Source organism: Chenopodium album, chromosome 15 (genome assembly GCF_948465745.1).
Source record: "Chenopodium album chromosome 15, dcCheAlbu1.1, whole genome shotgun sequence".
Classification (NCBI taxonomy): domain Eukaryota; kingdom Viridiplantae; phylum Streptophyta; class Magnoliopsida; order Caryophyllales; family Amaranthaceae; genus Chenopodium; species Chenopodium album.
In genome coordinates, this window is record NC_137848.1 from 17,945,082 (window position 1) to 18,089,260 (window position 144,179).

At 35.0% G+C, this 144,179-nt stretch overlaps 6 protein-coding genes and 1 pseudogene across 12 annotated transcripts; 3 read left to right on the forward strand and 4 right to left on the reverse strand.

The window, feature by feature from the left end:
* Positions 1–6,309: 6,309 nt before the first annotated feature.
* Positions 6,310–22,118, reverse strand: LOC145583029 (putative ATP-dependent DNA helicase CHR12). The gene is made up of 12 exons (XM_081640134.1): positions 21,665–22,118; positions 21,068–21,224; positions 19,980–20,044; positions 19,449–19,637; positions 18,910–19,059; positions 18,368–18,751; positions 15,262–15,521; positions 14,940–15,158; positions 13,742–13,949; positions 13,505–13,658; positions 7,966–8,568; positions 6,310–7,457 (listed from the first exon to the last, which is right to left on the reverse strand). The coding sequence occupies exons 1-12, from the start codon at positions 21,905–21,907 to the stop codon at positions 6,712–6,714; spliced, it is 3,378 nt and encodes a 1,125-aa protein (XP_081496260.1). The 5' UTR covers positions 21,908–22,118; the 3' UTR covers positions 6,310–6,711.
* A 24,686-nt stretch (positions 22,119–46,804) lies between these two features.
* Positions 46,805–49,040, forward strand: LOC145580931 (uncharacterized). Its single transcript, XM_081638012.1, has 5 exons — positions 46,805–47,098; positions 47,627–47,727; positions 48,064–48,415; positions 48,586–48,742; positions 48,898–49,040. The coding sequence occupies exons 1-5, from the start codon at positions 46,805–46,807 to the stop codon at positions 49,038–49,040; spliced, it is 1,047 nt and encodes a 348-aa protein (XP_081494138.1).
* A 3,169-nt stretch (positions 49,041–52,209) lies between these two features.
* Positions 52,210–61,186, forward strand: LOC145583031 (DEAD-box ATP-dependent RNA helicase 58, chloroplastic-like). 2 transcript variants are annotated; one of them, XM_081640136.1, is made up of 11 exons: positions 52,210–52,363; positions 52,673–52,932; positions 53,573–53,666; positions 55,501–55,614; positions 55,826–55,951; positions 56,198–56,302; positions 57,622–57,780; positions 57,881–57,949; positions 59,344–59,433; positions 60,064–60,204; positions 60,722–61,186. In XM_081640136.1, exons 2-11 carry the CDS (start codon positions 52,694–52,696, stop codon positions 60,983–60,985), a joined length of 1,401 nt encoding a protein of 466 aa, XP_081496262.1. In that variant the 5' UTR covers positions 52,210–52,363; positions 52,673–52,693; the 3' UTR covers positions 60,986–61,186. The 2 variants fall into 2 exon arrangements, with proteins under 2 accessions (XP_081496262.1, XP_081496263.1); XM_081640137.1 differs by lacking the exon at positions 59,344–59,433.
* A 148-nt stretch (positions 61,187–61,334) lies between these two features.
* LOC145583030 (glucose-1-phosphate adenylyltransferase large subunit 3, chloroplastic/amyloplastic-like) lies at positions 61,335–67,009 on the reverse strand. Its single transcript, XM_081640135.1, has 15 exons — positions 66,636–67,009; positions 65,611–65,724; positions 65,370–65,543; positions 64,719–64,811; positions 64,554–64,637; positions 64,362–64,417; positions 64,117–64,210; positions 63,920–64,032; positions 63,727–63,799; positions 63,440–63,520; positions 63,263–63,349; positions 63,021–63,125; positions 62,396–62,502; positions 62,237–62,297; positions 61,335–61,784 (listed from the first exon to the last, which is right to left on the reverse strand). The coding sequence occupies exons 1-15, from the start codon at positions 66,852–66,854 to the stop codon at positions 61,683–61,685; spliced, it is 1,563 nt and encodes a 520-aa protein (XP_081496261.1). The 5' UTR covers positions 66,855–67,009; the 3' UTR covers positions 61,335–61,682.
* Positions 67,010–68,391: 1,382 nt separating this feature from the next.
* LOC145583032 (clp protease adapter protein ClpF, chloroplastic-like) lies at positions 68,392–74,254 on the forward strand. Of its 4 annotated transcripts, none has more exons than XM_081640139.1 (9): positions 68,392–68,550; positions 69,715–70,158; positions 71,425–71,484; positions 71,860–71,954; positions 72,031–72,203; positions 72,784–72,896; positions 73,294–73,339; positions 73,758–73,798; positions 73,893–74,254. In XM_081640139.1, exons 2-9 carry the CDS (start codon positions 69,832–69,834, stop codon positions 74,043–74,045), a joined length of 1,008 nt encoding a protein of 335 aa, XP_081496265.1. In that variant the 5' UTR covers positions 68,392–68,550; positions 69,715–69,831; the 3' UTR covers positions 74,046–74,254. The 4 variants fall into 4 exon arrangements, with proteins under 4 accessions (XP_081496265.1, XP_081496264.1, XP_081496266.1 ...); XM_081640138.1 differs by having other exon boundaries at positions 69,759–70,158; XM_081640140.1 differs by having other exon boundaries at positions 68,393–68,550; positions 69,719–70,158.
* A 1,398-nt stretch (positions 74,255–75,652) lies between these two features.
* LOC145582031 (2-hydroxyisoflavanone dehydratase pseudogene) lies at positions 75,653–76,772 on the reverse strand (annotated as a pseudogene).
* Positions 76,773–78,792: 2,020 nt separating this feature from the next.
* On the reverse strand, positions 78,793–97,684 carry LOC145583034 (ARM REPEAT PROTEIN INTERACTING WITH ABF2-like). Of its 3 annotated transcripts, none has more exons than XR_014100006.1 (20): positions 97,299–97,684; positions 97,016–97,173; positions 95,718–95,890; positions 95,512–95,632; positions 95,332–95,406; positions 95,099–95,193; positions 94,666–94,741; positions 91,578–91,685; positions 89,254–89,382; positions 89,070–89,138; positions 88,841–88,900; positions 88,632–88,755; positions 88,398–88,537; positions 86,119–86,182; positions 85,927–86,006; positions 81,029–81,093; positions 80,813–80,930; positions 80,592–80,716; positions 79,299–79,487; positions 78,793–79,101 (listed from the first exon to the last, which is right to left on the reverse strand). XR_014100006.1 is itself a non-coding variant. In XM_081640142.1 (19 exons), exons 1-19 carry the CDS (start codon positions 97,528–97,530, stop codon positions 79,403–79,405), a joined length of 2,097 nt encoding a protein of 698 aa, XP_081496268.1. In that variant the 5' UTR covers positions 97,531–97,684; the 3' UTR covers positions 78,793–79,402. The 3 variants fall into 3 exon arrangements, 1 of the variants encoding a protein (XP_081496268.1); XR_014100005.1 differs by having other exon boundaries at positions 78,793–79,161; XM_081640142.1 differs by having other exon boundaries at positions 78,793–79,487.
* Between the last annotated feature and the right edge of the window lie 46,495 nt (positions 97,685–144,179).

Below are 144,179 nucleotides of genomic sequence, written 5' to 3' on the forward strand. Positions count from 1 at the left end.
TAACTTTAGAGCCCGTACCAATTCTCCAGATCACTCCTTCTTTCACCGAGGATTTTGCACTCCATACACTTTGCCAAGAATAGCTACCCTCGTACCCAAGAGCCACATCAAGAAAAGAACAATTTGGGTAGTACTTAGCCTTCATAACCTTGCTAAGAAGAGACTCTTCATAATGCACAAGTTGCCATGCCTGCCTTCCAAGAAGCGCATCATTAAAAACACGAAGGTCTCTAAACCCCATCCCCCTTAAGCACTTAAGAGTACAAAGAGAAGCCCAGTTCCTCTAATGAACCTTCCGGTGAGTACCATGTTGACCCCAAAAGAATCTCGCCATAGCACTTCCAATTTTGTCCGTCACCGAGGATGGAAATTTATAGACCCCTATTAAATATGTTGGAATGGCTTGAATGACATATTTCAGCAAAATTTCTTTCCCGGCCCGAGAGAGAAGTTATTTTTCCTTCCAATCCTGCAGCTTTTTCCATATTCTATCCAAAATAGCCCCGAAAATTGCCTTCTTTGATCTTCTTGCAACAGTAGGGATACCCAGGTATTTTCCATGTCTGTCTACTTAACGCATATTCAAAATACTCATAATTTCATCAATCTGTTCTTGTCAAACCCCTTTGCTAAAAGAGACTTCCAATTTTTCATAATTAATTTTCTGCCTGGATGCTACTTCGTATTAGTTGAGAATATCAACGATGACTTCGCATTCCTGTCGGTTAGCTCTAGCAAAAAGAAGACTGTCATCCGCAACAAGAAGATGAGAAATAGTAGGACCTCTGCGACTAGCTCTGGCCCCATGCAGATCTTCACTATGAACCTTACTGTGCAACATAAGTGAAAGAGCATCTGCCACCAGAATAAATAGATATGGAGAGAGAGGGTCACCCTGATGGAGACCCCGGGAAGGAGCAACATCCCCACAAACCCTTCCATTAATAATGAAAGAGTATCTCACAGTCGACACACACTGCATAATTAAGTTCACCCATCGCCCATCAAATCCCATAATAAGAAACAACTTTCTCAGAAAGCCCCATTCAACCCTATCATACGCCTTACTCATATCCAACTTTAAAGCAATCGTACCCTTCCTCCCTTTACTCCTCTTTTTCATCGTGTGAAATAATTCCAGAGCTATAAGGGCATTATCAGTAATGAGGCGACCAGGGACAAAAGCACTCTAGTTCTCCGAGACCACACTAGGCAAAATTAACTTAAGTCTCGTCACAAGCACCTTTGAGACAAGTTTATAAAGCACAATACAAAGGCTAATAGGTCTAAATTCAGAGGTCACAGTAGGGGAATCAACTTTCGGAATTAAGGCAATATTAGTGTTATTAACATGTTCTATAGAAGTAGAACCATGTAGAAAAGCACTAACAAAAGTAGTCACATCATCACCCACAATATGCCAAAATTTCTGATAAAAAATAGCATGAAGATCGTCAGGGCCCGGTGCTTTGCAGGGATGCATTTATTGAAGTGCAGAATAGATCTCGTCCTTCGAATAAGGCTTCATCAGGTTCAAATTTTGATCCGCCGAAATAGAATTTTTCACATGCTGCAAAACTTCCCCCAAATCATCATCCGATGGCTCGGTGGACTCAAAAATCCCTCTAAAATAATCAGTGACAATGCCTTCCACTCGGTGCATATCTTCCTGCCAAACCCCATCCGAATTATACAAACCTTTGATTCGGTTTTTCTTCTTGCGTTGTGAAGCTTTATGGTGAAAATAGCTAGTATTTCTATTTCCATCACACACCTCCGCAACTCTCGATCTTATATACCAATGAGCCTCGTGCTTGTCATGGAGGTCGTCCAACTCCTTCTCGAGCCTCAAACATGCCTCACAGCTAGCAGGGGTCACAATCTGTTGCCGAGCATACTTAAGGGCCTCTTCCTTAAGCTCAATTTTCTTACCAAGATCATCGAACTTATCCACACTCCATTCCAGAAGCTTACTTCCCACATCCATTAATTTATTCATCACATTTGCACCAGCAGCTCCCTCCTAAGCGTTACGAACAGTAGCTTCACACGTCTCATCAAGCAGTCACGCTGATTTGAATTTGAACTTCTTCTTGCTCTTTTTCTTCTTCTTCGTAGACTGCTCAAAACGAGTGATAATAGGGGTGTGATCGAAGCGGTATTTCAAGAGATGCTCAACAAAAACCTAGGGATACAAGCGAAACCAGGAAGGAGAGGCAATGAACCTATCCAACCTTTCCCGTACTTTAGTAGCTTCAGAATCACCCCTCTCCCACGTCCACCATTGGCCTCTAAAGCCAAGATCTTTAAGTTCACAATTATTCAACACTTCTCTAAAATTCGGCATCTCCCTACAATCACGATCTGATCCTCCCTCCTACTCATTAAGTGACAAAATCTCATTAAAATCGCCACCAAAAATTATAGGAATATTCACCCCCTCACACAGGGACTGAATGAGACTCCAAGTACAGTGCTTGAGAGTAGAATTCGGCCAACTGTAGATCCCCACGAACCTCCATTTAACTCCTTCTCGCACAACATCTCCGCAAATATGATTATGCGAAAAAGAAATCAGAGAAAAATTCACCTTATCCTCGTTCCAAAATAGGCACAAACCACCAGACTTGCCACGACTAGAGACACCAAAAGAGTTCGAAAAACCATATCTATCTTTTATTCCTTCTACATCTAACTTGTTGATCATGGTCTCCGAAATGAAAACCAAATCAGGGGCTTAAAGCGAGCTCCACTTACGGAGCCTATGAACTGACCAAGGGTTGCCCATCCCCCGGCAGTTCCAGCAAAGTAGACTCATTGGGGTTGGCGGGGTTAGTTCAAACCAACCTCCACCATTTCTTCATCAACATACTCAAGAGCAACCATCTTTTGTTTCTTCCCTTCCCCATCAGCACCTTTATCGATCAATTCATCTAGAAGAACACTAGCATCCCTCTTACTACGCAAAGGATCAGCCCACCTAGTCTCCTACCCTCCCTTTCTCTCAAGCCTTTTCCAAGTTTTTCCACCAGTTGATTTACTAGCAGAATTAGTAGCAGCAGCAAAGGTGAAAATAGTAGTCAGGCCAGCCTCAGTGCTGATAGGCAGAGCATTCTCCTCCTTAGTTTCCACTACCTGATCAGTAGCTTTAGCAGCCATGAGACTCTCAAACCTCTCAACATTCACAAGGTCATCATTAGTGATCAAGCCCCTAGCAGGTTCAACTTCTTTATCTTGTTGCTTCTCCCCTTCTTTTGTCATAAATAATTGGCGTTTCCCTTTAGTAATCTGGGCAAACTCCTCATTCTCTTTAGTATAGCCCTTTCGAGGTGAGGCTCGAAGAAATAAACCCCATCCCAACCTCTGCTCCTTCTCTTCTTCAGTCACAGCAGGGGAGTCTTTCTCCGAGTGCCCTATCACTCGACAAGCAAAGCAAAAATAGGGCAATCTCTCATACTTAAAGTCCACCTTAAATTCATTCCCTCCCTTAGCTTTAATACGTTGGAAATGTCTCAGCGGCTTCGTGACATCAATCAAAACCCGCACTTTCCTATAACGGTTCAAACCAAGAGCATCATCCTCTATGTCAATCACCTCCCCCAACCCCGCCGCAAGAGCTTCTATGTATTCATTCGATCTACAATTAAACGGCAGTTTACATATTCTAATCCAAAAGGGCGAATGGGAAAGAATCACCTGTTCAGGCTGCTCGTCTCCTCACACTTTATTCAACACCAGGAGGTGGTTATCCCAACACCATGGAGCACCCTTCATTATTTTCTCCTTATCACACCAATGAAATAACTGGAATGCGTACAAATTAGGGCTCAGAACCCTAATAATCATCCCTTCCGCTGGCGCCCACACCTTCATCATTGTGCGCTTGAAAGCTTCCACATTATAGGGTCTGGATGTGCATAATCGTCTAACCAGTAACAATGCTAAATTCTCCTCTGATTTCGTGCTTTCTATATTCCCTAAGTCAATCACACTACCTTCATCCTCCTCTATTTTAAGAGAGGAGTATTTGTTAGCCAGTTCCTCCGCCATAGTACCGGAGATCAATCGATCGAGTCGGAGACACAGCCTTTTTGCAAGGGAGTAAACCCTATCTTTCGAGGGAGTTTAATAAAAATTTATTTTATTTAACTTAAGTGGATCAAACAATTGTGATATATAATATTTTTAGGGAACTTTTAAACGAAATCTAATCATACCTCCTCAATTTCATATTATTTGCAAGTTTGAAATATTTTATATTTTAAAAATAATACCCAAAATTCCTATCAAAAAAAAATTGCAAATAATATGAAATGAAGATAGTTTATAATTTTCTCATTTTATGTATTAGGAAGACAAGATACAAGCAATTGTTAATCTTTGTCACACAAGTTTTGTTCTCCTTGGCTTAAAATAAAAGTTTTATGACATTGAAAAATCAAAACAAAAACAAATCTTTCTAATGCATAAATTAAATTTATATTATATCGTAATAGTTAAATCAACGAAAAGCAAAAAAAAATTAGGGGAAAAAAAAAAAAAAAAAAAAAAAAAAAACTCTTAATTCAATTCTTTATATTCCATATATTTTATTAGTAATTATAGTTTGTTTGCACGGGGCCTAAACTTGTCGTCAAACTAAAATTGAGTTTTTTTTTTTTTTTTGGTATATTTTTTTTAATTGAAGTTTGTGGTTTGCACTTATATAAATTTTTTTACATATTAATAACATACTTGATAATTGGCTTAGATGGTGAATTAGTTATTGCTTTTATAAGAGGTTGAGGATTCGATCCTCCTTATCCTAAATAACAAAGTAATTGTAGTTCCAAACAAAAATAAGCAAGCTTAAGGTCCCGTTCTCTTCACCTTATTTTTACTGAACTTAAATTAGTTTTACTGAAATGAAATTATTTTTACTGAACTAAAATTATTTTTACTGATTTTCTATTATAATTAGTGTTGTCAAATTTCAAACCGAAACCGTTTAACTGCCCGAAACAAACCGACCCAAATGAGAACCGAACCGATTGAAAACCGTTTTTTGAAACCGAAAACCGACCCATACCGTATGTGAATGAACCCGAAACCGAACCGATCCGAATAACGTTACACCGTATAAGAACCGAACCCATTAATGAACCGAACCAGTTCTAAACCGAATTGAAATCAAACCGAACCGAAAAAGAACCGAACTGTTTCTAACCCGAAACCGCTTTCAACCCGAAACCGTTTGAACCGGGATAAAAACCGTTTACACCGAACCATTAACAACCCGCGACCCGTTTGCACCGAACTGTATATAAACCGAACTGCTTGCAAACCAAATCGTTTATGAACCGGACCGCTTATAAACGAATCGGCTACAAACTGCTTACTATAAAGAGAATATTAAAATCAAGTTAAAAGGTGTTTTAAATGAAATTTAATTATCATAGTACAAAAATTCTTCCTGCCAAATTAATATTTATTGAAAATTTATTATCATAGTATAAAATATCTTCCTGCCAAATTATTATCATAGTATAAAATATCTTCCTGCCACTAAAAATCCTCCTGCCATAAAATAAACCAAAAAAGAACCGAACCAGTTATAAACTGAACCGAAAAAGAACCGAACCAATTATAAACTGAACCGATAAAGAACAGAACTAGTTATAAACTGAACCGAAAAAGAACCGAACTGTTTCTAACTCGAAACCGTTTCCAACCCGAAACTGTTTGAACCGGGATAAAAACCGTTTACACCGAACCGTTAACAAACTGCAACCCGTCTGCACCGAACCGTTTACTACCCGGACTGTTTACAACCCGAACCGAATTAAAACCGCTCAAGAATAAACTGAATTGAACCGATAACTATTTAAACCGAACTGGAACCGACCCGCGAGACACTTAAACCGATTTCAAAGCGACTCGATTTAATACCAAACCGATTTCAAACCGAACCGAAACCGAACTATCAAACCGTTTTGACAGTGCTAATTATAATTCTTCTTTAAGAAAACTGAATTTTACTGAATCGAACTTATTTTTACTGAACTGAAATTATTTTGACTGAACTGAAATTAATTTTACTGAACTGAACTTATTTTTACTGAACAGAAATTATTTTTACTTAATATTATATTTTTAAGGTGAAGAGAACAGGACTTAATTCTTGTTTGTTGGGATAATTAATGTTTATAAACATTTATTAGTTTGTTAATTGAAATATTATCGAAGTTTACCTATGCATAAGAAAGGAGCACCATGCTATAGCATTGTACCACATTTTGGCAACCTCTAACTTAAAACTCAATTTCACCCTAAGCTGAAGTTTAAAATAATAAGATCTACCACCAAAACCAATGAAAGTTCTCTCAATTTTTACATGTAGCATAATATAGTGCTACTTAGATTTTCAGAATGATAGGAAGCTTCACAATTAATCGCTAAATAGAGCCTAATAACAACTAATCACAGCAAAATATAAGCCGATCATCCAATCCCAGCCCAGAAGTCCCCAGGTGCAACAGCTTAGATACAGTTCTCAACCTTCGTCAATGCTCATCAGGGGTTGATAAAAGGCCATAGTATCGATCCTCTCCTTTCAGCTATTTCAATGCCATCAAATATCTCAACCCCAATCCTAAAGAAATCCCCAGGTGAAAACCATTCAACTATTAAACTGCCTTCAAGGAGACGATGGAAGGGCAGAAACTAAATAAATCAACCCCATCGGTTTCCTCGGCCACTGGAATTCTGACCCCTAGAAGATTCAGACATAGAGGTTGAAGATCCCAAAACATTAATACTTGATCTCTTTTTTTTATGGGTCTTCCATGTCAAATTCCAAGCGTCACTTCCACTTCCATTTCCATATCCATATCCACCATCATCTTCATGTTCGGGTGTTCCAAAGTTCAGCCCATTCATCCTCATCTTCCGAGGGGAAGGATGAGGAAATTCTTCACTCTTTCCATCACTGAAACTAGTGATATCATCATCCCCAAGATCATATACCTTTTCCATTCCTCCATGATTATTGTTCGGTGAGTTGAAGTTCTCAGAGGAAGCAGCTTCCTTCCTCTTCTTCTTGTTAATAGCTGAGGACAAGTCTTCTCCATTCTCTACAGCTTTTACCCATCGTAGGTCGCTGATGGTGTCAGCATAAATCACCTCTTTTCTCTTCCGCTTACCTGTTATTTTGCCCACTTCATGATCAAAACCTTTGCTTCGCTCAGAGGCATCAGTGTTAACAGTGTACACCCATTCTGGCACCTCATGGTCTTCCATAAGACGAGGTCTGTAGTTTTCCTTTTGCCTTCTCTCTTCATCCATTTTCTCAAATAGCCAGAACTCTTCATCTGTTCGAGCTGCCAACCGGTTGATCTCTCTCTCACTCGGAATATCGGTTCCAAGCGCGCTTGTTCCTCTACGCATAATCACTTCCAACATCTCCTTCCTGTCCTGAGCTGCATAAACCAAATAAAATTTTCACATGGCATGTACTTGACTACAAAAAGTAAAATACAATAGATGAAGAGCCATAAATAGATCAAGCGTCTCAAGAGTCATGAGTTAAACATAAACTGCATTCAGTCAATCCCTTGACAACCACAGATATAGAGGCAGGGGATGGATAGCACATGTGCAAAAGAAATGAGAGGTAAAAGAAAAAGAAAGATGCTACAAGAATTGCTGGGTCTCTATCACAGAAATATACTATCCACTTCTCATACTTCCACCCTTGAACATAAAGAAAGGGGAGGATTCCATTATCTTCATAAGTTCAATATATGTATAAAATGTATTGAAATTCCATGGAAAACACTATAATACAAATTACTCAGCTGGTAGGCACAAGAATGCAGGACAACGACAGCAATGCCAGTTTTTTTATTAAAAAATCAAATTACGGAAATATGCTTGCGGCTCCAATAAGAAAGGGAAAAAAAAAATTAGAGAGAGATGGCAGCATACCTGTTGATGTTGTATTGAAGAGCCCGGCCTGAATTACCTTGGCATCTATGCCCATTTTCTGTTTTGCGCGTTCCAAAATTACCTCTTCTATAGATCCAACACTAACCAACACGAAAACTCTCACCTCCTTCTTCTGACCAATACGATGGGCCCGATCCTCAGCCTGTTGGTCCATCTGGGGGTTCCAATCACTGTCGAATATAATCACAGTATCTGCAGTCTGTAAGTTCAAACCCAGACCTCCTGCGCGAGTACTGAGAAGAAAGATGAAATACGGAGAATCTGGAGCGTTGAATTCTTTAAGTAACGTCCCTCTTTCATCAGTTTTTGATGAGCCATCAAGTCGAAGGAACCTGTGCTCACGCATTCTAAGATAAACTTCAAGAATATCCAAGAGACGAGTCATTTGTGAAAACAAGAGAACTCTATGTCCAGATTTAGCCAGTTTAGGAAGCAGTCGATCAAGTAGCTCGAATTTTCCTGATGCTCTCACTATCTCATCGCTACGCCATATATTATACTCTGGCAAGAACAAGTAAGGGTGGTTGCAGCACTTCCTTAACTGCATTGACAGATTTTGTAGGCCCTTTGATTTCCCTCGCTCTGCAACATTCAATTATAGATTTAATGATCATCCAAAAGGCACTACAACGATGATAAAGGCAACAACAACAATAACAACAAAGTAAATCACAACTACAAATCTTGAACTCATACTTAACAGCAAATCATAATCTCCATACCAAAGGCAAGCATACATGTATTTGTTGTACAGATGGAGTATTTTGCACCGGTCATTACGTATTGGACAATTGGGTTCCTTCTCCTCAATACCCTAATACCTAGTGAAACGAAACTTGAGGCATATATATATATGCACTCATTTCTACTTATGTTGTATAGCAGGGCAGTTTCAACCTTTGGGATTATTATCAACTGTATTAAAGGTCTGAATGCATTCATTTTAACCCTTATTTAATGGTACTAAATTTCCTTCTTAGGCCATAAAATATCCTGTTTGCAAATATAGAAGTTCTGTACATCCAACACAGACCGCTATAAGTAGATGCCTTGCCTTTAAGTATGGAGATAATGTTAAAGTATTACATAAGAAAGACACAGGAACATTTGCAAGTTATCAGATTATCAGTTGTAGACAAATTGAATCCAGAGAGTCAAACTGTCTTCAAACACGCACCACCAAAAATATATAAGCGAAGTAATAAAGAACAAAGAAACTAACACAAGAGCAGTGGGATAAATTATACTAACATGGTTCAGTAGTTAAACAGCACAAATTAAGTCCCTACTAAATCAAGAGACATCCACATGAGTTTGGTGCTCTCCATTAACCGCTCAAACCTTGTGCTCAAAGAGTTCTCGATCCTCAGTTTTCATAACCCCTTTTTTTCCAACACTTACATATGCTATAAGTTCATTTCTTTTTCCCTCACGCTGCATATACACCTAGCATAAGAATTCTAACACAGCTAAGCTATACAAATTCCCACCTCCACTTCCACAGTTCCACCATCACTAGAAGGAGAGAAAAGATGAGAAAGGACCAATACCCATGAGCACGAGCAGAACAATGTCTGGGAGCAATTAAGGAAATACTTCAGTTTTAAACTCAGATACAACGGTATACTAATCTGGTCCAATACAAAATTACTATTTCACTCATGTAATAATTAACCTCTTTCTTGAGCAATTAATACTTCCAGGTCTGGAACCAATCTCTGCTGATCCTTTCTTTTTTATACAAATGCGAATATTGGGTATCTAAAGTACAAAAAAAAAAAAAAAAAAAAAAAAATATATATCACATTTTTTAAGGGTGGCAAACAAAGTTGTCAGCTTTATTATTAATCTTGCACACACAAGTAGTGACTTTGACTGTTCCCACATAGTAAATCTATATAATCATCACAGCTTGCTTTTCTCAAAAAGGATGTTATAAGTTGGCTCACAACAAGGGGACAGGCGATTACATGCCTTGCTGAGAGGCGAGCAAATGCAAGCAAATATATAAGGATCACATTAAATGCATATCTAAAACACAAGGATTGTCATTAATCTGCCTTCAAGTCATTGGAAATTTTCCTAGATTATTCAGCTTCAATAATGCATTATTTCATTCTTTCCGTTTCGTGTCCTTATCATTGTTCAAAAGAACACCCCCATTCAGCAGCTAAAAGGGTATGAGGGCAACTTCTTTCTCCTTGTGGCTGTTAACATGTAATCCAAGTCCAATCTCTTGAAAGCCCGCATAAGGTATGGGTTCTTTTGGTTAAAACTAAATAGCTACAAAGGCAAAAATAAAAAAGATCTGAACTAGAGTAGAGACTATATCACAAAGCTTTCCCGAAAAACTATGTTACTTGGACTTTGAAAACGGGCAAGTGTCAAAGTGTCAGACATGGCCATTAATAAAAATTTTGCTTTTGGTCCAATATGAAGTGTAACACCCCATATACGAGTTATGAGGCAACAAGAGCAGCCAAGTTGATATTAGGAGAAAAGTATAAAATCATTCATTTAATGGTGGGGAAAACTCATGCGATTTTTTAATCTTCATAGAAGAGGGGGGGGGGGGGGGGAATTGATGGTGACAGTCTAAGTCATCATGGCAATATGACATAAGTTATGCCACACAAGCAACAAAGCTATCTCTACCTCTAGTGCACCCACTCGCTTTAGAGACATTTACAAAAATTTTAAAGAAGTTAAGAGTCAGTAGCAGATTTATGTTAATAGGAGAAGATCCCAGTTCTTCCTCACACATACTATTAACAGCAAAATTCCATCCTAGATGCTATTACCCTCTTAATTATAATCAACAACTTTTGTGTCATGCGGATATCGCCTTTTAATATGCTACTAAACCTTTATTCCAATCAATTAGTCTATTTAATCTAAACTGTATGGTTGACATAATTTTCACCTAAATGTCCAAAGTGTAGCTAATTATTTTTTTAAATAAGCAAAAGTAAATCAATTGCATTTGGACTAAGGCTTTATTCTTTTCAACTTATAAAAATGAAGGACAAAGCTAGGTTTGGAAACAATTTTCATTTTCTTGTTATAAATACAATCACAATTATGTTCTAAAAAATTTGCATTTCCGGTTATAACTTGCCATTGTTGTGTGTCATTGATATAATGACAATAATTGTTATTGTTGTTGCTATAATAAGTTCAACAATAATAGTAACAAGTACTCCCACTGTTTTTTATGTTCTTCTACTCATTTAATATAGATAAGCAAATTAAGAAAATGCTAGAAGAAGGTGAGTGGGAATAACATAAAGTAGGATAAAATAAGATAGAGTGTAAAAAGGTAGGTGAATGTAAGAAAAAGATGAATAGATTATAAAGATAGTGTGGAAAGGTGTAAATGTGTAATTAATATGGGGTTAAAGGGTAAGATGGTAACTAGGGTAAGCTTAAAAAACCGGAAAGAAATCTATAATTTTTTTTAATATATTTGTTAAAGCAAATGCAGAAACAAAATTCCTATTTCTCGTTTCTGCTATAATAGGTTCTAATCAAATATCAATGACTATTAGCTGATTACGATCATCGTTTTACACAATTTTTCTTATTAATCTTTAGAAATTTCAAAGGTACTGTATTTCTCTTTAATACGTGCCATGAAGCAATAATATTATTGTGGTGATTGTTAAATCGGCTAATCCTGAATCCTAATATCATTCAAGATTTTTTTGCTTATATGTCATTATTAAGTTCACTTGTTACTTTTGTAATAGTTCCAATACATACATACTTACTAATCATGATAAATACATTATCAGAGATCCGATAATTATTGTGGTACATATATATGATATTGATTCTTGCTTAATCGAATCTATGTTTTACTTATCACATATCCTAAGTAAGATTTTATATGGGTTTTGGGATTAGTTTCATACAATAGTACTTCATCTATCCCACATTTTTTTGCAAGTTTTTAAGTTGTGATTCACAATATTATAACGAATTCCAAAACTTGTAAGTAATGTGTAATAAAGGAAGCAAATACTTTGTATTTTGTATTTTTTTTTTTTTTTTGTGAGCCACAAAGGCGGGTGATGGGAAGCTCTAACCAACTAAGTATCCCTCACTCTCAACCAATCAGAATTGTAAACAGACAATATAGATAATTATCCTAAAACCAATAATGAGGGAATTGTCATTTAAGTTAAATGTATGTTTTATTGATTGATTTCATTATACTCTCTTGAATTCATGATATGAATCCACAATACTGCCTCATAATTACTATTGTTCGTCATATACTCCCTTTGTTCCTTAATGACTATCCTACCACGGTTTGTTGTGCGGTGTGTTACACTAGTTTTCCTAACAAGGAGCAAGAACTGAGACAAGTAATTATAGGGAATTCGAAAAATCTCTCGACATAAATATAACTTGATAAAATAAATCTTGTTATTTTTTAGATGATAAAATAACTGAATCTGATAAGACATCTATAGTAATTAAGGTATAATAAGAACTGTTATATGAAGACTAGTGCATGGCTGTTACAGTGATCCGAGTCATTAAGGCTGCATTGTTTTTACATTCTAGGTGTTGCACTATCTTTGGTGGATAAAGGCTTCATTTGTTTTGACAATAGTTGCACTGGTTTGGTGGATAAAAAAACCTAGTGGGTTGACATGGAGACTAGAGAGGGACCTCTGTGCGTGCGTGCGTGTGTGTGTGTGTGTGTGTGTGTGTGTGTGTGTGTGTGTGTGTGTGTATTCTCTGTTGTGTGTGTCTGTTTATAATAGAAGACAAAGTGTGGTGGTAAAGGAACCGTCATACTCCCTAGCTATGGCACTTCCTAGATCTGGGTTAAAAACCACTGGGAATGACATGGAGAGGGGGGCTTGGCTTTGTTCTATACTCCCAAGCTATGGCTCTTCCATCCCCAGCCCAACAGTACTGGAGCAGCTTATAATTCATGCAAAAATGTGTAATTAATAAGTTACTTCTTTGTCCAAAGTTCAGCATTACACATCTGAGTGAGGTACATGTTCAGAGAGAGAGAGAGTGCATTCTGTATTATCAAAGGAAAGCCGATATTCAAGGAATCATTAAACATCTACAGGAAAAAGAAAATGTAACCATACCGCTATAATACAAAAACAAAGCCTTAGTCCCAAAATGATTTGGGGTCAGCTAATAAGAATTGTCATAAGGACATCCGCAAAATTTGGAACAAAGACAGGAATTTGATGAGATGAAAGCGGACAAAAAGTATGTAACCAGATTGCTATATAGCTCTAAAAATCTTCGGCGTAAAACTATTAACAATTAAATCTCCAATGTAAGTTCCCTCCATAGACTATATCCCAGCCCATCTTATCCTGCATTAATTTCTACAGGAGAGAAGCATCTGAAAAAATTCTATCAAACCAAAAAATATTAAAGCGCACCATACTAGCAACTATGTACAAAAATTTCATTGGATCAAATATAGCAGGAGGCTCACTGCTAAGAAATGCTAGAATTTAAGGAATCAATAGAATACCTGAATCCATGCCTACTCTGCCCATGTCTGTAACTTGTTGATAATAAATTTTCTGCCATGCAGACAAGTCACATTTCAATATGACCTGTGTCTTCCCAGGCAAATATTTCTCCACTTCATCTTTCTTCCTTCTGAGAATAAATGGCCTTATAACCTAACCACAGAAAATTTAATGAGCAAAACATGTCATGGTGTTATGAAATAGGATATAGACTAGAAGGATGAACGGGCACTCACATGATGCAACCGTCGAATGACCAATAGCTGTTCTTCATCTGTAAGTGCAACTTCAGATCGATCAGAAAATGGCGCATTAAACCACTCTGCAAAATTTGCAACAGAATTAAAAATGTGGGGAAGAAGGAAATTGAGCAGGGCCCACAACTCCTGGAGGCTGTTCTGTATTGGAGTCCCAGTCAGCAAAAGTCTGCGCCGAATCCTATAACTGGATATATATAAAAATTGCATTAAGTGTGGAAAATTCAATAATGAATACCAATTAGCAATACTTTTAGGCAAAAGGTAAGTAGCACTCTGAATTATCACATTCACCAAGAGTGATCACAGATTCATGATAACAGAACATCTCTGCAACCTCAAGTCCAAAATACAAGCACGATTTCATAAAGCCACATGACTTATTAAAAGGGCAAGTTTAACAAAATGCAGACAAACATATAGAGGAGAATAAATTAATAACAAGGTTACTCTGACTCTTTATCTTGTCTCAAACACTCATGTCGGACATTTGACACTCTAACAAGGGTATGTAATCCTTACTCGACACTTCAACTTTCAACCAGACCAATGATACTAAATCACATGTTTGAATAAAAAAAAGTCATCAGAGGGAAAGAGGAGGAAATGATGTGATAAGTTGAATGTGTTTACAAAAGGGCTTGAGAAAGTTTGAACAAGAAATAGCAAACAAGTGAGCTTGAAATGTCTGTATGTATTTGTAATGTGAAATTCACGTGCAGAAATTCTTCTAAAATCAAGAATATTTTTCATGAATATCGAGTCCCCACATCCATGTCCAATTATAGGACATTGTTACCCACACTCAAATTCATATGTGATGACCATAGGTCAAGGACACTATGCCCACGGATATTTAGAACTAATGTGAAATAGTTGCAGACATAAACACTAATGTACAGCATCCAACCATAATTGAGCACTCATTCTTCCATACGAGGTCATGGTACTTCGACAAAATTCAAGTTCTATCATTTACTACTGAACAATTTTTCTCTAGAGCAAAATAAAATAAAATAAAATAATAGAATTTCAATGGTAACATGTAGACTATCACTTGTCATCAATAAAAAAAAATTAAAAAAAGTTCATTCAGCACTTCATTTGTTATATTTTATTGATGCATATTGAAATTTTGCAAGAACAAGGCAGTGAGAAGAATAAGTAGAGAACATACTCTGAGACAAGAATCCGCGCAAGAGCACACTCATGATTTTTTAATCGATGCCCTTCATCAATGATCATGTAATACCAGTGAATTTTCTTGAGGTATTGCTTATCTCTCATGATAAGGTCATAATGAGTAATCATCACACAGAATTTTTCCTCAGCGAAGTATTCTTCCCTGATTGCTTTCCTCGTCTCTTGTCGCCCATCATAGAGGACAGCAACAATACTAAATCAAAAAGAAATTATATTTAAAAATCAATTGACTATAAGTACTGTGGAATGTGAAATTTAGGAAATGACATGGCAGAAACTAAGCAGAAATTATATACCCGGGAACCCATGTTTGGAATTCATGAACCCAATTAGGTAAAACAGCCTTCGGTGCTACAATTAAATGAGGCCCACCCACGCCTTTTACCTCCAATAGGTATGCAATTAAAGCAATGGTTTGAATAGTTTTCCCTAATCCCATCTCATCTGCTAATATTCCATTCAGATTGTTGTTGAACAATGAAAGCATCCACTGGAGACCCTCTAACTGATATGGTCTAAGCTCTCCACCTTGAAGCATTGATGGTTGCTCTGTTACCTGTAGAAAATTGCACAAGCCTTATTTCTAAAATTTGTTTTTCAAGTATTAGCAAAGAATTTTCATACTGCATCGGTCATGCTCAGGGTACAACATAACCTTTAAAACTTCTATGCAATCATCTTCAAAATTAATAAGCAATAATGTAGGGAGCAATAGTTTAACGGTCAACTACAGTGTGCTGTGTGCATACTTTCAAGTCATAAACCACACATATATTACTTCCTATATGCATATGGAATTTGGCTAACCTGCCTCAAATTCTAATATCAGAGTAAGTGATTCAACAGCCTCTAGTCACAGAAGAGAGACTGCAGTTCATAGAGTTTTGCAAATGATTGTGCAATCTAAACGTTTTTACTTGTGACCAAACAAGGCTAATTTCTTTTTTTTTTTTTTTTTTTTTTGAGAAACAGTTATAGTTGCCCGGAAAAAGGTGTGCACTTTGGTAAGCGTCGAAGTGCCTGTAAGCACTAGGTATTAAATTAGATGGTAAATTCCATGGCTCAGGTGTTTGCCTCAAAGGTAGATTTGATTTCAAGTACTACTGTAGAGTTCTAGAAGAAAATAAGAACTGTTAAATATCAAATCACTTTGTTTGATCCAGCCAGCTGCTCAAGTTTCCTTTCAATAATTTAAAAAAAAAAAGGTAGTCAGCTTGCTCAGCTTGTGTCTTGTGGACAAGAATGCCACGATAAAAGCTAAATAAGATTACAGAGAATCCTGCAAGGGAAGCTCAGGCAGCAATGTGTTTGCAGCCATACTCTCAAAGGGAGGAATATCAACTAAGGTCTGAAGTTTTGGTCAAGTATATGATTCTAGACTTGTGCTGCTTCATATCAGTGGCCAAGAAAAAAAGAATGGCAAAGTGCAGAGTATCTAGAGCCAAATGGGTGTTCTCTAAAGCAGGGATTTAAAATAGCATACTGATCAAAACTGCTTCTGCTATGTTCGTGGCATTCTTGTTGTAATACTTGTAAGCAGAGCTCGGTGTTCAGCTTGCATTTAGGCCTTCTTTTTAATTACAAGAATAGTTATTATAATTTAACATAAGTGCTCCATATAATTGATGATAAGCTGCCCTATTGAAAATTAAAATAAATAAAAAATGATAAAAATTAATAAATAAATAAATAAAAGAAAATTTTACTAAAGGGAGAGATATCCCCCTACCCCATAATTGCCACAAGCCAAAGCAAAGCCAAGAAAGAGGTCCAAAAGTTTATTAATAGATTTCTGGGCCTGGAAGAGTTAAAAGTGCCATTTTCCACCTCCAAAAATAGACACCAAACAACTATGACCATAGCAGTGACTTCATAGATTTTCGTTCATTAATTTCATTTTTGATATAATTAAATTAGCAATAGAACATTAAGTAAATATTATTATGATTAGGCCTGTACAAAACTATCCGAGAATCCGAAAATCTGATCCGCAACCGATCCGAATTTTAGGATATCCGATCCGAATTTTCATTTCAAATCGGATATCGGATACAATTTCGGATATTGGTTTTTAAATTTTCGGATATCCGATATCCGAAAAAAATCGGATATCGGATATCCGAACTGATATCCGATAATTTAAAGGGTAAGTATTGAAATTAGATACTACATATATTTTTTAAAAAAAAATGAATATTTCTAAAACAATAATAATCAGACAAATACCCTCACTTTCAATCTCTCGCTAAAGTAAAACCCTAAATTCCTCCCCTTCTCTCTCTACGTTCACTGGAGGCCGCCACCCCACCTTGGCACCTTTCATAGCCACCGAGAGATGCGCCCAGCCGCCCAGATCTCCTTCACGAGAGTTATGCCCAGATCTCTTCTCCTTCTACTCGCATTTGCTCGACAAATCTCCGCCCTCTAGTATGTATTTCGAATTCATTGTTTTTGATGTTTTTGGTGGTTTGATTGTCAATTATATCTTAATATTTGTTGTGAATTTCGTTATGTTATCTGAAGTTCGTTCTTTTTGTTGGGAATTTCGATTTTTTGCTAGATTTTCGATCTATTAGTATTTGTATGGAACTTTCGATTTTTTATCTGATTTTTTCTATCTATTTGTGTTAATTTTTTTTTTATCAAATTATTGTTTATAGTTTTCTACTAGTTTAATTGTCATCTCAGATTTGCTAGTTTAATAGTTTCCCTTCTCTGACCATAATTTTTATTGCTTATTTTCTAAATATCATGCTTATTTTTTGTTTCTTATTTTCTGGAATTAGTTACTGCTTTGTGAAATGTTAGATTCTAGGGATAGGATGGGTGGTAAACTGATGATTTTGTGGAGGTTTGAGTTTAAGTTTTCTGTTGAAGAATTCAGATTCTTATTTTGTAATTGTATGTGAATAATTGCAGGTCAATGGATGAAACCGTGAGAGTGTCACTCCTTCAAATGAGGAAGGTGCACAAATTCCAGAAAATCCAACTCCACATTCTGAACCAGAAGTTCCAGAAGCTCCTAATCCAAATAAAAGACCAAATGAAGAAGCTGCTAATTTAATTTGCAAAAAAAAAGACTACTACAATGCTCAAATATATTGTACAAGACTACGGGGCTAAACGATAATAAATCGATAAAATTAATGTGATAATTTATAAGATAGGCATAATCAATTTTGAGTTTTCAATAATATCGGATAATGGATATCCGAAATATCCGATCCGAATGATTTCGGATATCGGATATCCGAAATTTTCGGATCGGATTCAGATATCAAATTTAGACATCCGATGGATCGGATATCCGATCCGAAATGGGATTTCGGATCGGATATCCGATCCGTGAACAGGCCTAATTATGATCCCAAAGATCCATCTCCAAATTCCAAACTTGTTTACCTTTTCCTGAATGGAGTGGACAGCTGAATTATACTTCTTCTGACCATCAAGTAAACTGCCTGCCTTGCCAAAATCTTCTTCGCTTGCATCAATATCTTCATCAGGGATAGGAGTTCCATCTTTCGAGACATCTAATTCTTGAATATCAACATCAGACTCGTCTAATGGCTCAATGCCATCAAAATGTTCTGCATCTTTTTGTCGTTGAACTGCAGCTCCAAGAGAAACAAGGAGATCATTTGTTTTCCCTAGAAGCATAGTTAATCTCTCATTTTTGCTCTCCTCGACCATTTTCATGTATGCTTCCTGGTCATCTTTTTTGAGAGCATCCATCCTCATTTTCTCTTGCCTTGTAGCACGTTGCCTTTGCCTTCCATGCCACGCCTAGAAAATCAATGATTCAGAAAATATCTTATACTAAATAATGCCTCCACATCCTCTATTCCCTGGCCCTTCCCCTTCCCCTTTCCCTCACTTTTCAAAGATTTTTACAGCTATCAAAGTCGCAGAAAACTGACAGCAAATGGAAAAACATAAAATACCATGATCCCATCGTTCCTCTGTTTCCGGCGTTTTGAAATAGAACCAACTTGTAACTGGAACTCACGAGCTGCATTGAGCAAATCTGCAAAAAATTTCCTTTTTCTAGTCTCCACAAAGTTCTTCTCCTCTTCTTCAAATCTGGATAATCTCTGCAATTACACAGTTCACCAAATCAATATTATACACCAACTATTAGCTTACTTCTGAACATAACAATGACACTAAATTTGAAATAGAAAGTTCTGACTCAAATTTGAATCATCCTTTAAGGAAACTAAAATATGCATAACAACCCTTAACCAATTCCCTTTTGGAGATAGTGTGCTTTCATCAGACCTTCACTAAATCCTTTGGCCTCTGATTTCAAATGTTAGTCAGCTAATCATCATCACATGCACAACTTTTTTGAAGCAGTAGATGGAAACTCTACTAAGCGCAAAACATATAGAAGGGAAGGGGATGAAGAATGTACTCAAGTAAGAAAGGAGGAGATGGAAGAGAGTAAGACAGAGGGAGACAGAAATAGTAATCACATCACCTCTGCATCTCTTTTTTTCCTCAATTGATCATCAGCATCTCTAGCAAAAGGGTGTCCTACACCATAATAAGGACGGGGCAATCGTGCCATCCCCCAATCAAATAACTGCTTTTCAGGATGAACACATTTGAGGCGCAGCCAATACTCTGAACTTACTTCAGAACGGACCTTACTTTGCAGATCTGCAAGCTGATTGAATAGACAAAACAGAGCATGTTATCCAGCCAGTTCAAACATAATATTGGATAGACTACACATTCAAATGCTTATAAAAACAAAAAAAAAAAAAAAAATTGAAAGAACCCTGGAGAATTCAGTGACATCTGAGATCTTAACAGTCCTGGCTCTTGATTCAAAAGCTAGTCATAACTCTCATAAAGTAGGCAAGATTTGATACAACAAGCTCAGAAGGTAGGTACTTACCCAATTTTGTATTGGCTTAACTTCTTTTTTTTTTTTTTTTTTAAAAAAAAAAAAAAAATAATAATAATAATAATCAAACAGCTCACAAAAGAATAGCATAGCATTTACCTTGAGACCATAAAGCTCAAGCAAGCACTTTGATTGCAAATCCTCGCCTCTACTTGAAGGTAGCTCTGGTTTTATAATAAATAATTAGTAAAATAGAGAGCATAATCAACATATTAAACTCTCATAGGCCATGAAATGGATAGTGCAACATATCAGCAAACTTTAAGGGAAACTTTACTTGATATTTAATAAAAAAAATTCAATTTTATTAGCGAAATTAACCTAATATAGCCCATCAAGTTCAACCATGCAAGTAAAGTAAACAATAAACGCATCACTGCAGTCCATAACACACAAAAATCTGGTTTACTGTGGATCAGTGCTAATTTTACCTAAAAAAAGTATAAATACCTTGTTAACAGAGTTATACCCCACACAAAAGAAATTCCTTCCAACTAAAGATAACCCATTTCACCAGAAAATAAAGTTAAAGTACCATTTCACATTCACAGAGCTGGAGAAAATAAAGTCAATAATACATCAATTCATTGTCTTAAATCATCAATGCCTAAGACATTGTGACCTTGCCAGAAAAGAGGACACAATGGGCTACTGATGCTTGAAAAGCGGACAGCTGAGAATTAAAGGACTACAAGCCCTAAATGTATACTTTCAAAGATTACTACATGCAAATGCATGAAAGCACCACAATGTGGACAAAGTAAATCCTTTAGAATACCCTTTCTTCATCAATAATCAAACACCAGTTCAACAAGCACAGCTGAGTTTACGATACACATATTTAGCACAATTATTTATCACACTGAAAGTTGTAATTAATGGTCCCTCCATAAGCAAGAGGATCTTCACGGGCAGAAAGAACAGCCATTGGGAGCAGTAAATTACTTTACAGGCCCATATATTAAACCAATCATGTGAGATGTGCGATTTTGAAGTTCAACAACTTCCAAGAATCTTGAGAGTAAGCATTCTCCCAATGAAGCCACTAAGCTCACACTCACGAATAAAAGAGCACAATATACTATTTATGAATAACAACTCAATAACAAGTCAAAAGCTAACAGAAAAGAACTCAAATAACAGGTCATAACCTAACAGTGATACAAAGTATGATAAAATACACCAACCTTCAAGTTCAGTCAAACGATGCTCAACCCGGCTCTGAAAACGGCTCTCATTCAATTCTGTCAGAGCGCTACTGGACATGCATTTTGGTCGTTGCTTAACCACAGCATCCTCAAATTCCATAATTAAATCCCCATAACTAGAGATACAAGATGCGTCCTGCAACCCAATTTTACCAATCAAATCAAATACAACATCAAGCACACAACAAAAAGCTTAGATTAAATTAGGAGAACAATGTCCAACAAAATATTAATACCCAAAAATCCAATAAAATACCATAAATAAAAAATCATCAGAAATTTCAAGAATCCCAAAAAGATATCAACTAAATAATTCAATCAAGCAAAAAACAACAATTCCAATAGAAGCAAAGAAACCAAATTCTGAAAAATTCAAAACTAGAGCAGCTCAAATTCAATCAAAATCACAAATTGAACAAAACCCGGAAAAATTAAAAGAACAAACACCTAAACAATCAAATCAGCAAGAAAAAAAAAATTCCAACAAAAACAAAAACACCCCAAATTCACCACAAAATCAAAATTCAAACAAAACCCATCATAAATCCAAAACAATAAATCAAAAAAAATCCTCACTTTATTAGATTTAGGGGAAGAATCACCCAATTGAGCATCACCGGAAGGCGAAACACCCTCATCAACATCAACATCGTCGCCGCGATAGATAGAAGAAACCGAGGCGAAAACTTCAGGAGGAAGAGGAATGTCACGAGAGAGAAGATTAAGAGCACAAATCAAAGTCTTGGTTTTCTGAACATGATCAAGAGAAGATGAAGGAGGTGGGGTTGAAGAATTGGCCTCAACCACCTGAGTAACCATGGCGGGAATGAATGAACTAAAGGGTTTCTTGTTCAACGGCTAATTTGATGAATTATATCAGAAATTTGCGCCAATTTAAGGGATTTAAATCAGTCTCTCTCTTAGTATAATCTCAGTTTTGCTCTGATTAACTGAGAGAGGGAAGAGAGAGAGAAAGACCAGAGTTTGGGGTTTTGCCGTTTTGGTGTGTTTCGTTGCTTTTTGTTTTTTCCTTTTTTTTTTTTTTTTTTTTCGGTATTTTTTTGGTTTTGTTTATGTGAGGTGCGTATAATTGTTGAATTTGCTAGGAGGGTGGCGATAATGCCACGGACGAGGGTTAGCTTTTATACCCTTCGTATAGTCGCATCGTATCCTTTCTAGTCTCTACCAAGGTTAAATGTTACGAAATATGGAATTTTTTCATATTTACGATAATGTTTTTAAAGAAGAATAAAACCCTAATTTGAAAAGAAAAAAAAATTGAACAAAATTGAGGGTTACAAACCAAGTCTTTTAGGTTAGAGTTGATTTATTTGATACTCGTACATTTTAAAGTTTGAACTGAAATTTTACTTTATTAAAGATGTAGCTTATTAGTCAATGTAAAGTGAATGTTCAAACCTTGTTTTCTTTGTCATTAATGTTTAGGCATCCTTCTTGCCTCCCCTAAGATAGTAGCCCACAATGTAACAATGAATTGCATTACTATAAATAGTTGTGCAAATTCACTTAATATGATGTACAAAAATCATAAGTAATAACTCATAAGTTGTATTTCTACGCCTTCTCTAATACTACTTTTGTCACTTATTTTTGTACAACTTTTGCTAAAAACGGATGGTTCAAAAAATGTGCAACAAACAAAAAAAAGTTTCATTTAAAAAAAAATAAAATAAAATTGTGTAAATTTACCAACAAATCGTTACTTTAATTCAGTTAACACTATAATCATATGTTATTAACTTATGATTCTAATTACTCGTCCCTTAATAATACATTATTCCACATTCTCTCTCCTCCTTCAAAACCACATTCACCACCACATTTTTTCTTTCCTCCCTCTCAAACACCCTCACTCATGACCACTTTTCTCTCTCTTCTCTCACAACCATTGCACCGCCACCATATTTTCTCTATCCTCCTTTATAAGCACCACCACCGACCTCATTGCCATCTCTCGTCAAGATCGAAGTTATTGCCGTCTGCCCCTCCTCGTCAAGATCCAAGTCACAGCCAACCCCTCATCAAAAGTTTCGACAGCCAGAAGTTTATAGGTTTGTTTTGTGGTGGGATTTTGGATTTGGTTTAAAGGTGGGGTTGTGGGTTACGATGATTGATTGTGGTGGTTTTGGTTGGGTTTCGGCAGCTTGTGGTGGTTTTGTGGTGGGTTTCAAGGGGTTGTTTGTGGTGGATTTGTGGATTTCAGGGGCTTGTGGGGGACTGTTTTGTGGTGGGTTTGTGGGTTTCAACTATTTGTGGTGGGTTACGATGATTAGCGGTTGTTTTGTGGGGGTTTCACACGGTTTGTGGTGGTTTTGTATGGGTTTCTAGTGGTGGGTTGGTTTTCGGTAGTTAGGGTGGGTGGGCGGTGGAAGGTATCTTGGTGGTGGGTTGGTTTTTGGTGGTTAGGGTGGGTGATGGATAAAACCACATAGTATAAATCATATACCTTCTCTTGTTAATAATTTATATTATAATAACTAATTAGAGTAGAAAGAAGTCATTTCTCTATGGATTAGACCCTACATGTCTATCTAGTTTAGTTAGAAGACTTAAGTACTTCTTTTGATTGGCTAATACGATTTTAGCCTATAACCCACCTAAAAGGCGGTCGAATTACCCCTTACCATACATGCATTAGTTCTTATCTCCTCCTAATTACTTTTCATCCAAGACCAAACAAATTTTTGTTTTTCTTCCTCCATTTCTTCCGATCACCATGTTCCTCACCGTCAACTGAAACCCTCCACACTTTATCACCTTTGAAGAAGATTTGAGAAATTTTAAAACGTACTTAGCTTTAGTTACATCACTAGTAATTTAATCAAAGGCAATGATGATCTGCAATCATCACAAGTGAAGCTTAGATTTTTCCTATAGTTGAATAAATAATGCACGTGATTTTTGTAGTAGTTCAAATTTTATTTTATTTATCTTTTTTTTTTTGTTTATTTGACATATTATAAGTGCATTTTGTTAAAATAAATGTTTCAGTTATCTTATTATTCCGCAGCAGTAGTAGTATAACTAGATAATAGTCACCCCGAAAAACGGTCGGCCACCCCAACCCTCAAAACCACCTATCTTTCCCTTTTTGGGTGGGGAAGGGAAGGGAGCCGATTTTCAAGGTAGGGGAGGGGAGGGGAAGGGAAGGGAGGACAGTTTAGGGGGTTAGGGTGATCGGCCATTTACCAGGATGGGGAAGAGTTTGGGGTGGGACTAGGGTTTTTTCGATGGGGGAAGGGATGGGAAGGAAGGGGGTGGGTGGGTGGGGTGGTTTTTCTAGTGAGGGAAGGGGAGTTTTTTTTTATTAGTTTTTACTTATATATATGTATATTGACCAATTTACTTGTGACATGTGCCATTTAAATTTCCAAAAAAACATTTTCATTAGGTCGTCGGTTACATGGCCCATTAAAAGAAAATACGTCCTAAAGTTGGGATTATTAGAAAAAATCACCCCAAAGTTGGGATAAGTAGAACTAATTTTTTCTTTTCTAAATACGAAATAGTTCCTTCGTCTCAAAATGTTTTATACATTTAAACTTGGCACACATGTTGACATGCTAATGCATTAGTTTTTTTACCTTCAATATATATACTTACTCAAGTTTTTTTTTTATCTTCCCATTTACCAGGGTACCAGCTATTCATGTGGTCAAACTTATAAATCTTTAACTATAGTTAGTATAAATTATATAAGAAAAAAAAATCATTGATATATCGTTAAATTTGTTGCAACTTGTACTTTCACAATATCAAATTTTTTAAAAAATTTTACTAGTACGAGACTAGAAATAATAATGGTCAAAGGTCGACATTGGAAACCATGCAAAACACAAATGGGATGATTAAAAAAACAAAGGGTGTATAATAAAATACTTCCTCCGGTTTTTTGGATGCATCACTATCTATATTTGGTAGTTCTAATTTAGATGCATTACTTTCTTTTTTGTTTAATAATTTCTCTTTGTCTCTCTCATATCTCGTAGGTTCAATTTTTTTTTTTTCTGTCTCCATCTCTTTCATCTCCAAAAGTTGCCTAGGAGTCTGTGAATTTAAAAGTGATGCATCTAATAAAAAACGAAGGAAGTATTATTCAAAAATATAACAAATTTGTTATTATGAAACTTTATATTAATACCTATTTAATAATATTTTATGACATGTTTTGTTTTTAATACATTATTAAAAAATTAAGGTCAAAGTTAGTATAAATAATGAAATTTAGTCAAATGTATCAATTATTCTTGGACGAAGGGAGAATATGTTTCAAAACAAAAAGTATTGTGTGAGTCAGATTCATAATGAATCAATCCATACATGAAAATTCTAGCGTAGTTGTCGACTATGGGCGACTATCTTCGACTACGCTAAGAGATTAAATCTGAATCGTTTATTTGTTAATTGATTAATCTAATTCGTCCATACACTTGTACAAAACAGTCATCAAGGGATTATTTGTTTAATTGATTTATATTTAACGAATGGAAATTATTTTTTTATTAAAATAAAAAAATTAGCAAATAATAATTATTTATTTCATCATCAACCTTAGATAATTTCACATGAATCTCAACTACATATTATGTCATGTTCAACATAAAATCTTCATTTTTAACCAAACCTCCACCCGTCGTATAAAACTTGTCCATAATAAATTACTTAATTGTATATGAAATCAATAAAATTAATGTCAGAATATCATAAATGTGCTTCAATTTTAAGTCAAATTAATTCTAAGATTTGAATACTTATCTGTAACAAAAATTCATATAAAAAACACTATCAGATCTTATAATTTTGTGTTTAAAATTGAAAAATCATATGAAATTGGTAGTAATTTGCCATTGTTGAATGTTGAAGCTGCTATGATGTTGTTGAAGGTGGACATAATATTTCTATAATCATTACCATAACAATATTTATGTATTACGGCATATGTGATCAATCAAATTTTGTTATTTGTCTGTCATTACTAAACGTTTGAAGCTCTAAAAAATAGCCATTTAATTTTTAATTTTTTTTTTTAAAAAACCTATAAATTAGGAAGTGGGGTGATTTTTTTTAATTTTACTTTTTATATAAGTGGCGTGAGTTTAGGAAGTATATGACAAAATATGAAAGATGATATATTCCTTATTAAAATTTAGTGTATAATCATCCTAATATGCAATAGTGGATGACATTATTCTAGGCTAGAATATTGACATTGATGACTTAAATTACAAAGATATCAAATAATATAAACTAGTGTGTGGTCCGGGCGATGCCCTGGGTTGCTAATTTGTACTTCTTTGATTTGATAATTATGTTTATTGTTTGTATAGTTAGTGAGTGGTTCGGAAGTTGTCTCGGGTATTATTATTATTATTATTATTTATTTATTTTTTTTACCTCATTTGTATTTGTTTCTATCTTGTGAAATATAAATAAAAAATATAACCTCTATTTTACTTAATATATTAAAGTAATATATGTTAATTATGTGAAATTTATGACATTAATCAAAGTTGGTTGAGATGGTGAATGTATAACCTTGTTGGAGGTTACGAGTTCGATTCTCGCTCAAAGCATAATTTATTTTGTTAAATAACGTTATCTTCAGAATTTATCTTTTACTAAATTAAATTATTATAATTATGTATTTATGTTAATGATATGATTGTTTTACCATAAAAATATAACCATGGACCCATGATTAATGTGCAATCATTTAATCAAAATCATACATATATACTCCAAAAAAAAAAAGAAAAAAAATCTTCAAAAGATAAACAAATATTCCTATATTTAATGCGCTGATGTGCAATCAGAAGTAATATTTAATCTGCAGTTCTGCACTGTATTAAACGAAATTCTTTTTTTAATAAAAATTATTAAATGAATATTGTATTATTCCCCACTAAAGCAAATTTTTCTCTACAAAGTAAAAAAAATCCGAGTGTCTTTTTTCTAATTTGTGAGTACTAAATTTTAATGAATGTTATCTTTTTTAAAGACGTATAAATGTTTTGGACCCTAAATTGTCTACACGTAACATATTTGAGAGCTCTTTGGATGTTCAACTCCTTAATTTCTTTTTATACAAGAAAATAGGTTGATCTTTCATTCATCAATAACTTTATACAAAAAGCGAAATCAGAAATGACACATGTCATTTACTGGTTAAAAAATTTCCCTCCATTTTTTTATTTTTTTTTTTTTAATTTTTGGCAAAATCTTAAAGAAAACTTTTATAACCTATTATAGATTCTTTTCCATTTGAAAACCATATTCTTTCCATATACACTCAATTGGAATTTTTTTACACATTTTTTTTATGTATTTTATTAGAAAAAAATTAATAGATTGAGTAATTATTAAAGTAATACTATTATCTAAGATTCATATCATATTATCTTTTTTTTTTCTTTATTTCAACTTTACTATTTTTGCATTAAAAAACTTTATTTCTATTTAAAAGATAAAATTCATTTTGGTAACATATATATGTATATACTATTTTGTATTAATGTTTAACATCACGTTATTAATCTAAATTATCATTTATTTTAACTAACTCTATAGACCTTAAACTTTATTTTTGAAAAAATAACATATAATGCTTCAATAACTTGATACAGCTAAATGGTATAAAAAAAATGAAGGTATACCGTTATTTATGTAACTAATTATTAAATTAGCATAACAATTTATTACAATATAAAAGTTAGTAACAATCGTGCATTACACAGGACTAAGGGTGTGTTTTATTCACATGATTTTTTACTTATCTGATGTTATTTGAACTTATCTGAAATAATTACCTGAACTTATTAGATCTTATTAAAACTTATTTTAATTAGTTGAAATCTGTACTTGGACAACCCTTATCAGAATTTATTTTTCTTAAACTGGACTTAACTAAACTTATTAGACCTGAATTAAGTAAAAATAAAGGGAACATAACAAACCCTAATAAGCTAGTGTACTACTAACATTATATATATACTTGTACATTATGTAATGTTAGGCAGTGTGACTAATATTTTTATAAAGATAAATTATTATTGGTCTAGCATTTTTATGTTCATGTCAAAGTTAGTTAAAGATTGTGATTTTTTTTAAATAATTTGTAGTCATAATTTTTAATAAATACATTACAAAAACATTTCTTTATTTCCATGTAACTTAAAAATCGAACAATTTCCCTAGAAATTGTTTAAATCAAAATTAATTCCTACTTTGCATCGTTTTAAAAACTTATTCCCTAAATAGTGTCCACGTAGGATCGGGTATTAGCTTTGGTTTTTTTTTTTTAAAAAAAAAAAGTGTAAAACCTCAATTAACACTTTATCAGTTACCACTTCTCCCCTGTCTTCCCATTTTCTCTCTCCTCGGTTCTCATTGAGAGTCAACACATCAACAATGGTGCAGCCGCAAAACGCGAATGATTTCCTGCCTGGCCAATTGAGTTATTGCCGTTCATGGCTACTTCCTCAAGCTTCTTTTTTTTCTTCTTAGGTCTTCTCTTTCTTCTTACTCTCTCTAAAACACCAATTTCTAATTGTAATTTTGTTTTGATTTTCTGAGTAATTTCATACAATTATGAATTTTGGGTAATTTTGTTTTGATATAATCTCACTGTTTTTTGGGTAATTTTATATACTCTCTCTGTCCCAGCTTACTTGCAACATTTTGACTGAATACATTTGTCGATGCTCATGTTTGACCGTTGATATCTTTTATTATTTACCTAAGTTATAAAAAGTTTATATTAGGAAACTATACATTAAAATAGACCCAACAACATCTTACATGCTTACATTGACTTTCATATAATAGCTAAAAAAGATGGTCAAAGTAAGATGTGTGAATAGTACAAAATGACAAACCGTTGCGAGTAATTTGGGACGGAGAGAGTAATTATGAATTCTGAGTAGTTTTGTTTTGATATAATCACACTATTTTCTGGGTAATTTCATAAAATTATGAATTCCCATGTACTTTTTTTTTATTTCCTGTTTTAATTTCAGGAGAATATCGCAGCATTTAACCTTAAGAACTAATTTGTGATCAGACCTAGAAAACCCTATCTTCAAAAAACCTTGCAGAAAGATCCGCCAATAGCAATATTGGCTCTTCAAATACAACCGCTACCAACAATTGCGGTTGTACGTAAATGTAAAATCGCGCTATCACCAATTGTGATTTTACACTTACCAAAAAAAAAAATCTAAGCTAATACCGATCCTACGTGGACACTATTCAGGGAATAAGTTTTTAAAACGATGCAAAGTATGAATTAATTTTGATTTAAAACAATTTCTGCAGGAATCGTCCCTTAGTAACTGGGTATTAGGCAACAAAAAAAAAAAGTCATTTTCAAACCAAATTAAGTACAACATGTGAATTAAGTTAAACTCCATATAGAGATGGATTATATTATAATAATCAAATTAGTTAGTCCAAATAAGTACTCGTGTTAGTCTCATTCACTAATATTTGAATGTTATTAGTCTTATTACAATCAAATTAGGCAGCCCCAATTAAGTACTAGCTATATAGTCTCAATAAAGAAAAATTAAAGGTTGTTACAATCAAATTAGGCGGCTTCAATTAAGTATTATAGAGTCTCAATAAAGAAAAGTTAAAGTTTATTACAATCAAATTAGCCAGTCCTAATTAAATATTAAAGAGTTCTAAAAAAAAGGTTATTACAATCAAATTAGGCAGTACGTCCCAATTAAGCATTAAAGAGACTCAATATAGAAAAGTTGAAAGTTATTACAATCAAATTAGGCATTCGCATTTAAGTAATAAAGAGTCTAAATAAAGAAAAGTTAAAGTTTATTTCAACCAAATTACGCAGTCTCAATTAAATATTATGGAGTCTCAATAAAGAAAAGTTGAAGGTTGTTACAATTAAATTAGGTAGTATCAATTAAGTATTATAGAGTCTCAATAAAGAAAAGTTAAAGGTTATTACAATCAAACTAGGCAACCCCTAGTAAGTATTATAGAGTCTCAATAAACAATAGTTGAAGGTTATTACAATCAAATTCGGTATTCCCAATTAAGTACTCCGTATTATATAGTCCCAAATCCAAAGAATATCTGAAGGTTATTACAATCAAATTAGGTAGTCTCAATTAAGTACTTCCTCCAATTTTTTTTAAACTTCCCATTTACTGTTCATATAAATGAAGTAGTAAGTGGAAAGTGGTTCCCTATTTTTACTTTTTATTAGATAGGAGATAGAAAGTCGTTTATAAACATTGGTATTATACAATAATATAGTTTTATGTGGCTATGTGGGGTTAGGTAAGAAGTGATAAGAGTAGAAAACCCGAATTTAAATGCTGAAAATAGTTGCTTGGCCAAAACATTATCTATTACATGATGATCCTTGTTTAAAACGCCATTATCTTAATTTAAGGATACGCAAAAACAAACATATATTGGAATGTTCACAACTAGGCGGTCCCAAATGACTACTAGTTAGTCCTAAAATAAAATGCTAAAAAAAGATCATTTTTCCATTAATCAAAGGATAATTATCAAAATTCATACACACAAGAATCCTAGCAATTACGTTTAGTTCTATTATTTGCAACGGATTAATCTTGCGTAGAACAAAATTCATAAACCATAAAGCATAAATAAATTTTGCTTTTAAATATACCTTATTTAATTTTGGGAAAACCTAAAATTTGAATTTTATTAGTCAATCAAAATGATTGATAAAGATAAGATTTGATTAAAACATAGATCACGATTGATAAATTATTTCCCATTTGGGGTATACCTAAGTTATATTCGGGTGTACCTAAAACAAAATATTTCAATTATGTTCTTAAAACAAAAACAAAAGTATAAAGTTGTTTCGGATAATCACATCCATTTTTAGTACTCTTGACTAGATTTATTGTCACTCTATCTAATCAAGGTCTCATTAGCTTAATCACATTTCTTATTAAAGTAGAAAGACCATGTTTAAACGCTGAAAGGAGTTGCTTTGCCAATACATTATGTACCTAACTCATAAAGATCCTTGTTTAGAAACCCCTTATCTTAATTAAAGAGGCAATTTAATCTTAGGCTTTTATTTTGGGACTACCTATAATTGTTTGGGACGGTCAAATTATATTTAAACAAAAAACTAAAGACATGTTCATTATGTGTACTCATAAACTGATTTTATCAATGTCTAAATAAGGATCTATGCAATTTATACAATACGAGTGGTGTTTTTCGTAAGAGATATTTTTGTTAATCGTAGAGTGACGATTATTATCAGGATACATATATAAATGAGCTTTATCCTCTGATTGGGTTTGATTGTTGGCAAATTAATCTTACTCCCTTAGGTTTTTTTTTACATCACCTCATGATGCAAAGGAAAGTTTATCTGTATTATTATAGTGTGCAAGTGGGGCAAGTGTGTTATTAATTGGTAATAAACTGATAAGAACATTTGAACATTAAATCTACCAAGGTGGGTATACCCACCCATAATATAGGTTTTACCCAATAAACAATATATATATATATATATATATATATATATATATATATATATATATGTATATATATATATATATATGTATATATATATATAAAGAAATTGATTTCACTTTTTAACATTTTTTGATGATCTAAAAACAAGCAGATGAACAATTAATGAATTCATTATTATTAGAACAATTAACATGCACATAAAATGGGTTACTAGATTAGTCAGGGGATACTCGATCAGGAGTTACTCCGTTAGTCAGAGGTTACTTGGTTAGTTAGGGGATACTCGGTCAAGGGATATCCAGTCAATGTTTGGTGGGGTTACTTTGTTGGTTAGGGTTATTCGGTTAGTCACGGAATACCTGATATGACCAGCCACACAAAATGTAGTTGTAGATGTAGTTGCTAGCTGTAATAGTAGTTGTTAGTTGTACGTGTAACTGTTAGCTGTCAACTAGGTATTAGCTGTGAAAATAAATAATTTAGTATGAGTGTTTGCTAAAGTAGCTATTGACTAGTTATTAATGGTAAAATTCAATTCTAAAAATATAGAAAAAAAAATTCAAACATTACGTACCTAGATTTTTACAAAAAAATAATAATACTAACCTTTTACAAAAGCTACTCCATCTACCCACTAAACTCTACTCACACCACTACAATGCCAAAAAATTATCTAAAAGCTATTGCCAAACATGCCCTATGTATAAGTATAGATTTGACAAAAAATGTATTTTTTTAAATATAGAGTAATATTTTCACTAAGGATAGATTTATGTAAAATATATTATCATGATTTAAAGAAACTAAGCATTTCTTTTTTGGTGATAAGTGACTTTTTTTTTTTTTTTTTTTTGCAATTTTTTTTTTCTTTTTCCTAAAAAAATTAATGTTTTTTCTTACTTGAGATATTTAAGGACATATTTTATTAAAAATATCACCATGATTTAAGGAAACTTCTAAGTAATTTTTTCATAAAAAAAAAAAAACTATTTCATACGTTTTAATTTTTTTGATATAATAACTGCAATTTTTTTTAACCAACACCAATTAATTTTTGCTTTTTAAGTCAAACCAAACAAGCGAAACAACCCAAATAAAACCAAAGTTTAATATAGGATACGGTTTGAACTGAAAAAGAGTTACAAGTATATGGGGAATATACATACGAATTTTAGAATATCTTTTTTTTGGAAAAGTATAATCGTTTTTCCTTAAAAAAAAAAAGAATATTTATATACTCCCTCTGTTTCAATTTGTTAGTCCCATATACTATTTTGGGCGTTTCAAAAAGATCTACCCAAATTGAATGTATTCTACTTTTAACTTAGCTTTTATTTCTTAACTTATACATATTAAATTATATTTAGTTAAATTAATTTATTGTGAATTGATGACATGACTCTAAGTAAATAAATTATTCCCTTAATTTATGCTATTATGGCTAATGCTTTCCTAAGAAATTCGCACATTATAATTTTTCTTAAACGATATACATGAAGTGCTACTCATATAGTCATATACATTGTTGTTTAATGTTCATATGCTATGTGGCGAGTTAGAATTAGAGGATTAATATAATTCATTTACTTTTATCATAAACACGTGACTTGTTCGTACCTTCATTAATTTTTCCATAGAATTTTCTCCATACCAACATTAAAGCAACAATTAATCTCTTAAAATCTTATATATATCTAGAAAATATAATATCAAAACGTAAATGATATTCTAAATTAATTATGAAATCATTACTTTTATATGTTTGTAAAAATTAAGGGATCGATGTAAGTTAATGATGATATTAAGTAAAGCTAATCAAAAATTATATATATATATGTATATGTATATGTATACCTCCATTATATAAAATACAAGCAGAATACAGATTAATTCTTTCTCAAGTTTCTCTCTCTCTCTCTCTCTCTCTCTCTCTCTCTCTCTCTCTCTCTCTCTCTCTCTCTCTCTCTCTCTCTCTCTCTCTCTCTCTCTCTCTCTCTCTCTCTCTCTCTATATATATATATATATATATATATATATATATATATATATATATATATATATATATATATATATATATATATTACAATAATTGATAGGGTTTGCTTGGAGGATAATAACCCTAAAATCTAGAAAGTTCCGGAATGATACAAGGGTATAATGGACATCCACAAATATATTTCATAACACTCCCCCTTGGATGTTCATTGTCGAAGACTGTGCCTCGTTAAAACCTTATTAAGAAAAACCCTGTGGGATAAAAACCTAATGAAGGAAAAAGAGTACAACATTCTACGTAATACGCTCGAAATGCTGCCTCGTTAAAAACCTTACCAGAAAAACCCAATGTGGGACAAAACCATGGTCAAGGGAAAAAGAGTGCAGCGCGTATTTTCTCCCCCTGATGAATACATAACTTGAGATCTTCTAGGGCCGCAACAATGAATCCAATATGTTGGATATCTTCTCATATGTAGTAAAATATCACTTGTTGATATGATCTTCGATCCTCCTAAACTGAAATTACATCTTCAAGTCTTCACGTTAACAGGTGAAGTATCTTCATTTCACCATACATGTGTTTATCTCTAATATCAATATTTCAAATCTTTGTTTAACAGTTGATTTAAAGGTTAAACTTATGCGGTTATGACTTCTTCTGGAAGTCATTATTGATGATCATTATTTGATCAAACCATTCATTAATAATAATTTGATGACAAAACTTGATATTATTAATGTCATTTTTCAATCTCATATGAATTATAATATAACACATGTAATTATATACGCTAATCATGGTTCTTCTGGACCATAAGAAAACATTCTCACGCATAAGTATTCCATTGATATTCTTTAGACGTTTCATAATTGACACGATAGGTCTCTTGCAAATACAAATAGTAAATCTCATTAACTCTCATGTGCTCAAACTTCAAGTTGAGATGTCACTGATGTAATTACATAGACTTTTCAAGAGTTTGATAGTAATTGCAATATTCAAGAGATAAACTTTGTAGGGCTGGATATTTAAATACGTCGTATATAAGTTCTTCACGAACTCTTCTTACATGATTCATAACGTGCAATTAAATCAGTGTCATCAATAATTTCATTACAATTATAAGTCCATTGGAACATAAATATCTCTTTCTAATTTTTCATCAAAGCTGTAAATATGTCTTACTATACTTTGGATGAACATTCACATACACCACAGTCATTGTAAGAAATTAATCCATGCAATATGAGATATAGAAAACATAATAACATATTAAACAAAATATACAATTAGTAATGCATCTAACTTCCTACATATGCAATAAACCATTAACCTATGACTCACATGCACGTGAACATAAGACTCAAAATGATGCAAAACACTGTACAGTGTGGATTTAAAAATCCATATTTCATTGGACTTCAGGTTCGTGATAAATTTATGATCATTATCATTATGTCGACATCAAAATGTACATATATTTCAGATCCCTTACTCATTAGTCCATTCCATTATGCATATGCATATTATTCATCGGTTCCATTGTGTACCGGTATCATAAAATTCCTTTAACGTACATTCCGCATGCCATTTTACTATGATATTTGAATACATTTCTCATTGGTACCATCATAACTTTTCTTACATCATAGGCCATCTATTATAATAATTCAGATATCTATACCACTTTTAGGGTATTTCATACACTATGGTATTTATATACTATTACACTATTAGTGTCAACTGCACTATCTTGCCAAATATCATATCTATTAGACTTATCTTTATTTTTGGAACCGATCATACAACCTACACTTCAGGTGTAGTGATTCAAGTATAATTGGCAAGATTTTATCTCAATGTATACCCATAATTAATATGACCAAAATGTATCTTCAACGCTATGCAACATGAGTCATAATTGAATACAAATCAAATCATAAATGTTCAACATATCTTGATAATATATATGCAAAAGTTGGTATATAACTTTTCAAACTACCATTACAGGGATCATATTTATTATTTATTTATTTAATTAATTTTTTTCAACTTTTGGTTATTCGTTCTTCTCCCCCTAAGTTGGTAAAATATCTCATTTATAGGGACGTCTTATTATATACCAACTTAGTAGACAAATTTGCATTAAAATTTACTTCATTAGGAGGATCACAATCAAAATTTATTTCTCAGAAGATATGTATTAAACAAGTTTTATCTCTTCTGGAGAACAACTTCAATGAAGAATCATTTCTTCATTAATTTTACATTGCATGTGTATTTATTTTATATTACCCTTTTCATAATATCTTCTGGAAAACAATGTTAATGGGGAGACATGTGTTGTGCAGTTGTACGTTTTCCCTTCTTTTCCAATTTCTTATGTGCTAACATATAATAGCCCCAATAAAAAGAATTGTTATACAAGCATAGATCACTTGCTTGTAATTCTACTAGGTGGTGATCTTCTGGATCTTTAAAGATTTAAATAATGTATTTGGTGAGTTTCTGGTCCCCTGATAGTTGACAATAATATATAAGTTATTTTGGTGAACTTCTGGTCACCCATTACTCTATTTTATATAAGAAATCAAAACCTATTAACTCTTGAAATTTTCATCAATACAAATTATTATGAATCACAATCCAAATATAGCTCAATCTCAATGTTATGTCTTGTCATTCAATTCATTTCATATATCTAATATTGAGAGAGCGTCAGCACAATATCAAATGAAACTTCAGGTTTCCATAACGGGTAATTATTAAACCCGGATGGCCTAATTTAATTATCACATCCAGTCACTTCTCTAAATTTGAACTCTGGTCAGTTTTCTAACACTAGTGATTACTTTATTAAACTTACTTTAAGCATGGCCATGAATATGATGTGATATTATAACACCAACATGTGTTTCTTTTATACAATTGGCAAGACAATCAATTAATATTTTATCCAATAATTACTCATACTCTACTGGAGTTTAAACTATAAACTTGATACATGTTAATCTTGTTGGATATTTCATACTCTTCTGAAGTCTTTTATATAATCATGAAACATATGAATTTTACTAAAAGTGATTTCTTCTAGAAATGTAATGGGATTTACCACTTCCTCAAATTTGTCATTGTCAAAAATGACTCCTTTCCTTTTCAAAGATACTTAATTATCTTTAGAACCTATTGATTTATCACGCTTCAGGCATGCTATAGGTTCATCAACAATTGATGTTGTACTTCTAGGACATCAATTTTAAATTAGAGCATTTACAACTAGTATATGATAAATGTCATTTGTTTATATCCATCTTTAGGATGGTATCATTCAAAATATTTAATTAACATGTGGCCACTTCTATTAAATTAATCGTTGATATTTGAGTTAATGTATGTATCAAACTGACCATCAATATATTTTATTATTTATATGCAAGGATTACATACAATCTCCCCCTAATCCTTGCATATGGGGGTATGGAATGAATCAATCCAACAACCTTTAAAATCCTTGCAACTTTTAAGCCATAAATTCTTTTGGCAATGTCATGTATCAAGTAACGTGTTCCTTTTAGCAAAAACATGTTTAGATAAAATTATACTTATAAAACACTTAATCATGTTCCTCATGCCCAATTACATTCATCTTAAAAAAAAAACGAAACCTCTTATATTTATGGGCATAATAAAACGTTGATTATGTAAAGTTTCTTACAATGTCATGTTGCAATTTATAAACTTAAAAACATTATTTCTTGGTCCAATAGTTGATATGTAATCATCTTTGCAATTCTAATTGAGCTTTTCAATGAATTGTAATCACGAAAACATAATGAAAACATGCTTCCTTTCAATCACATGAACTCTCATTCACTTATGAAGTGAGTAAATATAGTAATTTATGTATCTTCAATACTCACTTAGAGTTCAATATCTAAAATACATTCAAAACCTTTTGTATATTCTTTCTCACGGAAATTGTGTCTATATATAGACGCATTAGTATCGCGGATGCTTTTAAGCAACATACTTTATTAGAAATTAATAAAATTTTCTAGGTCATATACATATCTTTATATCATTTTTAAGTGTTTAAGACCAAAAATTGGATTTCAAGTCCTAAAAATGATAAGGAGTACGCATTTATAGAGTATTAGTTTGCAAGTTAATAGTATTACACTACTCGCCTTTACCATTTCATATGTATATCATATCATACTTATTACTATCATTGCAAACTGTAATTCATCAATCAAATCCTTTTCTGATATGATTAACAAAATAATGGATTTGTCCATAATTTTGTTTTTTAAACTATTCAACATTGCATTTGAAGCCAAAAGGGTTGTATACTTGTATTATCATAATTTAATTTGAGGTCAACTAGAAAATATCCACATAGTCAATTATATTAAATATATGGCATCATGCATATACTAGCACTCTCACTCATAAGAGAAATTAACAGAAATGTATATATAATGACTCATGCATAATTGCAACCATCATGTATAATAGATGTCAAGTTACTAAGAAAGTTAGATCTAGAGATATAATACAATTTTATGACTCATTTTGTTTATCATTATATTTTAATTAGATAATTTAAAGTAATGCTCACATAATATCAATATGTGATATCATACATAAATAATTGATAAAACAAACCAAATACATAGTACAAAGTATGATTTATCATGGGTGCAAGGTAATTATCAAAGAGCCATCAAGTGAGTTCCAAGACTATATGTGAAACATATACTTCATTCATAAGACTGTAAGAGCATCGATGGCATTGATTCAAAGTGAACAAAACAATATATAATTACAACAATCCGCAGGACACAAAAATAATAGACTTGTAGTTGTATTTGTATTGTACTTGTTTAGTCTAATATGAATTGTTGGGAGTAATTATTATTCAAAATATTCATGCAAATTGTATATAAATCAATAATAAAATAATATAGTATAGTATATGCGTACCTTTAATTACAATTGGATTGATTGCATAGAGTTATGGTTTGACTCTGACAAATATAATTCGGCTCAACCAGATCCCTAAAATTTTTCTTATGACTTTTGATTGCCAACCCATTGTTGGCCACACTAAACAAATTTTTTCACCTTGTATACTTTGTTAGCAAAAACAATCCATTATAATAATAATACAACCAATTTATAAAACTCTGTTGAAGGCACTTCTACTTTCAGATTTCACATCAAATTCCCATCGTGAGAAATCAATGCTTTATAATTGACCTTTTCTTATTAATATAAGATAAAAATTAATCATGATCTACAGAAAATATATAAATTGCAAGAGGATAATTCTACAAAAAATATATAAATTGCAAGAGGATAATTGCATATTATTTCCACATCTTGTGCGGCTTCATTAATCAATAGGGCAAATATAAGGGATGGAGCAGCAACTTAATTTCCTTCGTCAATTGAGGCGGCAAATAATACGAAGCTAGAATAGATTTAATTTCCTTCGTCAATATAGTCGAATTACAACAAAGGTCTACTGCAAGAACTCCTTGGTGACAATTAACATGGCCGCATATTTACGTTCGACTGTGGTTTAGTTCTAATCTTAATTGATTGTGTTAGAGCTTTGGTGATCAATAATTAATTAACAATTCATTACAAATTCATATACTACGTAAAAAGATTCATGCTATTGAAATATTTTGCAAACCAAATCAAACGATATATAATTTCACATAATTGTATCCATGATGCTAAACATGTGATAATAGTATAATACTCATTTAAAACGAACCTGATTCTCATAGTAGATTAACCTAATTCAATCGGGTAGAGTCTGGTGCTGATAACGTGTTATGAAACAAGGAGAAACTTGAGAGAGAATTAATCTATGTTCTGCTTGTATTTTATATAATGGAGGTATACATATATACATACATACATATATATATATATATATATATATATATATATATATATATATATATATATATATATATATATATATATATATATATATATATATTACAATAATTGATAGGGTTTGCTTGGAGGATAATAACCCTAAAATCTAGAAAGTTCCAGAATGATACAAGGGTATAATGGACATCCACAAATATATATATGTAAATATATTACTTAGTCAAACTTATCTTTTGTATCCTAATTTGTAGCCTAGTTCGGTGCCTTGATAACTCTTGAACATTGTATATATATTGCTGACATAGGAATGCTTCGCAATACTCACCGAATTGAAAATGTTCAAATATTCTTTTATGATTTAAAAAAAAAATATTCCTTCATGATATTAACGAAAATTGAGTATTGGTTTATTATTTTTGTCTTGTTTCATTTTTTATTCATACAAAATCATTTATTTGATTTTTGTTCATAAGTACATTAGATTATATCCTTATTTATTTGCACAATAGAAACAATCAAATATAGAAAAAGATTTTGTCATATATTCCCTCCCTAGATAACACCCTCCAAATCAAACAAAAAGGCTAAATGTAAGTATTCAATTTAATTTTTTCAACATAAACTAACTCCCAATAAGTTCATCAATGGTACTGTTGCTTCAACATTCAACAATGACGTATTACTAAAAAATCATATGACTGATAAAAATAACACAAAATCATATGACTAATAAAAATTAAACACGAAATCATAAGATAATACGTGATTTTTTTAACCAAATTATGTATACATATAATTAAATTGATTTCAATCTCACTAATTAATTTATATTGAAGCATTAATATGGTGATTATACATTAATATTACTGATATCATATATAGTTTGGTAATTTAAGGATGAATTTTAGGCAAAAACATAAAGGTTGAAAGTTGAAGATGAAGTGTGCCATTAAAGATGGATCAGAGATGAAACTTTTAAAATGGGGATGAAGTTATATTAATACTTTTTTAAAAAAAAATTATTTTGGACGACTTTTATCAATTTTATAATTCATTGGATGATTTCTTATAATAATATAATTTGGAAAAAAAAATTGTCATGACTTAAATGATGTGTAACTTAGAATTTTTAATTTTTTAAAAATGTAATATTCGATGGTTAAGATTAAGAAATAAACAATATCAACGGTTCAGACTTAGTCTCTTATTGTAGTCGACCATAGTCGTCCGTAGTTATTTGTAGTTGACGACTATGCTGGAACCATTCATCCATACAACAATACTTTTAAAAAAAAATAAATTAAAGGAAAAATAGTAAAAAATAATACAAACTTTGAGCGGTCTGCCAAAAAAAAGTCAATTAATTATTTCTAAATAATACAAACTTTGAGAGGTATCCTCTTTAAACAAGTTATGACCGGTTAGTGACTTGATTAATAGGTATATTGGGCACGTGTCATTGTTTAACTGGTTTGACAATTTAATTTAAATTTTTTTATTTTTTTATTTAATGTTTTTTTGGAAAGATTTAAACTTTATTATTATTATTATTTTTTTCAAAAAATACCCCCCTCCCCACCAGCCACCCATTCCTTTCCCTGCTGCCTATCCTTCTCCCTGGTGCCATTCCTCCGGCGACTCCCTACCGGCGCCTCAATCCCCTCTCCCACAACGGCGACTCCATTTCCGGCATCCCCACCTCTCCCACTCCCTTCCCTAACTCCCACCACCACAAAAACCCACGAAATCCCCCTCCCTTCCTACGAAAACCCACGAAACCCCTAATTGCCCATTCGCCCACTCATGAAATCCTATCGACTAGGGTTTTCGAGGGTGGGAGAAAGAGCAATTATGAGTTTTTGTGGGTTTTCGCAGGTAGGAAGGGGGTTTCGTAGGTTTTCGTCGGGAAGGAAAGGGATTTCAAGGAGGGGGGTTCAGTGATGGTGGGTGGTTTGGGGGAGGGCGAGGGAGACGACAAGGCGGGCTAGCTGGGTTGGCGACGACAGGGCTGGCGTCGCCGGGGGTGGAAGTAGAGGAGGGAAGCTGCTAGTGGTGGGGAGGAGGATTTGATGTTGTGGGGAGGTTGAGTGGTTTTTTTTCCTAATTATCAATTAATTATGGTTTTAATGTTAATTAATTTTTCAACAAATTTCATTGTTAAATGAATTTATTAAAAAAAAAAAAATTATCGGTTATTTAGGTTGTAGGTAAAATGACCCTTTAAAGCGGTTTCCCTCAAAAGTTTGTATTATTTAAAATAATCAAAAGTTTGACTTGTTTTTGGCGGATCGCTCAAAGTTTGTATTATTTTTGACAATTTTTCCTAAATTAAATCAGCAAGTGCCAGAAGAACCAGGACATTTAACTTACTTTCCACGTCATATATAGGATAACAATAAGTTTATATTCCCACTGTTATCGGATGAAACTTACATAGTACATCAGGGTCACCCTGCTGAAAATAACAGTATTCTTTGACTTTTACTAAAAAAAATTATCAAAATCATTCTCTCTTTAATTTAAGGGATTTGTTAGTTATTATCCTATTTGACATATTTGGAGATATATAATTACAATTTTGAAATATAGAGGGAGAATTTTTAGAGAAAGAAATTTTTTAGCTTAGAGAATTATTGGTAATGTAGTTTAAATTTCAACATGACACCAAAATTGTAGATCTGTTGATAATACATACGAGAATGGAGATTTGATAATAATGATGGTGAATTTGATAATTTCATAATCAAATGAGAAGGTACTTTTTAGTTTTTTTTTTCGTATTTAAATTTCATAATCATAGTTATGATGTTGAAGATAATGATAGTGCTCTTTTAAATTATTTTCATAATTTGTGGGTTTCGTAATCAAATGAGATAATTTTTTTAGAATTAAATTTCATAATTTATGGATTTCGTAATCAAAGAATTTTTGTTTATTATTGTTTTTGTATTATTTTCTGAGGTTGAATATGATGTTCTTTTAATTATAACGAATGTTCTTTTATCACTTATATGATCTATATTCATTTTTATTGTAATGAAATATGATCTTTAAGTCTAATTAATATGTTCTTTAAATCTAAATTATATGTTCTTTACATAACAAACAATGTTATTTAAGGTATAATAATATAAAGTTCTTTGAGCTTCAATACTACGAAATAGGTTATTTTTATTTCAATTATACAATCTTCTATGTTCATGTTCTTTTTTTTAACTTTATGTTCATTTGGGTATTCATTTCTAAGGTGTTTTAGTCCTTATATATATGTTCTGTTATTACATTACTTATGTTCTTTTTTGTATCCCTAACGTTCTTTGATTTTGGTTCTTATATTCTTTCGGGTATTGAGTGATGCACATTTTTTGTTATAGCACAAGCCATTTTAAAATTAGCTTGTAAAGTCATTTTTAATTATTAGTACGTATATTCATCTTGAATGTTATATTATTAATCTATATTAATAGGAGTAACATTTATTAATTGTGTATTTTTTTTATTCAGGATCATGAAGATTGATGACGATATTTCTTTTTGGACATCATCTCTTGATAATTGATTTTTAGATCTATAAAAACCATAATATTAATATAGAACATGATGATATTATAATAAACATTATTTAAATTATCCTGTTTAAATTTAACCTGCATGGTCTATAGAATAAATTTAAAGAACATTTTCACTATAAGAAATGAACATTGTATGACAATGAAAGTACATTACAATTACAATCAAAGAACATGGACATTTAAAATGTTTTATCGAAAGACTAATAAAGATCATTATATGATATAAGGTGGACATATAGAATAAATATAGTATTAATAATTTATTGTACATTACAAACGAATATAAAGTATATCATGTATTTTAATAAAGAACATTATAAAAATATATAAAGAACACAAAAAAAAATTTAATAAAAAAAAAACAAATACTATTATTAAGAATTTGAATAGTTTATACAAAGTTGCATGCTTGAATTAAGAACTTACATTTCACTATTGTCAGCCATCTCCAAAAATAGTTCAAGAAATATGAAATTTGGAGGATTTAATCAACGTGAGCCAATTTTACTTTTTTTTTTTTTTTTTTATCTTTTACTTTTTTTGGGGCTTTAAATTTTTTAAAAAAGGAATAGTTAATATAAAATTGAAGACAGAAAGAGTGATTTTAGAGAGATAAAAGTTTGATTTTGATAAAAGATAAATATTTAGAATATATGGTCAACTATGTGGGCCATGGTAATTTTTTATCCAGTGAATAACGTTTTCGGGCATAGAAAATCTCACTTTCTTTCTTTGTTATTGTTCCTTAAAATACGCATGTACATTATTAATGAAGTGATGTTCATTCCACTTTTTTGAGGAATGTTTGAGCTTGTGTTTTATGAAGTAATTAATGTCGTTTAGGCCCGAGTGTACCATGCTCATGGTACACTCGGGTGTACAAATCAATAATTAGTTGTCGGAACTACTGGCCTTACCACCACCTTATTGGCGGCGGAAATATTAACGACATCGTTTGAGATTGTTGTTATAGGATATTTTTTGGTGTGAATTATGGTGATGGGAATTGAATTGGTGGAGTTGGTGGTGGTTATGGTGGTCGTTGACGATAAAGACAGACAAGGAAATTTTATGAGAGAGAAAAGAAAGGTGGGCATGAAGAGTAAAGATAAACAACCGAAGACTTCAAACTTCGCAAATTAGATCATCTTCAAGTTCCACTAATCGATTTAGCTTCATCGATAAATTAGCATGTTAAGAATTAGAGAAGTGTACAATTAGGCTCTAACAAAATTAATTTGTAACTTAGTGAGGAAGACCATTTTAAGCACAACTTTTTATTTTTATTTTTTTAGAAGATTTTAAGCACAATACTTCTTAAAGGCTTAAGATAGAAATATGTTATGGAGTATATAAACGTCAGATTTTGTCTTAGAATGTCAAAATTGGTCATTCTAATGTAAAAAGTCGATAATATTAATATGCCAAAAATATGAGGTAAAAGAGTCCAAATCTTATACAAAATTGTAATAATGTGATATTAAAATGCCAAAATCTAATATAACAAAGCTAAAATATGATGTAAAAGAGTTAACATCTTATATAAATATGGCAAAGAATGATATTGAAATGTTATAATCTAATATAAAAATGTCAAAATATGATATTAAAATGTTATAATCTGATATAAAAATGTCAAAATATGATGTTACTACACATTGGACTCGTAGTGAGTCCGGTCTCACACAATACCTTTTGGTTTCAAAATACATGCCCTAGTTTATTTGCTAAGGCATGTATTTTGAAACCAACAATATCTTTAATTATCAACAAGTACTAGTATAAGTTAGGGAGCCCTCAGCCAGGTTTCTCTTTGTGATAAACAAATCCATTTGTCTCAGTGGCAAAATTATAAATATTTCACTTTCTAAAGAAAAAAACACCTTCTTCCTCTGATCGTGACCTAAGCATAGGAGTCTCAAATGACATGGTTTTCTTCCTCCTCCATCCTGCACAACCATCATCATCTTCTTCCTCCACAACCATTATTGACAACTTCACCGCCAAATTAAACGAAAAACCTAGGAACCAAAACATGGTGAATAGAATGAATTGGTTAACCTCAAATGGTAAGGGTGCTGTCTTGTTCCATCAATTTCCCACTAAAGTCTGTCGTAAACTCCATTGAAGCTTCTTACAATTTTATTTTGGCTTTCAATTTATTTTATAATAGATAGTATTGGCATAGCACATCATATTGTCATTATATTTACAAAGTTACCACCGAGAGAAAATTTGGATTTTCATAAATTATAGTAAGTTTATATTTTGAATGTTTCACATTGAGAATTTGAGATTCTATTTGGGATATTTTGATGGTGTGTGAATTATACTCCCCCTGTTTTTTTAAAATGTATCAGTTTGAGTAGTATATTTGCTGAGACGCAGCTTTGACTAATATCTTTAGTTGTTTATTAGTAAAAATTGTAACAAAATTATATTATGAAACTAGACTTTATGACTAATCTGATGATATATTATATAATAATGTTTATTTAGGGCCTGTTCCGAATTACTGAAAACAAATGAACTGAACTGAACTGATTGGAGCTGAACTGAACTGATTGGTGCTGAGCTGAACTGAACTAAAATATTTGACTATGGATTAATGATTTTTAACTATGGATAAGTAATGATATTAATCCACTAATAATTGTGACAAATAAAATGAAGTTCAATCAGTTCAGCTCCAATCAGTTCACTTTAGTTCCAATCACTTCAGTTTAGTTAAGTTGTTTTCAATAAATTGAAACTGGCCCAAACTCTCGATTTTCACCGCCTCACCAGTACTCCGGTGGGTTACTCACCTGGGGGTTGTGACAGGACTTCGACAGCTACTCTCACTGGCGGCAACGCAACCCTCCTCACTCACCTCCAATTTCGTTTTTTTTAAGGTAATAAATTTCTGGTTTATTTTGTCTAATTTATTCTTGTAATCACTATTCAAGTAATCATCTAATAATTCCTAGATTTGTTGAAGTTTCTTAGTTTTTTATTTTTTAAAAAAATTACTTTATTTGTAGATTCATTTATGAAATCTGAACTATATATATTTTCCTGGTTTTTTACATAGTATATTGAATCTGTATTATCAAGGAATTGAGTGCTTGAATGCTTGAACTATTAGAGAATGTGGTCTGCTTGAATGCTTGATAAAATATCATAAATTGTGAATTGTGATAGAAATTTGTCATAGTTTATGCTAAATTATTTTTGGTCCCTTAATTTTCTTGCTAGTGACTTATTTTAGAAGCGTAGGAGTTGGTAGGCAGTTTATAAAGAAGATTGTACTATTTGCAAGCTTATGTTGCTCGAATTACAGAGCAATTTACAAAGACCACATATTTGCAACCAATCCACCTTGTAATGGCTTTCGAGACCTTTAGTCAAATAATTTGCATTTCATGAAATTCTTAAGGTTGGGATTCATTTGATTAGAAAGCAGGCTCACTATATAACAACCAGCATCAACAGAAAAAAAAGGAAATTTAATAAGTACTTTGTGATTTTGTCTCATCACATAATTCTTTTCAATTCTTTGCATCAAACAATCATGATGTTTTAATTTAAACTTCAGTTAAGTTCCAGAATGAAAGTACCCCTTAGCTTGCTAGTATTGTTAGAAAGCAAATCGAATACTTTATATTATAGTGTGCTTTAATATCTCTACTTTCACTTTGGATGTTTTTTAGCCATATCTTGTTTGCAATGAGTTCCCAACGGGCATCTTTCACTTCGGATGTTGTTACCATACTTTTGGGAATCCTACCCGACCATGTCTCCCAAGCAGGTGGGAAAACTGATTGGGATATTCTTGCTTTAACGTTAAACAGTCGAACTAGAAAGAACTTAACATTCCTTTCTATTAAGAATTGGTTCACGAATATGAAAGATAAACACAAAGCTTGGAATGAATTAAAGAAATGGACTGGTATTGGATGGACTGAAAATGGTTGCTTTGAAGCTGATGTTCAATCTGAAAAATGGCAAGGCTTTACTAAGGTACATGTTAACTAATCTTCCTTTTTAATTTGTATAATATAGACATATAGTTTTTCCTTCAACTAATATAGATATTAATCCATAGCAAGAGGATTTCCTAAGAATCCATTAGAGAACGAGGTTGAATAAGATAAGATTTTGCATAGTGGTTATGCAACGGGTGATAGATCTTATACAACACCATCAGTTGGGAAGAAACAGAAGGAAGTATTGACTTTGAAGCTGAAATATCTTCTAACTCTAATGACGTTCATGAAATTGAAACCCGTAACAATGACATCCAACCTTATATTATCCTTATTGAAACTAAAAAGCGTAAAAGCCTTGACAAAATACCCAGCGCTCTAGGATATCTAGTAAAAGGTCTAGGGAAGAGGATATTAATGCATGTCTTGATCAATTGAGGCGATCCTCTGTGAGTCAATCTTCTAAACCCAAAAACCTTTTTGATTAAGTTCTCAACATCTTGGAGTCCATGGGGATTCTTGCAAAGCATGGGGAAGGATTTTCTGTGGATATTTTTGATAGCTTTCACAGTACTCCCAGTGCCATCGATCTTTCACCTCTTTGCGCTCTGATGAAGGGAGACTTCATTTCTTGAGGAAGCATTGTGTACTTGAAGAGGATGTGTATAGGCTAGTGATAGATGCCTACAGATTCATATAATTCTTTTGATGGGTGACAAGGAAAATTTTTAGTTGAAATTGTGTGACTTTATGGTTGATCTTATGTTTATTATGAAGATTTTCGTTGTGGATTTTAGTTACAACTTATGTTGTTGTAACATGATCGGATGATTTCCTGTAAAGTATTTCTGTTTTGTGTGTTTGTATCAACTTTTGTTACCATTATGTATCAACTTTTCTTAACTTTATGCGCAACTTAATTATTTATTTAAATTCCTCGTATTTTTAAAGTTTGTCTATCTGAATCAATTTACATTAAATGTTTTGGTGGTTATGTAGAATGGATGATGATTTGGTGGAAGAAAGTTTGACATGTATAGCATTGCATGAGCTAGGGAGATTGACATCCCAAGTTGAACGGATGCCTTTGCATGTTGGTGGCGAAACGGGAAGTCAATTCATACATAGGATGCTGGCACATCATAATTTGTGCAAAGAACAACTTCGGCTAAATAAAGAAATATTTATAAGTCTTGCTAATGTCCTTAGAGCACAAAAATTGTTCGAAGATAGTAATGGTAAACATATAAGCATTGAGGAGCAACTTAGGATTAGCTTGTACATGCTTTCCATACCTGGTGATGCTGCTAAACGATTTCAACACTCGAGGCATTTCCCCGGGATATTAGAGGCATTGTAGACATTGTCAACTCAAATAATTCAACCATATCAAAGTTTGAATGAAACACCTTCTAAAATTCAAAACTACAACAAATAATGGCCTTTCTTTAGGGTACTTATTAACATTAAATTTACAACATGTATAGTGTCCATGTAATGACGATATACTTTTATTCTTAGGATTGTGTTGGTGCCATAGACGGTACCCTTATACTTGCAGTTGTTGCTGATGCTGTAGGCAAGGCCTTTAGAGATCGTAAAGGGGACAAATCATGGAATGTAATGGTTATGTGTTCACTTAACATGTTGTTTACTCACATCAATGTAGGCTACGAAGGTAGTGTACATGATACAACCGTTTGGAGGCGAAACTTAGGAGATGCAACAATGGGATTCCCTCATTTGCCGTCTAGTACAAACTAACTTACATTGCCATGAATAAAATGGGAAAATGCATTAGTTTGGTGAACTAGAAGTATGATTGTTGTGCAGGAAAATACTACGTGGTCGATTTAGTGCATCCTAATACACTCGGGTACTTGAGTCCACATGTAGGACCTGAGTTGAGGTATCATTTGCCTGATTTCAGCAGAGGAACTCCTCCACAAGGAAAGTATGAGCAATTCAATTACTGACACTCTTCTTGTCGAAATGTAATTGAGAGGATTTTTGCTGTTCTAGAAAATAGGTGGAAGGTTCTACAATCTAAAGCGATGCCGCAAATGGACTTTTGTTATCAGTTGCAAATTATCTCTGCTTGTTGTACTCTACACAATTTTATTCGTTCACATGATCCAAGGATTCCATTCACGCACCAAGTCGAAGTCATGGAACCAACAGAAGATCATAATATGTACGATGATAACAGAAAAACAGCTATGGATAGTGTACGGTAACAAATAATTGATCAGATATGGAAGTCAATTCAGAGGAATTTCGAGGTAATGGAGCAGCTTGATGGAAAAGAAGAAGACGAAGAACTAACCAATTATGAAAACTAGTAAATGTTCTGTAGTACTCTCATTTTGCCAAAGAGTTCAATTGTAAAAATATGTATAAAAAATTATAACCATTTGAACAATGAATATTATTATTATTATTATTATTATTATTATTATTATTATTATTATTATTATTATTATATCTCAAAAACAAAAGTTATACAACCTACAATAAATTAGTGGGAAGCCGAGATACAATCTGGGCCCCCACTCCTCTAGCTATAGCAAAGCCTACCCTAGTGAAGATATGAGCTACAGCACGAGCCCCAATGTCTTGCGTTGTCGAGAACCTCTGAACTCATTTCAGCAACGCAACAACCTCCTTCTCTAATTCTCCAAGCGAAGAGAAGGAGAAGGGAATGAAACCATATCCAATCGCCCGACAACGAGCTTCATGCTTAACTTTCTTCCGATAAGCCGCATCAACCACAACCCGTCCAGGAACAAAGTCATATAGCCCTGTTTGTGTCAAAGGAGAAGACCCTGTTAAGTCCACATATACATCGCGACCACGATCCTAGGAATAAAGTAACACATCGGCAGGTCTGAGAGTCTCGTCATTCCCTCTAGACAACTCTATGTCAACGTCCTTTCTTGCTGAAATCCCAAATTTGTTGCAAATATCAACAAGGGTATCCCGAATAACATTATGCCGATGTTTAATACTCACAATCCCAGCAAACGACATCGCGTGATCGCCGAAAATATCCCCAGTAAAAACCCGAGAACAAGAAGAGCACGACGTCGAGACAGAGAACAATGGAACACCCATCCGGTAGCACAACACACATCAGTATGTCTTTGCGTTCATCATCTGACCCAACCTAGAAATAGAGACTGCCCTAAGCTAAGTAGATGTGTGATCTCCCTGCTGCGATTTCCACAATGCTGATTGTCGAGGAGACAAAGAAAAGGCAGATTATGTAAAAGCGGTAACCTTTGTGAAATATATATCTGTCAATTTTTTCATGAGTTTATTAGGGGCAGCGACATCACAAGGATTACCTTAAATATCAGACTCCACCGTTCCATTAAACAGATTCAACGCATCCTCAAAGGCTCGACCAAGACCAACAATGCCAGCATGACATAGAAGCTTTGTCTGCAACCCAGCAAAGTGTAACCAAGAAGCAAGAAAAGCATAATGACAAATATCACCTGTGGAATAAACACCAAGCCCTCCAAATACAAATGGTAAGGTGGCAAGTCACCACCGTCAATCACCAAACCCGGGCCCCGAAGCAGTAATAATACGCTCCAAGGAAGATCGAAGAGCCTCGTCAATTATGTGCTGAGCCGCCTTAAAAGTGCTAGGAGGATAAGTACGCAAGGAAAAGTAGAGTTTAGAAACTCTAGTACATGCCCTAAGTAACAACAACTCACACTGGGCATCATCGAGCTTAAATTAGCAACCTTATCCATAAGCGTAATGGTCTAGGTCACCCTCTGCAACACAAGCTCACCACTAAAATCGGAATTGGAACTAGTGGGACCACCAAGCAACTTAACACCATGCAATGGTCGAGCAATAAAAGGAGGAAAGACACCCATAAGCCTGCTTCGAAAGTCTTCTGTAGGCCAGAAAACTTCAATTTTTTCCATGTTGAGATGCAACCCAAAACGAGGCCCTTCCTCTATAATTAACTCTAGAACCTTCCCTACCATCAAAGTGTCACCAATATTATCCCGCCATCCAAATACCATACATGAAGACATACCTCAAAAACATCTCTAATTTTACACACAAGAGGTTATAAAACCAAAGAAAAAAGCAGAGGACCAAGGGGATCACCTTGCTGCAGCCCCTAGACAACCATAAGGTGTGATCCCCATAATACAATCTGGTTGGATTAGAGTAGCAGAATCCAACCCACCGTGAAATACCCGGACAACGACAGCGGACTTCACGTAACATGACCGCACAATCAACTAGATTGAAGACATTTCGAAATCCACCAACAACATTGAAAGACCAACATCAGAACCAGGATCCTCAATCAACTGATTCATAGCATGAAGAATTGTCTCACCACCTGAAGAAACCCCAATGCCAAATTGAAGACCATCAAAGTAACCTCCCAAAGACTGGCCAACCATAACAACATCGACCTTCGAAACCACAGTTATAGGACGGATACCACCACCGGGCTTGACAAGTGGTGTGAGAGGAGCACTAGAAATATACTCTTCTAGTTCCATAAGACATCTTCTAGAAGGTTAACCACCCCGGAAATACAGTCAACCAACTCATTTGAGACAGCCACATTAGCACCACTCAAGCAATCCATAAGGTGTTGAGCACATAAACCGTCCCTACCACATTATTATTGTTATTATTATTATTATTATTGTTGTTGTCGTCATTGTTGTAATATATACTAAAAAGTACGAGATTTGGCTTTAATTATCATTAGACATAAAGATGAACTTAAAAAGATCATCCCAAAGACATGCCTAAACTAAATTGTCATTAACAATATTATGAATTAAATCATATAAAATAAATAAATTAGCAAAAGAAGTGAACTGAACTGAATTAATTGGAGCTGAACTGAACTGAAATTAAGCTGAACAGAATATGACCTTACCTTTTTTTTTTTTTTTTTTTTTTTTTTTTTTTTTTTTTACGGATGAATATGACCTTACTTGATAGAGGTGAAAAAATTAAGTGAAATGATACATTTAATAAAAAACAAAGGGAGTATATTTATTTTGGAATGGGGGGAGAATTATTTTATTTTTTTTAAAGGATGGAGGGAGGATTATTTTGACAAAGTTTTCTTTTATCTATTGACTAATTTTATTAACTCCTTTTTCAGCTCACTCTACGCTGCACCCTCTCTCTCTCCTCCATTGAAGCGCACTCCGTTTTCTCTGATCTCTATTGAAGTGTACTCTGTGTTCCCCTGTTGAACTGGCTTCTCACCTTTTTCTCCTCCATTGAAACAGCTTCTTAGGTAAACTATTATTCTCTCTATTTCCTTATGAACAGTAATTTTTTCAAAATAATCGAATAACAATTTCACAATCTCTACTTTACTTTCATACTATCCTTAATTTAATTGTCATATAGTCAATTTAGGGTTCTTCTAATATAGATTATGCAACTATTCGTTATAAATTACTTAAGTTATGAACAATTATTACTAGCGATTTTGCTGCTATAACTTTTTCTTTATACAATTATATGTTGAAATTCTTGATTTTATGTGAATTTTGAGCCTAATTTGATAATTGAGTAATATTTGGTTGTTACTGTATTGCAGAATATTGTTTGTAATCATTCAATGTCAGGATGGAAGTATGACTATGGACCTTTTCTCATCGGACCTAGGGTGGGTGCCCCTCCTGCCTTGACTCGAGGACGGGCCGGTAAATTATTTAGCCCTTTTCCTAGAATCCGCACGTTAACTGCTACATTTGTCAATCCTGTTCCTGCAATTGGAGCTTCTGTTGTTCAATTTCGATGTGCTGTTACTCTTCGCGAACTTTGTCAAGGTCATGTGCCTGAGCCTGTGCTCCGCAGGTTATTATCTTCATCCTTTCTGTTTTGAGAGTTTTATGCTTTTGAAGTTAAATGGTAGATGTAGTAGATTGAAGTAGTAATGTGAAATAAGAAATAGATGTAGGGCTTTGAAATTTTCTTTATTAGGTGCGTTCTGAGACTTATGAATTTGCATAACTTTATCAACATATTTCAGTTTTTGTTGGATGTTTTTCACAATCTGGTTGGATTTAGGCATGTAGCTAAGACTTTTGTTTTTGAAATTTAGATGTGCACTCCTTGTAGTTTAACTTCAAGGTGGATACGGGTTAGACTAAAGAGCTTGTTTGGCCTGGAATTTTTATGCAATGGTTATGCATTAGTTGATCAACCTTTTTTATTTTTTATTTTACTTTTAGGAAGTTCACCATTACCAAGATATTTTATGTGCAACTGTAGCCTTTGATAATTTATCAGGACTTGTTGAAATGTTAGAAAGGGTTAGGATTTTGCTGGTGTTCAATGTTTGATGAACCTATTATCTTGTCAAGTTGTCAGGATTGAATATGGAGCTTTGAGTGAAAAATGATGAATTTGATTGGTTGATTGACTATAATTTTTATTTTTATTTTTATTTTTTTATTTTTTTATTTTTTTTTAATTTATTATCTGAATGCCATAGGATGGATGAAAATGGATTTATTCAACCAACAGCAGTGCAGCAACAAGGTCTTCCTGTACTTTTCACTGGTTGTGACTGTGTACTGCATGCTCAGGTCACTGTTCTGCCTCTGTCATGTCTTCCCTTTGATGATATTTATGATTTACAATCTATGGAGTATATTCTTTTCCAACCTGTAATAGCTCCTCATTTTCTGTTTGTTCCATTTCTCAATGGGATGTACTTTATAACACACACTTAAACTAGAATAGAATGCTTCTGTCCAAAAAAAAAATGTATGAGATGAGATCGTAAATGAAAAATTCTTGCTAAGATAATAAACAGGACTAATATTCTTATCATCCCCGATTCCCAGCTCGATAAGCAAGTACTTGGGATTGTTTACAGGCTTTTGACCACCAAAATTGTTAAATTGTAGAGTGGAGATGAAGGAGATCAAAGTAAAATCTTTGCAGTAATTTACTTATCCTCATTTTCTGTTTGACCACCAAAATTGATTCCCGCTCATGCAATAATTATATTATTTGGCTAAATATAATCTTTACAGTGCCTTATTATAAGACCTACAAGCCTTTTACTTTAGAAGATTGTTTCCATGTGTCTCAAGTCTATTACAAATTTACTAGGGTCAAATACAGTCCTTGAAATATTTTTATAATGTAAAATTGTAAGGGGTTCACACCTTAAAACTTCCTAAACTAGTCAAAGCTAGCTAAAAATGAGGTTAAAATATGAAACTTAGCCTTGAAAAATGAAACCGAGGTTAAGCTAGATAGCTAGTTTTGAGGTGCTTTGACGCAAAATTTTAATGTCAAATTCAAGTCCCGAATGACTTAAAACCTCAATAGAGCCCATAGAAAATCCAAGCAGACCATTGTGCACTTGCATTTATGGGGCCCCTACCTAATGGACTGATAAGCTACAAACAATTTATTTAAAGTGTTCTTACATCCATACACCTGTTGAACAATTTCATGATTTCATGTGACTTTATTTATTACTTTGCGATCTTTGGTTTGATTATCCTTGTTGTCTCTTCTATATTAGCGTGAATTCTCTATGACCTCAAAGAACTTGAGATGTAACTTTTCAAATAATTTATGCTAACTTTCTTGCTTACTCTTTTGAGGGAAAGCGTAGAAATGACCATTATGATTGAATGTGTCTGCAGTTTTGAAGATGATGGATGGAGTTGATATATTCACAAGCTATCATCAACAAACTAAGATTTCATCCTCAAAGTGACATTTATTAGGGCCTTTCATATAGATATGGTTACTAAAGAAACTTTAAAACCAGAAAAGGATTAACATAAGTGACAACATCTTAGATTCATAGCAACTCAAAAATTTACATGAGGGCTAATTATTATTATATCACTCAAACAAACGATCACCAGTCAGCACACATAAGTATATAACCCACTGGAATTAGAATAGATGCATTTATCACACTTTTGTGTTGAAACTACAATTGAAAGAACAGTATCAAGCTTCATATGCCTTTATTACTTACATATTTGCATCATCCCGTGAATTTATAGCCCACATGTCAATGCAAACTTCTTCCCCAAATGATTGCCAAGTAATGAATAATAAAGCTAAAGGATTTTATGCTCTGGAAAGATCTTGAGCCTTGAGATGTACCTTTAGAAGATGGATATTGGAAATATTGGGCAATAAATTAGCTAAGCTGGTTGTAAAGCCTAAACACTTGAACAGTTCTTCTATGCATTGAGGTGCTCCCTTCATCAATCTACGTATAGCCCATATTGAGAAAATTCCATAACTTCATTTGATTTTATAAATGTCATTAAATTCTTCTAAGTTAGTAAGAAGTAAATGTCATTATCTCAATTACAGGAAATTTATCTTTTGATTTGTTTATTTTTGGGCCAATCAACCTCATATGTCTTTATTTGTCTTTAGACAGGTTCTGGGAAGACCTTGACGTACCTCCTTTTAGTATATTCAATAATCAACGCTCAAAGATCTGCTGTTCAAGCATTAATTGTAGTGCCAACAAGGGAGCTTGGTATGCAAGTAAGAAGATTTTATGCCTGTTTGTTTGCTATTCAATTTATATTTTTGACCAAGAAAATCAGCTTTTTTATGTCATGTTGCTATACATTTTTCCTTCTTAGCAGACATGGTTTTTGGAATTTTTTCCATCGTAGAAAATCAACTTTTGTACTTCATCTTGTTCAAGGGGGGAATTGCACTATGCTGATGTTGTTTTGTCTTGATATTTAAGGTTACAAAAGTTGCACGAATGCTGGCTGCAAAGCCGTCAGATTTTGGATCAGAGCAGCAAAAATCATGCACAGTCATGGCCCTTCTAGATGGAGGACTGTTGAAAAGACATAAAACTTGGCTAAAGGTGCCTATCCATCTGTTCAATCTCAAAACCATAATATGAATTTTAACGTAAAGAGGTTTCACATTCAGCTGTTTTTCTTAAGCATTACAGATTAAAGCTTGGTTTTCTGTATTATAAACTTGATTATTTAAAGTTGAAATATACTCTTGACTCTTCAGCTAGAATTTTAAAAATTTGCTATTCACCACTTCAACTTTCATATTATCTCCTCAAAAGATAAACTTCTCATATCATTTTATTTTTCAGGCCGATCCTCCAACCATAGTGGTGGCTACAGTGGCAAGTTTGTGTCAGATGCTTGAGAAACATGTGTTAGATCTTGGATCAATGAGAGTGCTGGTAATTGATGAGGTAATAGTAATGTTTTTTGCATGTGGCTTCAACTCCGAATTCAGTCTTCTTTACCAAATAGTAATCCAGGATTGTGAGATATCTCTATGGCCAATGTACCAAAATCATATGAACTCACTGTTTCCTGAGACATCTCAAATTTGTCACATCTCCATTTTAACCTAGCTCTCAGGAAATTCAGGAAGGTGAATAGGTTGTTAGTGTGTCGTTGATCGTTGTCACTTTGTGTGGGCAGTGTATGGAGTTAAAATGCTGATTATTAATGCCGCTGAATGTTTATTTAGTTAGTGTTCAGATTCAAGCATTTTATTTCGAATCTAGAATTTTTAAGTCAAAAACAGATTCAGGCTCAATCTTGTTTGGCATTATTTTTTGTTTTCAGTTTCCAGTTTTTTTGAAAACAAAAAACCAAAAACAGGAAATTAGAAAAAGGTGTTTCCAATTTTTTTTGTCAGTTTTCAAAATTATCATGATTTTAATATGTTTGACTAATTTTTGATTCATTATATGACATATATCATATGATTTTAAAAAACAAAAAACAAAAAAACAGAAAACTACAGTGATGCCAAACGAAGGTTTTCAATTCCAAATTGTCTGTTTGGGATAAACTGGAATTTCAAATACAAGAATTTCGTCATTGCTGAAAAAATCCACAAAAAAGAAAAAATAAATTTAATTATTGCAGAATGTATGAGGGTAAGGCCATAGAGAGACAAAGGAGCAGCATGAGGTTGTGGCCGATAGCTTCTTCTCTCTCCTCCTAACTCTCGTCTTCCTAATATTTTCTCAAAAAATTACCACTAGGTTCACTACGATCCTTGTAATACCATACCAACCGAAATCCAGACTTTAAGGTTATATCGTAAGCTAATTTTAAGGGAATTAAATCACCATTGATAAGGTTTAATGGAGGTTCAGGTTGATTGAATTAAAGATCTTAAATTTTGGGTTTTTTGTTTTTTGGGGGGAGGAAGATGGTGTTTGTTTTAGCGATGGAGGAGGTGGTTATGGAGATAATTTTCACGCAGGTGAAGGCAGCAGCAATAAAGATGGTTGACGTGACGGCGGTGGTTAAGTGGTGGAGGTATAGCAGTGTTTGCACTTCCACAAATGGATCTGTTTAATGGACTAGTTATTTCTTGTCACACCCTAGTTTTATGTCTTATCCAAGAATGTTTTTAATCATTGTCTGGCAGTATTACTTAGAAGCTACAATTATTTTCAAGTCTGAAATTTGCTTTCTGGTTTTTAATCACTATAATGCACTTTATAATTTGAATAGCAGCTTATGTTTTAATTTTTTTAATCCATCTTAGGTTGATTTCATGTTTAACTCCTCCAAACAAGTTAGTTCTCTGCGGAAGTTGCTCACTTCATATTCATCAAGCCGTTCTCGTCAAACTGTATTTGCCAGTGCATCTATTCCTCAGCATAGACATTTTCTGCATGATTGTGTGCAGCAGAAGTGGACCAAGGTTGGTTAATTGAGTTTATAGACTAATTTGAATGATTGCTTCATTTTTAGTGATTTAAAGATATTTTTGCCACTTGTGTAATTTTTTGTTCTTTTGGCAGAGCAATGTAGTCCATGTCCATGTAAATGCAGTTGAACCAATGCCTTCACGCTTGCATCATAGATACATGGTAATAAAACTTTTTATTGTGATTTCTCTGTTGGACTTTTTTTTGGAACAACATTATATTAGAAATTAATTAGCTATGAACATGGGCGGTATTGGATTAATGATCTTTCAAAGGCTGCTTAGGAGCTTTGCTTGGTTGATCAGGCAAGCTCACTACTTGCCTGATTGGGAACAAATGCATCATCAATTTTTGCGAAGAAATACTGGATTAGTGAAAGTTCTTCTGGTTGATCAGGCAAAGCCCCTGACTGGGTGTGCATTTAAATAATGAATTCCTCTTGAATTTCTAATTTCGTTGATTTAATTCCAACTAGTAGACAACTCTTCTATTGATGATAATGACTATTATGAGTGTCATCATGTTGATTGTCTTCTTGATAGTGACAGTTACAAACTTGTTCATTTGTTGGTTTTATTCCATCATTAATTGCTTTAAAGCATTATAATACTTTGATTCCCAAGCTGTTACCAACTTCTTCTGTCTTCTTTCTGACCTGTTTATTCTTGTTTCCTTTATGATTCAAACACAAAGTTATCTCCCTCCCTACTGCTCTTAAAATTTCCTTTACCCCTTTTTCATTTTGGGCATAAGTTCATGTGACCCAAAGTCCCAAACTCTCACCTAAAGCACAATTGTCTGTAGAGTATTATGTTAACCTTAGAGAACAAACCGGTGGATATGATTAAGTTTAACTAACATATTGTGACTATTAGAATGTTGACACAACTAAGCCCCACTTTGATGGTGAAAACTCTCTATAAAGCAAAAATACACCATTATCACTCTCTCTTGCTGCAGAGTTTGAGAGATAAGTGACTTAGATCAGTTAGATGCATAATTTCTTTTTTGAGTCACTTAGTTGGCCAAAAGTTAGTATGAGGTGCTATATGAGACCAGTTTTAAATCCCCTAGGCTGATTCCTTGAGAATTCCCATTAAAGGGTCATTTGGCCTACTGAGCTTTGAGGAAAATGGTTTTTTGTAACCCTTGAAGTCACACTTGTTACCATATCATATTTATTTTGCAATATTTTCTGAGGATCAGTTAGTTGAAAGGACAGAAAGGAATTATAGCCGAGATTGATGTGATAAACCTTAGAGATGGCTATAAAATAAGACCTTAGTTAATTCTCTGAAACCTTGTAGAGCCATTAAACAAAGTAAGTCTGTTTGATTTAACGGAATCAAGGACTAAAAAATCAATTAAACTTTGACAAATTGTGAATGAATGCATGTTAGGTTGTTATTTTTTTTGTTTGTGCAACGCAATTTTGAATATTAATTACCTCTGTTTCCATCATTGTATCTGTTTCCTCTCTCTCTCTCTCTCTCTCTCTTTCCTGTATTATGCATAGCTATGTCTCTTCTGAAACGGGGTAGTTTGTTTATTTATAGATTTGTCTGAGAAGTCAGAGATTTCAAGCTATTTTGTCGTTGCTGCAATTTGATTTGCCCGAGTCTGCCATACTTTTTGTCAATGAACAGGTTGGCATTGTTTATGTTACGTTTGTATGTTAACGTTCTTACAGATTGTAAAAATGTGCTACTTTTTTGGCAATACAGCATTTGTTTTAATATACTCTGTATAAGTAAAATAAAATGGTTAAAGTAGGAGATATGAACAGTGCACAAATTCAAAGTGGAACAAGCTAAAATAACTGTGGAAGTATAATTAGACTCTTTCTTATGAAGTAGCAGAGAGGCAGTCTGATTCACAGCGACTATTTTGTTATCTGCTTTGAAGTTTTTCCTTGGAGTTCATTTGTCTTCCTTTGGTGAGCTTATATTGGTTTAAGAAGCAGATTTTGCTGTAATATGGGGGTGGCTTTGTCAAGTTCCAAAGTATGAATGAGCTTTTTTGTTAGTATGCTCTATGTTTATTCTGAAAAAAAAAGAAAAAAGAAATCTTATCTCATATACAACCCCCACCCCTAACCCCCCCAACCAAAGGAGAGGGGGGGGGGGGGGGGGGGGAGGGGTTAAAAAGAAAATATAAAAACTTGGAACATTTTGCAATCTAAATCGAGTCTATTGTAATTGCTGCAGAGGTTATGGAAATTAATTGTTATTAATATTGTAAAAAGGTTCCTAAACTGCTGATTCTATTGTTTGAAGTCTGAAAAGTCAAAAAAGGCAGGAGATATACCGACAACTACTCTGCTGATTGAGCATTTAAAAAGCTCGTGTGAAGAATTTTCCAACATTTCACTTCTCGAAGAAGACCAAAATTTCAATTCCCGAGCGGCTTCTCTCTTGGTATGTCCTTATGAGTTTTGTTTGATTAGGAATAGTATCTAGTTTCTAGTCTCTTCTCTAATGTGTTTTATTGCAAAGTTGTAGTCTCATTAGTAAACTTGTAATTTGTGTGTTTTACCAATGCTTTTGTATATTATCTGGCTGATGAAGTGTTGTTTTGAAATGTCTCATGAACAAATGGACAATGTTGGTTTTATGTCATGAAAGAAGCTTGTCCTCCAGTTTAAAATTGAAGCAGATACAGTAATATGATGTGCTTAACCATCAATAAAGTTATCACGTGAGCTATTATTCTTACTTCTAAGTAACCAGAACTTAGATTTAGTAAAAATATTGGGATTATATATTTGTATATAAGCATCTATGCTAATGCTACATATAGCTTCCTGCTTGTTTTTTTTTTTTTTTTTTTTTTTTTTTTTTTTATATTTTTTATTGGCCAAATATTGTTGCTTGGTTTTGGCTGCCCTTGCTCTGTATGAATTTCACAAGCTTATTACTCATTCACGAATTTCAGGAGGTTAGAAAAAAAAGTTGCTATCATATTGTGGCGACGGATATAGCAGCAAGGGGAGTTGACCTTCCAGAGACAACACATATATACAACTTTGATTTGCCAAAAAGTGCAGTGCACTATCTTCATAGAGCTGGGAGGGCAGGTAGGAAACCATTCTCAGATGACAAATGCATTGTAACAAGTATTATAGCTCCAGAGGAACATTTTGTCTTGCAACGTTTTGAACATGAATTGAAGTTTCGTTGTGAAGAGCTCTTCCTGTGATAGCTCAATGTATTATGTTTAGTCACATGTTTTTTTTTTTTTTTTTTTTTTTTTTTAATTTATTTTTAATTAATTAATTAATTTTATTTATTTATTTATTTATTTTTATTTTTTGTTGCTTGTAGTACCTTATATTAGTGGGTGCAAAGCGCTATGATGAAATACATTTAAGAAATATTAAAGTTCTCATTGTTTATGACATTCACTTGATTACACTTTTTCCACCAAATGAGCATGTGAATGTTAGGCTTAATCTTAGTTTTTTGTTTGATAGCAATTATATGATGCACTATCAAATCACATATTGGTAATAGATTTGCATGTATAGATATTTTCTTAGTTTAAAGGATAAATCAGAAGAAGAAAGGATAAATAACTTGTTTTTGGAGAGTTGAAAATGGTTGTAACTTTCATACTTTCTACCTACTAGAAGTCTATTGAGTTGTATGTACTCTTCTTTGACTAAGCAATGACATATAAAGAACAGTTTTGGCCTTTTGTTTTCTTCCCATTGGAAAATTTGACAGTTGGCGAACAATGTAGCCTTTTCACTTGCTACTGAAGTATCCATGACATTACTCAGCATGCAGACAAAAAAAAAAAAATCTCCTCTGATGCTCCATGGTCTTTAACATAATTTCTGGGTCTTCATCTTCATAACTCTTCCTGGAAGAAGGGATTGGCGGGTTATTATTTGTTATATTACAACCCCATCTTTGATGATTGAGTTCTTAAATATGACGGTGATGCCAGAACGAATATAGAACCCTTCAGATGTTCTGTCTGCCTCTTGTACCCCCTGTAAAAAAGGAGGATTGTAAAATCAGATGTATATTATATATTTAGTGTAGAATAAATATCCTGCCAAAAATGCTGATAAGAATAAATTTGCGTTTTTTTCTTCTTGAGAATGTTAATGAAGCTTAACCATCCTTTCCACAAAATTCTGGACTGAAATTGAATTCACTTTTGCCCATTAGGGAAACAAAGGAAGTATCTTGTAATTCTTATCTTATTAGGCTACACATATGGGGAAGGAGAATGAAAAAAAAGACATTTTGGCTTTTCTTTAATTTTTGTCTGACTATTAACTACGCCCCTACATTATTTACATACAGTACAACAAAAGAAGGGGGGTGGGGGGGGGGGGGGGGAATATCAGTTTTCCTTGTTGCAACTATTGTCATTGGTGATTACTAATATGGAATTTACAGAACTGGTGGAATGAAAGAGAAGGTGAGGTGATTCTACCTCTGTATTTGAAATTATAACATTTTTTCCAATCCTAGCATTCTTGTCGATGATGCAATCCCTGAAAAATATTGTATGAAATAGCGTGAGAAAGAATGAGTACACCTTTTTTTTTTGATGATTATTGAGAGGAAACACAAATGAGAGGAGGTCTTGTACTTGATTTTTGTGTTTTCCCCTATTCCAATGGGAACAGCTCCCGCAGCTAACTGTGATGTAATTTCAGCGTCTGTTTCATAGTAATCAGCACCAAGCATTACTGTATCCTGCATCATGTGGGGTGAGGGGTTTCAGAGTTCTGAGTCTAACAATCATCTAATAGTCATGTACATTTTACAAAGCCATTTCTGTGGCACTAATGGCTAACATATTATCTGAGAGACATCAGTTCTTAAATATGTTTATTTGATTTGAACTTTGAAGTATCATCTAAAAAGGATTTATAACTGATGTTTATGACAATAATAGTATGAAATAACATTGCTTGGAATGGACTCTTAAATTCCTACATCCTGTCTACTTCACTATCTCCTGGAAAGTGTATTCATTCTAAATGGATTGGTGAAGATCAGAGTTAGTCATGTGCTGTAAATTAGGAAAATCGTGCAAAGGGGGATATTATATACACTTTGGTGCAGGAGAAAGCTAAAATATTTACAGTGGAGTAAAATCAGACATTACAGACATTATACTTTTAGAAATAGCTGCAGTGAACTATATTCTATTATTAGTACTCAAGAAATTGCAAATGGAGTACATGCAGAAGTAGATCTCCATTACTGACCTTTAAGTGGACGTTAGAGTTGACGCGAGATCGGATTCCAACCACACTATGCTCTATGAAACAATTGTTCAAGAAGCTTCCATGGGATATGATCGAGTCAACAACCTAAAGAAGCAAAATAGAGGTAAGCCTTTCTTTCCTTTTTCTTTAATTAAAAATATGAAATTGTTTGTTTACTATGTTTAACACCTAGTAAGTGTAAACTGAGTGAGTGTAAACTGAGTTATAGATAATCAATTTACCTTGCTATTGTCGATCTTGCTAGGAGGCAAATTTCTCCTTGATGTGTACATTGGTTTGTCTGCATCATAGAAGCTAAATCTTGGAGGCTGAAATGTAGAAAGAAATAAAGAGGAGTTGATTATCTTTTTATAAAGCCAGTACAGGTATCATACATGAACCTCAACATCAACACTTACATGTTCTGTCAAGGCAAGATTTGCCTCAAAGAAGGATCTGATTGTTCCAATATCTTCCCAATAGTCGTTAAAAAGGTAAGCCTGCATACATATATCTATATGAGCATTAAAGCTGAGGCAGACTTGATTTTGAGCAATTTAAGCTGTAGCCAAAGCATCAGATACTATAGTTGGATTAGCTTTTGCTTAATGTGTTTAAATTATTTGTCAAAATTGCATGTTGTTGCTTCTTTAGGTAAATTATGGTATACTTCTTATTGTTTTGTTTCTAGAGCTTGATATTGTACCTTGGTGTAGTATTCTCGAGCAGAAGCTGGAATAATTTCTGATCCAAAGTCATTTGCAGTTGGGAATCGCCATCTGAGTTACCAAAAAAAGCCACAATGCTCAGTCTCGCCCCCTAAGCTTGTACTCAACTGTATTCCTATCTTCAAAACATATATAAGCTTAGAAGCTTGGAAAGGGAGCTGTAAATTTTACCTTAATAGGTTAAGAAGTATTTCTTTTTTGAATATGTATACACCCATAGATGCAATATAGGGTTTAATCTGAGCTTCTTCTTTTGATAGTCCTAGAACAGTTGTGTCAACTGCCTGAAACATATAAATGTTATTAGCTCATATCCTTATTTTATCTACTTAAGAATCAGATGCTACTGTTTGAGTTACAAGTGCTACCATAGCTTTCAAATCTTCTCCTTTAGGTTTCTCACTGAAGGACAAAACTTTCCCCTTGTCATCAATCTTCATTAAACCAAAATCTGAGGCACGGCTACACAGAAATACAGAATCAGTTATATATAATCTGCAATGAGTGAATTTTTAGGTTTCTGTTCTGCTTTGTTTTTTTAGATTATGCATGTGCTAAATGTGGAAAGTAAATGTGCTGAACTTCTTTACTTTTTGATCCCAGAAAAAGATACCTGTCATCCATTGGCAGGCAAGAAATACTGATATCAGCCCCACTTTGGCGATGGTTCTGTAATTGGACATATGTATCATTTTTTGTATTTTACAGGAATATGTATTCTTGGAAGTAGCAATTGAAGCAATCTCTATTTGATAGAAGAGTGATTTATAAAAGTGGGAGGATAGCAGAGTAAAGAGTTACTTGCCTGGAGGAAGTCCATGTAATCCATTCTGTACAAGTGGTCTCCAGAAAGAATCAGAACATCCTCAATTTCCTTACTCCTTTGATCCTGTTTTATGCGTGTAAATTCAATGTGCTATTTTCATATGTAGGTCTCAACTCAATTTACTAATAGGAGGAAGATATGTACCTCAAAAAGCCAGCCAAACTGCCTTACAGCATCAGCAGTACCCTGGAACCATTTTTTGCCTGCATCACCTGGAGTTTGTGTGGCAGCAAGAACCTGAAGAAAAGAAAATTCATCTACCATGTAGTCAGGTTTCCACATTATTGTTCCCTTTGATTGCTTTCTCTTTTGATCTAATTTGATCTAGGACAGAAGGGCTAAGACTGTTTTGTTCCCTTTTTTCCCACTTATTTCAGGGAACATATATTTGGATAAGGGAAACTCAAGTTTAATTTACTACTTGTATAAAATAAGTTCAAATAACTATTAAAAAGTTCAAATAAATGAAAATTAGATGATTAAAATGCTCCCTAATATTATAAGGTTGTTTATGGTTTCTCTATAGAGTGAGATACATAATCTATTAGAATGAATGATGCAACTCAATTTGAAGTAATTTTATTTGTAGCTTGAGTTGCTTTACAGAAACTGTGTTTGATATTGAAATAGCCACAATGTTAAAGCTGTATTAATGATCTTTTGGCTCTTTGTGTTTGGTATGTGCAAGGGAATGAATCTATTCTCCTTAAACAAAATGTATTATCTTGTTTTGAGTGGCGCATACATATTTTTTTTTGTAATAGACAAGTATTATGCCAGGTGGTGGTAAAGAACCTCAACATAGCCATCTCCAAAGTTGCCACTGCTGCCAAAGTTGTAAGCTCGAGCAAGGTGCCTGTTGAGAGAGGCAGAGTTGAATTGTGTCAGAATATAGATTTTGTTGATGCCGCTGTTTATGCAGTTACTCATTGGTACATCTATCAGCCGGTATGCTCCTCCTATGGGAACCTGTCGATTTTGAGTTTCAGCTTTTCTGTTGAAGTTAAGAGAAGAAGGTAAGGGAATATTTACTCACTGCTGGTTTTGCACGACGCTTTGTCAATGGAAAAAGACGAGTGCCTGCACCCCCTCCCAATATTATCGCTGCTACAGTTTTTGCGCTTGTTTTCTCCTGTTCAACGTCCCTAAGCTGTATTTCAGATTTGATTATCAGGGTAAACCCATATCAACTGAAAAGTAACAGTATTATATCCTTTATCTTGAAATCATTCAGAATTTTCTAATCCTGATAAGACATGATATCACAAGGATTACATATCTTACAACAATGCTAACCCATTCGTTTGCACTCTAAAAAAAAACTGACTAACAAAATCACAAAACCTATGCTATCAATTCATGCAAAGTATTTTGGCCTAGTGACCAAAATATTTTCAGGTTTGGCAATGATCAAGTGCAATTTGTACTACTCAATGTTTGCCATGATCTCTTCGCCTTAAAGAAAAAACATTATAAAGGTTAAGTAGTTTCGAAAAAACAAGTTTTATTCAGTAAAAATCATTAAGTTCAAAGAATAAGAATATAATAGTGAATTAGTAATAATCAGTAAAAATCATTAAGTTTAAAGAATAAGAATATAATAGTGAATTAGTAAAATAAGTTTAAATCTGTAAAAATAAATCAAAATTAGCAAAAGAACTTTACATTCTATATATAAATTAAGAGAACATGGCCCTCCATATAAATTACGAGTACCTTTAATCAATAATGAAGCATTATATGTATTTATACTAGATATATAATATAAACGCGAGAATTTATGACAAAAACACAAATAGATCGGTGTAATTAATGTCTTTTTTTTCAAAAAAAAAAACTATTTTATATAGAAGGTTGCATATATCATTATTCAATTAATACTTCATAATTATTTAGTTTTAAATAAAACAATGCTAATATATGAATACATGGCTAACATGGGAACATGGGATACAATACAATGGAAATCAAATTAACATAGTTCTTCAAGTGGTTTACTTTTGCTAAAACAGATAAACAAATTATTCCTAGTAGTAGAGTTATTAGTTCTTAGTAGTGCACCTTAGCTACAGAAGCAACATCAGTAGCAAGAGACATGCACACACGCCTCCGAACCGCCTTCTTGTTAGCTTGGAGAGTTTGTTTGGATGAATTATTCTTCAATTTCAGCCCCATCAATTCCCCATTGCAAAACTTCACCTCTCTCCAGTCCCTCTTACTCGACGCCACGCTTCCGGCCATTGACAACGAAACATGTCCGTTGGCCGACGACAATGCCATCTTTTTTGCAAATAAATATCAAACCAAATCCAACTTGTTACAACACTAATATAACTGTACTAGTTACAACTTAACAATAATGAATTTCTATATATAATGGGAAGAGTATATATTGTTATGCTATATATTAGTAAGATAAGTAAGGGAGTTTTGCTAGGTGAGTCCAACTATATTTATCTATAATTCACTGCATCCACGAATTTTATTTTGTGTTCGTCTGGCTATAGAAAATTATGTTTATTGCAATGAAGGCCTTCAATTTGTATGAAATTACGTAAATAGGAATATTCCAATGGTTTATTTGCTCGGATAATTGTAAGTAGTTCATGTCTTTTTGCGTGACTGTTTTTATTTTCTTAGCAACTGTCTTCTGTCTACAACTCTACACCCATCAGAAGATACAATCTATGCTTGAGAGCCAATAAGAGGTGCCCATGTGCACAAGTGGACCCGATGAAAAAGATAATTCCGTCTGGCCATTAGAACTGGTATTTGATGGGTCGTCTCTATTGTATCGTGTCAGTATCGTGCAACATCTTCAAAATTACGATATCCTTTAGCTAGATTTTAAATCGTGCATTATCACCTCTACGGTTTAACCTGTGATAGTTAATAGGTCGTTACAAAAATAGGAGCTTAGTTAAATAAGCTTAAAATGAGCTTAACTTGAACTTAAGTGACTGTTTTCACTTGTCCATTAGCTTGAACTCATAAGCAATGATGAAGGCGTAGAATAGATTTGAGATTAGGCCAAGCATGCAGTTGCATTACTAAGACTTGTGCGGTAACTGCGTAAGTGATTCTAAAGAATTTTTTAATAAACATGCAAACATTTTATCACCTAAACTTGTGTATGTGCAAACCTTTCTATGATGGTTAAATTAGAATGGATGAAATACTAAAATAGTACTCGATGGTTAATTTATTATTGATTATTGAAACCACCTGCTTTTATTTCCGATTTGGATCCGTGGGTTCTTAACCAATTCCAATTTCGAATATCTGGAATTTGTGCTCACCCTTACTCTGTACCAAGTTACCAACAAGGCAACAAATGCAAAATTCTTTATTTGTATTAAAATTATTCCATTTTTATTTTGTGCAATTAAATTATACCCACTTTGTTTCTTTTATGTTTGCACTATACGACTCATAAGACTTTCACATAAAGTAGACACATGGTACATATAAAAGGGGACAGAGGGATTTAAACATAGTTTGATAAAATTATCATTGATGACTCAGGTTATTAGAGAGTGAGAGTGAGGGATAATTCAAATGGTTAGAGTTTCCCTCCCGCCCAATTTCAATAGGATCTTTGAATTGATTCTCGCTCCACCCTTATACTCCGTAGCTCTTAAAAAAAAAAAAAAAAAAAAAAAAAAAAAAAACTCTACTCTGCCTCCGTTTCATTTATTTGCAATGATTAGATATTTTTTCTCTCTAATTTATGTCAAATTGTTATAAATAATACTAGTATAAAACGGAGGTAGTATTAAAGAGCGAGAAATTCTACTAGTAATATTGATATTAATCCAACTTATCCGAGTGAGGTTTGTTCGTGCCGTGACAGTTACGTGTCATTAATTTTCCGCCATTGTTCTCATGTTTTATCCTCTTCGGAGTTTAGCGTACTTAAAGTCCTCCATTGAAGTAGCTTCTGACCTTTCTCTCCTCCATTGAATCAGCTTCGGAGGTATAATATTTTTGACTTTCTTTTTTCAATTATCGATTATCATTTTACAATCAAGGTTTTAGTTTTACACTACCGTCAATTTAATCGTCAGTACAGTCAATTTAGGGTTCATCATAGGTTGATTATCGAATTATTGGTTATACAATTACTGGAGTTATGCAAGATTATAACGAGCAATTTTGTTGCTAGAATCTTACTATTTGCACTCTACTAATGCGAGAAGAACTTTATGCCATTATTCAAGCCTTATTTGATGATTCAGTCAAATTAGGACATTAGGTTGTTAATGTCTTGCAGAATTTTGTTTATAATCCTTCGGATGCATATGAAAATGGACCTTTTTTCTATGGGCTGAGGGTGGCCGCCCCTCATGCCCAGGCTTAGACTTGGAGGAGAGACATCTCCGCTTATCAGAAAGAGTACATTATACTCCCTCTATGGTTTTTTAAGTGCCCCAATTTGATCAACACATTTGCCAATGCGAAACTTTGACTAATAATGTATATTATCAATAAGTTTAGATTACAAAAAGTTGATGTTCAGAAAATACACATTGAGATGATTATAACAATTACACATATATTTAATCATGTATATAACACAAACATTGGTCAAATAGTTGTGTTGTATGTGAATTGTGCAAAAGCCAATATGGGGCATTTGAAAACTTAAAAGGAGTAGGAAATTTGTTGCTTGTGAATTTCATTTTTTATTTTTTGGAAATGTTGAGCAGAGGATTTGAGAAAGACTGAAAAGGAATATTTTGTACAAAGTCTTTTTTTTTTTTTTTTTTTTTTTTTTTTTTTTTTTTTTGTCTTTTGAATGACTGGATAGATTGGTATGGGTTTAATCAGTTCATGTATTGATATTGTTGATGCTAGGTTCCTAGCCGAAAATGGTGGCTAGAGCTGCTATTTACTTTTCATAGGTTAAGGAGAATGGGAGATTGCTCTTGTATGTATGCAACATTACAGCCTAAGTTTTTGGATATAATGTACAACCTAGGTCTCTCAATACCTGTGGTTGACCATGTCTTAATATAGAGAGAAATTAGGTAATCAACAAGAATTGAAGATGTCTCTAACCGGGTTTAGATTGACTTTTGAATGAAATAATTTGTGCTGCTGTGGGTTAAATTTATATTTGTATGCTACATTTGGGTAGTCAGGGACTCAATATTGAAGCGGCAATTATTTTGGCTGCGGCAGCATATTTGTAATTTCAGATTAAGAAGTGGAGGCAAGATTGTTCTAAAGGTGAAAGGATCTTTACTTTGGACAAATGGTGCAAGGAATGTCAACGAGTACATTGGCGAATCCTGGAAGCACTGGACTATATAGATCAACTCTTCTATTAAGGACAGTGAAGAAATTTCAGTTACTGAATAAGGCTGAAAGACATTGCCTCTGGAATTGTGGTGTACAGAATGTATTTATCAAAGGACAATCCTATATCACAGGACAAAGAGGCAGGAGGGTTGAAGCAGGATGGCTTTTCAAAGGGGGTGGGGGTGATAAACGATTGGATGCAAGCATCGAACATAGTGAGAAGGCCAATGAAGATATATTGATTTTCTTTTTCCAGCTGGACTTGGCAACCCGGGTCCAGGTTTGTAACCTTTGCTTGTAATTTATTTGTGTGCCAAATTTTTTTTTTGGTCTCCTTGACTACGTTGACTTTAGGGGCTGATTGTTCACTCTTCAGTGCTTCACTGGATATTGTGTTCTACTCATATATTTCATATTCATTTTGTACATCATTTGTTCCGCAAATGAATGATCTTTATATGACAGTGTGTTGCTTAATAACTGGCTGCCAATCTAATTTTGCCTTTCTAATGGGTATTGCATTATCTAAATATGTAGCTTTTTGCATATGTAGTTTTCTCTGGAAGCACCTTTGCAAAAGAATGGAGATGTAATCTTGAATTGCCTCTTATCCTAGAAGTGCTATCTGCATTTTTTTGATGCATTGGTGCTTTGTCTTTAATGGAGTTGAACACTGCTTGAATCATAGTTGCTTGCAGATTATGTGCTAATTATCACATTCTAACTGACTGCCAAGCTGAATATGTCCCTCCAAATGAACAGAGAAGAATATAAACTAGCAAGAAATTTGTATTCTGATTCCTATGTTTATGAGGATGTTTAATATTGTTCTCATCCACTGTTCTACTTTAATATTCCTATGCTAACTGACTGCCAACCTTTTTAGTGAGGATGTTTAATATTGTTCTCATCCACTGTTCTACTTTATACTATTATCTACTGTCTTTATACTATTATCTACTGTCTTTAGAATTGGAATATGGGAGTCATCCACATCCTGCATCATGGGTAACCTTATAGTAATAATTGATGTTGTAGTGAGTTATGATACCTGGCATCTGAAAGCTGGATTTTCAGTAGGCCTCATTCAATTACTCTTCAATCGAATTTTCGGATTTTCCCCCACTTTGTTATTTGATAGGTGGGGAATTTTCCATGTGTAAAGTCATACATCATATCTGCTAATCCATCCACATGAGAAATATAAGAAACTGTAGCCAAGGCAACTAGTATAGACTATAGAGTCCAACATAGGAGAGATCTTGGGTGGCTGGATTTTGGGTGGTCAATATCCATCTCCCTATTGGTGATCTGAATTGTATAATTTTGAGGGATGTACTAAGTTCAAATTTATTTCCCTTCATGAGATCAATTTGCAATTTGCTGATCGATACGCTCCTTTGTTGTCTCTTGCATATTATTCTAGTTCTGTTGGCATTTAGGTGAGGCCTATTATCTTTTGAAATTGTAAGTGAAATTGACATTATGTGTCCTGTAGAAGAGAATGCTCATTTTATAACTGTGTTTATGATTTTTTTCTTTTCAGTACGCTCTGAACTTGGAGCAGTACGATATTGCTCAACAGTTGAGAACCAGGCTAACTGAGGTGTGATTGTTCATATTCTGCTGCATATTGTATATATGATTCTTTTGGTATTTTTGTGTATTGCAAGCTTCTCTTCTGGTTTGGTCTAAGTAAATCCATATTAGGTTTTTGATGCATTTGTATTTTTTATAAATTTAAATGTTTGTTTTCAATTAGATGTAAAGGGACAGAACAGATTAACTAATGGAAAAAAATTTCCTATATTAATCTGGCAAAAGGTGGTATAGTGGCCCTTAATAGGAGGGAGTGAACTGAAGATTTTTATTTCTACAAACATCAGTTCTTAAGTCTATAGCTTGGTTTTCTTCTTTGGATTCATGTTTTGGAATTTCCATGGTGAAGAATTTTCATATTTAGTACCTCATTTTCTGGTAGGTTGAAGAAGAAGTTATCAAGCAGCAGAATACAAAGAAGGGTTCAACCTCAAAAGTTGACGCTCAGGATCAAGGCATTCGTCTACTGAGATTGCGGTGAGTCCTTTTTTTATCTTCTATTGGGTTTTCAATTATTTTTGCTTTTAATTTCAAAACTTCTTTCTTCCCACAGTGCTGAACTACAGAACGCAATTGACAATGAGAACTATGCCATGGCTGCTGAGTTACGTGATGAAATTTCCAAATTAGAGGCAGAGTCTCTAGCTGCATCAGCAAATGCTTTGGCTTATGAGAATGTTCAGTATGCATTCCGCTTAGGACAGAAAGTGAGACATAAGATATTTGGTGTGTGAATTGAACTCAGCTCGTAGTTTTTGTGTTATTTCATCTTTTCAGATGACATGTATTTTTGCTTAATTTGTGATCTTGTATTAGGGGTTTAGGTCCAAGATACTGTCAAATTTGTTGCTGTGTAGTAGCTTCAGTATTCATCCTTGTCCCTTATTATGAGGACATGACATTCAAGGATCAAATTATTTATGTTTTTAATCTCGTTCAGGAACGAGTAATGGGGTTTGGAAGTTGGCATCCTTGTGACCCTCCCTCTCCAACCCCCCCACCCCCCCAGTTAAGAGGTAGTTTACAATGTAGACATGTTACATGTAATATGCTTGTAAAATTTTGATGCTTCTCATATGTTCTGTTAGTTTTCTTTACTCCTGGACTTTTTTGTAGCCGCTCTCCCTAGACTTATATAGTAGGATAATGCAATAGTTTAAATGCCTTTTGTCTATTAAGTATTCTTCATCCTTAAACAATAGTTTATTCTCATCTTTTAGTCGGCAAATGCTTAGTTAGGGGCAAGTTGCACATGTGATTGATTTTCTAACTATCCCAGTTACTGAAATACTTAGGCATAATGCAGGGTACTGGGGTGTGATTTGTGGCATGGATCCAGTGTGCTGTGAATCAAGTGGATGGATGGAAGCTGCGAATATTGCAAGTTTGTCCAATGGTTCTAATCAGCCTTTCTATCAGGTTAAGATATTTCCTTTATCTCTTTTTCCTACCTTCCTTACCATTCCCATGGAAGTTGGAAGAAGCTTCCTTTTGCTGCAACAACTTTACTCTTCTAGCGGCAACCTCTTTTTTTTTGATGGAAAACCACTCTATCGTCCTATTAATACCAGACTACCAATGCCTTTAGCTTTGGATTTAGGATTTCTTAGATTTTTGTTGATGTTATTCTAGCAACTTTGTCCTGTAGGCATCCATACTTCACTTGTAGACTTTTTTCATCATTTACTTCTGAATTTCTGATGACCTCAGCCGCTACAGACTATATGCTGAAGAATTGTTATTTTGGAATAGAGTAGTTGTTGGTGTAGGATTGCCTAGTATTACTTGTCTCAATCACTTCTTTATTGCATTTCAGGTCTTGGTAGATGTTCATGAAGATCCAGACCTTCTTGTGGCATATGGTAATACTTCCTATAACTTAGTATGCTGGACTTTTTTTTTTCTCATATCCAATTCTTCTCTAACCTTTCTTGGGTTAGTATTTTAGAGGATCTCTCTTGTATTACTTCCCCATTTTCTTTTATTTGCAATATAACCTCATGGCATGCATTTTGAGCAAGAAATCAGATGATGACGGACAAATTAATCACAATAATTTATACACATAGTACCTAACCCTTTCTATTCTCAGTGGAAACTTTTTTTTTAATTTTTAATTTTTATTTTCATAAAGCCATTTGCCTACATTCTCTAATCACCTCCTAGAAGTGTGTGTTAGGCTGTGTTGCAAGTAAAAAAAAACGGAGGAAGTAAAAGCATAGAGAGATGTTTTGTTAACTGTGTGCTTCCTTGTGATGCATGTTAATCTACTGGTCTCAGTTTCTGAAGAGAATCTATTAGCGCCAGAAAAGCCGGACTTGGTAAGTAGTCATTTAGCCTGGAATTGGAAAAGACCCTAAATAATTAGCATATACACTAAGAAATGTATATAAAAGAATTTCCATTTTTGTGCAGGGAAGGTTTGATCACCCTTATGTTTCATTTTTATTTTATGGAACTGACACAACTGGAAATTTCATCCCAATCAAGCAACTTCGCGAGAAGTACAATCAACCAAGGTATGAAGTACCTTCTGATCCTGAGGAAGAAAGTGGAGAAGGTTCTTGATGCAAATTACATTAGAATCAGATGTTCCCTTTTACTTGGGTAATTGTTGTAGCAAACTGGGAAGCCTGATCTTGAAACTCCTGAATCAGCTGATTTGCTGAATTCTCGATACATGTTTGGTAAATGGCTTCTGTGTCTAGATGCTGTATTGTGTCCTTTGTAAATCTTGATAGTGCTGATTTTATACACCGTATGATTGATAGTTGAAAGCTTTTTGTTGCTCGTCAAATCTTAATGTTTTTTGCTGCACACTCGAGCGGTCTAACACATCCATCACTAATTCACCACACTATCTTCATCTGGGCATCTGACTTCTGCATCTAGATGTTGTGTTTTGTAAATCTCGATAGTGTCAATCAATACTGTGTGATTAAACGTCAAATCTTAATGTTTTATGCTTCAATAATACACTTTCGAAACTTTAAATGGTCCAACACATCCATCACCAATTTGGCAATTTACCACACTGTAGTTACTTTTATAATTTTCTACATTATATTATCGTATGGCTATTATTTAATGATATTATTACTTTTCGTTTAAAAAAAAAAAAAAAAAAAAAAAAAAAAAAAAACTTTTTCAGTTTTTCTCCCCTTACCTGAAATCGTTACTTGTTTGGGCTTTAGGAAGCGTGTTTCTTGCGACATTTTGCTCAACATCATTTTATTTTTGTTCTCGCTCGTACCACTACACCTTATTTACATTCAACCACATGCTAATCCTCTAGATATAATCTGTGTATCCCTTATATATTTCACAAACTTAAAAAAAAATCGGGTGTACAATAATTATTGTACATCCATCATAAAAATAGCCTAAAGTGATCAAAAGTTATCCTGAAATGAATAACAGTTACCCCAATATGTATAAAGGTAACCCAATACAAATAAAAATCATCTACGCTTTATTAGCAAAGAATCACATTTAAATGACTAAAAATCAATTTTACCCAAAAAAAGGCAAAAAGTTACCCCAAAAAAGGCAAAAAGTTACCCTAAAATTAACTAAAAGTTACCCTTATTAGTGTAAGCCGGGTGTATACAAAAGTTTTTCTATGTATTTGGGTTTTTCTCACGTCATATAATTCCACACTCCTAATTTTCACTGATCTTTAAAGCTCCCAAATGAGCAAATAAGCAAATATAATTAAGAAATGTCATTGTGCAATACAAGGTCTGTAATGAAAGTAAAGTAATTAAAGATATAACTAAATTAGAAATAGTTTAAAAGATTCTTTAGTAATATAATTATAATTTGAGATATGATTTTGTATGAATAATCAAGTTTCACAAAATATGTAAATATTCTTATATAAAAACACATCAAACAATCAACAAACTAGATGTGTTAGGTTGAGCAAATAACCATCATACATACTCCCAAAAGATTTATCACAAACTTTAAGCCTTATTAATCTCAAAATCAAACTTATATATTCAAACCCCTTTATGTATAACCTAATGAAAATATTTAAATCACCTAGGAAAACAAACACCTAAATCCAATCCTTTCTGCCTCATAAGCTCCAATCCTTAAAGTAAAACCATGTAGGATTTCTTGGTGAAACATTAGAATACATGTCTTATTTTAGTAGCTTTCTCCCGTGCCAAGCATTGCAACAAAATAACCACATCAAAATCACAATAATAACAATAAAAGCATCAAAGAACTATAGCATAGCCAATATAGCATATGAACACACCTATCCCATAGTACAACTCTTTGAACTCAAACCATGATATCGATTATTGACTTCGAGTCTTGACTAAAGCTACTCAAATCCTCATCATCTACAATGATCACTTGTGAAGGAAAGAAGTAAGGCGTTGGAACAGCAGCTTTGCATTATTCGAATCCGGGTTAAAGATATGAAAGCAATGGCCTTCTCCTTTGGTCTCAAACAACTCCACACTCCCTTGAAAGCCACTGTTTTTAACAGCGTTATAGTATCTAATCTCAGTATCCCTCTGCCCTTCCTTTTCAGCAACTAGCACAAGCACCCTAGCGCACCCAAGCTGCGCCAAGCTCGGAGCACCGTCAGCCATTGGATTAATCATGGGGCTATTTGAACCACCAGGTGCATCAGGATACACGAAGTTCCATACTTTATAACCCATCTGAACATCAAAATTTGACGAACTTGGGTCATCCATTAAGTGTGAATGCGAAATAAATGCTCCTAGGATCTTAACCCCATTGTCTAAAATCTCGGTACCTGCCCTCATGGCTAGGTTGTGGGCTATGTTGGCTCCAGAACTGTCACCCCCAATAAAGAGTGCATCAAGACTTCCATGGCTTGCTAACCACGGGTCTTGAAGCGAGGCAACCCAGTTGAGGGCAGTCCAACAGTCTTCATAGGCAGTGGGAAGAGGGTGCTCAGGTGCAAGCCTATACTCAACTGAAACAATTACCAATCCGCCTTGTAAGGCAAGGATGTTCATGTAACGCTGGTGGGGAAGGGAGAAAGCAGATTCAACACAGAAGCCACCACCGTGAAAGTAAACTAGGATGGGGTGGTTGTTTGAGGCAAATTTGGGCAGATAAAGCCTAGCTGAAAGATTTGTGTCACTGGAGATTGTGACGTCCTTTGAGGAGACACCGGTTTCTGGGTCTTCAAGGGTGGGAGGTCCTAGTGGTGAACCAAAAAGTCTCTCAACTGAGCCATCTTTATAGACTCGGATGAACCCTGGAAGCTCTACTTTTACCTCTTTCGATGTAGAGTTCATCATAAATTGAAGGAGAGTGCAGTGTTTGAGAAGTGATGGAACTTCAGAAAATGAGCAAGATTTGCATCAACAATAAGTATTCTAAGATGAAGAGGTGCAGCCTATCAGGACTTGTAAGACATGGTACAAGGTTAAGTCACGAAATTGACCATTTCAAACCAGAGATGAAGTAATATTACGTTTCACGTAATGAATGGTGGAAAGATCACAAATTTGATTTTTAAAGTTTCATTCAAAAAACTAAAATCTACGAGAAAATCTAAGCCATCATCAATTACTTTTCCCATATCAATTAAATCCAAATCGTACCCTTAAAAAGAATGTTGTATGAAATGAAATTCTATGAACTATATAGTGACATGTTATTGTTCTCTAGGGGTGTTCAAAGAAACCCGACCCGATTGTCCCGTCCCAATTTCCCAATGACACGGTAAATACCTGATGGGAAATTTGGGAAAAAAAAAAAAAAACTGTTTTTTCGGGTCGGGTACCCGACCCGGAAAAATTACCTGTTATCCGGGTCGGGACGTGGGCCTCATTTTTTAATTATCGGGTACCCGATTACCTGATAATAAATTAAAATTTAAAAAAAAAAAAAAACCCTCCCTCAAACTAAGCCCAGCCCATTCAGTTTAGACATTCAGTTTGCAAATTAGGGTTCCTCATCAAACGCCTCTCTCTCTCATCAAACGCCTCTCTGACTCTCTCTCTCTCTCTCTTCCTCTCTTGCTCTTCCTCTCTCGCTCCCTGCTTCAGTGCTTCATGCCTCTCTCTCTCTTCCTGCCTTGAGTTCCTTCACGGATCTGCTTCAATGCTCCTTGAGTTCCTTCACGCGACTCAATCCTCAGTTCAAACGAGTTCACACGAGTTCAAGCGACTCAAGCCTTCAATCTCATGTAATTTATGTTCTCACGCGAATTTATTTAGGGTTATTTTTTTAATTTCGTTGTAATTTGTCGTGGTAATTTGTGGTAGATTTGAATTTGTGTAATCTAATTGATAGTATTATTGTGGTAATTGGACTAAATCCGTAGTGTATTTCGTTGAATTCGTGGTATTGCGTTCTAATTTATGTTCGGATTGGCACCCCTAGCCATAGTATTGTCACCCTCTCCATCTCTCATTTCTTGTCTTCTCCTGTCAAGTATGGAGGCTGACATTGTTCAGATTTGCAATAAGGGAAGAGAGGGGTTGGACTTTTAGTGTTGATTATTGATGGGAAATGTTTAACTATTCTATTATCTTATCTGTTTTGAATTAGATGGTCAAAGTACAGTGTCAATTCATAATTTGCATTTTACATGAAACTTCTGAACTTTTTCAATATTACAGCCTTACAGGCTTTAAATCCCTATTTTAAGCATTTTTTCTTGTTTAATCTTGTTTCGTCTTTTTAAATTTCTGGGTTTTAAGGGTTTTGCTGTGAATTTTGCATTTTTTTGTGGGTTTTTTTTTCTTTTTTGCTGTGAATTACAGCCATATAAATACATAAAATTAATACAAGTATAATTTTATTTAAAAAAAAAATAAAAAGAAATCCGGGTAACTGAATTATTCGGGACGGGACATGGGACTAATTACCAACTACCCGAAACTCTGGGTACCCGTATTTTCGGATACCGAAAACCCGGATTTGAACACCCCTAAATGTTCTCTATAGTCTACCTGCAATTAAGTTTTACTTCACACTTAAGTATCCAATCGTTTAGAATATTACATTGTTGATAAAAGTATAAAACCAAATTCCAGCCGATGAATACGACTCCATTCTGTTAAACCATACATTGACAGATTAACCTGAGTAGAAGCAACTAGATACACCTACTTGTATAGTCCAAAATAACCTGTAACCAAGATCTTGAGTTCATGACTCGACACTTGACCTGACCTGCTCGATTTGCCAAATCTTTATATTATGTGGAATCAATGCTTGTCATAGACATGTCATTCATTAGTTAAAATAAGAGCAGCTACAACATTCGAATTACACAAGCACCTAAAATCACCAGCTTATGAAGTCATGAACAACATAATTACATTCCCTTACAATTATACAAGCAAAAGGAGAAAATATAGACAGGGTAAGATTCTATGCTTACAGTAATATGTAATCTTTCCAGATTCTCTGTAAATCAGACGCATTTTAAAGGTAATCATAATTAGTCAACATCACTAATTCTTACAGCACCATTTCAAATTTGATCATTTGTTTCAAGTGTTTAAACAGTGAGAAGTCACCTTAGTTGCTTTAAAGGTCGTTTAAACACTTTCCCAGTGAGGTCGGTTTGAGGCTGATGCGTTGGCACGCACACTATATCCTAAATCTGCTCCTGCGGAAACCAGATCAGACTTCACATATGCTTGATACATAACTGCTTCCAGAGATTTGCCTTCGTGAGGACACAGTGTTAAAGATTAATATATTTTTTTTAAAATAAAAAAAAAGGCAAGGTGGCTAAGACTCATCAAGCACAAAATTAAAGATATGTGGGAGGCTGGGAGTTTAGAAATGTAAGGCATAAGAGACCTTTGAGTCATGTCTCCTTGTCGGTGATTTGCTGCTTCAACCAGACCATTTCTAAGATTGAGGATAAAAAAAAAATAAATAAATAAACTGGCAGCTTTAAGTCACTAGTTCAGAGCACTGGGTTTGGTGAGTAATCTGAGAAAATAGTTTCTAATTTCTGGCAAAATATGCTGCATAAGAGATGAATGCCTGCACAATTCCACAGCGAGGTCAGTCAAGTATTCTACATATTATTTACTCAAGCATCGTTACCTATTATTTACTTGAGAAAAGAATTAAAAATTGCTAAATAGCAGAAGAAATCATAACTTCATAAGCACAAACTCCATTTTTCCTTTTTGGTTTGTCCCTAAAAGATTGCCCCATTTTTATTTTAGATATAAAAGGACAAAATTATCAACCCACTCATTACAATTTTAACAATGTTAAAGGGGAACTGGGCAATCTATTGGAGTTGGAGGGAGTATTAGCTCCTTTACTTTGAAGACTCAAATGATAACTAACCCCCTTGTCTCTGATATCGGTAGTACTTGCCAGACAAACAAAACAGATATATCACTCACCTCATGTTCTAGAATTTTGCTAACTTGCAAGCGGCTACTATTACTTTATCAGTTTGGCAATTCTCCCTTAAAGGCTTTGGACATACAACCTTAAAATTTAGCTTTCTAAAGTTGCAGACTTTGCACTTCTTATTATTCTCAGTAACAGTCATATGTTTAAATTCAATCATTAAGTTTCCAATCTTTTTTGTGCAAGCCTGAAGTAAATCATAAATGCACATAAAAATGATAATCTATTTGATAATAACCCTAACAAGCAGATTTTGCAAATAATAATAGACATAACAAGCTTCGCCATGTAATTTCAACTGCACAATATTAAATTGGTTTTAGATTTGTACCAGAATACCTGAAACACCCAGTTCTAAATTCTCACCTCATAGAAAGAAAGAAAAAAAAAAAACTTCCAAGCCCATAGATAAAAGGCCCATGTCTACCAAAATTCTCATCCCAAAGTAGAGGCTCAATTCTCATTTGGGAAGGGTTCATCAATAATTCACTTTTAATCAACAAAACCCTTCTACCCCAAATATAAGGTCTCTTGCCTCCTCTTAAAACAATATAATGTTCACATTACCTTCTTTTTATATTCAACTATATTTAACAAATCAACATTAACCCACTACAACCTCTCTCAATTTTGTGCCCAGGAGAAATGGGGCTCGGATTTAGGGATAGAGGGAATAGTCAGCTAGTAAAGCTAACAAAAGATATTAGAGAAACTACATACCCTGGTCTATCAATCAATTTATCATACTGCTCCAAGATGAAAAGGATGCTAGCCTGCCTCAATGAAACAGCATGAAATGCCTCAGAAAGCTCGTACATGCTTGACACATTCTCCAAGGATATATCCTTCATATATTACAAAAACCAATAACTCATTATATGTCCTAATTCAATAGAAGAAAAATATATCAAAGAAATGAATGATAAATCATGTCAGCTCACCTGAGCTATGGTATACTCACAAAGGCGTTTTAACCCCTCTAAAAGATACTGATCTGCAGCCCTAAGGAGATCTTGTGCAATGTCTGGTTTTATGTCTACTGAGCCAGTATATATAAATCTGCAACAAAATGACAGAAATAGAAAGACACATGAATTCTATTGCTAAGTTTACAATTCTTCAGCAGAAATTGCTACACAAATGCATATTTAAATAACCTCATCATCAATTCAAAAATCTCCCATCTGATGTTAGGAATCTCTATATCTCTGGCATCCTTTTCCTGTATCACAGTGATAACAGCATAAGTCTTATTAGAAAATTTCCAAGCATATAAATGAGTGCACAGTAGTCTGTTCTATATAAAAATACCATAGTTCCACAGCTTTAAATATAAGGGGGATTTTTTAAAAAAAAAAAAATATAGAAGCTAATGTTTCTTGCTAGAACACATGATGAATGATGCATGTTATCTTCTGGACTAGTTGAGAAGACCGTCCTGTGCCATATACGAAGTAATTTGAGCAAGATTTTGTTCCTAGAAATTATTTTTTCTTTAAGCCCAAATTGCACCCTCTCCATCCATCCCCCATTATAGTATTTTGTCTTTGATGTGAATCGAGTCCCCTTTCTTATAACTATATCTATTGCTTTATTTAAGTACTCTCTTGGTTTTACCTTACTCTTAAAGTGGGGATTTTACAAATGAGTTTTTAATAATGTTTGGGAAATTCTCAATAGTAACCCCCAATTTGTGTAACACTGAAATAGTGACCCTCTTTTTTTTCAATTGTATAAAATGACCTTAATTAAAAATTTATTCTCACTTATAACCTTATTTCACTAAATGGTTAATTTAAACTAAAATATGGTTAGTTTTTTTTTAAAAAAAACTTTAAAAAATAAATAAAAATTAACCCACCAATCAGCCACCCACACGCACACCACCACCTTCAAATTAAACCTGCCAGCCACCACCACCCTCCTTCACTACCGGCGACCCTAACCCAGGACCCATGAACGCTTCCGGACCACCTCCTCTCCCTCTCTGTCCTCTGACAACACTGAAACCCACCACCGCACACCAGTTCAAACACCGACACGATTTCGATTGAAGGTGGTGGTTTTGATTTCGGGTTAGGAGGGATTTGGTTTCGGGTCTGGGTTTGGGGAGGGTGTTCGAATTCGGGTGGCTCGTCAACAGAGAGATATGGAGGTACGGCGAGCCGGCGAGTGACCATACTATGGTTCGTGGGTCGAAGGAGAAGAGGAAGTGTCGTGGGTGTGGTGGGGTTGTCGGGTTGGGGTGAGGGGTTGGTGGCTCTGAGGCGACGACTAGGTGAGGCTGAGGTGGAGGTGGTGGATGGGAGAGGCTGATGATGAAGGTTGCTGGAGGTGGTAGGTTGGGTGGTTTTTTTTGGTTTTTCTTTTTTTTTTTTTTAAAAAAAAAAAAAATCTAACCATGGTTTAATTTTTAAACCAAATAAGACTCATTAATGTTATAAGTAGGATAAATTTCTTAATTAGGGTCATTTTGTATAATTAAAAATAAAGAGGGTTACCATTTCAATGTTACAGAAGTTGGGGGTTACCATTGAGAATTACCCATAATGTTTTTATAGTTTTCTTAGTAATAGTTATGGAGTCTTGGGCTTCCAAAGTTGTGTTAATTGGTTAGTGGGCTATTTTGGTTCATTAATTAATTGTTAGGGATTTTATTTAGTTTGCTTGCGGAGCAAGTAGGATAGATTTATTTTTCCTATATATATTAGTCCTATGTCGATTATTTTGAGAGGACATTTTATAATAAAAAGTTGAGTCTATTGAGCTTTTGCTTGAACAGAACTTTGTTAAGGTTCAAACTAGTTGTTAACTAGGGTTTTGGGATCGTTGCTCCTAATATCAAACTTAGAAGTCGTTGCCTTCTAAGACTATCCATCGAATTTCCACCATTAAAATCACTCAAATCCTTCCATCAAATTAAAACCATCAAAAATACACATCAAATTGGTATCAAGAGCCAGGTTTGGTGGGTGTTCTTTACACTTACACGATCTTTGTGGGTTGAAGTTTGATTGTTATTACCAGGTACGACATCATCAAGTTGCTTTGTCTTGTGTTCGTACAAATTGTGATACAATAAATTTCCTATAGATTTCACATTTGTTGTAGAAACAAAGTGGGATTTGGCTACTACATATTACTTCGTATGTGCTGCCATACAATATTGCTTGGTTGCATGTGTTTTTCTTTTTTAATTTAGTCTGCAAATTTTGTTAGTTGCCGACATAGTATTGCAAGAATTACAGCTTTTGGTTAAAAGTTCCACTTTTAATTACTTTAATTGCTTTTAAGAGTTCTGCAAATTGGATTTGACGGTTGGAAGTAATATTATTGAATACCGATTTTGCGGATATAAGGCGTAATATTATTGAAATCTGAGGAAGCATTGTAGTAGTGCGAAATTCTTTTTGTAGTGATTCTTGATAATTGATCTGATCGAGCTACGTTCATCCGATATTGTTTTTGACATTATGAGTACTTAAACAAAGGAGGATCTTGATACTATGCTTGTTGATATGATGAGAAATTTTAATGCGCATCTTGAACGAACGAATGAGAAAATTGAGAAGAATACACAAGAAATTGCTCAAACCAATCAAAGGGTTGAAACTTTGTCTACTCAAGTGGTTGGGGGAGGAAAAATAATCAACAATGAACAACCTAGGGGAGTCATGAGAAATCTTCCCATTGACAATGATCAAGATTTGAAGTTGTTAGAACTTCGGGAATTTACAGAAGACTTTTTAGATTGGGTTCGTCAGATGGAAAAGGTCTTTGACTACAAAGGTTTTGATGAGCAAAAAGCCTATAAGGTTGCAAACCTAAAACTGACGAGATATGCTTCTCTATGGTTTGAGAACTTGTGTGCCAAGAGACTAGAGAAGATGAGCCACGAATTAATACTTGGAGTGAATTGAAGAGACAATTAAGGAAACGGTTCCTACCACGGGAATTTGTCCAAGATCAATTCTTGAAGTTGAATCATCTTGAACAAAAGAGCCTTAGTGTTGTCGAATACACTAAAGAGTTTGAGAAATTGTGCGTGCTTTGTGATTTGCAGGAAAAAGTGGAGATGAAGATAGGACGATACATAAAAGGGTTGACACCTTTGATTTCTCACAAGGTGGAAACATCAAATTATGTGTTCTTTGATGATGTCTTAAGGTTGGCAGAGAGACTTGAGAAGCAGGAGAAAGAAAAGAAAACTTCTTATTTCATGGAGAGGAGGAAATCATTCTTTAATGGTGAGTGTTCGAATCACAACGGTGCTCCTAACTCTAACAATTCGAACAATGAAGGGAGATGATTGTTGGTACTCCCGAACAAGTTGCATTAGCAAAAAAAGTTTGTTTCAAGTGTCAAGGCGTGGGACACATTGCTAGAGATTGTGGCAACAAAGTGACGGTATCCAAGAAGGAACATAGAATGTTGTTGGCTTATCTTGACCAAGAAGAGATAAAGAAGGGGAGTGCATGTTTAAAGAAGGGGAGTGCATGTTTGCAGAGGAACATTTTGATTTTAAAGACTTTGAGGGTCAAGAAAAGGAGAGTTTAAACAGTTTGTTTTTTGCTCAATACCAATCGCCATATTGGTATCTTAAGGAGAATTTTGCATACTGATTTTGTTCCTCCTACTACACATGAGCAAAGAGAAAATTTGTTCCATAGTATATGCAAAGTAGGTGATAAAAGTTGCTCATTGATCATAGATATGGGATCGTGCACCAATGTTGCATTACTAAGTTGGTTGACACAATGAAACTTTCTACTAGGGACCATCCTACTCCTTACAAGCTTAATTGGTTACATGATGGAGATTGGACTACAGGTTAAAAGGCAAGCTTTCGTGAACTTTTCCATGGGTTCATATTCTGATAGTGTCGTGTGATATTTTACCTATGACTGCTTGTTTTATACTCTTGGGTCGTCCTTGGCAATATGATCGAGGGGTGTTATTTAATGGTGTTACAAATGTTTATTCAGTGAAAGTGAAGGTTGGGGTCCTCAGGGACACGAGAGTCCAGTTACATCCTTTACCCCCTAAGGCACCACCTATTCAACCTCATGCTAGAGAGTTATTGATTATGCCTAAGCTTGATAAAAAGGAAATAAGGGCTAAAATGTTGTCATTGAGAAACCAACATCCCTTAGAGATTGGTGACTATGTTTTCTTATCTTAGAATGCTTAAAAAATCTTTAATAATTCTAGAGGTAAGAATGAACCATTAGAGGAAGGACCTTTCAAGATTGTGCATAGGGAGAACTATGATACTTTGCTACTATGAGGGCTAGTGACTTGGTGCTTTGTCTTCCGAATGAAACTTGAGGGCAAGTTTTTTTTCAAGAGGGAATGACATGAATCGAGCCCCTTTCTTATAACTATCTTTATTGTTTTATTTAGGTACTCTCTTGGTTTTACCTTACTCTTAAAGTGGGGGTTTTACAAGTGAGTTTTTAATAATGTTTTTATTGTTTTCTTAGTAATAGTTATGGGGCCTTGGGCTTCCAAAGTTGTGTTGATTGGTTAGTGGGCTATTTTGGTTCATTAATTAATTGTTAGGGATTTTATTTAGTTTGCTTGCGGAGCAAGTAGGATAGATTTATTTTTCATATATATACAAGTCCTATGTCAATGATTTTGAGAGGACGTTTTATAATAAAAAGTTGAGTTTATTGAACTTTTGCTTGAAGAGAACTTTGTTAAGGTTCAAACTAGTTGTTAACTAGGGTTTTGGGATCGTTGCTCCTAAGATCAAACTTAGAAGTTGTTGCCTTCTAAGACTATCCTTCGAATTTCCACCATTAAAATCACTCAAATCCTTCCATCAAATTAAAACCGTCAAAAATACACATCAGTCTTTCACATTAGATTAGTATGGTCTGCTCTCTGCTCACAGCATTATGGTCTTCCTTAAACACCCTCCATAACAGATATAACAATAAAAAATTGGTATTTCTTGTAAACAAATATATAGCTCATAACTATACATAAGCGAACTAAGCAAACAAGAGGCAAAAGGCCAAACTCATTTAACTAAACAAGTAAAACTCACCCGATAACCACCATCAAACATTGCACGGAATGCATCAGATGAAGCAAGAAGGCAGATTCGATGAGCAAAGAACCGTTTACCTGAAATTTGAGGTAATGCTATTTAGAACTTGTGCAATTGTGTTCAGAAAATTAATCTCAGAACAAACGGATAATAAATACTATAAACAAGCAAGATAGATGCACTTTGAACCTTGAACTAGAAAAGTAACATCTGAGAGTGTAGCATTATTTACATACTGCTCGCCTAAGTAAACCTGCAAAATCAAATGCTATTTATGAGAACCCCCAACAGCAAAGTAATAAGAATTTCAAGAACTTCATATAGGACAAACAGCATTTAACATTGACATCACCTAATTTTCAAACAAAACTACCATCCAGTATTTAGAACACATGAAACATTTTTTATAGCAACATGCTTTGATATTTAGAACATGAAGTCAAAATTCTAATAATAAAGTCTAGAGTAATCTAAAATACGTCTTAAGAAATAAGAGTGTTCTAAATTTTAGCCTTTTCCCTAATTTCAAAACACTGGAGTAATACTTTATAAACTTCTTGTATGTTGTATTTATAAATGTAATCAACCTTTTAGTCTTTATAACTTTAAAATAAAGTTTATGAGCATATGCAGCAGTTTTCACCACAAACTTATTTTATCAAACATGTACTCAAAATTACTTAGAATATATCAAAAGTTTATTGCAAGTCTTAAGGTAAACCAAGCAGTGGCGGATCCGGATTTCCGAAATGGTGAGTCACCATCAATTATTGATCACATGTGAAAATAATTTTTTTTTCAGATCTAGTTCATAACTGATTTCAATCCAAAATTGTACTACCTCCGTTAATTTTTAGTTGCAACAAAGGAATATTTTACGTCTCACAAATAATACCCTTTGTTGGAACTAAAGTTAATAGAGGTAGTATATATATATATATATATATATATATATTGCAACCAAATTGATTTCAATCCATACTACAACCAAATAGTACTTACTATCTTTTCTTTATCTAAAAAAAAAAAATAATAATAATAATAATAATACTTAAAAAATCTATCTTATAAGCCGAAAGTACTACAAATAACATGTAACAAACAAACACTTCCTCCATTTTTATTTAGTTGTAATACACCCCTTTGACACGCATGTAAAAGAAGATATTAGACTAGGTAAACGGATAAATTAATTTATAAAATTTTAATACCTATAAGAAGAAAGGGATACGTTGATACGATTTAAATTTCATAGCTTAATTAATTCGTTTAACTATTTTAGTCACCTCACTGATAAGCATGATAAAAGGTGTGTTGCAAGTTTAAAAAAACAGAGGTAGTATACACCCATTACTCTTAATAAAAAAAAAAAAGTAAAATGACCTTAGAGACTAGTTGTTAGTATAAACGGTCTCTTTTAATTAAAAAAAAAAAGGAGTGATACTGCTAGCATATAAGAGACAGGTTTTATAAATAACTGGTCACTTTGATTGATTTTTTTTTTTTTTAAATTGAACTTTAAATTATTTTTTTTTGGGGTGGTGATGCACGGGCACCAATGTAGCTCCGCCTTGGAACTGAGTGAGTTTTCTGGTTTCAAAACTTTATACTAAGTATTTGTTTCTCATAATATTAATTTTAAAAACATATGAATCATTCATGTTAATGTTGATCATTATTGCAAAGGTGGGTATCATCCCTTTTCTTTTTAAACAATAGAATTTAAGATGTAATTTAAGATGTAGAACATAAAACTATCTAGAACAAAACTACTCCCTCCGTTCCTTTTCCATGGTATGTTTCTATTTTGGGTGCTTCCTTATTAAAGTTACGTTTCTAGTTCCAATAATATTTTTACACACATACCGTCATACTGTATTAACCTACTTCCAATGCAACTATTCCCATATACCAAAAATATTTACCTACTCCTAAAGCAAATATTCCTATTCAGTATTTACCAAAATATTTACCTACTCTCAAAGCAAATATTTCCATTTACCAAAATAATTAATCTACTCCCAAAACAAATACTCCCATTTTACCTACTCCAGAAGCATTTTTCCTAATACCCATGAGAAAACCCAAATGTAAACTTTAAAAAGGAACAGAGGGAGTACTATTTTTAGAACACAGACTCAAAAACACTAAGAACATGAATTCAACCTAAATAAGTCTAATCTTAGAAAGTTTGATGTGTTACATTCTACTTGTAGATTTTTTTTTTTTTTTTTTTGAAGAAGATTCTAATTGTAAATATTTTCATTGAATATGAGCTTGAATCTTCAATAGAGTCTAAAACAAAAGAAACAATGACAGAACAGCATTAGTAGCAAAACCTTCAATGGGTTCTGTCCTTGTACAATAGTTGACTAAAAGAGCTAAGAGAATTATCTAAGCAAAGAAAATACCATTGTACAATCATCACTTAGCACAAAACATAGAGCATCGAATAAAGGGGAAATCACCTGTGATATGGGAGAAGGAGGAGCTGCATCAATGGGGGAAAGAGTCATGGCTTTGCTTGCTAATTTACAAAGGGCCATAGCACCATCATGTTGTTGCTTAGTATTAGTGGATTTGAGAAGCCAGAGAAGTAATTCCAGTCCTAGCCAAATAACATAATATCAATGACGGCAAAATATGAATGTCAATTGAATAGGAATAATTTTGAGACCATACAGCTATGGAAAAAGCCATACCATTGTTATCAATAAAGATTGATCTCTGGTCTTCTGGAGAACACAGATGAGCAAGAGCCAAAGCTACTTGTCTTTGAACAGATTTTTCTCCCACACGCATGAGGTACAATAAGTGGGTCAACACCTTTAAAACCATAACTGGACTATAAGCGCTTTCAAAATTGATTGACTAAAGGCATATGTAAACAATAGAAATTCATAATACTAACCCGGCCATGTATTTTCTCCTCTAATCGTTTCAGTGTCTTGGCTACACAATCTTTGGTTGCCTGAAAGCACATGTTTGGCATAAAACATTTATAAAAGATTCATGGATACAAGAATAAACTGGAATAGTTTACAGCTCCCACAAATGCCCTATTGCTTAAGTCCTTCTGTATGCTACAGCAAATACAACAGAGCAGAAAGCAGTGTTATATACTACAGCAAAAAACAAACCTGAACAATAAACTCTCCTTCCTGCAACTTTTGAAGACCACCAACTTTTACAAAATCAGCAACATTATCCTGGAAATTTCAGTAACAAGGGTGTGATATTAAACCGATAAGAAAGTTAAAATTAAGAAACCAATAAGTTCCAATTGATTTAACTCAGAGCATCCAAAATTATAGATGAAGATACCTCGTTATCTGCAAGACCATAGAGGGCAAAAGCAGCATTATGTTGAAGAGATCCATTTTTTGCATCCAGAAGCTTTAATAGGGGCACTAAACCACCACTGTGAGAAATCCCAGCTTGATTATTTGACTCCTAAATAAAATTCAAAGAATGTCTCACTAGATGGCCCAGAGAAAGAGTTACAAAAAAAAATAAGAACTAAAAAAAAGAAAGAGAGAGAGAGAATAAATTTTATACGATTGCAGAGCCAGAGTACTCAGCAGAAAAGGTTTTGGAGTAGAACAGTTTACTATCACCTCCTGAGAATGCATCAATAAATAGTTTACTTATCTCCTCCCTAGAAAGGAATACAGTACACAGGCCACAGGGTGAGCGGGCAAAGCTAAGTGTGGTCTCCAACTCTGCAAATTATTTCAAGAATTCAATTTCTCCAAACTAGCAACCCAACAAAAGCTTTCACCTAATTTGAAAATTTGGCCTTCAAAATAGAAAGGTGAAAAGAGGAAATAATGGTGAAATTGGAGCTTTTTTGGTTGCTACAAAAGATACGACAAGTAAAGGACCCTGAGGAATCAGCCAACCACACTCTTCAATCATGGAATTTCGACAAAGAAACAGAATCAAGCCAGCTCAACAGGTTAGTAAGCTTCCCAAACTCCCAATCATGAATTTCCCTCTAAACAATGAAAATTCTAAGACATATTAGTACCTTGTTCACCCAAAACAATGAAATTGGAGTATTATAATAGGCAGCTCACAATCTTTAGAGAAAAAGAATGGATACAAAAAGGCTCCTCCAAATACGATGCACTCCCTACTACCCACCTTGTACTTGACCCTAAAGGAAGAAGAATTACGAAACCTATGAAACATAATTCCAAGGGATTGCATATTTGCATAGGGAATTAGCGCATCCCTGCCAAAGTGCCAATCCTTTGAAAACCATACCTCTGTATCACACTAGCTACACGAAACCATTGCACTAAACGCCACAACAATTCTCCCACCAAGAAGACAACTTTAGATGCCATACTACCAAAAACCAGGCCTCCCTCTTCCTTAGATATACAATCAACAAATCTTCTCTTTACTTACCTTAGACCACAAAAATATGTCATTAGCTTCATCAATGTCCTTGTTACGCACACTAATATGACCCTAAAAGAGAGAGAGAGAAAACACAGTGGCAGAAATACAAGGCAAAATGAGAGTCCCATAAACCCCCCATCCTAACTCAAAAAAAAAAATCAATCATCCATCTTCCTATATACTTGACATCCTATCCCAAAAACGATTCATTCAAGAATATTAGCCCCTAAAGGGAGACCAACAAAATATTAAAATTAGTAACATAAATATGTATGCATTAGAATAAGAGTAACTAAAGTGCTAAGCAAAGAATTGCAATAATAGTTTTCTTCCAGAATCCAATTGTTGATTAGGCTCTCTATTAAACTAATAATTTCTAATCCTTCTAAGAAAAACAAAATGCCTTCATTGTTTTCATTTCTAATGGAATCAAGAAGGCAACATATTTTGCATAACTTGAAAGTCCATGGCCAAACATCAATTTACTTTAGAAACATCCATTATGTTATGATATACCAAAGCATTCCTCAGATGAAATACTCACGTACTCATTTGTGCTTTATTTTATTTTATACCTTGTGCCAAGAAATTCAAATGCATTCACAATACTATAACAGCTATCATAAATAAAAGTGGTAATACGCAGTATGTATGCAATTTTTTTATATAGTATAAGGGCGATGGTGAGCTTACAAGGTCAAACTAGATACTTTTTTTATAAGACGTCAAACCAGCATAATAGCTAAGTTGGGAAGCATACACCTAGCTCAAACAAGAAACTAGCTACATGCTTTAAACACCTTTTACAGCTTCATATCTCACAGTAGTCTACACTAGTCCAATTCACAGGTGGCCACTATGGGCACAGGCCTCAGAGACACAAAGTACTTGAGCAAAACTCTTCTTATTGCAATACTTGACCCCCATCCCCAAATAACAAAGCCCAAATAACAAAGGGAAGAAAAAATAATAAGCACATATAAGACATCATTTGTATGCCAAAATTTACATTCTTGTTCCACATATCCGTACAATATATTTTACTTGAAAACAAGCACTTCCCATCCATACAAATTAATCCTAGCATCTGTCAATCACTTGCAATACTTTAAGATATAGTTCTAAATGTACAACAACAACAACCAAAAAAAAAAAACCAGAGATTTAATTAAAGCATAATTAACTGACACATCCACACATCAAGATTCATTCAAAGTATACACCATGTAAATATTAACCTGTGCTAGCCTCCCTAAAGCAAAGGCTGACATTTCCCTCAGCTGCAAATCAGGGGATTGAAGCATTTCAATCAACGGTGGAACAGCACCTCTCTGAACAATGTGAATCTAGAAACAAAAATAAGGAAGTTTATCAAGTTCAAACATAGCTAATATCATTTATGACAACTTTGAAGCAAGAAGAAGAAATTAGCGAGAAAATAACTATTACAATGTTCACATCAGAGAATGGTATAACAGATAGATTGATTGATAAATAAAACTTATATAAAACCTCATCAACACTCAACTGCATTTAAATCAGGAATATACCAATGAAGGCCCACAAATTACAAACTGCGTCACAACTATGACACAAGTGCAAGAAGCTGTTAATTTCTAAGAGTAACTCGAATCATGGAGTAAAAGACCTGCTTGCAATTTATGTGAAGAGTGTAGCTACAAGCTTACTATAGGAAAGGACAATGTATTAGCTAAACAAAGCCAAAAAAAAGAATAGGAAATAAAATAACACATGAAAGCTACAAGGCGTTGTAGCCTACCATTTGTCCATTTGGCTTAAAAATGTCGTAACTTGTAAATTGGATGTGGTTAGCAAGCTACTATCTCACTATTGGAGTTGCTCTAACAAGCTTTTGAAAATCAAAATATTTTATAGGCCCCTCATCACCATCACCCCTACCCCAATACCACCCTCACAAAGGAGAAAAAATCCAAAAGGAGAGAAGCAAATGCCTATCTAGAAGCCATCTCCACACCTCCATTCAAATCCTAGCCTTCTAACACTCAATAGTCAATACTCTCAGACCATCTGATTTTCTCCCGCCTATACCCAAAACTCTTTAACTCAACCATACCAAGATGTAGCACCATGCCCTCAATGCTTGCTCCCAAAACCCATTCCTCGACAAAGTACAATCTCCCTATGATGCTTACTCTTCATTTGACTTCAAATATCTATGTCAAATACTTGCCACTTCATACAAGAGCGGAAACTTCGACACTTCAATATTGGCCAAAAAATAGAAACTTAGTAATTGTATCTACTCATTTAGTCATTTATGCATGTATAGAAAAGGTAAGTCCTGATCCAAATGTCATGACCATAACTATATTTGTTTAAAAACGTGTCCCATTTTTGAAATTAAGAATATCCTATAGCAGATTCTAGGACCCATATCCGTATTTCAAGTCTAATGATCAAAGCATGCTCTCTCATTCAGTGAAAAAATGAGGGAAGAGAAGATAACAGAATTGATGAGACAGAATATAAGCCACTTGTCAACCACAAGACCCTAGCACCTACTGATCCACCCTACATAGTAGTTAGCACTACCTCTCTCCACCATACTCCTTCCTACATTAAATACCACGCCGCATCAGCCATATAGAACATTTCGAGCTCCCCAAGTTTCATCACTGAAGAGCTATGAATATTCTGCAACTCTCCCATCAGTTCAAGTAACAAATCCCAACATCTGCTCTCTTTTTTCCTATAAGGAGGAAGGAATAAAAAAGAAAGCAAATAGGAAAAATAGAAGAAAAGGAATATGAGGAAAAAAGAACTGAAAAGAAGGGGAAGAACGAAGCATTGGAGGGAGAAGATCCAGTGAAGAGGGTAGAGTAAAACAAGACCTTCGACAGCTTGTGTCAGACTTGCAAGCAATGGCAGAGTGGCTCACAAACGTTTTCATCCTCTAGGTTCCAAATCAAGTTCCATTTTAGCATCCTGGTCGTGCCATGTCAACATAGATGCAGCAGCTACGTTACATTGACTCGGGAACGGCTGTCGGACATGGACACATGTCCAAGTGTCTAGCAAGTTCCAAATTTTAGGACACGGGGACTCTGTCCGGTATTTGGACACGGGTATGGGGACACGTCAGTACGTCACTTAAAGTTATATAAATAAATTATATATTACGAAACCTATAAATTTTTCATTGTGTCTACTCCTTTTTTTATTATAATTCTTACCTTGGTAAATTCTCCTAATAAATTGCAATCTTCTTCTCTCCATCTTCTCTATATTAATGGTGGTTTTCGAACAAGATATGTTTTTCTTTCATGTTTCTTCTCTTTTTTCTCTCCTCTCTTAATGGAAGTGTCCGAGTGCACAATGAAGGATCGGACACGTGTCCCGTGTCCGTGTCCGTGAAGTGTCGTATCAACACGGACACTTCGCGATATTAGTCGTGTCCGATTAACATAGTGCAGCAGCATAAAGTGACAAGTCCATGAATCATAGTCTCAAACACTCGGGAAAGCGTGTAGATTTATAACTCTTAAAAGTTTATACACCTAATATCTAGTAATTAATTTGGCCAGGGAGCTCTTAAACTTAAGTATTGAGAGGTTTAACATACCAATGTTATATAATAACTGCGGAGTCATTTTGCAAATTTTAACCACAACCCCTCTCCAATTTCTTAATTCTCAAATTCTAGCCCATAAAAAAAATAATAAAAATAAAAAACCAAAAACTACCTATTTCACTAAACTTTCCCCTTTTTTTTTTTTTTTTTTTTTTTGAGGAACCAAAATATCTAAGGTTTTTTTTGGCACAAATATCTATGTTTATTTCATTGCAAGTAATAAACCCCGTGCATGTGTACATTCTAGTAAGGGCAATAATGAAGATACTTTAATCAGAAAGTTTTCTCAGGTATTAAAAATGAGTGTATCACAGATAGCATAGCATTCTAATACCTCAACCAGTCAACTTAATCATCAAAACATAACGAGACTTAAGTGTTAATAGCCCAAAACTCATGCCATAGTAATGTATATAAACAAAGCTAAATAATTTTGATCTAAATAAATCATTTAGTTCTCTTTCAGAAAAATGGGTACAACAACAGAGCAATAAATGATAATATTTCATTCCATATTCTACTAGATATCTCAAGATTGCCAACAAAAATATCTGCATCCTGAGTCACTAGTGAGAAACTAACTAATTCCAAATCTAAACTAGTACTGGTGTAAGGATTCGTAACGAACAAATGAAGCAGATATGACAAGTTTCTAATAAGAATGCTCCTAAACTTTAAAACAAATAAAAAAAGAACATAGCTCTGTGAAAGACCTTGCAATCTGAATCGGTTGCAGCAAATTGTCCAAGTAATAATGCAGCTTCCCTCTGGCTCTCGGAGCAGCATGAACTGTTTACCAAGAATATTTACTCAGTTATAAACAGTATTAAGAAAAAGAGAATGAAGAAGTGCTTAAAATGCATCAGTATCAACATATATTAAAATATCTGCCATTAAATCTGAAAAGAAATTCATTACATTCACAGCAATGACCACAATTGCAAGGATTTCTAAACATTTCCTGTTACGTCAGATTGCAAGGTCATTTTAAAGCAAGCAAAAGGACTTCTAAACCTTGCAAGTAAAACGAGCAAATAAAAAAAAAATAGCTAAAACCCACATAGAAATGCCCAGAAATTTAATGTCATAATTATAAAGAAGGGATAAATACATACAAGTACGTCAAAGATATAACAGCAAAATTACCTGAGTAGCCTGATAACAGGTTGTAATGCTCCAGCATGCAGGACATCTTTTTTTATGTTGGGCGACGAATGAACCAAATTTCCAAGCACACCGACCTGAAAAATATTAAAAGCAGAAAGCATGATATACATATGTGCAAGAAACTTCATCTATGTCAATTAAAACTAAGGGAAATAGGGGCTTTGACACCCCCATCACATTAAAATCCACTACATTGAAATGAACAAGATTACCGCTTCATAATGTATAGCAGAATCTTCAGATCTAAGCATCAGAATCAGAGAAGGAAGAGCATTACATTCAACAATCTGTATGGTCATAAATTTAAACTGTTAAACCTTAAATAACTTGAAGAATTGTTATTAACGACAGTACACATAAACTGATAAGCTGGCTTCAGAAAGGTCTATCACCTGCTTCTTATTTTCATCATTTTTAAAAGCCAGAGTGCGCAGTGCCCCAGCCACTGCCCTCTGTACCTTTGCATCACTAAATTCAAGCAGTTCAACTAGGGGTGGAATACCACCTTCCGTCCTGAATAAAATCCAGGAACCAAAGTCAAGCAAGAAAAACAGAACATCTATCTAGTTCAGATACAGCAAAATTACTCTAAACCAACCTGACAGAGGTTTTGATGCTGCTATTCTCATGAGCAAGGTTAGTAATTGCATCAGCCGCTCTCCGAATGACACCATTGATAGCCCGAGAATTCAAGCCACATTTGTGTCTCTTCAAAAGATCTACGAGGAGAGGTAAGACACCAGCATCAACAATGCATTGTTGATGCTCTGGCTGCAAGCAGAATCATACAAAGGGTGACAAACATAATAGCAAGGCTTTGTAAGCATAAACGAAACAACATACCACTTCCAACCAATTGACAGCAAAACTAGATGGATAGGCAGTTTAACATTCAAGAGTTTGAGGTACTTCATATGAGGTGCCATAAAAGTCTCACAATAGTAACCACACATATATACTATAAGTAACAACACACAAGCCCACACATATATTGCTAGAAGAGATGCTAAAGATGTAACATAGCACCATGTCGAAACAATATCCACCAAACCAAGGCAAATTTTCTCATGAAATTTAGATCTTCAATTGGATGCAACATTTTGAGTTGCCAACTGATTTCATTGCCACTCCTGCGTGAACTTTTTAGTCCACATGCAAGTTAACCAATGTACACTTAGCAAAAGTGTGGAATACTGGAATAAAAACAGATCAAATCCTTCTTTAGATGATATGTCAGAATCAACAGCAGATACTTGTTTCCTCCTACAAATATCCTTAAAATGGTTCACCAACATTTCTTGCTAAGAACTATCAGCTTTAATACCTTACCAGTTACCACCTCTTTGCATATTGAACATCTATACCTCCCCAAAAACCACAAGTAGTAAATCCGCATCGTTCTAATTGTTTAACATAAAAACAACACAACTAACTTGGTATTGAACAAATCCATTATAGTACTTCCATTATAGACAAACCTTGACAACAGCTTGTCTATCCCTTTCAAGCATCACAATAACAGATACATAAAATAAAATTTCATACCAACTCTTTCAAGTCATGCATTAGAAACTCTTAACAGTTACAGTATTGCATTATGTACACTACCTGGTAAATAAAAAATCAATATTGCTATAATTTGGCAATTCACAACAAACATTCACCAAATTCGAAATTGTAAATAAAATCTAAAATCACTGACCTTCAAGTCATGCATTAAATAAATACATAAACCAATTCTTTCAAGTCATGCATAAAAATCTCCTAGTAACTTCCAATATTGTATGATTGTATCATGTACACTTCGTAACAAATCAATATTGCTACAATTTGGCAATTCACAACAAACATTCACTAAATTCGAAATCGAAATCAAAATTATAAACATTCACTGACCTTCACAGCAAGAAGCCCAAGAGCAAAGGCACTAGCTTTCTCAACCTCATGCTCATACGGCTTCACCCCATCATCTTCAACCGGCGACGGCGGCGCCTTAAGATGCTTCACCAATAAAGGAACAGCTCCACCTTCCACAATTATACTCGCTACATCCTCTATTACAACCACAAAAATTTAACAAACTTCACTAATCAATCGATCATACAAATCAAAACCCCTAATTTATCACAAAATCTCAATTTCCACCCAAATTATTCAACAAACAAGGTAAAAATCATACCATTTTTCGCCAATTCTGCAAGAAGATGAGTAGCGCGCTTAGCGGCGGCTCTATCGGCTTCAGTCCACGAATAGGTGTTGCTTAAAATCTCAACCTGAGCAGAAACCTCTCGACGAAGAGCTTCACCTGTAACAATGGCGGATTCTCTCTCTTCTTGTTGTTGGTCTAATTTCCGTTTTTGCCCTTTTCTGTCGCTCGAATTTTCCTTCCCCTGCCACTCCTTGGACCCCATTGCAGCAGCCCAAAGGGACGAAGAAAAAAAGAAAAAAGACTGAGTAGATTTTGGATAGCAGAAATATTAGATTTGGAAGGGTATTTTTGGGATTTTAAAAGTTTTCTCTCTCTACTGATTGCTTGACATGTTTGTTTTTGTTACTTGTTTTACCAAAGCAAATTGTTTGGGTTCGGTTTGCCGGAGATGATTTTCCAGAGTCCGATCACTGATAAGCCGGTTACCATTGTTTTCCGGGGCTGGCGGACGGATGTACACCCATGTCGCACAGGATGTATTGTGCTGTGAAATTAGAAATTGAATACTCCCTTTATTTCTAAATACTTGACACGTTTGACTTTTTTGCTTATTTATATATAAACTTTGACTATTTTTTTAATGTACGTATAAAAAACAGATTTTGTTTAACTAGTCGTTGGAGCACGCGCGATGTGCGTGCCCCCGACGGCAAGATAAGCAAAATTCGTGATTATGTTCGTTTTTTGTGATATTCGTGGTTGTGTTCGGGTTTTGCAGTAGCAATGATACATGAATTTACAAAGAGTAATGATAAAGTTTCTACGGGGAAATATTTATAGAACAACAATTTTAAAAGTAAAACAGTTATCTAGAATTTGTTAGAATATAAAGATTTTTAAAAAAAAACTATACTATTATTTTAGATATTATTTTAGAATGCAATATGGCTTTTTTATTGAGTAGCTCAATAATTTTCAAATATCTCCGTCTTAAAATGATTATGATAATAAGGAGCAGTAATAAGGAAATGCAATTTTAAAGGTTAAAGTTATGTAAAATGGATTAAATGCAAAACATAAGAAAAAATTGTATATTTCTTTATTATCAGTCTACATAATTGGTGTGATCTAAACTTATTCAAAGCTTGTTTTTGTATTTGTATATTTTTTCTTTGAGTTGAATATTGAATTTTAGTGCTATTTTTATCCACGAAATTTGTATTTCCTAAGTGAATATACGATCTAATTTAGGCAAAAGTAATTGTCTTGGCCAAAAAATGTACTGTTTCTCAATAATGAGGTGTAAAAAGAATTTTCTTTCGCTTTCTCCCAGACCTCTTCTCTATCTCTCTCCTCCCTTTTGATCTCTTTTTTACCTGCCTTCTCTCTCTCTCTCTCTCTCTCTCTCTTCCCTTGTCCTTGTCTCCTTGCTTTTATAAAAAAAAATGTTTTACTTTTTTAATGGCTTTGAAAATTATAGGCCGCAGTTGCTCGTCTCTTAATCATTCCTTATTTTTTATTGGGCAAAACTCTTTCTCTCACTCTTTTTTTTTTCTTTCCTAATCTCTTTTGTCCTTGTTCCATCCTTAAAAAGACTTTGAAAATTATAAGCTGCACTTGTTCTCCCAATCCATATCCCCCAGCTTCTTTATCTTTCCCAGCTTTTCTCTATATTTCTCTCTTTCTTCCGACCTCCTTATCTCTTTTCTTTCCCAGCCCCTCTCTGTGTCTCTAGGCCCCTTTATCTCTTATCGATGTATCGCTTCTTCTTTTAACCCTTCTCACCCTCTTCTGGTCCTCTTTCTCTTTCTTTCTTCCTCTTAGGCCCTCTTTCTTTCTCTTTCTCTTTTCCCTTAACTCCTCTCTCATGTCCTTTGTTTCTTTCACTTTCTCCTAGACCTCTTCTCTCTCATCCTCCCTTTCTCTCTCTCAGCCCTCTTTGTCTCTTTTTCGACCCGCGTTCTCTCTCGACCCTTCTATTTCCCAACTCCTTCCCCTTCTCTCTCCCTTTACTCCTTCCTTCCCTCTCTCATCCTCTCCCTCTCCCCCCTACCACTTTCTCTTCCCTTCACTCTTTCTTCCTCTATCCTCTCTTCACATGCCCTTTCCTCTCTTAACATGCTCTCTCTCTTTTCCAACCCCCTCTCTCTCATGGCCCCATTCTTTCTCCTTGCCCTTCTCTCACTCTCTTTCTTGTCCTTCCATCTTCTAACCGCCTGTGAAAATTATTAGGTTGCACTTGCTTGCCCCCTCTCCCCCTAGCCCTTCTATCTCATCTGACTCTCTCCTCCCCCTTCTCTCTCTTTTTCCTAGCTCCTCTTTTTCTCTTGGCCCTTATCTTCCTTTCTCATCCCCCTCTTTTTTGTACTCTCCCTCTCCTCTTATTTTTTACTCTCAATCTCTCATTTTGTCCTCTATTAAGTCTGTCCCACTTTTTCTCCCCTTTCCCACCTCCTACCCTCTATTTTTCTAAAGTTATTTATAATTATAGCTAAGGATGGCAATGGATCCGTATCCGACCCAGATCCGTGGATCCATATCCGTTTTCACAAATATGGATCCTTATAATTTGGGCTCGACGGATCCGGGTCGGATATGGATCCTATCCTAAAAAACGGATCTGGATACGGGTCCAACCAATATATCCGTATCCAGATCCGTTTACCCGTTTCATTTTTATGTAGCAGGCTTAAGAACCAAGCCCACAAGAAGTTACTGATTCTAAGTTTCCAACATTCGTAATATCCTAATTCCTAAACAGCAAACCCTAATAGGCTAACACTCTTCTCTCTCTTTCCCCCTTATTCCCCAAATTCAAACCAGCAAGTCGGCGATTGGGAGTCAAGCCTCTACTCTGCGGCAACTGCGAGTTCGACATCAGTCCCCTTTCTCTCTGATGATCGTCGCAACAATCGAAGCCCGTCCCTCTTCTCTCTATTTTTCGATCTCTGTATTACTTTAGCAGTCCTTTTTCATTTACAATTTCTTTTCTTTTCTTTTTTTTTTTTTAATTTAGTACACGTCCATCTGGTTTAATGAATTTGTCTTGTGTTTTGGTAATTTTATTTATGGTTGAAATGAAATACTCATGTTTCGGATGTTATTTCTGTATGCATTAGAAATGTGGCTAGTTGGTTTGCTTGTGATGGTGGTAGTTGGTTTTAAATATATGTGCATGTGATTGTTGGACATGGGGTTATTTGCTTTGCTGAAGATTTGGATGAAATTCATGCTTGGTTTAGATTCTTCTACAGGAAATTGTTGTGAAATAAGTAAAATGTGCTAGATCCGTTTTGGATCCATTTTGGATCCAGATCCGTAAGATCCAATGGATATGGATATGGATCCTTCTTTTTCATACTCGATGGATCCACATCAGATGTGGATCCCATTTGTGAAAACGGATCTGGATCTGGATCCTATCGGATCCGGTCCAGATCCGACTCGTTGCCATCCCTAACTATAGCTATACAAACATACCAAAAAAAAAATTATTTACTTATAAATCTATCACGGTTCTTTTTTTGTTTTTTTTTTTTTTTTTTTTTTTTACAACACCAGCCAAATATTATTAAGGAGCAAACACCTCCAAATCTGCCATTACAGTATTGTTCACTTCTTGAGGGTACTCCTCCAACCAAACCTGCATCTTACTAAACGCGGGAAAATTAGGTCGTTGACTAACCTCCTCACGGCCAAACAAAATTTATTATAATCCTAAACTAACCCCTAAACAAGTCTAGTGGTAAGTTCGGAGTCGAACCACAAGGAACGGTAATGTTAGATTGTTCTCGATCTAATGCTTAAACTACTCCGAAGTCGGTTTATGGATAGTGGACACAACAACTTCACTAACACAGAGATAAAAAACAAAATATTATAAAGTATACGAGGGGCAAAGATCCACTTTGAACAATTAACAAGTTAATGAGAATCTATTTGATAATCAATCATGCAAAGAAAGAATTAAAATGGGAATTAATTACACTCAAGAGCAATCTCTCAAATTCCTAGCCTAGATTCCTCATTGACTAGGTACATAGAAGAAATTTACCCAAAATGCAATCAAATATATCAATTCTAATTCACAATCCCTTGTCAAACTAGAACTAATATGCAATTAAGTTTGCTATCATGGGAGATCAATCCAATCTAAAACAAATAACATGCCATCATCAATTCAATCAATTTAATCACACAATTATCATCAAATTTATCTCAAATAACTCAATTAACCATTACAAAGCTTCACTCAACACCTAGTATAAGGAAATCTACTCAAACATGATTAACAAAGCAATTAAAGAAAGCATAAAGAGAAAAGAGAGTAAGAATGCTCATTGAAATAAGATGGAGATCTTCAAATCATCAAATTCCTCCTTTGATTATCCAAAATCCATGAAAACCATTGTGTTTCTCACTTTCTCTCTCCAAAATTTGAGAGTTTCTCTCTCTAAAAACCTAAAACTAATCTAAAAACTACTGAAAAATGAATTCCTCCCTTTAAAATGAGTAAAAAATCTATTTATACTCCTTACTAAATTGCCTAGGAAACTCCGCAAAAAGTCGAGCAGGGCGTATAGGAGCGGGCGCTCCATAAGTTGTGCACGGGCGCTCCTAGCTGCAGCAAAATGAGGTAGAATCGTTCTAGAAAGTTTGGAGCGGGCGCTCCTCTTATACTGCGCGCCCGCTCCTATGCGCTAGACAAAACTGCTCAGCTTCAAACGAACATAACTCCCTCGTTTTACATCGGAATTGAGCATATGACCTGTCGTTGGAAAGCTCTTGAGATAAGCTTTCATCTCCAATTAGAATCACCCCAAAATGTTTTATAGATCAAAAGATATAGGCATTTGAAGTTTGATCTTTGCAAATCAAGTGCACATTTCTTCATTACTTGTTCTTTTATGTTTTATATTTCTTCAATCTTGAACAATGAACTTATCCAAGTGTTCCTAAACATAAGAACAAATCAATAAAGTTTAATCTAATGTAATAAGCAACCAAAATATGCAAGAAAAGCCAAAATTGAGCAATAACGACATTTCACACACAAACATGACAAATGTAATAAAACATTATTAAAACCAAGTAAAAAGATATCAAAACTATGAAAGAATAACTAGAAAATCCTAAAAAATTGTGACATAAATGACACTTATCACTTACCAAAATTAAAACTAAGTTTTTCTAGATCATGTGCAACTCGATTTCCCTCCCTTTTAACAAAATAAAAACAAACATTCTCACACAACCTGACTAGTCTACGAATATCACTAAGAATATGGCCAAACTCTGTAGGCATAACGAGACCTTTCTTGAGATAGTGGAAGAGCTTCAAATTGTCAGATTCAAGCACAAATCTTTTGAACCCAGCCTCCATGGCAATATTTAAGGCAAACCTCATAGCTATTGCTTCACCCACATCAATTGGAAGGCTCCTAGTAATGTTGAATAATTTATTCTAAAGGTACTTTTAATCAGTTGAATAATCACGTTGTTTAATCAATAACATTTATTAATTATTGAAATTAGCTTGTCCAAATCTAGTTGTCGAAATCTACTCCCCCTATCTTGTTATTCCTTTTTTTCCCTTCTCTTTAGCTTGATCGTTCTTTCACTCATCTTTTATGATTTAAAGTTTTAGACCATTTAAAAAAGTTTTTAAAGTATTGACATCTCCTTACTCAATTACACTCTTGAAAGTATTCTTTCTCTTTCCTTTAATTCCCAAAACACTTTCCCTTTAATTTTTTTTGCTCCTTTTTAATGGCTTCATAACTCTCTCTTCTCTCTCTCTCTCTCTCTCTCTCTCTCTCTCTCTCTCTCTCTCTCTCTCTCTCTCTCTCTCTCTCATCTACAATTCTACTTTCTCAATGGATTTTTGGTTGTCCCATACTCCTACCCTGAACTTTTAAAGTTTTCATCTACTCCTTATTGTACCTGTTATTGAGAAAAAGAGAAAGTAACAATTTTGCAACTACTTGCCTTCTTTTGACTTTCTTTACTTTCACCATCTCTTTTCATCAAACCTCTATAATTACCCCAAAGAAAAGTGAACAATTATCGAGATAACTTATAAGAACTCTTATACATCAATAAGAAGCAGAGAGTAGTACAATGACCTTTGATTTTATTACTCTTCTACATAATGTTCTCCGATTACACACGTTGAGATTCATCCAACAATCCAATGAACGAATAAGGAAATTGAAGCTACATGGTTTGTATACATATACTGTATAAGTGTACATGGTTTCTACATAAGACTATAGATGCATCTAATAATTAAATTACCAAGCTAAGCTTGGTCTAGTGGGAAAGATTGCACCTTCCAACCTTGAGGTTGGAGGTTCAATCCCCACTAAAGGCACTTTGAGGGTGGGGATCCCTTACCCTCCCCCCCCACTCTCAAAGTGTCTGACCCGTAAATATCGTACCAAAAAAACCATGAGGGTTAAGGTTTGGTCAGGGTCCTTCTTCATACCATAAAAAAATATTAAACTACTGACTCACTTTAGTTAAACACCCTCTTGTCCGTATATATGTTTCACATCACCTTTTGTCTGCTTTCCAAACCTAAAGTCCCAAAATGATTTCAACAAGGCTTCAAAGTTAGGTGTTCGGAGTTCTTCTATTGTTGTCATACTTGGTAGGTTGATTGATTTCTTCCTTGGTGTCGAGCAAGTTGGCTCATCCACCTGCTGAAGCAAGAAGAATTAAAGATAGGCTATAGATTTATAGGTAAAATACAGTTTAAATTATCTTATGACTTGTTCACAGTTTCAGACAATCAACAATCAACTAAGTGTAGGAGTTTATAGGTGCAGCGGAAAATCATGAATCATATTCATAAAAGTACCTAATCCCAAGAACACATGCATAACACACAAGACACATAATCATACCTTTGAATCGTGAATTCCACGTTGCAATTTGATTGACAAATCAGGGAGAGAATAGAGCCCCAAGCGTTGCTCCTCTACTTAGTCCACCAGATTCGAACGAGCCGTCCACCAATACTAGATTGGTCGAGTGATTGAGGAAAACCGCGATCACCACCTTTAATGGACTAACTGACCACCACGATCTACCACCACTACGAACCACCACACTGGCGCCAAGGGAGGAGGAGAGAGCCGTGAGATAGAGAGGAGTATGAGAGGGGTTGGTCTCGTGTTTGCTAATTAGGGTTTGATCACACTGATCAGATAATTGCATTCTTCTAGCAAATCCTAGGCACCTAGTCTATTTATAATCCCATTATAACTAGACTAGGGTTAGGAAGCCCAAAACCCTTCAATCCACTCCATGTGGCCGGCCATACTAGTGGATGAGGCCCATCCTGGGCCTTGTCCTCTCGTGCCCGATCTAGACCCTTTGTGTGACCTTATAGGATCCGTCCAATTGGGCTTTGGGCTATTTTACTAGCCCAAAGATCGTTAGTACCTCTAGCCATGATAAAACGACGACCCAAATGTCCGAACTTAATTATCTCCATAATTTGATCCATTTATATATCTAGTAATTGCACATGACGAAGATATAAATCCTTCAATCTCCCACTTGTCTGAGACAAGTGTGCAATATTCAAATTCCTTAAGTTAATATGTGTCGATTTGATAATATGATTGCATCACATGTCGAGATCATATTAATCTACAAATCGTTTCTTGAAATTTGAGTTAGAATTACAAAACCAAATGATTACTGAGTAATGCATTTGAACGCGGCCACGTTTTTTTTGAATTCTCCCTCTTCAAGTGACCATGACACATTCCCTAATTTAATAGGTAGACTCAATCCAATCTTGTGACAACCAAAGCTCCCACTCAACTTTTGAAATAACCGGGAAACACACTTTATAATCTCCAGTTACGGGCAGACGTTTGAGTGTACCACAGTTAAATCAATCATTGAATGAAATCAATGTTCCACTCATGTCAAAGGAATCCACTAATATATCCGAAAGATCTATACTTGAACTTCAAAGTAGGTTAATAGTTCGATCGTGCATCATTCATGCATATCCAAGTGATTGACCGAGCATCTCTATACCCCTATAGCCCATGAAACTGCGCTATCCAATCAATCTTACATGCTAGTCCATTTATTGAAATCATTTATGTCCACTTTAATGATTTCGAACTAGGAACTTAAATAATATATGAATTTTGTTCACCTGTGGGGTTTTATTCACCAGGTTATTTAAATAAATTAACCTGATGAGCCCATCAATCCATAATTATTTTGGACATTTTATTTAATTTCCAAAACCATAATTAAATAAGAGAAATGAAATTTCTATTTTAAACATAATTCTGCAAGTATATGCATTCCTTATGTAATATGTTTTCTCAAAACATATACAACTTGAATTACATAACTTGCTTCAATCCAAGTCTTGAATATGACTCTCATATCTTAGTCTATGGAAGGGGTTTAGTGATTTCTCACTCATAATAAAACTTTGCAGATCACGACATTCTGCCTGTCATTGATCTCATAAACGAGGTGATATCTCATATCTATTCGTTTTGGATTTGTGATGTGACCCTGTGTAGACACCCAAATGTGTCTCCCCAAAACCAAGCCCAGTGATGAGTACCTTTCATGTCATTTGATTATCGAACGAGGTGAAAGTGTGAAAAGTCTAGTGATGAGGATGTTTTTATTAAAATATCTCTTCTTTCTGTTTTTGAAAATATTTCTTTTCTCACCCTGTTTTATGAAAACGTCCAGTCCAGTTTAGTTTGGTCCATGATAAGAGTCCAATGATAGTGTAGTGGATGGGGATTGAAAAGACCTTTCCAACGATATATTATAAGCCCAATTCCGATGAATAATGAGGAAGTTATGGCCAAAATACTAAACCGGGCCCAAACCGGATTTTACCTACGACCCAATGATCATGTGGAGGGTCCAAAGGTTTAATCCTATTCCTAAACTAATTAGGATTTAATTAGAAGCTTCTATGAGTTTCTAAAAGATCTTAATTATCCTTTTTGAAAAGATAGAATCAAAGAGTTTGAAATTGAATAAAACTTTCCTTTTTTAAGTCCTAATTCTATTCGAATTTAAAGATGTTCGAAGACAGTCAGATATTATTTTCGTGCCTGATAATATTTATCCAAATTTTATATGGTTGGATAGATCTTGAAATTATCTTTCCAATGATATATTATAATATTAAATCCGAGCTATAACGAAAAAGATATAAATGGAATACGACACTCTATCCAAAACTGACACCTTCCACTATTTCGGCCGTATCTTTTTATCTACAAAATATTTTAATGTGATTACAATTTGGTTGGAAATTAGACTTCAAGATCTTTCCAACTACATATTATATGACTTTTTTGGACTTCTGGATCAAAAGATATGATAAAAACAAAATCCGCAAAAACTGTCTTGCAGCGCCGAACGATATGCTTGTCGCGCGGCGCTGCACTCTGTCGCGCGGCGACATGGGCTATTGCGGAGACAACGTCGTGTTTTATTCATTTTCGAACTCTGATTCGTATTATCAATTCCGGACTATTTTATTATAAATAGGGTCCTTAGACCTCCGTTTTCAATCATCAAAAAAATCAACTCTCATCAAGAATTTCTTGATTCTCTCTCTATTATTTTTCTAAACCTTCCTTCAAACAAAATTCCTCATACATTAGCACTAGACACACCTAGCCCAATTCGAAGTTGCCTTTGCCCTAGACGTGAAAGGTTATAATTTCTGAGGGTTTGGTCCCAAATCTCTATTTCCATTATTTAATTTAATTGTTTGATTTTATACTTTTCCTTGAAGTTACTTACGTGTGTATTTTGTTATTAGAATGAGATACGAGACATCCAAGTAAGTACTTTAATTGTTTAATTGAACTTATGATATAGAAATCGTGTTAAGATTGTTATTTTGGTTCCTAGTATCATGTTAGGATGCTTTCTTTAGTATGATATTTAGGGATTTGCTTATATCAATTGTGATTTCTAGGATGCTTCCTATTTTCTTTCCTAATAGCATGTTAGTATCATGTTAGGGCTAAAGCTTTGATTTTTATTGCTTAGTGACATGCTAGGATTTGTTATTAATCTTGTTAGTATCATGCCTAGGATCTTGCTATTATTATGCTTTAGCGTTATTATGATGATTATTATTATTATTATTGCTATTATTATGATTATTTTAATTATGATCATTATGATGATTGTTATTGTTGCTTGATATATTTTATTATTGTTATTACTTGATCACGCCTTTTATGCATGTTTAAAGGGAATTTGTACTTGTAATCACGCTTAATAAGATAATTAATAATCTTGTTTAGGGCTAATATGATTATAATTCAAGTGATCGGCAATAATAGTTTTGCTTGTGCATTAATATTCAACCAACATAGATAAACAGGTTTAGGGTTAACCTATTGATTGCATGTTAGTCAGAAAGCGCACATGAATACGAGAAGAATAAAGTAGAGGCCTATTATTAGGGCAGGTTCAATCTCTTTTAGGTTGAATTTGTACCTTCATCCCCGAACTTCCAGTCTTGGTTCCAGACCTATTGGAGTTAATGATCTCCTGGATCGTTAAGGGGTGTAACCTTCACCCTGTGAACGGTTTACAAGTTCCTAAAACTTGTTGGCGACTCTTTTACTCTAGCTTCCTTCCCTTTGGACGCCACCATGCTTAAGTGTATGATTACAGTGGGGCTCAAGTGTAGGATGGCTTGAAATATTCCCTACACCCTGGCTCCTTTGTTTTGGCAAAGGTGTCCTTTTAGTCACAGGACAATTTGATCCAAACTCTCTCCTTAACTACTCTTACTGTAGCTAAATACACATATTCTGACACTGAGTATGCGACAGTATTATGCTTTGAACTCTTCAAGCTTACTGTACTTCTTCATACAGACATAAACATGCATTTAGATCACCATCTAAAGTCATCTTGCCTGTTTGGAAACTTGCATCCGTATTCACTTTTGACAACTTATTCACTTTTAACACCATTAGCTAGAAAAATTCCTTTAGTTCTTCTCAAGTACCCAAGGATTTGCTCTTTGCAACTTTCAGTATGCTTGTTCTGAATTTACTTGAAACTTGCCACACATACACTAGTCATATGTAACATTTTGCTTTGTACATATCATGGCACATATAATGGACCCTTTTTCAAAAGCATAAGGTACACTATCCATACAACTCAACTCTATTAGCTTTTGAAAGCACTAAGTTTTACTGAGCGTACTACCATGAAACATGGGAAAACATCCTCTCTTAGAGTCTTGCTTCACGAACTTGTCGAGATCCTTATCAACATAAGTCTCTCGATGTTGTCCAATCATTCTTCAAGATTCACTTCATGGATCCTAATTCCCAATATGTACTCAACATCTCTTAGTCTTTCATATAGAAACAACTCTCTAACCACTGCTTGACTTATTCAAGCATTGATATGTCATTTCATATGAACTGTATGTCATCTACATACATGACCAAGAAGACCAATTGCTCCCACTAAACTTCTTGTCTCTACAAGATTCCTTTTTCGCTCTTTGAGGAAATCAAACTGTTTGATTGCCTAATCGAAACGAATGTTTCAACTCCCTTATGGTTACTTCAATCCATTAAATGAATTTCTGAAGTTTGCAAAACTTCCTGTGAATTCTGGATTTCAAAATTCTTAGGTTGTATCATATACATACCATCCATCAAGAACATTTCATGAAGGTGATTTTGATATCCATAACTAGAATAATCCGAATAGGCTTGCGCATCTAATAGGTTTGACCCTATTTGTAAGACTATCATGGACTAACACGTCTTTACAGACATGGAGTCCATTCTAGATTTAATGGCCTTAAGCCATATCCTGAGTTAGCACTTATCCAAAGCTTGCTTGCAGGGCATGGGTTCTAACCATTCCAATAGGAAAATTTTAGAATCCACCTTTTCTCAAGATTTCAACAAACTGTTTGTTTTGATCCCAAGTAACCTACAATAGGTATGAGCAACAATAGAATTATTCTCTTTAACTCTTTGAAGCCTTTCATTCAAGTTGGGACGATAGAAGCCTCGTTAGTGGAATTAGCTTGCTTCGACATATGGTTTATCAAATTAACTGATTTCATATGCCTTCGTCTTTGATGTGGTGTTATCCACATCCATTTGTTGCTCGTCTCGAATCTCATCGAGATCTAACTTTACTCCCACTTGGCTTTGTAGGAAGATATTTCTTTCTATAAAGACATTATCGCGAGCAACAAACACTTTGTTTCTACGCAATTGTAGGAATAATACCTCTTAGTTTCCATGAGAAAACCCATGAAGAACTATTGTCTGATTATGTCATCTTTGTAAACATTTTACATCGACTTCATAAACCTTAATCCTGTTTAGAAAAGATAACTTTTGGAACATTTCCAAATCATATCTCTTATGACATCTTTTCTACTGCTTTGGTTAAGTTTTCTGTTTAGTATATTCGCAATTGTTGTTGTAATGCATATCCTCAAACGATATTTGTAATTTATTAAAGCTAATCTAGGATCGAAACATGGCAAGCAAAGTTTGATTCCTTCTTTCTACATATACTTTAAATGTAATGTTTCTAGATTGTGAACTAATTCAACAATTCCCTTTAGATGATCATTTACTTTTTGAGTTAAATATTTATCACAACAATCATATTGTGGTGTTAAATTGTTTATCTCAAACTCTTTTACATTTCATTTTGGAATTCTTGAACTTTTCAATGATTCCAAGCTTTACTTGATTAAGTAATTATCGATATACTTACTTAAATCGTTAGTAAAAGCAATGAAATAGTTAAATCTTTTTGCTAATTCTTGAACTTATGGTCCACGCACATCATATGTATAAGTTCCAAAAGGTCATTTTAGCTCCTTTACCCTTTCAACTAAAAGGCAACTTGGTCATCTTACCTTATCAAGCATGACTTCTAATTCTCAAGTGATTCATAATCATATAAGACTAAGAGTCCACCCAATATAACTTTGGATGTGCAAAATGGTTTATGTGACCTAATCTTACTTTGTTAAAAGTAAGTCTATTAAATCATTTAATTTTGCTTTTGTGATCTACTTATATCAATGTCATAAAACAAATTTAACTCGTATCTAGCAAAATGAAAACAATTTATTACCTTGCTAATGGATCAACACTTGTCCAAGCCAAGTAAAAACAATTCAGTATTCAAACAAGAAAACCGAAATATTGTCTCATCAAAAACTGGAAATTGTTCTAAAATCATCATAAAAATTCAGAAATTAAAACTATGAAGTTATATCTGGCCACTCAAACACTTCTAGTGCACCTTCAAGCTCCATTTCCATGCTAGCCTCACTTCTTTACAGCTTTTGCACAACATTAATAATGTTAAGCACTGTAACTTGGTATCACATACCTAAGTGAAAGTTAAAATGTTTATAACATTATACCTGAGGTTGATGCTCCATTCTTCTTGAGGAAGTCAAGGTATTTCTGGCAATTACGTTTCCAATGCCCCTTCTTCTTGCAGTAAAAGCATTCACTTTCACTTGCAGCTTTAGGTTTTGGATTCGCCTTAGGCTTCTCAGGAGCCTTGGCAACTTGCTTGCCCTTGCTCTTGGCACTAGCCTTTTACCCCTTTTTCTTGAACCCCTTTCCCTTTTGAATCATAAGAACTTCCTTCTTAGGTTCCTTAGGGATTTTCTTTTCAGCACTAACCAGCATTGCGTGCAATTGATTCATAGTCTTTACAGTCGCAGTCATGTTAAAATTCATGATAAACTGGTTGAAACTTTCTGGAAGTGAGTGGAGAATGATGTATGTTGCCATCTCATCACTATATGGGTGCCCCAGTTTCTCCATACTTTGAATAAGGCCGATCATTTTGAAAACATGATCATGAATTGTGGCACCCTTCTCCATCCTACAATCCAGAATCTCACGATGAAGCTCATACCTTTCAACTCTAGCTTGTTTCTGAAACAAAGCTTTGAGTTCTTGCATGATTGTGTACGCATCCTGATCCTCAAAACGCTTTTGAAAACTAGGTTCCATGGTAGCAATCATCAAGCAAGTGATAGGCACAGCTCTATCATGAGCTTCCTTGTGCCTCTTGACTTCTGCCGAAGTTGCAGTTTCTGGCAGAGGTCCTGGCAATAGGGTGTCAATGACATCTTCTCTACCTTCAGATTTCAGAACGAGCCTTAGCATTCTTTCCCAAGTGGAAAAGTTTTCTCCTTTCAACTGATCCTTCTCAAGGAATGGTCGAAGATTGTAAATGTTGTTGTCATTGTGATTACAGCTACCCATCTATGTCAAAATAAGGCAAAGTTTAATAATTATGTTTAATTTAACATTTAAGTACCATATACAAATTAATTAGGTAACTTTAAAGCACTTTATTCAATATTAATTAATCCCAATTGAATTTTAAGTGATTCCAAGATCCTTTATTTGTGTAATAGTTGACCGGACTAGGGCCCTACCATCAAGCATTACATTTTCAAGGTAAGTAAACTCTTTACTGATTACAACTCTTGTAACTCTTGGTTGAATAATTAACCATCACATGCTTAACTATTACCCTTTGCTTCAAGGTTCTAAACGCTTTATGTAACCTTGTTGAGCATAACCAATTAAATATGTAGAACGTGATCTACCCCAAATTACCCAAGATAACAAGTGACACTCTGCTGAGGACGACCCATCACTCACGATCGAAGGATTGTTGGGTATCTAATTGGAAAAGCAATCTCAATATTACTGGGACTTAGATTCATTTGTGTTGTGATTTTTTAGTTAACTCTAGCGCATCATCAATCAACATAAATAAAATCTAACATACATAATCTACTAATGCAATAAAACATGACATAGTATGGCCCCTTAGTCCTAAGAAAACTAGAAATGAAAAGCTCCCACTTGAATCATCATGGATCTCCATCTACCTTGCTCCTTTGGGCCTTCACTTCATGGGCTTCTTTGGACTAACACTATTTAAATAACTAATTTATTTACTTTAAATAAAAGCTACAAAAATATTTAACGGTACGCAGACCGTATTTTAGATTACAAAAATACATCACGATGCGCAGATCGTATTTTAGAATCTATGGGTCATACTAGTCTATATATAGCAACATAATATCATATATTATAAAAGTGCCATATAATAAATCACTCAACATGCTTGTCTAAACTACAACATCGAATGGTTCATAATTAAGGCAACGCATTTCCTAAAATATCATATATCTTAAATCATAATTAGATAATATCATATATTATTCATTACCAATCATAAAATATCATATATTTTAATTTAGGCATGAGATAGAATCAAATCTTATTTTAATCTAGAAAGATAAATCATATTTAATCTTCCATGATTGTCCTAACCACTTTAGGAGATTCTATCCTAATTACTAGCCAATCAAATAATTTCAAAATCAATTATATCCTAATCTAATTATGGGATAATCACATTATTTAAATCAATTATTATCCTTTTGGAATATGCTCGGAATATCCTAATCAATCTTATCCAAAATTAACCACTTTAATCATGGATAATTACTAACTTAACAACTTTAAATATGGATAATATCAAATATAACAACTTTTGCAAGATTTGATTTTATCCTAAAACAAAAGATCTTATCCAAAATAAAAGATCATATTTTTAAAATATTTTATTTTATCCCAAAATAAATCATATTTATCTTGAAATAATTTTCAAAATTAAATTTTTTTTTTGAAAAACCAAGCACCACCACGCCGGCCACCGTGGTTGGTTAGCCGAAGCTAGCCACGGTGGTTGGCTGCCAACAGCAGCCACTGCCGCAAGGGCAGCAGCGTGGCAGCAGCCATACAACGCTTACACGTTGCTGCCCACAGCCACCACGGACCTCCGCCCTCCCTTCCCCTCCCTTTTGGACCGCCACCAGGCCGGCAGCCGCTGTGGCTGCGCCACCCAACCGCGGCCGCCGGCCTTAAAACTATTTTTTTTTTGGTTTTTAATTTAATTAAAATAACATTTATCAAAATTAAATCAAATCAGTCCAAAAATTAAAATTAAATCAACATTCAACTTTAAAATTAGGGTTCATCATAAAATTAATACCAATTTAATTCTAACTCTTAAAATTAAATCGATGATCATACACAAAACATTTTTATGCATAAATTAATCCGATTAAAATTATGAAACATAAAACAAATCGAATTAAATCAAAAATCAAGCACAAAATCATATTTTAGGGCTATGAATTTTCGAAATAATTCGAATTAGGGTTAGGGTATTTCGAAAATTCGAAAAGGGTTTGAAAAAGTTGAAAACTCTAGGGCTTAATTCGGTCCTCTTCATGGCTATTTTGAGCATAATTAAATCACATTTAATCAATTCCAAAAGTTTAATCACATTAAATATAATAATTGAATCATAATTAAATTAATTTCTCCCACTTAATTGATTGTAAAATTAACATGGACTTCAAATTAATAGTATTAATATGATCAAGCGCGTTCATACAAGAGGCTAACTGATACTACTGTAGGAGTTCATAGGTACTACGCAGCGGAAAATCATGAATCATATTCATAAAAGTACCTAATCCCAAGAACACATGCATAACACACAAGACACATAATCATACCTTAGAAGCGTGAATTCCACGTTGCAATTTGATTGACAAATCAGGGAGAGAATAGAGCCCCAAGCGTTGCTCCACTACTTAGTCCACCAGCTTCGAATGAGCCGTCCACCAATACTAGATTGGTCGAGTGATTGAGGAAAACCGCGATCACCACCTTTAATGGACTAACCGATCACCACGATCTACCACCACTACGAACCACCACACTGGCGCCAAGGGAGGAGGAGAGAGCCGTGAGATAGAGAGGAGTATGAGAGGGGTTGATCTCGTGTTTGCTAATTAGGGTTTGATCACACTGATCAGATAATTGCATTCTTCTAGCAAACCCTAGGCACCTAGTCTATTTGCTCTCTAAATATTGTGTTTAATATTTCCTTATACTTTACCCTTGGAAGGGGAGACCATGTTGATTCTTTTATGTTTTTAAAATTGTTTTTATTTATTATCACTCCAAGTTCTTTCGATGTTTGAAATACTAGTTGTTTGTAAGTTTGAAAAGTTGAGACCTTGAACATAGACAAAGATTCAAAGAATGTATAGCATGATCTGAGCCATAGCTTTCAGTCCGAAATCATCCCTATATGGAGCTATTGGTGATTCAATTGCTTACTCTTAAGTTTGTTATTTGAGTGCTAGATTTTCCTTTTATTGGGAGTTATTTAGCAACTATTCCCTTATATTAGCCTACTCACCATTAACACTCTTCTTGCCAGTCTGCTACTGTTGTATTGTACTTACCAAATACTGGACAAGATGATAATGACTTTTACTATTTTTCTATGTTTCTTGATATTTTTTAAGGTGTGTTAGAAGGGTTTTGTTCCTATGAAGCTTTTGAGGATGATATTTTGTCATTTGACATATCCTTATTGATGGCATATGTTCAGTGATTCACTAGTATTATATATGAGGATCATGATTAATTTTAGATTGAGAATGATGATTGATGGTTAGAGTTCATGCATAGCTATAAATGTGTAGAACTACCCCTGCCATACTGTCTTGCCCAAGGCACCACTATGGTTCCTGTTGCCTGTAGTGCTCCCTTATATATACTTTTAGTGTCCTCTTTTATACTAAGTTTATATAGTAGATGCTTAGCATGAATAGCATATATATTATGCTCATACCAAAGGAGCAAATGATGTTCTTTTAATTGCTGGAGTTCTGCTTGATCTCGATGTGAAATACATACTTCCTAAATCTATGCATGAAATTGAGGTTGGCTGCTCTTGTTGAAGTTTGTTAGTAGAGTCCCTTTTCTCTCTCTAACTATAGTTGTACCTGATTTTAATTCAATCATACTAGCCAATTATGTTAAATCTTTATCTTTCTTTAGAAATTCAATTATTTTTCTTTATTTTCAAATGCCTATATTATTCTTTAACTTCGTTATTTTATTGTTATTACAGGGAGCTGAGTAAAGCGTATGGAAGAGTTGCTCCATTGAAGATTTTGATGGTCTATAACTCATTGACTTATTTCCTCTTTGGAATTACAATCCCTCCATCGTGTACTGAATTAGGTACTTACAATTAGTGGTATTAATAATGTAGACCGTGATACTATCTAGGATTTTTAAGGTTAGATAACTAGATACATATTGTAGTGATTAATTTGTTTGTATATTTTCGGATTTTGATGAGTTCACATGTATTATGTTATAAAATCAATTTACTTCTATATTGATGTTCAACTTCCTATTAGACTAATTGTTGTTTATTGTTGACTTCACAAGTTGATTCATTTTAGTTCTTTCAATTATAAAAATAACTTTTAATGTGTTATCATTCAAATATTTGGCAACACTTTTCTATTAGTACTAGCAAATACAACAAGTGAATAAGGTTATTGCATATTATCATATAAGGAGATAGTTTTGAATTGTTTCCTTAAGTTGCAATAGTTTTTACTTGTTGCCTTTGTAATTTTGTTGCCTTAGATATCATTTTACCTTGGGCTTTAAAATTGTTGTCTTTGACGAAAAATGTGTTGCCTTATGAATAGACAACGGGGGTATAAACTACACCTTATATGTGTTGCCTTAGCTACAAGGCAACACTTTTTTTATATTAGGCAATGGTTTTTCATTGTTATCTTTGCTTTATTTTGTTGTAGTGACCTTTACTATTTTGACATCTTTCTTGCGTGTACTACACACTTTACTGTCAAGGATCTTTAATGGTCTTTCCTCATAGGTTAGGCTCTGGCTTAGTTCTATAGTCTTAGGTTGTAGGACATGCGACTTGTTCGGGATATACTTTCTCAGTTGAGAAACATTAAACACATCGTGCACCTTGCTAAGGTCCATAGGTAATGCTAACCTATAGGCAACTTTTCCTATTCGTTGCAAAATCTCATATGGTTCAATGTACTTTGGACTCAACTTCCCTTTCTTTCCAAATCTCATAACTCCCTTCATTGGTGAAACCTTAAGTAAAACTTTATCACCAACTTGGAACTCCTCTTCTCTACGCTTTAAATCTTCGTAAGCCCTTCTACGATATACATGATATGACTCAGAGACATGACAATTAAAATATAAATTTCCAACTTTTTCTAGATCTACATCATTACCACACACAATTCTATTTAAATCTGGATCGGTCAGATTTAGATGGCGTTCAAAATCCTGGTAATAATATTCACGCAGAGTAGGCATTGCAATGAGATTTCTAGCAGGGAAGCCAAAGATAGCACCAAATTCTTCCGGCAGCGGACAGATTTCATCATAATCGAACTTGAAACAATGAGTTTCCGGACTCCAATATTCTAAGGCTGCTCTCAGAAAATCATGTTCAATTTCTACATGCCTTAATGCTAATAAACCTCTAACATGAAACAATTCTAGCTCTCTTTTGTTTGCATTAGTCAAAGAATGTGACCAGTCACGCAATGTATTATCAAAATTCTGAGACATTATTATTGAAATATAAAATTCTAGTTATTTTGTGTTTCGTAATTATGCATATCACATATTAATTAGTCGTAATTTATAGCCAAAAGAGTCTAGAAACGCAAAAAATCTATCCAGTTGCACGCATGTAGACACCCAAATGTGTCTCCCCAAAACTAAACCTAGGGATGAATACTTTTCACGTCATTTGATTATCGAACAAAGGTGAAGTGTGAAAAGCCTTGTGATATGTTGGTTTTTAATAAAAATCTTTTTTTTTTTTTTTTTTTTCTGTTTTTGAAAACTTCTTTATTTTATGAAAATAGCCAGTCCAATTTAGTTTGGTCCGTGATAAGGGTCCAATAATAGTGTAGTTGGGTCGGGCTCGTAAAGAGCTTTCCAACGATATATTATAAGCCCAAGGCACCAGTCGAGTCCTACTATGCTGAACGACAAGACCTAACAACTCCACCGCCTCACTCGCCCCCCAAGTGAGGTCAGGAATCTGCCGGACAGGCCGCTCGGTGAAGCGCAAGCCGTTGATCATACTGAAATCAAGAGGAGTCACCGTCATCTCCCCCCAAGCGAAGTGGAAAGTGTTGGTAGTATCCCAGAAATACTCCAACAGCGCTCGGACGACTATCGACCCATAGCTCCGGGGGTTGCGAAATCCCACACCTACTGAATAAAAATCTTCCAAACCAGCAGACTCCCACAAGGCGTTGGTGGTAGGATCCCCTATGATGATCCTGTATAGCCGGGAAATCAAGTCTCCAGCTCCTGAACCATGATGGCGAAGCACGCCATTGACTACGCCGGTAAGTGAACGGTGAGAAATATTGTTCTCACGATAGAAAACCAACTCGTCTGGTGTCCACAGAGGTGGAGTCCACCTACCCCTACTCATAGATGGGCGAGGCTCAGTCTCCAAGGCATCGTCTATATCCTCGGGAACTGTGGGAGTGTCCTCTCGGAAAACCTGACGCCGGCCACGAGTAGAAATATCTCGATCTCGTTGTCTAGGCATGCTATTATAATAAAAATCTAAATATTTAGCATCATTTCCTAAGTCATTTAGTTATTTATTTTTAAAAAAACAGCTTCACAGCTACCTCAAGTTGCATTTTCTGTTATGCGCTAAATTTTTACCTCAACGCTAGAAATTAGCAAATTAATAGAATTATTTCTAGTATTTAGTTTCTCCATGACAAACTAATACTACAGTTCTCCTAATTGCATGATATTATGTTCTCCATAACAATATAGTACATACACAAAAACAGAGCATGTTTCGAAATTGCACAAAATCAATAGATCGGCACATCATAGCATATTTAACAAGATCTACAACCATTATATCATCATTTCAAGTGCAAAGAAACAACAAGAACAACAAGAACACCATTTCACGCACAAGTAGTACAAAAAATGGTGATTTGCTCATTTCTTCACCAAATCATGCAAACTTAGTCTCATATTGCTCACAAACAAACATACATTTATATACAAGCTAATTCATGGCAAGAAATTCGACATAGAAGCTCAAAATTAGAAACCCCCAATTTCAAATTTTTAGGGTTTCAAGCAAAAATGGCATTTACGGCAAAATTTGAGACAAAAAGGAAAGAAAACTTACATGGATCCTTGTAGGAATTCAAAAATGGGGAAGTTTGCAATAGTTTTGAGTAAAAATGGTGAAGAAACAAGTGAATGGAGCTCGAAAAACCGCAGCAAGGAAGTCGAACAGCAGCAACGAGAGCAGACAGACCACCGTGACACGGTACTCTACGCCGTGACACGGTAATAGGTGATGTGTCACGGCCTTGACCTACGCGACGCGGCGAAAATGGCGACCGCAAACTCAAACAGCAGCAGCAATGGAGTTGAAAACCTTCTGAGATACACCGTGACACGGTACAAACCCGCCGCAACGCGATATTTTGAGAAAAAAAAACAAAAAAAAAAATGAACGAGAAAGGCGAAAATGGTGAACTCAAGATTGAACAACAACAACAAAATGAAATGAGGAAACAAGCATTTAAAGGCAAAATAAAGCCCCGTGTCACGACTTTATTTCCCGTGCCACGGTATCCGTTGCCGCGTAACGGTATACCTGACGTGGCGCGGTGATTTAGCTGGTCAAAGGCACGAAAATCTAAAGACTCGGTGTACGCGCGAATTTATCAGCGAATATTCCTGGCACAATTGAGTAATTCAGCAGTAAAAAAAAATTCCCGTGTCACGGGATAAATTACCGCGTAACGGGAATAAATGCCGTGTCACGGTAAACCTCTACGTGGCACGGTGCACTCGCGTGTCCTGCACACCGCATTGACTTGTTTTTGGAGTATTCTAGGCATTTTGACCAGTTTGAATAAGTTGCCGCAGTTGACAGTTATTTTCTCACCGAAAATACGCGAAAAATTCTAACTGATATTTAAGTGGTACCTAAATTACCATTTTGCCCTAGCAAGCCTCAAAATCGCATTCTCGATATTTTATGCACCTAATATGGTCGGATAATCGACTTGAAGGTGTAAATCATCTACAACCCACGTTTGGGGACAAGCGAACTAATTACAGCCCAGCCCACATTCGAGGACAATCGAACCTCCATCATTTCATGGCGCAAGGTGCTCGATACATAGAGACTTGCAATCTCATTAGACAAGTTTTTCCTCAAGCGTGGAAAATTGTCAGTCGTTGTCACCTCTCAAAACGAAGAAGTCAGCGATTATATCATCTATCGACTTTCCTCGAGCATGGAAAGTATCTCAGTCGGTGGATTTCTTCAAGCATAGAAAACCGCCAAATTCATCTGTCGACTTTCCTCAAGCATGGAAAGTATCTCAATCGGTGGATTTCTTTAAGCATAGAAAACCGCCAAATTCATCTGTCGACTTTCCTCAAGCATGGAAAGTATTATCCGGTGGATTTCTTCAAGCGTAGAAAGCCGCCAAATTCATATGTCGGCTTTCCTCAAGCATGGAAAGTATCATCCGGTAGATTTATTCAAGCATAGAAAGCTACCAAACTCATCAGTCGACTTTCCTCAGGCATGGAAAGTATCTCAACGAAACGTTATCTGGTGGATTCCTTCAAGCATAGGAAGCTACTAAACTCATTTGTCATTGATACACTGGTGTCAGATACGTATTCTATCCCTTTACTCTTTTATCTGTAGAACTAATATTTTTCTGTAGGTATCGACGTATACAGAGTGATTTAGGATCGCAAAACATCTTAAATCATTCTCCATCCCTATCGACTACTTTGACTATCGTTTTCGAAACTGATGTTTCTACAAACTCAGTCAAAGTGGGGGCTTCTGTAGACACCTAAAAATGTCTCCCCAAAACCAAACCCGATGATGAACAACCTTTTACTGCTATTATTGGTCGGGTTGAGTATTTAATCCCGTGAGTGCTTAAAATTCATACTCGATCAAATTCAGTTCATAAAATAGTCAATGAATCAGTCATAATATTTAGTCAAAGCATAGTCCAATTTTTATTTTGGCCCAAACCTTTTATTCATTTCATATTATTTATTATTTTAGCCCAATAAACTAAAATTGACCGAAATTATGAAACGTCACTTAAAAATGCTGAGCGTAATTAGGGTAAAAGTGAATATGGACGTAAAAATGGAAATAAATTCCACCGTGTCACGGAAACAAGTGCCGCGCCACGGGAAATCTTGCCGCGTCACGGCATATTTTCCCGTGTCACGGTGCCCATGCCATGACACGGGATTGTTTCGTGTTGTCTCCGCGTAATTTCTTCATGCGCTTTTATCTTCTGTAGGTCAATTCTATCCCGCGTCACACTAAAGTGTGCCGTGTCACGGCATGCTGCTGACGTGTCGCGGAATTATTATTAGGGTTTTATCTTTTTAGGGTTCCGTGTGTTCCCTCAGCTCATTTTCCCTATAAATACCCCCTCAATTCTGTTGTTCGGGGCATCAATTAACATTCTCTTCTCTCTTCTATGCTCTAGCATAAACACTAGCCTACCCTATTCTTCCAAAATACCTTCCTTAAGCACTCCAAGGAGTCCGTACTTTACCCGAGGTTCTATCCTTAAACCAAGGCGTGAAAGGTAGAACTGTTTGAAGGTTTGGCCCCAAATAAACTCTATTTAATTTAATTTTAATTATTGTTTTATTATTTCCTTGAAGTTACTAACTCGTTTGTTGTTTTATACTTGTAAGCAAGCAAAATCAAAGTAATGAATCATGTTCCTTTTATTTCTATTATTTTTTTAATGATTTTATATTGTTGGATATATTGTTAAATTGCTTCCAATATTAATGTTTATTCTATATTTTATGGTCACCATATTGCATGTTAAAGGGAATATATAATTGAAAATCACGCCTAATAAGATAATTTGGAAAACCGGTTTAGGTTCATTTTTAATCTTGCTATTAAATAAAGTGATCACGATATTTTAGAATTATGTGTTGCATTAATATTCAACCAATTAGGCATAATAATAGTTTGGAGCAAATTGAATATTTTGTTTGCATGCCTTTGAGATCGCAAGAATCACTTTTCACTATAAGAATTGAGGAAAGGCCAATACGGGCGAATGTGACTCCATGACTCACTTCGTACCATCATCCTCGATCCTCCTTTCGTGGTTTCAAACCAGATGGAGTTAGTAATCTCATGGATTATGAATGGGGTGTAACCTTCACGGGTCAATCGTTGTTGCCTATTGTTGTCCCTTTGTTCGTAATTGCATTTTATGATCCGTGAATGGTTTACAAGTTCCTTAAAAACTTGTTGGCGGCTCCCTACTTTCCTTGTCCCTAATTGTATTATGTCAATTCCCACTTCCTATGAGTGCCAAGCATATTCACACATGCTTTAACGTAGGCGCATTTCAAACGACGCCTACAATAGCCAACTGTGATACAAATTTGAAGATCTTAGCAACATAAGGCATAAATCTGCCTTCAACACTTTGCACAACATCCTATTTCTCAGTGTTTCTCTTCATCACATGCCTCCTAATCCATTCTAGGCATGTAATTATTGGTTTGTCTCTTGCATCTCTCAACAAAGCATTAAAGCTTTCACTTATGTTGTTTAACAGCATATTAGACTTCTATGTGTGGAGAATTCATATTTCACCCAATGCCTAGGAGGAATTAAAGCTAAATATACTGGAATGCATCTGGAGACAAGTCATTGATATTTGCCATATGCACCTCAAAATTAGCCTATTAATGAATACAATGTTTTAATTTAGATGACTTCCAAAAATGCTCTTTAAAAGCCTCACCACCAAATTTGAGCTTGAAATTAGCCCAAATATGCCTTACACAGAACCTAATTTTAGTATCTGGAGCCACAATAGCAAAAGCTTCCAACAATACCTGCATTAGACAATATAGAGTGGTTAACATGTGAGACTGTTATTAAGCAGCATAAGTAGACAATATAAATGGATCATATATATACTTTTTGTTTGTTTGAAATCAAGGACAACCCTTTTCCCTTTGGTTTATCAATGTCCTTTATTAGCAACTCCAAAAACCAAATCCATGTCTCCTTGTTCTCCACCTCCACCACTGCCTAAGCTACTGGGTAGATATTGTTGTTGCGCCTTACTCACAGAAACAAGTATCATCCTATGGAAAGCACCCTAGCTTCAAATAAAACCTATCTACTCCAATAACAAGCATGCACCCTCTTTTAAATCCAACTTTACATGCTTCAAAACAAACATACATCTTTTGAAAAATCGGTGGAGGTCTTTTAATCTATTTAATTACAACAATTAATGAAGATCCTGGGTTGTATTTGAGCACAACAAACCCATAATCAAACACTCTTGCATACTCCTTAGCAGAATCTCCATATAGAATTAATTTGGCCCTTTCCCTACAAACCAAGCCTTATAGTATCCAATATGGACCGCAAATCCCTATACACCTTGTCTATGAAAACTTTAAGCTTCCAAGTGGGATTTGATTTCCACTCATCTAAATACCTATCTGCTAAATACTCTGATGTGACCTTTGAACTCTCATGGTGAAAGCCACATGCATGCTTTGTTTAAGTTCATGTTCCTCACCTACAATGTATCCTCCATTCTTAACTGCCTCAAGAGTATTTTGAAGTTACATTTGTTTTCTAATACACATGTGCACACTATCTTCCTATGCTTCTTCTCCCATGGACAATCACACTTGTTCTTACAGTACACACTAACCTTAGCCTTCCCATTATGCAAAAAATAATAGTCATAATGGTTTTCAATGCTATGACACCTAATTGCTTTTCTAACTACTTCATTATTTGGGAACTTCAACCCTTTCACAAAATTAATGCTTTTTTTGAAATCAATCTCTGGATAAATGAAGGGTTAGGATCTACCTCTTTATTTGAGCCTTGAAGACTCCTTAGTTCTTCAAAGTCATATTCCACCTCCTCCACATGACCTTCAGTAGCAGCTTCCTCCCTTAATTTTAAGTTTAGCACTTCTCTGATGAGCTTCCTCTTCTAACTTATCCTTTCCTCCGACCCCAAAGTTAACTTCAAGATCTAACCACTCAGATTCATCAGACCACTCACCCTCCCTACTCCACACCTTACCATCAACCCCAAGTTCAGTCACTTTCTTTGAACTTCTCTTACTATCACCCTTTCTTGTACCCTTTTTCCTAACTTGCTTCCCCTTTGAAGCTACACTCTTCTTTGACTTCCCCTTATGAGCAATTATTTTCTTTCTTAGGGTAGGTTTTTTGCAGAAGGGAAGAGCTTCTAGGGTTCATAGAAGAAGAACTTGGAAAAAGGTTTTGTTCTTGGCTTGTTATTGGTGGAGAAGAAGGCAAATAAGGTTCTGGGCATTGTGAGGATAACATTGGGCTTTTTTTTTGTAGCTGGCTAAAATGGCTATCATACTCAGCTTGGGTAATCACTATAGCTTCCCCATCATCACCATCATCATTTACTTTGACTTTCTTTGGGAGATAACCTCAAGCTCCACCTAACAGGCTGAACCTCTTTTTTAATGGGCTGCAGTTTTGTGTTGGTTGAAGCTAAGACAGAAGTAGTTGGGGGTTCTGGTTTGGGTGTGAAAGTAGGTACAAATCTGTAGTTCTTTGTCCTTGGACCTTGGCCTTGTTGAAGTTGCTAGACTGGGGTTGGTTTCTCAACTAAGGCCCAAATTATAACTCTGTCAAATTTATCCCTACTGTTGACCAAATTGATAATGTCATCAAATGTCTCCTCCTTCCTCCTTCCATTTGTCAAGTTTTTGCCATGTGTAGGGAATATTTCAAGCATTATCCTCAAAATTGAGCCCACTGTGATCATATACTTAAGCATGGTGGCGTCCAAAGGGAAGGAAGCTAGAGCAAAAGAGTCGCCAACAAGTTTTAGGAACTTGTAAACCGTTCACAGGGTGAAGGTTACACCCCTTAACGATCCAAGAGATCGTCAACTCCAAAAGGTCTTGAACCAAATAGGGTTCGGGGATGAGGGTACGAATCCAATCTACAAAAGAAAGAACTCGCCCTAAATAGGCCTCTACTTTATTCTACTCGTATTCATGTGCGCTTTTTGACTAACATGCAAACATTAGATTAATCCTAAACCTGTTTATCTATGTTGGTTGAATTTAATGCACAAATAAATCTATTATTGGCGATCACTTGAATTATAATCATATTAGCCTAAACAAGATTATTAATTATCTTATTAAGCGTGATTACAAGTACAAATTCCCTTTAAACATGCATAAAAGGCGTGATCAAGCAATAACAATAATAAAATATATCAAGCAACATAATAATAGTAAAAATAATAATCATCATAATAATAATCATTATAACAATCATAATAATCATAATTATCATAATCATGTTAAAGCATAATATTAATAGCAAGATCCTAGGCATGATACTAACAAGATTAATAACAAACCCTAGCATGTCACTAAAAATCAAAGCTTTAGCCCTAGCATGATACTAACATGATATTAGAAAAGAAAATAGGAAGCATCCTAGAAATCATAATTGATATAAGCAAATTACCCTAAATATCATACTAAGGAAAGCATCCTAACATGATACTAGGAACCAAAATAACAATCTCAACATGATTTCTACATCATAAGATCGATTAAACAATTAAAGTACTTACTTGGATGTCTCGTATCTCTTTCTAATAACAAAATACACACGTTAGTAACTTCAAGGAAAAGTAATAAATCAAACAATCAAATTAAATAAATTGAAATAGATATTTGGAACCAAACCCTCAGAAAATTATAACCTTTCACGTCTAGGGCGAAGGCAACTTCGAACTTGGCTAGGTGTGTCTAGTGCTAATGTATGAGGAATTGTGTTTGAGGGAAGGTTAGGCTAGAAAGAGAGAGATGATGATTTTTTATTGTAGATGATTGAAAAAAGGGGAGATATGACCTCTATTTATAGGAAAAAAGAGAGTCGAAGAATAAGAAAAGAATCCAAATTCGAATCGAAATAAAACTCGTCGGTCAGCAGTTTTGCAAATTTTGTTTCTATCATAACTTTTGATCCAGAAGTCCAAATAAGTCATATAATATGTCGTTGGAAAGATCTTGAAGTCTACTTTCCAATACAATTAACATCAGATTAAAATCTTTTGTAGATTAAAAAGATATGGCCGAAATAGTAGAACGGTGTCAGTTTTGGATAGAGTTTCGTATTCCTTTCATATCTTTTTCGTTATAGCTCGGAATTAATAATATAATATATCATTGGAAAGATAATTTCAAGATATATCCAACCATATAAGACTTGGATAAAAATTATGAGGCAAGAAAGTAATAACTGATCGTCTTTGAATATCTTTAAATTCGAATAGAATTAGGACTTAAAAAAGGAAAGTTTTTGTTCAATTTCAAATTCTTTGATTTTATCTTTTCAAAAAGGATAATTAAGATATTTTAGAAAATTATGGAAGCTTCTAATTAATCCTAACTAGTTTAGGAATAGTATTAAACCTTTGGACCCTCTACATGATCATTGGGCCGTAGGTAAAATCCGGTTTGAGCCCAATTTAGTATTTTGGGCATAACTTACTCATTATTCATCGGAATTGAGCTTATAATATATAGTTGGAAAGGTCTTTTCAAGCCCCATCCAACTACACTATTATTGGACCCATATCATGGACCAAACTAAACTGGAATGTACGTTTTCATAAAATAGAGTAAGAAAAGAAATATTTTTAAAAACAGAAAGAAGAGATATTTTAATAAAAACATCCTCATCACTAGACTTTTCACACTTTCACTTCGTTCGATGATCAAATGACATGAAATGTATTCATCACTGGGTTTGGTTTTGGGGAGACACATTTGGGTGTCTACACCAAGTAACCTATACCAGACACTGAAATTCTGGGGTACCCTACTACACACTAAATCATATGCTTGGATCACCCACTTCCTCAAATTCCCAACATTAAGTTCCTTTAACCAACAATTCAATCTCATAAACATCTTCCCCCCCCCCCATATTCCGTCTTACCCTTTTTTTATTCAAATTCCCCACCAACCCAGATATTCATATTAACATAAGATGAAAGCTCCCTACAACATTGATAACAGTAAATATTCAATAACAATGTGGCTAAATTGAGTCAAACAACATGCAGAGCATAACATAAGCAGGGTAGAACAATCAACAAGTAATGCACAATTATCTAAGCTTAACAGTAACCTCAATTGTTAATTAATTATGTGATAAAGCGTTGCAATTGTTTAATTTTCCAGTCAATTTTGTCAATTAAAAAATTAGGGTTCGAATTTCGAGTATTTAAATAATTAGGACTTTCACATTTTCTACATTATTTAAGGAAAAGGACAGAAAATTAAGGTGAATACACCAATGTACCTTGTTTTTCCTTGATTTGCTACAGTAATTTGTGTATTTACTTCACTTTCCCCCTTTTCCATTGCTGTAGTTTCACTCATTTACTTCGAGTTACCCAAAAAAGCAACAAGATGAGTTGGAAAAGAGAGAGTCTGCAAAGAAAGTGATTGTAGGGCTGCAAATTTCTAAGATAGGGGGTAAAGATGATGGTGAAGATTCGCTGCTTAGGTTAGAGATTGAAGGTCAATTGAATAAAGTGAAAGAAGAGGGTGATAATGGAGGAAAATTAATTAGGAGAGGGAGAAGGTAGTTGGGGGAGTAAATTGGGTGGGAAAGGTTAAAAAGTGGGCCCTAATAACGTGGAAATTAGACGGAAAACGTTATGGGTAGTCCTACCCAAACGTTTTCCAATCTTGCGGGTAGATGTAAACAAATAAAAAAAAATGGGTAGTTGTTCACAAATCAACCAATCTTGCAGGTAGTTCTAGACAAAATTTTCTTGTATATATTAGATTTTGATTTAAATGAATTCTTACATAGGAAGTGGGCATGATTTGAAACGATTTGGCTGAGACAATATTGATGGCATTGGCTTTGGTCTTTTAAGTGTGCCTCGAGATATGGGTGTCCACTTGACGAGGGGACATAAGTGTTGATGCTACTCTTGGCGATGTTGATGATTTTATGTTGTCGTGGATGTGCTGGATGCAACAATTGTTGCTTTCAATTGTGTATATAAGTGTGATATTACAAATATTTATTACTAAAAAATCAAAGTTTTTTTTCACAATTTTATAAAGTTGACATATACCAGTAAAATGTTTCATAGTTCCTCTGTTTCACAAATATTGCAACAAGGATGAAATTACACATCCCAAATTACATTTTTTATGTTAAATATTTATAATTATATAAGAGTAAAAATTATGAAAAGTTGATATTGTGAAAGTATTTTACGAGACAAATATAACAAGAACCCACATGACTATATTTTACTTTACGTATAAATCATAATACGTGGTCAAACAAGCATGATGAATAGTGTACAAGTCCAGTTGTTACAATATTACTAGAACAGAGGAAGTATGACAGTTTACACTTTATTTCATTTTAATACTTGATATGGCACTCATAGGGTAGTCTTTCAGGTCATTTTTACCTCATTTTCATAGCTTTCTTTTATCGGTTTAGTCTATTTTGCTTAGTTTCTCTACTTCTTGCTTGCTTCGTGTTTTTTCATCCTTTTATATAAATTCTCTTATGTTTCCCTTCTATTTGGTTTTCTTTCTCTACAAGGAAGAAGCAAGGCATCCCGGTGATCGAGGGAAATAAGTCGTTTACTACCTCCTCCTAATCAAATTATATTTATAACTCTTCACTACCCTAATACAAGTATAGGGGCAAGCAAAGGATCGATCCACGAGGAAAAGGGGTTTTGCTCAATCAAGGTGAATTATGAATCTATTGCAAAGGGGTATTTTGAATATTTTCTTTTTGGGTTTTTCAAATAGTTAAATTACTACTATGAAGGAATGAAAACAAGCAAAATAAGAAATCAAAATTTAGAAGAACAAGAATAAGGGAAACAACGTTAGGGGGTATGGGGGTGTCAAACACAATTAACAAAGATAGGCAATGATTATTATCATGAAGAACATGCCATAGAATACAAAATTCTACCTAAACAATTCACTCTCATGCAATTGTCTAAGCAAATCAATGAATGAGGGCTTGGCCTAATCGAGATCACTTTCGCGCATCCGATTAGACACTAATCAAATCTAGAGATTAAGAGTGCACAATACATAAATCTCTACTTAAATAATTCATTTTCATGCAATCATTAAAGTAAAGGTGGTCTTATCCTAATTCAAATCACTCCCGTGCATCTAAATTAGGAAACATTAAACAATGTGCTACTAATAATCTCAAACCATCAAAAATCATACATTCATCAATTCATAGCATGAGCTCAATCAATCATCATCAATCATCAATATTAATCCATGCCTTTCACCTTCTTCCCCTAGCTAAAAACTTAGCCTAGGGAAGAGAAACTAACCATCATAACTAAGCTAAACATGGATTCAATCAACACAAAACTAAACATGATTAAAATCAAAGGAAAAACAAATCCAACAAGCTCAACTAAAGAAATAGATGAAAACAATCAATATCAAAGCAAATAAATCAAACTAAAAGGAAGGGTAAGAGAATACTAATGAGAAACTTGATTGGAAAAGGAAACTTGAAATTCTAGCATTGGATTGAAAAAACCTTGACCAAAACTTGATTACAATGATGAAACTTGAAGATTAAGCAACTTTCTCTCTCTAAAATACAAGGTTCTAATGTTAATTGGAAAATAGGATAATAGTAGAATTCAAGAAGAAGACTATTTATATGCATCACCAATCCGAAAATAAAGACCCAAGTGAAGGATTTATGTCTTCGTCGTGTGCAATTACTAGATATATAAATGGATCAAATTATGGAGATAATTAAGTTCGGACATTTGGGTCGTCGTTTTATCATAGCTAGAGGTACTAACGATCTTTGGGCTAATAAAATAGCCCAAAGCCCAATTGGACAGATCCTATAAGGTCACACAAAGGGTCTAGATCGGGCACGAGAGGACAAGGCCCATGATGGGCCTCATCCTCTAGTATGGCCGGCCACATGGAGTGGATTGCAGGGTTTTGGGCTTCCTAACCCTAGTCTAATTATAATGTGATTATAAATAGACTAGGTGCCTAGGGTTTGCAAAAGATGCAATTACTGATCAGTGAGATCAAACCCTAATTAGCAAACACTAGACCAACCCCTCTCATACTCCTCTCTCTCACAGCACTCTCTCTCCTCCTCGGCGCCAGTGTGGTGGTTCGTGGTGGTGGTGGATCGTGGTGGTCGGCTTAGTCCATTAAAGGTGGTGATCGCGGTTTTCCTCAATCACTCGACCAATCTAGTATTGGTGGACGGCTCGTTCGAAGCTCGTGGACTAAGTAGTGGAGCAACGCTTGGGGCTCCATTCTCTCCCTGATTTGTCAATCAAATTGCTACGTGTAATTCACGCTTCAAAGGTATGATTATGTGTCTTGTGTGTTATGCATGTGATCTTGGGATTAGGTACTTGATTGAATATGATTCATGTTTTTCTGCTGCTTAGTACCTATAAACTCCTACACCAAGGAGAGCCTTCTCTTTGCATGTCGCGCCTTCTCTTGGCTGGGTACGGAGTTGCCTAGCCCAGCAAGCCGCGCCCACGAGTCTCAAGGCTGCGCCCGCAGGTGAAGTCTGGAGAGGCCTCTCTAGCTGAGGAAAGGCCGCGGTCTGGAAACAGGGGAAAAATAGGCTCGAATTTCCGCGCCCGCGGCCCTAGGTGCCACGCCCGCGGGAAGTTGAGGAGAGATATCTCCTAGGGCGCGACAAGGCATCTCCTGCATCTTTGTAAAAACTTTAGAGCAACACTCCGCACCCGCGGCTCCTTTCTTGGATGCGCGCCCTCTCCTTGAGCATCTCTTTCCCTTCCTTAACTCCATATGCATCCATAGGCTTCATCATAGGGGTCGAGAACCAGAAAAAACATCAAAGAAAACTAAGAAAATACAAGAAAAGGGAGAAAAAGAGGGAGAACACTAGTTAAGACAAAACATCACAAAACGAAGATAGAAACGCTTGAAAAGGCTCAAATAAGCGCAAATGAGGGGATAATCCTTGGAGAAAAAGGATAAAATAGTGGCATTAATGCCACTCATCACCCGGCGCACTTTAAGAAAGGGCGCGCTGCAGTTTGACTCGCTGCGGACGCTTCACCTGTTGCTGCGGGCGCTCTGGACTTTGGTGCACTTTTGCCAAAACTATGGAAAATTAGGTGTGTGCCCTCACCACATCTCAGCCGCGGGCAGGCAAATTCTGAAGCGGGCGCGCTGTTTTAAAGAAGGTGCGCACCTCTCGCTCTACATTAGGTCGAGGTTAAACTTCGGGTTTATTTTCTCAAAATGTTGTAAATCCATCTCCAAGGGAAAGAAGACTCGGGAGATTCATTATGGGGCCATGATCACAAGGTTGGTCATGCATTTTAAGCAAGATGAGTACCTAAAGTCTTGCACCCTGGTTCGTGGGAGTGAGGAGTTGTTCTTGGACTTTAAACAACTCAAGATCTCGGAGTTCATTTCCCCTACCCGAAATTCGAATGTTTATTCATGGTTTGTGCGATGATGCACTGTTGTTTTCTCCCAAATCCGGCTTCCTCCTCCATCACTAGAGCAATTAGGAATGTTGGGAAAATGCCCAAGGATAAGGGACGAGTGGAGGTTCCAATGGGAGATGGTGATGAGGATGATGGAGATGATGATGATGATAGTGAGGATGATGATGATGATGATAATGAGGAATAACAACAATGACAACGACAACGACAACCCCTACAACAAAAACAACAATTTCCCCAAGGTATGCATGATTTCGAGCAACAATTTAGGAACATGACTCTTACAATGCAAGGTCTCTACGAGATGCAACAAGGCATGTTCCTACAACAACAAGCCCTTTATGAAGCGAGCGTTAACCGAGGCGAAGTCACCCCACAGTCAATCATCCATATTGGCCGCCACAACACGGTCTCGTACTGTCTTAGGGGGATGACAATGAGCCAACATATGCATATTGGCAAGGTCCTCAAGGACCTGACACCGAGTTACGCTCCTTCCCTAATGAGCACAGTAACTATGACTACCGTGTCTCCAGCGGGAGTGATTATAAGGGGGATCCCAATTACCCCTATGTTGATCCCACTCACCCCGCCCCATTGGCTATGCCTCCTTAATATACTCCCTTGACTGCTTGGAAAGAGGATAACTTTCGATGCCATTATGGATGGCCCCCCGGCTACACCGGTGGGTGGGACCCTTATGGTCCCCTTTTCGGCTTTTCTTATGAGAGGGACAATGATGAGGTCTTCCCCAGTGGCCATTAGTCCTTCCCTCTTAGCCTTTTTTTGGGGGGGGGGGTGTTATCATAGCCAATGGTGGGATTCCATACGGAGGTTTGTTTGTTTGTTGCTCTATATGTTTGGGGGGGATTGTCTATTATTGATGATGATTGATGATGATATGGGTTTTGATTGTTATTTTTCATATATCTTGTTAGGTTTTGGAATCTTTCTTCTTTCTTCTACACTCTAACTCTTTTGTGTATAGTTTGTTTCTCTTTTTCTTGGTTTTCTTGTCTTAGTTTTGAAGGTGACTCGTTTCATGTTAAGTTTCTATTCTGCTTTCCTTGCTCTACTCTCCTTGGGTGAGATCCTACCTTTTCTCTTTCTTTCGCTGGTTACTTTAGGATAGCTTTAGCTTAGGAGGAGTTGAATGGTTCGAGGATGTATGCTTTTAACACCTTGTGTGTTTGGGATCGTTGACATTGTGGTTGAACGATCATTGTTTGTCGATTGGGATTTCCTTGTGTATGCTTACTTCCTCTTAACTTCTCATTCCTTCTTTGTTTCTCCTTTTTCTTTTAAGCGACCTTATTCAAGGCAACTTTTGCAAAATGTGTTTTTCTGTTACTCTTTGGTTGGACAATTCAATTACGTCTTGTGCTTTTGAATGATTTCCTTCTTAGTGGTACATGTGCGCATGACTTGAGAATGTTGGTGGTTGATTCTAGGAAATTGCATACTGAGGTATTTGGTTTAAGAACTTTAGGGTCCATGAAACAGTTCATTGAAAGTGGTAAAATGGTGTTGCATTTCATAGTGGATTTAATACCTTTGAGTTAGTATTTGTTATGCAATTCCTGTGTGAGGTATATTGTTCAAGCCTTCATCATCTTTGTTGAGCGGCACTTTGGATCCTTAGCTATGCATGTTTTAATCTTTGGTTTTTCTACTAGCTCCTAAGTTCGAGACCGAGCCACCTTAGGGGAGGAAAAAGGCTCTTTTCATTTTCTTTTGTGTTCCTTTTATTTAGTTAATTACTTGTTTTCTTTTACATTCATGTTGGGTTTCGAAAAGTCCAACTTTCTGCAGCACAAAACCCGACCCCAAGACTCGCTCACAATTAATATAACTAAAAGACATAAATAACAAGATAGAGAGAAAAGACCATCTTACCCTTAACACCTGCTTTGCTCACACCACGGAGCTCTTACTTGAAAAACCAAGTCTTGCAAGTGCAAAGACCTCCTACGGTATCCACCTGCAACCCGACTTGAACGGTCTCTTATTCGGAGTTTAGCCGAGTCGGACCAAACAACTACTCGAGTATTATGTGAACTTAAAGGTTTTCTCTCGAGTGGAGATGCCTTTTTGAGTTCCTACTCAAGTGAGTTTCTCCAATTCCCAAGGTGGGTATTTATAAAGAATGTCATATGAGAATTCCACTCTCCCATCAATGTGGGAGAGTTGGTAAAATCAATTTTCTTATTTTAATTTAAATAAAAAATAAAAAGAAATCTCAAACAAATAATTAATCAACAAGTGGCAATCATAGAAGGCTAGGGTAGGTGAGGACCACAAGGGGAGGGGACCATTTCCTTCTTCCCTAAGCTTCCCCTTAGCAGCCACATTCAAGCCGCACGGACCAATCCTCACGCGCCACGTGGCGCCAGCCTTGCGCACTAAGCCTTGCCTTGGCTGGACTGGCTGTGCGCGCTACGTGCTTGCGGGCTGGTCGAAGGCTCGGCCCAACAAGCGTGTCGTGCTTGCTAGTAGGCCACTGCTGGGCGTTGTGTGCTTAGCGCGCCAGTAATTGCATGTTGGCCTTGCACCAGCCTGCACATGCGCGAAGCAAGCCACGCACGCAATGCGGGCTGCTGCTGCTTGTGTGTGGCTGGTGCTGCTAGCATTGCTAGCGTTGCGCCAGCAGCTTGCTAGCCATGCGCACCCAGTACTTTAGCCTTAGTGCGGTGCGCATGCTAGCACCATTTCCCTTAGCACTCAGTTTGCTCGAGGAATTCCGATCCTAGGGGTATTTTGGTAATTGTAGATTAATTACAGATTTTACCGTCTCGTCTTTTATTAATTCGACACGACTTGCGACGCTCTATCTCGACGCTCCTTGCTCGATTTCCGACGTCTAAATTCATAATACTCGAGCGACTCATTAATTCCTTCTGGATTAATTCATTGTATCGGATCGTCAGTTGCTTGGGTGTGACCCGAAGGGTTCAGTCAAGATTAAGCTATAATATTAATTATGGATTAATATTACTGATCGGAAGCGGCCTCTAACTAGGCATTCCGATCACTTGACCTCACTGAATAATTAGCTTTCTAATAGTTTCGAACCCTCTATCGGAATAATACACTTGTTCGAAGGACACCATTCCTATTAATCTCCCACTTGTCCTTTCGGACAAGTGCGGTTTTTGTGTATAGCCTATTTCCTATGTCACTTAATGTCTCTTCATGAACTGTAAAGTAAGATTATTCATCATCCCTATTACGTCCAAAAGTGTTTCTCAAAATCCGAGTCCAACTGTCAAAAAACAGGTGATTTCTAAAATCCATCCGAGCACGGCCATGCATTTTTATAGTCTTGCTCTTCGAGAGGCCTTGTAAACAACAAAGGCATCTTCCCTATTTTACTAGGGGACATTCCCATTCTTGTAATGTAGCTTCTCTTACCGAGAGGACCTAGTCGCCCGAGTGTTGTCGTTATAATCCCCTTTTACGGCAGACGTTTGACAACATCAAAGCGGACTAGTACTCAAACAAGAGAACTCACAATACTCATGGTCGAGGAAATAGGTTCCGATAGCCATAATGAGAAGTATACTTATGACGATTTTTAATTCTCTTAAAGTATTCTCATAGGTTGATCCAGTATGGTTCCAAACCAATACTCGTGCAAATGATTTACGACAATCATGTCCTTGTAGCACAAGAAACAGTGCTATAAATCAAACTACACACTAATCTCAAGTGGTCATTAATTGTCCGTCGTTTAAATGACCTTGATTAGGGATAATTCTCGATTATAATATTCAATGTTCACTTAATAGGTGTTTCCTTATCAAGACTGGTCTTGATACCCTATTTTGAATATTCTCATAATCGAATGGACTCATTATTTAATCCTATACCACAATTAAATAGAAATGGAGTGATAAAATTGCATGAAATTAAATTACTCCAAAACTTAAATGGTTCATCGTAGTGTCTTACATTAAAATGTTCAAAATTAATTAAAACACTAAATAGGGAAATCAAAGCCAATCTCCAACGTGCCTGATTCCCATTGCCTCAACGTGCTTGTGGTGCTTCACTTGAGGTAGAGGTTTAGTAAGTGGATCGACTACATTGTCATCCGTTCCAACTTTACAAATTCTGATTTCAACCTCTAACTTCCATTCCCTTATCATGTGAAATCGCCGCTTGACATGTTTGACCTTCTGATGTTCTTTTGGCTCTCTGGCCTGAGCAATAGCTCCATTGTTGTCACAATAAAGGGCTATTGGACCCTTAATGGAAGGTACAACATCAAGTTCACCAACGAACTTACAAATCCAAACTGCCTCCTTAGCCGCTTCAGCAGTTGCCAATTATTCGGCACTCTTCCAACTAAACGCTCCTCCATTGAGACAGAACACGTATCCAGAATGTGATTTGAAATTATCTCTATCTGTTTGGAAGCTTGCGTCGGTATAACCTTCAACGACTAATTCATCTGAGCCACCATATACCAGGAATTTATCCTTATTCCTTTTCAGGTACTTTAGGATATTCTTGGTTGTAGTCCAATGCGCCTCTCTTGGGTATGATTGATATCGGCTCGTAGCACTCATGGCATACGATACATTTAGCCTAGTACATATCATGGCATACATGATCGATCCAGTAAGCGAAGCATATGGAATTTGATTCGTCCTTTCCTGCTCATCAGGTGTCTTTGGACACTGCTTCTTGCTTAGGTTTATGCCATGTGACATGGGTAGGTGGCCTCTCTTGGCCTCCTGCATGTTGAATCGAGCTAGTACCTTATCAATGTAAGTACTCTGGCTAAATCCAATCATCCTCTTAGATCTATCCCTGTAGATCTTGATCCCCAATATGTACTAAGCCTCTCCCAAGTCTTTCATTGAAAAACATTTTCCAAGCCAGGCCTTTACAGACACTAGCATTAGAATACTGTTTCCAATGAGCAATATGTTATCGACATATAAGACTAGGAAGGCGATGTCACTCCCACTGACCTTCTAGTAAACACAAGACTCTTCCAAATTCTTGATAAAGCCAAACTTACTGATGGCTTCATCGAATCGTAGATTCCAACTTCTGCTAGCTTGCTTTAGCCCACAAATGGAATTTTTAAGCTTGCACACTTTCCCAGCATTGTTTTGGTTGACAAAACCTTTAGGCTCTGTCATATACACAGTTTCTTCCAAAATTCCATTAAGGAAGGCGGTTTTAACGTCCATCTACCATATTTCATAGTTGTAATATGCAACAATCGCTTGGATGATCCGCACGGATTTAAGCATTGCGACAAGAGAAAAGGTTTCATCATAATCAATACCATGAATTTGCCTGCAACCTTTTGCTACCAGTCTAGCTTTGTAAATGAATACATTTTCATATTTGTCGGTTTTCAATTTGAAAATCCACTTACATCCGATAGGTGTGTAACCTTCGGGTAAGTCAACCAAGTCCCATACTTGATTTTCAAACATTGAATCCATTTCAGATCTCATGGCCTCTTGCCATTTAGCAGAGTCGAAGCTCGCCATCGCTTGCTTGTAGGTTGTCGATTCATCTCCATCCACTACTAGGATGTCCTGATTCTCGGTTAATACGACACCAAGATACCTATCAGGTTAAGACCTTGTCCTCTGCGACCTATATAAGGTGACTGACTGAGCATTTGCATTGTCGGTTTGACTTTGCACATTTTGACCAACGTCAACAGATGTTATTTGAGCATTTTGACTGTCAATTTGATTTTGTTGCTCGTCCTCTCGAACTTCATCGAGTTCGATATTCCTCCCACTTGTCATTCTAGAAAGGTGTTCCTTCTCCAAAAGACATCATCGCGAGCAACAAACACTTTGTTCTCGAATTTGTTGTAGAAATAATACCCTTTGGTTTCTTTTGGGTAGCCCATAAAGAAAACCTTGTCAGATTTGGGGTGAAGTTTGTCAGAAATTAATTTCTTGGCATATACTTCGCATCCCCATATCTTGAGAAAAGACAACCTTGGAGGTTTTTTCGTCCATAATTCGTATGAAGTCTTTTCCACAACTTTTGATGAAGCATGGTTCAGTGTTAGTGTCGCGGTTAGAAGTGCATGTCCCTAGAAAGAGATAGGAAGATCACTAAGACCCATTGTTGATCGTACCATGTCTAGCAAGGTTCGATTTCTCCTTTCGGATACTCTGTTCCATTGTGGAGTTCTTAGAGGTGCAATTCTTAAAGTATACCCTTTTATTTTAGATGGTCATCAAATTCTTGGCTCAAGTATTCACCACCTCGAGCCAATCGAAGGGCTTTGACTTTCTTGCCAAGCTGATTTTCAACTTCACCCTGAAATTCTTTGAACTTCTCAAACGATTCAGATTTGTGCGACATAAGGTAGACATATCCATATCTACTATAGTCGTCTGTGAAAGTGATAAAATATCGATGGTCGTTTCTTGTGGTTGTGCTCATTGGTCCACATACATCGGTGTGTATTAGGCCCAACAAGTCACTTGCCCTTTCTCCCAACTTGGAGAATGGCTGCTTATCATCTTGCCTAATAAACATCCTTCGCAATTTTCAAACGATTGTAAATCGAATGAGTCATGAACACCTTCCTATAGCAGTTTCTTGGTGCGTTTTATGTTAATGTGGCCAAGACGACAATGCCACAAGTACGTCTGATTTGAATCTATGGTCTTAGCTTTCTTAGCGGTGTTATTAACATTATAAACTTTTTTGTCTAGAGAAAACACACATTTTAGATAAATGTGTCATGCCATAAACATATAAGCAAGACTTTTAAAATGATAGTCTTGTGATCAAAACAAAACGATGTCCAACCTCGGAAGTTCAATGTATGGTTGATAATGAAACTTAAACAAGTTATACGTTATGACAAACTATGTAACTACAAGCCTTTCCAGAAAGATTGTCTTCTTCTTCCGCTTGTATATCCACATCCACTTAGTAAGCTCTTCTCATTTGGTTCCTGAAATAGGAGCATATAGTGAGTCATTAACGATATCTAATACCTTATGAATTGCTTGTATTCAAGTGTAAGTTTATAAAGAAGATACCTGAGGTAGAGATTTCTCTTCCCTTTGCCTCATCCTCTAGGTACATGCTACATTCTCTCTTGTAGTGGCCCTGCCTACTACAGTAGAAGCATCGCATCTTTGCTTTGTTATTGAACTCCTTCTATTCCCTTAGAGCAAGTTTGAGCTTAGTACTTCCGCAAGAATCGACTCTTTGAAGCTCATGGACAACCTCCATCAAAGAGAGTTTGTTTCGATTGGTGGTTAGCCACATTTTTAACGCAACATAGCCCGCGTGGAGAGAAATTAATAGCATGTGAGCCGCTTTCTCATCCTCCACCGGCTTGCCAATGAGTTTCAAGTGAGTGAATAGCCTTGTCATTCGGAGCATGTGGGCTCGAAGTGGCATTTCGGGTCTTAGCCTAGCCTTGTAGACTTGTGCCCATACCTCTTGCCTCTCCTTGGCAAGGCATCCCTCTTGCGGTGGCTTGAACTTCATGTTTGAGAGTGACCTAGTCACTTCCTCTACGACACCATCATAGTTGCCTTTGATTCTCTTAGTGACCCTCAAATTGACTATGTCCTCTAGAGCTTTGAGGAGCATGTCTGGAAAATAGTTGGAGAACTTCCCCTTCCATTGTTCCGGGATGGAGTTTTCCATAAGTCATGAAACTCTTTTGCAATCCCAACTCCATTCCTCATGAGCCTTATCACTCATAACCCCTTTTGAGTAAAAACTCGGGATGGGTATGTCGAAAATGTGCTCTAGGTAGCAATTTCGGAGGGTCCTTCGGAGTTCACCAAGTTCAAATAAAATGGTAACTTTTCGGGAAGTTCCGGGCACATTAGGTTGTTATCGTTATTAGTTGAAGACAAGATTCTACAATTGAAAGAATTTGAAATGAAAAACCATTCAAAATACTTAAATAAGATTGAATTCATGCATATAAATCAAACTTATTTAAACGTCTTATTCACACATTAAAATTTGTCCCTATTTGGTGAGAATAAGTTGATTTCAAGATCACAAGAATCAATGAGTAGTTAAGCATGCTTGGCTTGTCTTAACACTTATTACTCTAAGGTAAGAAACTCTTTGCTAATGGCTCCAAGCCACTCTTGGTTAGATAAATTGTCGCATCTAATGCTCTCTCAACTATTTATCCCCTTTGTCACGACATGTTAGGACCCCATCACTCATATCGTTGAGTATAACCAAAACCAACATGCATACTCGGTATGCCTTACGTTTCCTAGGAGTAATAGTGATGCCTCGCTTTGGCATAGCCCATCACTACTCTCATGAGGTCGGTAAGTATTGTTTTGGAAAGGCAAGTTTTACTCAATATTTTTAGGTACCTAGGGTTTCTATGTTGGTTGATTTAAGTGAACTTAATTAATCATCACAGCATTCGAAATCCTAAACATGCATCTAACATATCGTTCACATGTATAAGCATAAAAATATATCGATAATATAAGTAAATGATGCATTTTTGCAACTAGCATGACCCCTTGAGTCTTCAAGTCTTCAAGGGTCTTCTCTTGTAACTTCATAGCTTCGTCTCCCAAGAACCTTCGTCTTCAAGACTTAATCAAAATTATGCAACTAATAGTATCTACGATCAGGACTAATCTAAATATTAAGGTACAAAAATACTCAACGGTTCGCATACCTTATTTAGATTTACAAAAATACATGACGGAACACAGTTTGTATTTTCTATCATAATCGGGCCCACTAATTGCCATTTTATAAAACATGTGAGAGAATATACATTCCATTCATCCATGCATTTTACAACGATAAACAAGTAATAATGCATAAACACGTGTAAAATAATAACTAACTTAGGTGATTAATCCAATTAACGCGCCTAATTAAAACTAGTCAAATTTGTTTAACCGATTATGTGATTAAGCGCAATTAAAATTGAAGCTCCCACTACATTCCGCATCCAACGTAATTAAGCCGGTAAACCCAATATTTTGCCAAATTAAAAATTTGCAAGTGCCGCTCAAAACCAGAGGCCTAGCCTCCAAAATTTAATTAAATTAAATCAACCAATTAAATAAATAATTAAAACTAGCAAAAATTTGCAAAACACATAGCCCCATCAAGCTCAAGCGCCTAGCACCAAGCCATGAAGCTTGGGTTGCTAGGCACCGAGCCTCGGCATGATGCGTAGCTGCTGCCCGCACAACCCTTGCTGCTGGGCTCGTGTTGTCTGCCATCCATAAGCCGCAACTCCCCACAAGGCCCTTGCCTACTCGCATCAAGCAACGCAACAACTACTCGCACACACACGCCACACACGCAGCATGCATGGCGCGCAAAGCATGCGACTGCTGTTGCCTTGCGCGCACAACCCACGCAATTTAAGCACTACTCGCACCAAGCATAGCCACACTCCTCGGCAGCCACCTGCGGGCTGCTATGTAGCCTAACTAGCCGAGGGTAAGGCGTGGCTTTTGCCTTTGTTTGTGTGCTAGTCCCTCGGGATTAATTCCCGAATTTTTTGCATGACTTATGTAATTTATTCTAAATTAATTTTAGAATCAATTTAATGAGCAAAAAAGATGAAAATTATAACAAGTCCAACTTAATAAATTCATTCAAGTGCACAAAACCAAATCAATTCCAAGAACTATTCTTTAATAAAATTTGGTTCAACTTAATGCAATAAAATGAAAGGGTTATTCTCACTATTAATTTAACAAACATAAATTAATTATGAGATTTGAAAAAATTAAAAGGGGGGTTGGAATTATGAACATAAATATTCAAATCAAGATTCCAACTTTAACTTGTGAATCCTTGAAAAAATTACATCTTTTAATATAAAGATTAATGATTCCAATCCACTTAATAAATAATTAAATAAAAAAAGTTCAATAAACATACATGGAATTTAGTAACACAAAGTTCCAATCACTTAAATAATTAAAGATTAAATCGTTAGTACTTAAGAGCCTCACGATATAAACTTTTCACACTTAAAGCAATTTATTTGCAATTATGTGAAAATTTAAGCCAACTATTAAGCATCAATTACCAAGTAATTATGTTCAAAAGTGGTCTAAAATTGCAGAAGCATAAAGGAAAGAACCAAATGCATAATCACAATTAATATGCCATTAAGATTTAAGGTTTTAAAGATTTAAAAATTTTCGTTAAAATAAAAAATCCCTCGAAATAGGCATTTCTGGGCAGAATTTGGCTTTTTTGCAAACCTTAAAGGATCAGAATGTTTTCAGAATATCAATTCCACCGAAAATTCACTAGTCTTGGGCGAAAATCTGGGTTCTGGGGCCAAAATTCTAAATAAAACAAGATTAAAAATAATAAAATCGAGCTACTAATCTAATTAGCAATAACAACCAGAAATTAAATCCATTTTAAACACCTTGAAAATTTTAGTTACAAAAATAAATGAACCTGGCTCTGATACCACTGTTGGGTTTCGGAAAGTCCGGCTTTCCGCGGAACAAAACCCGACCCAAAGACCCGCTCACAAGTAATATAACTAAAAGACATAAATAACAAGATAGAGAGAAAAGACCATCTTACCCTTGACGTGTGCTTCGCTCACACCATGGAGCTCTTACTTGAAAAGTCGAGTCTTGCAAGTGCAAAGACCTCCTACGGTATCCACCCGCAACCCAACCCGGACGGTCTCTTACTCGGAGTTTAGCCGAGTCGGACCAAAACAACTACTTGAGTATTTTGTGAACTTAAAGGTTTTCTCTCAAGTGGAGATGCCTTTTTGAGTTCCTACTCAAGTGAGTTTCTCCAATTCCCAAGGTGGGTATTTATAGAGAATGTCATATGAGAATTCCACTCTCTCATCAATGTGGGAGAGTTGGTAAAATCAATTTTCGTATTTTATTTTTAAATCAAAAATAAAAAGAAATCTCAAACAAATAATTAATCAACAAGTGGCAATCATAGAAGGAGAGGGTAGGTGAGGACCACAAAGGAAGGGGACCATTTCCTTCCTCCCCAAGCTTCCCCTTAGCCGCCACATTCAAGCCGCACGGACCAATTCCCGCGCGCCACGTGGCGCTAGCCTTGCGCACCAAGCCTTGCCTTGGCTGGGCTAGCTATGTACGCTACGTGCTTGCGGCTGGTCGAAGGCTCGGCCCAGCAAGCGTGCTATGCTTGCTAGCAAGCCACTGCTGAGCGTTGTGTGCTTGGCGCGTCAGCAATAGCGTGCTGGCCTTGCACCAGCCCGCACATGCGCGCAGCAAGCCACGTACGCAATGCGGGCTGCTACTGCTGCTTGTGCGTGGCTAGTGCTGCTAGCATTGCTAGCGTTGCGCCAGCAGCTTACTAGCCATGCGCACCCAGAACTCTAGCCTTAGTGCGGTGCCCATGCTAGCATCATTGCCCCTAGCTCTCGGTTTGCTCGGGGCATTCCGATGCTAGGGGTATTTTGGTAATTGTTTATTAATTATAGATTTTACCGTCTCGTCTTTTATTAATTCGACTCGACTTGTGATGATCAGTCTCGACGCTTCTAGCTCGATTTCCGACGTCTAAATTTATAATACTCGAGTGACTCATTAATTCCTTCCGAATTAATTCGTCGTATCGGATCGTCAGTTTCTTGGGTGTAACCCGAAGGGTTCAGTCAAGATTAAGCTGTAATATTAATTATGGATTAATATTACTGATCGGAAGCGACCTCCAACTAAGCATTCCGATCACTTGACCTCACTGAATAATTAGATTTCTAATAATTCCGAACCTTTTATCAGAATAATACACTTGTTCGAAGGACACCATTCCTATCAATTCACCCTCTTGCTACCCCTTTGAGCTTATTTCCATTTATTCGATTACTAGCCACATTATAAGCCTATCGACTTTTACCCTTAGTTTTGAAGCTACCTTTGGTTGGATGCTTGTTTTATCAATCGTGTACTATGGATTTTATGGTGGTTTGTGTTCAAAGTATATAGCAAGTTTGTGATATGAGGTTTTCATTATTCATATATGCAAGAAGCAAGATTTGTAATGTAAAAGGGTGCAAAAAGAATGACATTGGTGTGTTATGAAAAAAAAAACAATAAAAAAACACAAGAGAAAAGAAGAAAAGAGCAAATAAAGATCGATAGTGTGAAATTATGTCATAAATAGCACCAATGATTTCTTAGTTATGATCGTTTTCCTTGTTTAAGCATTGAGGAGAATGCTTTGTTTAAGCTTAGGGGAGCGTTCGTACGCTTTTGAGCATTTAAGTTTGGTGTGTTTGTTGAATAAGCTTGGGGGAGATAGAATTTTTGTTTAATAATTGGTGACTTCTTAAGATTGTTTTTGAGAGATGGCCACTATTTCGCTTCACTTAGGAAATACCACCAAATTTTTAAATTTTTACCCCACCTATACCCTAAGCCATGACATTACAACCTAAAAAACTCCTTTACACCGTAGAGGATTGAGTCTACATCGGTGGAGGGACATGGTTTTCAAGCTTATAGAGAGGAATGTGCATGCTAAGATGTCGAGATAGCCTTCTCACGTTTTTCATTTCTTTATATTTTTCAGATTCCTTCGAGGAATCATGAGGAGCTAACTCGAGTGTTGATTTAGAGCTAATGGAGAGAACTCAGTAAGACTAGTGGGGACCAGGGTGGATTGAGTCTCCTAGAGTTCTCTATGCTTAGCATGTTCTATGTTTCAATCAACCATTAACATCTTATAGCGACATGCATACATTTATTGTCTAAGAAGTCTCTCATTCATTGGCATTTTCTTCCTCTACAATTATCCAACTCAAGATCTTTTTGTGTTTTTGATTTCTTGATTTTGATTGCTTTTCCTTTACTTTGGTTGCTAGAGTTATGTGTTAAACTCTTTTGGAAAACCTTACAAGACCTCACTCGTCCTCATTGGACTTTAGGGTTTTAAGGGCTTGTTGTAGCTAAAAACAACCGTGATTCCTACATTAGTGAGTCTTAGTGTATATTCTCTTCTCTCCTTTTCTTCTCCTTATTTGAATAAGCCTTTCATTTTCCTTGTTTGCTTTCATTTTGCTTGAGGACGAGAAAAAGTTTAGATTGGGGGAATTTGATGAGTGCACTCATAGGGTAGTCGTTTAGGTCATTTTTGCCTTATTTTCATAGCCTTCTTTTCTCGATTTAGTCTATTTTCATTAGTTACTCTACTTCTTGCTTGCTTCGTTTTTTTCATCCTTTTATATAGATTCTCTTATGTTTCCCTTCTATTTGGATCTCTTTCTCTTCTATATTCTTTCCTTGTGTC

What these genes read in the sequence shown, in the direction of transcription:
- LOC145580931 (XM_081638012.1), top strand. Translation starts at nt 46,805, where the DNA reads ATGAGTTCCCAACGGGCATCTTTCACTTCGGATGTTGTTACCATACTT. An exon ending in AATGGCAAGGCTTTACTAAG is followed by an intron (nt 47,099 to 47,626) that starts GTACATGTTAAC and finishes TATTTTTGATAG; the next exon opens with CTTTCACAGTACTCCCAGTG. An exon ending in ATTTCCCCGGGATATTAGAG is followed by an intron (nt 48,416 to 48,585) that starts GCATTGTAGACA and finishes TTTTATTCTTAG; the next exon opens with GATTGTGTTGGTGCCATAGA.
- LOC145583030 (XM_081640135.1), bottom strand. Translation starts at nt 66,854, where the DNA reads ATGGCATTGTCGTCGGCCAACGGACATGTTTCGTTGTCAATGGCCGGA. An exon ending in CTCGAGAATACTACACCAAG is followed by an intron (nt 63,521 to 63,726) that starts GTACAATATCAA and finishes ATATGTATGCAG; the next exon opens with GCTTACCTTTTTAACGACTA. An exon ending in GCAAGATCGACAATAGCAAG is followed by an intron (nt 63,126 to 63,262) that starts GTAAATTGATTA and finishes TTGCTTCTTTAG; the next exon opens with GTTGTTGACTCGATCATATC.
- LOC145583034 (XM_081640142.1), bottom strand. Translation starts at nt 97,530, where the DNA reads ATGGGGTCCAAGGAGTGGCAGGGGAAGGAAAATTCGAGCGACAGAAAA. An exon ending in TGTTTGATGGTGGTTATCGG is followed by an intron (nt 81,094 to 85,926) that starts GTGAGTTTTACT and finishes ACTGTGATACAG; the next exon opens with GAAAAGGATGCCAGAGATAT. An exon ending in GTGAGTATACCATAGCTCAG is followed by an intron (nt 80,717 to 80,812) that starts GTGAGCTGACAT and finishes TAATATATGAAG; the next exon opens with GATATATCCTTGGAGAATGT.
- LOC145583032 (XM_081640139.1), top strand. Translation starts at nt 69,832, where the DNA reads ATGGTGCAAGGAATGTCAACGAGTACATTGGCGAATCCTGGAAGCACT. An exon ending in TGAGAACCAGGCTAACTGAG is followed by an intron (nt 71,485 to 71,859) that starts GTGTGATTGTTC and finishes ATTTTCTGGTAG; the next exon opens with GTTGAAGAAGAAGTTATCAA. An exon ending in CTAATCAGCCTTTCTATCAG is followed by an intron (nt 72,897 to 73,293) that starts GTTAAGATATTT and finishes ATTGCATTTCAG; the next exon opens with GTCTTGGTAGATGTTCATGA.
- LOC145583029 (XM_081640134.1), bottom strand. Translation starts at nt 21,907, where the DNA reads ATGGTTACTCAGGTGGTTGAGGCCAATTCTTCAACCCCACCTCCTTCA. An exon ending in CTTCCCCTAAATCTAATAAA is followed by an intron (nt 21,225 to 21,664) that starts GTGAGGATTTTT and finishes ATTGGGTTGCAG; the next exon opens with GACGCATCTTGTATCTCTAG. An exon ending in CTTCAATACAACATCAACAG is followed by an intron (nt 7,458 to 7,965) that starts GTATGCTGCCAT and finishes TGGTTTATGCAG; the next exon opens with CTCAGGACAGGAAGGAGATG.
- LOC145583031 (XM_081640136.1), top strand. Translation starts at nt 52,694, where the DNA reads ATGTCAGGATGGAAGTATGACTATGGACCTTTTCTCATCGGACCTAGG. An exon ending in CCTGAGCCTGTGCTCCGCAG is followed by an intron (nt 52,933 to 53,572) that starts GTTATTATCTTC and finishes TGAATGCCATAG; the next exon opens with GATGGATGAAAATGGATTTA. An exon ending in GACATAAAACTTGGCTAAAG is followed by an intron (nt 55,952 to 56,197) that starts GTGCCTATCCAT and finishes TTTATTTTTCAG; the next exon opens with GCCGATCCTCCAACCATAGT.